At 41.2% G+C, this 117,488-nt stretch overlaps 4 protein-coding genes across 8 annotated transcripts; 1 reads left to right on the top strand and 3 right to left on the bottom strand.

Annotated features, from left to right (window-relative positions):
• Window positions 1–27,830: 27,830 nt before the first annotated feature.
• On the bottom strand, window positions 27,831–28,805 carry ptf1a (pancreas associated transcription factor 1a). The gene is made up of 2 exons (XM_053884153.1): window positions 28,120–28,805; window positions 27,831–28,030 (listed from the first exon to the last, which is right to left on the bottom strand). The coding sequence occupies exons 1-2, from the start codon at window positions 28,736–28,738 to the stop codon at window positions 27,831–27,833; spliced, it is 819 nt and encodes a 272-aa protein (XP_053740128.1). The 5' UTR covers window positions 28,739–28,805.
• A 3,991-nt stretch (window positions 28,806–32,796) lies between these two features.
• On the bottom strand, window positions 32,797–96,009 carry dlgap1a (discs, large (Drosophila) homolog-associated protein 1a). 5 transcript variants are annotated; one of them, XM_053882668.1, is made up of 15 exons: window positions 95,884–96,009; window positions 65,234–66,742; window positions 57,477–57,691; window positions 57,003–57,198; window positions 55,099–55,381; window positions 50,208–50,332; window positions 49,235–49,360; window positions 49,000–49,155; window positions 48,820–48,902; window positions 47,209–47,254; window positions 46,747–47,028; window positions 45,536–45,668; window positions 42,081–42,172; window positions 41,437–41,589; window positions 32,797–35,921 (listed from the first exon to the last, which is right to left on the bottom strand). In XM_053882668.1, exons 2-15 carry the CDS (start codon window positions 66,623–66,625, stop codon window positions 35,697–35,699), a joined length of 3,507 nt encoding a protein of 1,168 aa, XP_053738643.1. In that variant the 5' UTR covers window positions 66,626–66,742; window positions 95,884–96,009; the 3' UTR covers window positions 32,797–35,696. The 5 variants fall into 5 exon arrangements, with proteins under 5 accessions (XP_053738643.1, XP_053738644.1, XP_053738646.1 ...); XM_053882669.1 differs by having other exon boundaries at window positions 57,141–57,198; XM_053882671.1 differs by having other exon boundaries at window positions 65,378–66,742.
• A 7,138-nt stretch (window positions 96,010–103,147) lies between these two features.
• On the top strand, window positions 103,148–107,115 carry cahz (carbonic anhydrase). Its single transcript, XM_053882895.1, has 7 exons — window positions 103,148–103,286; window positions 103,362–103,559; window positions 104,572–104,690; window positions 105,249–105,341; window positions 105,428–105,490; window positions 105,559–105,714; window positions 106,706–107,115. Exons 1-7 carry the CDS (start codon window positions 103,253–103,255, stop codon window positions 106,823–106,825), a joined length of 783 nt encoding a protein of 260 aa, XP_053738870.1. The 5' UTR covers window positions 103,148–103,252; the 3' UTR covers window positions 106,826–107,115.
• Window positions 107,116–111,301: 4,186 nt separating this feature from the next.
• buc2l (bucky ball 2-like) lies at window positions 111,302–117,067 on the bottom strand. Its single transcript, XM_053882255.1, has 5 exons — window positions 116,778–117,067; window positions 112,953–114,568; window positions 112,379–112,396; window positions 112,080–112,140; window positions 111,302–111,330 (listed from the first exon to the last, which is right to left on the bottom strand). Exons 1-5 carry the CDS (start codon window positions 117,043–117,045, stop codon window positions 111,302–111,304), a joined length of 1,992 nt encoding a protein of 663 aa, XP_053738230.1. The 5' UTR covers window positions 117,046–117,067.
• Between the last annotated feature and the right edge of the window lie 421 nt (window positions 117,068–117,488).

Here is a 117,488-nt window from a genome sequence, read left to right as displayed (position 1 = left end):
CTTGTTATTCTCAGACAAACATTGTGTGCATACACGTGGTTAGTGACGAGATGAACTGGTTATCAATGGTTCAATGCAAACTTGTGTAGCTATATGCTACTTTTGGGGACCAATTATTGGAAACATAATGCTGGAAGAAGCTGCGACAAGGAGGCTCAAGAGCCATATGTGGCTCCGTCTCTCTCTCTCATTCTTTCATATGGAGTTTTTCTTTCACTCTATTTGCCGCACTCCTGACACCCTTAGACGACCATTCCCACCCTGCCCATACTCCCCTCTATGAGGGATCCCCAGTACTTGAACTCATCTATTTTCTTAACGTCAAACCTCAACACCCTGAGCTTCACCGTCCTGCCTCTCCCTCATTCACACACAAGTATTGTGTCTTGCTCTGACTGAGCTTTATTCTTCTCCTTACTCCTATCTCTTCGCCTATTTTGTGAGCACAATTTCCATCGGTATTCTGCAGCTCAACAACACCAAAGGTAAAAGGGCTGTTAACTCACTCCTAAAACTGAATCACTTGTTCATCCACATCCATCAAGTTATTTTGAACCATTGCTGACAGTGAAATAACACATCATCGCTGTATGCTGAACTGAATTTGGCTGAACGTGGACTTTTCCCGTATTGAATTTTGAGGCTTTGCCTCCCTCTAGTGGAATATTTTATTGCTACTATCTTTGTAAAGCGCTTTTTGGGTGTTGTTATTTTGTACTTGGACCCGCGAGCACTGACCGGGTCTCTGTTTTTTTTATTGGTTCTACCATGTCGCACCATATTAGTCTCCAGTAACGCGACAAATTGTCAGGTTTATCTTTTGACCTTTTAACATATGAGTGAGTTTCTCGGCAATCACGCGACAAATCCAGCAAGATGGGAGTCAATATTTATTGTGGAACATTTAGACTTTAGAATATGTGAAAGCAAGTGACACAACTGTTGAGTTCATGAAGCTTAAATGGTGTTTACTCCCAAACTTAAATTAAATGAAATGTTTCCAAAGTGGAATATGATCCTGGAAAAATATATCAGTAATTTGCATCCTAAATTAAATGTACTTGAAATTAAATGTAATTAATCTTTTTAGCAAACAACCCGATTTAGTACGATGATTTGCATAATCGGCTGGGATTATGCAAATGTGATGGTTAATTAATTTGGTCGGTCACTCGAACACATGTTGGCTGCGTTGAGTGTAGCAGCCACTAGAGTGAGACAGAGTTCTCTGCCCCGCGCTGGTGCAGCGCCCCACTGTCCGAGAGACAAGTTTCTCAGCCGCCGGGTGACGTTGCGCGGAGCAACAAGAAGTAACATGGTGAGATGACCGAAGCAATGATGGGACAACTGGCACGATAGATCTGCAGTTAAGACATCAAGTGAAATTCCTCTCTGCAGTAAAACGCATCAACTGTACATAATCTCATCACGTATGTTAAATCGCAATGAAAAAAACATTAACAAGTAACTCAAACAGGAGAAAGTGGACATACGATTGGTCCTCTATTCATTCCTGGACTTACACAGCTGTCAGTCACTTCCACAACAGTGCATCTCCAACGGCTGCGACCACATTGTCCCTCGCAATATCCTGGACTCACTTCTGACTGCACGTTACGATCAATGAGCACTACCTGCCAGAATAGAACTCGCGATCCCGGAAGGAGAGAAAGAAAAGTACAGAGAGAGAACGAAAGGATGGGGGTGAGGGGACAACACAGACGACGGGTAGAAACGGCCGGACAAAGACGAGAAAAGGGTTGAGGAAAGAGGGAGGATGGGGGGGTTGGGGTGGAAGTGTTCTGGATGGGAGTAAAAAAGGGAGAAAATAAATAAATAAATACATTTTATATATATATATATATATATATATATATATATATATATATATATATATATATATATATATATATATATATATATATATATATATAGTGAGGTGTTTGTCAACGAGTTGCGGATATGTCGATTAAAAATGCGAATAATTAAAACAGCCTTATTAAAGCGAGAGAGCCTGAGACATGTTAGTTGAATTGAAAATCGCAGCATATTGTTTAGCCCCCGGGGCAGACTCATACAGTACAGAAGCTACGCCAACGGAGATGGGGGTGGGGGTCATCTCCAGTCCCCGAGTGAGAAGCCAGGGGGCGGGGGCAGGACATTTCCTCCGCCGGGGATTATGCAGTTCAATCAGACTCAGGCAGATTATGTCTGAGCAAAACAGAGTCCACTGCCAAGCAGATTAGCAACTATTGCTAAATAATGTTGTGGAGTGAAAACAATCAGCGGTGTGATTAAGAGAGGAGCTGCAGGCATCAAGTGGCCCTCAGACTGATGGGCGGTGGTTTCTGCAGTGCAAATCCACTGCATTTATTATTTTCAATATGTTGAGGGGATTTCATTTTAATTGGTCTGATTTTACTCCATCAAACAAAAACAACAAAATCTTCTTAAACCAATTAGAAGCTTGAATATAATTCCCTGCAGGGTGAATTTACCGAGTGTCAACAAAGCAGCGACTTAATCTGTTACTGATAGTTTCTTTATTAGACAGCTAGTCTTTAAGTGAAGTGTTGATGGATTAGAGGCTCTTACATGTTTCTGTTTCTGTGTGGTTTCTCAAATGTGTTCTAAGACTGTTTTTTTTTCCAACAGAAAGAAGTAGAAAATGTACTTGAAATTCTAATAAGCAATAACAAATGCTCACCACAGACAAACTACACATCTGTTATGTATAACAAAACAAACTAGTAAGAATGACTGTACTGCTATCTGAACTCATGGTTAGGGTGGGACAGCAAAACAATTCAGCCGCTCAAGCAGCAGTGTGATTCAGAAAATTTGCTCTATATTGGTGGTTACCTCAGGAGGAGATGGTTTGTTGGATAGTCTTGTCAATTGCTCAGTTAGCCAAAAGAGACATGGACATAGCAGCAGATTACAAAGTCTGTCCTTTTTTCTAGATTCTCCCCTGACTCCTGGCAATAGTATTCATACCATTTCCTTTGTCCTTTCCTAGCTTACTTCTCTGCAACACAGCCCATATTCGGCATGTTGGGCATCATTGACACTCCAGATATTAAGATACCTAAATTTGTAGAATATACCAAAAATATTGGACATGGTTTAGGGCTGGGAATTAATGTGATCCATTTTGATTTACTAATTTCAGACAAAAAAAAAACATTGGAGATGAAGGAGACTAAATGAGATCGCACTGATGGATGGAAATTCTAAGTAAAAAAAAAACCTTGGGACATAAGCACAAAACACAGTTTTGCACACGTCATGTTGCAAAGAGCACTTCCACCCTCATGTTTAGGCAGACAAACTTGATCATTGTGTTGTCAAATATTAAAATGGGATTCTCATGTGATTAATCATTCATGCAAAAAAGAAAAATCAAAAATGACTTAAATGGAAATCTACCAATGTGGTTATCGCCACAAGCAGTAGTATAATTATGTGTGATGTATAATAACGTGTTATTTTTGCGTTGACACTTAATTTGCGTTTTTATTTCTGACCTTGTGAACTCTACTCCCTCAAGCATGGAAAACCTTCATGTGACAGCAACAATGGTAATTGTATTAAAGTGCTGTTATCATGCTGAAATTCTATTAACGGCATGTTCCTAGCAGGCCGAGGCTGCAGTGCTGACCAACTGCGGGTAGTGTGGAGTGGAGGTTCGGAAGCTGACTGACATCCTGAATGTGCATTCCACTTGATTTGCTCTGTGATTCAATTTACTGATGGTACTCTATTCATCCCATTAGCTCCAAATTCCTGTAACTGGGTCTCTAAATTCAAGGCCCCCGTATCAGGGCTGGCCCCTGCTGTGAGGGCATATGGGCTGCTTTGTTGGCAGGAAAGGAGTGTGTTTGCAGGGTCCACCAATCGCTGCCCTCGCCTGGGGAGTTAAACAAATTGATTGGCAGGATGGTGCTGGCCAGTTCCAGACACTGTGGTCTCTATTCATGTGGACAGCAAGCCGAGGGAGGCAGCTGAAAGCAGAGGAAGAGTGTGAAGGAGTCGTAAAAGGGGATTATTTTCTGCTCAAAACACATACTTCCACTTTTTGTTGCTCTTCCTCAAATCTGGAAATGTATTCCCATTTTGATTCAAGTGGAACCATCATCGTGGTTTAGCAGTGGCTACTTCAGGGGTGGCCAACCAGTCCGACCCTAAGAGCCACATTTTTTACTGTGTTGCCCAAAGAGCCACAGCCTACGAATATGTAGGTACGGCAAACAAGGCTGTAAAGCTCAGCGGAACAGCTAGTTATGCAACATTATATAATATATTATATTCTACCGTGATCCTCTTCAAAATTTCAAGTGCCATAGATACAAATGTGCACATTGTTTATTTTATTTATATTTACTATTACGAGGCTCATGCCACCAATAATGTCACTCCAGACTGCTGTGAAGTCAAAGGGTGTCCGAAGAACAGGCAAAGCAAACTGAAAACAAAATAGTCAATCGGAAAGCAAGTTAAATTTTCAATTTCAATTATATATATGCAGGCACATTTGAAAACGTTATATCCCTGTCTCACCATCAGCATGTAGACACCACAGTCAACACCACCAGTTTTTTGGGGAATATTTTGGAAAGGAAAAATGACTTTCTTTAATAACTAATAACTATGAATAACAAGCTTGAGCAGACTTTTACCATTTCAAACCTTGTTTTGCACCAACTGCCAATTGCCAGGACTAATTTTTGATGTTACCTTGCTGCAAAAGTAAGACATTAATTTGTTACCATTGTATGAAAGGCCACATTCCATTTTAAGTATGGCACCATATGAGCATTATCACTAAATAACTCTCAACAATACAAACAACAGTTAATAAAACAATAAATCACTACGCACAACCATTCAACACATGCCAATACAACATGCACTTCCAAGGTCAAAACAAACCTTAACCTTGGAAAGTTACAACTTTGAACAGGTCGACTCAAATGTTTATTTAGCAACCTGAAACGCTCCAGGTGTTTTACACAACCCAATCCGTAAAGATTGGTGGAGTCCAGGAAGTACGTCTGCCTTTCATTTGGCTTCATGACCTGCATGTACATTTACAACAATCCAGGCAACTTCACACAGTGCACAGTTATGAAATTGTTGTCATTATTTTTTTGTCAATTAAAACACAAACCAAGAATCAATTTCCCAATTGAAGGTCTATTAAAAGACATTACATTTATTTTTTATTTGATTTTTTTTGTTACACCAAATGCAAATGAAAAGATCCAAGAGTGACGATTACTTACACGCAACATCCAGTGTCCTGACTTCCAACAAGGGAAGCCAATGTAGTTTCAAGCAACGTGTTCTTGAACACAAAATTCAAAGAAACTGTGACATATAATAATGTATATTATTTGTTAAGATATGTGTTGGTAAATGTGATTAATAAGACAGATTATGCAACTTCATGTGCTCACAGGAAATGACAAGGATGGGTCAACATCATTGGGAAGCCAAATTACAACGACATATGCATTGGCACTTCAAATGTTTCAGCCCCTAAGAAAACAGTGTTAGAAGTTAACATGCACTAACACTGTTTGTGAGCGTTTGTGATTTGTTGTTTAACATAGACTTACACGTTCCTTACCCACCAAGGCAATCACACAGTTTGCCACCTGTGCATTTGAAAATGAAGAAGCTTATTAAATGCATCAGTCTCAGTTGATTTGTGTGTCAATGTCATTGTAGATTGACAGATAACTTACTGTAGCATCCAACTCCTCATTGAGACCCAAGGTCCGAAGGTCTTCCCTCCTGAAAATAACATTGTCGCCTAGTGGTTTGCAGCAAGACGGTTGCAGGTTCGATTCCTGGGTCGGACCACCTTTCTGCGTGGAGTTTGCATGTGGTCCCTGTGTGCACATGGGTTTTCTCCAGGTTCTCCGGTTTCCTCCCACCTCTTGCCCAAAGACTGCAGGGATGGGCTCCAGCACTCCTGTAGAGAGGAAGTGTGGTTAAGCAAAGAAGCATGCGAGAACCACTATGAGGACAGAAAGTGGTGAGGTGTGCAGCAGGACTCAGGGGAGGTTTCAAGTGGAGACTAAGATGGAATGACGCAGTGAGAGGAGAAGCTGTGGAAGTATGAGCTGGAAAGGAGAGGAATGAAGCACCATGGATTCACAACAATAAATGTGTACATGAGAGAGAGAGGCAGGAGGACTGCTGAAGGCGAGGGAGCAGATAAAGTGAAAACAAATGAGTTAAGGTTTTAGAGACCAGTCATAGAGAGTGATGGACAGATCAAAAGAAATAAATGGGAAAGTGCAGGCATGTTGACCAGGTGGGAACGGTTGATGCAGTGATCTGTGATCAAGAGTAGTAGCAAAAGTGAAAGGGAGGCTCTGTAGGACAGTAGTGAGATTACAGGTTGCAGACAGTAGCTCTGATACTGACAGGACTAGCAGAGTCAGAAGTGGCAGAGTTAAAGATGATCAGGTTTTCATTGGGACATTCGCAAAAACTGCAACTAGCCCCATCATAAGTTGAATCAGCACGTAACCATGTTTGTCGTCTTTCGAACACGTTACGTTTTTAAGGTCTCTAAAACATGAACTCAGTTGTTTTCACTTCTTCTGCTCCCTCACCTTCACCAGTCCTCCTGCCTCTCTCTCTCATGTACACACATTTATTATTGTGAATCTACGGAGCTTCATTCCTCTCCTTTCCAGCTCATACTTCCACAGCTTCTCCTCTCACTATGTCATTCCTGGTGTCATCTTTGGCTCCACTTGAAACCTTCCCTAACTCCTGCTGCACATCTCATCACTTTCTGTCCTCATAGTGGCCCTCGCATGCTTCTTCTCTTAACCACATGTCCTGTCTAGGAACTCTAGGAAGCTTCCTCTTGCACTACAAAGACCAGTGTCACTCCTGACCTTCTCTGTACCTTGCTATAAACATCCACTGTATCAATACCACGTTTGTGGTGCTCTGTCATGGAATCCTATTGCTGCTCACTGATGGTGATCTTACCTTTTAGCAAAAATTCAGTAGCAGTACAACGTACTGTAAAAGCGCATACATTTTTTTTCGTTCTCCTTGGAATGAAAAAAGGTGTTTTTTATGACCCCATGCATGACAAAATAGATTCAATGTTTGTGACAGCTTGAACGCCATCTTAAGACTGGTTTGCACATGTGGCTTCGGAGCCGCGGGTTACATAAAAAAAAGTGCTTGAGGAACAAGGCCGCGCTCATAAAGTAGACATAAACAATTAGTCCCAAACCTTTTTTTTATTCTTTTTTAGCCGTTACAGTTGAATGAAATATTTCCACTCTCGCAACCCCTCTCGTGGCATTTCTAAAAAAAGAAATGTTGGTTGTTGGACAGAGGGTGACGATTGTAACCCTTCACTTCTTATGTTGTTAAACAGCATAAAATGGGACCTTATGTGACTATGACCTTGACTCATGCCACACAGCTAAATAAAGTGATCAAACATGTTGACTGGGCACTGACTGGTGAACATTAATGATTCCTAGCGATTCACTGTGTGCTGTGTGGGGGTTGCTGGTGGGAGCATAACAAACAGAACCCAGCTGCATTTACAACTTTCGAGTACATATTTATCTTGCGCAAATGTTTGACATGCTTTTATAATTTGGATGGCCAACTCGAGGGCTTCACTGAAAATGCTATCATGAAGCATAAAAACTATGCCACATATCTCTCAGAGACGGAGATGCTGTTGACACAAGAACAGCCTCTGATGTTGAAATTAAGTGGACATCAGTTTATGGAACTTCTGAAATGTCATTCTGTGACAAAAGGAAAACACAGGCATGTGGGATATTTTGACAGATGTTTTTTTTTTTTGCTTGATCAATTCACATTATTGTCAGTATAATCTCAGTTGCATTGAAGAAACCACATTTTGAAAATAATATTGAGGAAGAGGAAAATGCACATATATTGGAGGACGTTGCCACGCTATAGGGGGAAATGAATACAATGTGTGACAATATATTAAAGGACATCTCATCGCTGAAAGTCAAAATGGATCCAAAAAAAAGTGGACAAAGTGGACAAAATGAAGCAGACCTCAGAGGAGACAAACACGTGATTTTCATGGCAAGAGTGAACAAAATGATGTATTCAGTGCCGGGAGATATGGAAAATGATTTTTAATGTGGGACAGAATGAGGAGACAGTATGATCAGCAAGGAGTTATATTGGATGACCAACCCATAATCCAATTCTGAAGCAAGAAGAATGATATTCTTGGAGGTCAATGAAATGACTGAAATGAGACACTGTCATAAGACAGTGCAGGCCTTGACAACTCCTTCATGTCCTTCCCCAGCTTTGGCCACCAAAAGCAGCTATGAGTACGAAGAGGCACTCCGGTGAAATGCCAACTCTAGCATAAATGGCCTGGTCCGGAACCAGAACTGGTGTTCTCCTGATGGCTTTGGATTAATATGGCACAGCAACCCCTCGAATGTTTTCCATCAGCTGCCGTTGCTGCCAGCCGACAGATGATTGGTAGATACCAGAATTGCTTTATTGGGTGTTATCAGCCTGTTTGATGTCAGGACAGAGCTGATGAATGATGGTCAAGCTGGCACATTAATATAGCTTAACACATGGTGAGCAGGTATAGTTAAGCATCTTGGCTGTTTAACTGGATCTCATTGCACGCTTACCACTTACGTTTATTAATGGAGCATGCAAAGGTTTGCATCTTTTAAAGGGACAGGCTACGAGTCCACAATGGTTAACTGGTGTCCCAGCCGCCATTGCACATGCAAATAATAGATCTAGTCAGAATCTACAATGTCATCCAAAATTCAGTATATTTTGAGCATAATGCACAAATAATGCAATGGTTTCTTATCCATCCATCCAGCCTTACCAAACATATTTCTATTGTATTTCATTGGCTCCTCCTTAATTTTAGGAAGTCACCACAATGCCATGTTTAGCACAACACTGAAGCATTTGCAACATTGAATCCAAAATATTAGAAAAACAACCCCCTTGAAATGACGGACTCACCCTTGTGTCCTAGAAGTCACACTTTTGCAGCGATTAAAAGGCTGCAGGGGACCACTTCAGAGGCTCCTTTACAACCAAAACCAATCTTGCCTGTTGAGTAGTCTATTGTGGGGTTAGAACAAGACCCACAATACCAAGAGGGAGTTGTATGTCTGAATGAAAAGAAAATATCAAGAGAGTAAGAGTAGAGCCCTTTGGCCCCCAGCTACGTGAATGGTAATAAAAGAGCCACCAACAACATCCTAATCAGTAATTTAGGCATCTAATGCCGAAGACAGAGACAATGATAGATGAGAAATTGGTTGTAGATCAATAGTTCTATTCTAGTGATAGATAATCACTGCCAGGCTGAAGTGGGTGAGTGGATAGACACACAAAGTGTTGACTGTTTAGAAGAACTCGCTGCCTCTTGTTGATGCCCTTTTGTCTCCTGACTATTCAAACGGCTTGTATTGATCTCACTTAAAGCGTTTACCTTGTGTTCAATGCAATATGTGTGAAGGTAACAGAACACACTATTTAGCAGATGCCAAATCCGCCCACAACAAGAGCAGGAAACCACAAACCTTTGCAAACCAAGAACAACACAATGCGTATTTATTCCTGTTGCAGACATCTTTCACATACGTGTAATCATGATGTTAGTCTTCCTATTCTCATTTTTGTTTTCTTTTCATTTGAATATAGATCATGGCAAAAATTAATTATCGTTCATCGTTAAACAAAAAAGTGGAAGACATAGATTGACACCTGCACTAAAGACAAAGATGAGCTGCGCTTATAATTTTCTGTGCTGCCATCTATCCAGTGAATAATACAGGGAGTACATCTTACATCACCACTAGCCAACAGACTCAAAGACTGAGGTCTGACAGGTTCAACAACTCTGGACCTTTGATTGTGACTATGCTCGCTGATAGTGGTCTGATAGAGAAAATGGATTAGTCAGTGACAAATGATGGCCACTGGTAATGAGCTATGAGGGGTTTCCCTTTAAAAAAAGGTGCAGCACGACAGGCAGGTGCAGTCTTTTAGCAATAGTATATCTTTGTTGGACCTTTGTGTCCAGTCATAATGAAGGGCCTCCCAAGCCAAACATACAGATACGTCCACAAGGCAGTTACCATTGAAGTCCAACCATAATGGAACTCATCTGAAATCACTAGCCTGCCTTTTCCTCCTTGATTTTAAGGAGACCATTTTCATGCCTCCAATAGCACAATGGTCAGGGGTAAAACATGTCCTCACTAATCACTTTTTAAATAGTATCTTAAAAAGGGGATCTACTGTTGAGAGTTATTTAGAGCGTCAGCAAGATGAAACCTCACCTTAATATATACTGAAGTGTGAAAGGACTGACAATAATTGAAGAATAATTCACGATAAATGTATAGCACCTACACAAGATGCTTTGCCATTTGATCTTACCTAAAGATTTCATTACATCACAAAGCTTCATGTCACTAGCATTAACTGTGCTGGATAGGTAACGGCACTGACAAGTTCATGAAGTTCATGGAGTGACATTTTGAACATGGATAATTTTTGTCTTTGGATGTGAGGAACATGTATTTTCTTTCCCTAAAGACGACACAGTTTTTGTAGAAAACCACTTAAGCTTTTTTGAAGACTCCAGGATCTGAAATTTAATGTCCATCACAATCTGAGGACAAAGAAGCAGATGATCCACCATCCTAACCAAAGTGCACTAAAGGCCCATTTATGCAACGTTATGTATGGACCTGGATACGGATGTGCTCTGCATTAATTTCCTCCGTATTTCTGCATGTTTCCACAAAGCTTACAAATATGGACAAAACGGAGCAGTACCACCGGACACCGTGGGGGTCAGTGTTGCTGTTACATGAAGAACAATAATAACATTAATTCTCCATCCTCCAGTTACAATGTATTTAACAGCCTCAAGAGGTACATGATCTGTGCAAGAGGTTCATACTTCAATTCAATACAATACTTTGCCGTGTTAGTTTTGAAGTTTATTGAGGTCATAAACTTTTGCTGTGGGCTGCTCTCACTGGTGGGTATTTTGGCAACAGCAATACCAACATAAAAACACTTGCAACAACTGTCCCTCCAAGCTGCTCGCGTACGCAATCCCACCCTACTGATACATTCTCCACACGTGAAAAATCCACCCTGAATAGAAAATAAAATACTGAAATTGGGGAACTATTGCTTCCCTGACTGTTGGGATAGGCTCCAGCAATCCCCGCAACCCTAAGCAGGACTAAGAGGTGGTTAACTGACAATGTCTCCGGTCTGGCCTGGGAACGCCTCGGGATCCCCCGGGAGGAGCTGGAGGAGGTTTGTGCGGACCGGGGAGTTTGGGCTTCCCTGCTCCGAATGCTGCCTCCGCGACCCGACCCCGGATAAGCGGTAGAAGATATAAAGCCTTGTCACATCAGTCCAATGAAGTTCAGTGCTCACTGCGCTGTTCAACCGTGTGTATTCCCAGCTGGCATTTTCCACAATGCGGAGCAGCAGTAACAAGACTGATCGTGGGAGCTGGTTGCAAACACAAATCTTTTCTTCCATTTTTCACAAATTTCCCTTTTACTTGCTTCATATTCCAGATTAATTTAACATTTATAATCTCCACTTGCCACTTGTTTCATGGACGATAATCCTTGTTGGCCATGATATCAACATACTTTGTGAGTGTACTAGTTTTTACTGGAGCAGAATTAAACTCTTTGAACATGAGTTTATGTATTTTAAGCTCTCACATAACATTACTTGAAGGGCCACATTTGGCCCCCAGGCCTGAGTTTGCCTCATATGGTGATGAGTGTATTGCGCAGCCACAACCCCTCTTATGCAGTTGACATAGCGCTAGTAGTTCCTTTCAGCTTCGTCTAGCACTTGAAATGCTAGATGATAAATGTTAAATTAATCTAGATAGACAGTAAATGAGTCGGAGTATTTTGGTGACAAAAGGGCGCAAGCGCCATCACCTGCAAGCACAGTTGGAAAACAGGTTCCAGATTCTGCAAACCAGAGAGTCATTTCCCTCAATGATTAAATTACACGTCAGTTCACAGCCATTTCAAATGTTAAGTGCATATGTGTCCCTGCCCCTCACGGTCCAACACCATCTTCATTCAGGTGAGTCCAAAACTGAGTGGAACTGAATTTGAAAGCTGAATATTGTAGCAACCACCACCCAAGTGTCCTAATCTAGTGTTTGTCAGACTTAAATTCAACTTTGGATATTAGTCAAAGATAACACTAATACATACAAAAAACATTAATGTTATTATTTTTTATATTATTATTGATGGAAAACATAACAGCAAAGTGATTGAGCATTTGTTTTGACCTTTTGAAGCACTTGAGTCGCTTCAAACATGTATGAAACATGCAGGTGTGTCTCTGAAACTGCACACAAATTGTGCATGCAAATGAACACATGCATCCTAGGACCTGAGTAAATCTGCCCCTCAATCAGCAACACCTCAGCAGCTTTGAGTGGAACCTTTTAGCGCTATCAGATGACCAAAATAAACAGAGTGAGGCCTCACACTGATATAGCTCCTGACAGTATTGATTCCCGGTTAATAATCTACAGCTAGTCCAGCACAGAGACAACAGTGTACTTCTTTTCAACATTTTGTTGTCATAAGCCAAACAGTCATAAGTACGAGCAGGCATGTTGCCTGGTCGCAACATTCCTTAAATCTCCCCCATAAAACTAGAGAATGACTGGAAGTTGTTTTGTCTTTTCTAGCAGCCTGTGCATGTTTTTGCATGGCACTGTCCTCACTTTCAGCATGAACAAAAGCACCTCCATCAAGAGAATCTGACAAGCAAACTAGTTTGTTCCAGAATACTTTCACCTCCGCCTATGATCCTCCCTGTGCGGTGAAGCATTGACCATGTACATCAGGACTTCTTAACATTGCACTGCGAGCTCAGGAGCCTGTCTGTCCCTCTTCACTTTCACACTTCTCTTCACATGTAAAAGATCTTGAATCTGTCTCCAATCTACTGAGCCAAGCCTAACCTTCCAACAGCTCAGTCTCTGGCCTTTCAGCCATGCTCCCTACATTTATTTTCAACATGCAGATACACACATTGACTCCATCGATGTCCTATTTGCAAACAACTGCAGAAGCAGCCCTGTTAGCCCGGTGTCAGGTCTCCCAGTATGGTTCTAGTTCATGTGCTCATCCTCCTATGGAGCTTCGCTCACTGGTTTATCTACTCAAAGCGCTGCACCCCAAAATCCATCAACTCACCGCCCTGGTCAGCAGGTGCACCACCTGTAACAGGTTGCTGCTAGAATATTTCACAGTCCCAATGCATCAACATGCAACACGAGGTGTCAATATTGGATGTAAAAATCCACTTGAAAGTAATTGAAATTTGTTTGGTTTTACAAATGGAACCATGAATTCTGCAGTCGATCAAAGAATCCCAAAGGAGATTAACCAGCAGAAACACAATCTGATCGTGATCTCGAGTGACCGGGACCATGGGTTCTGCAGAAGGAGAACATAAAAATAATAACGTTCATGTTTTTTTTGTATTTATTTGTGTTATCTTTGACTAATATCAAACGTTGAATTTAAGTCTGACAAACACTAGATTAGGACACTTGGGTGGTGGTTGCTACAATATTCAACTTTCAAAATCAGTTCCACACAGTTTTGGACTCACCTGAATGAAGATGGTGTTGGACCGTGAGGGCCAGGGACACATATGCACTTAACATTTGAAATGGCAGTGAACTGACATGTAATTTAAACAGTTAGGGAAATGACTCTCTGCTTTGCAGAGTCAATCTGTTTTCCAACTGTGCTTGCAGGTGATGGTGCTTGCACCCTTTTGTCACCAAAATACTCCTACTCATTTACTGTCTTGTCTAAATACACAAAGACCATCCTGGGCCAAGTGAGCAGGGGGGCTGTCGCCCCTTTTTCATCATTCACTCTCTTTTTTTTTTCCTTTCCTCTCGGCCTTACAAGTGAGGATTTCACTTTGACAGGCACGGTCAAAACCCAGTGGCAGAAAAACGCCTACGCCATTGCCCACCATGGATAACTTGACAGTCATTTACTCAGGAACACAAACTTTCTCAGTTCTTTGCATGCAGAAGCATTCACAGATGGGGTCACAATTATCTTCACATACACACATATTGTCTCTGTAGCCAAGTAGCACTTCAGCCTTTTCTTTCTCTCCAGTAGAAAATGTGACAAGGAAGAGAAAAACCCCTTTCCACAATTCTTTTATTTGTGAATTGATCATGGTAATAAGCATGGAGCTCTGCCCGGGACTAATTCTATTGTAGACTGGATATTTAGCTTTGAGACTTCACACTAGCTGTTAGTGGCAGCATTGATTTCCATCCAGTCTCTTGAATTAGCATTACAATAATCAGATGTTACAAGTGAGGGCAGCCTGGACAAGTCAATTATGCGTGTAGAATGCAGGCTTGATTTCAAAGAAGAAATACTTTCTCGATATCAATCACTGGTCATATGGAAACTTGCCAAGCACTTTTGAAACCAAAATGTCACATCTAAGAGGGGAGAGAACAAAAAGTTTAACTTTCCATACTCAGCAGACAACAGACACTCTTCACTGACTACTGTCTTCATGTCTGTCTTTGAGTATTTTTCAACCAGTCATTTTGCCAGTCAGTGATGCATATAACCCAGATTATTCATGTACAAACTTTGTTTGTCAGTGCATCAATTCCATAGCCAGAAATCATTATGGTAAATATGACAAAAGTTAATTAAATACCTAATTTCTCTAAATATATAAGTATTCTTTATATTCTCTTTATGTCATTTTAGATTACAGCTAGCTCGTGCTTACAGGCTGTGTGAAATCTGACCAAGCTTTCAGGATCAGCAACACAGGCGTCGCTGTACTCTGAATGTGCACATACAGTTCGATAGTTGTGATAGTCAATCCGATCACAGGTTGTTGACGGTTAGGCCTTCTAGCTGGCCTCATGTTGAACGGGACATGTATCTGTTCCAATTGTGAGAGCCAGCAGTGCCGAGCAGATCAACCAGCTAGAGCTACCGAGGAATTTACTCGCCTTTATAACCCAAAGTGGCCAAAGGTTTCTAAATGCAGCGGGCACCTGGCTCCTTCTGATTCAACAATGGCATTTTTTTGAAGAACACATCCCCTAAACAATTTGTGGAAGATCCAGAGCTTCACAGATGTAAGCGTGTATAGCATATCGAGCATATCATTTTTGACTGCCGGTCGAGATCTCTCGCTGACAGAGCTCCAGGCAGCCCCAGCTGTGTAGCGGGCTTGCTGTGCCTTCCAGAGTAGCTTCCCTCCATGCAATTTTCCCTAAGCACACATCCCTCAACAGTTCATCAGCTGCACCATTCCATGATATTCCGTTAAATATCCCATTACCGTTTTGTACGCACTTGATGTGCAAAGGCCAGTAGCTCATACTTGTGTTTCTGTATACTACTTCCTCTCTTGTGGCTTCAAAAGAGATGGTATTATTATTATTATTATTAGAGATTCTTAGGGAAATTGGGCGAGTCAGACATCACTGAAGACAGCCCGCCGCTGTAAAATAATAATAAATAAACTCAATGCATTCAGTCAAGAGTTCGGCATCACTGAAGCACATTCACCCAGAGGTTTGGTATCATGAGTAAAGATTCAACTTTAGTTTTAGTTAATTGTGCTCCCACACTTGAAAACATGATTTAGCATAATGAAATGCAACATGTAGATAATTATATTCTTTTTCAACCCCACCCCTAATAAGTAGATAATAGCAGATGCCACTTGTGCAGCTCCTTGTGTTCGTGATGAGGAATTAAAGAATCATTTAATAGGGAAAATGATGCATGATCTTGCCTGCTGCCTCACACTTCAGATTCGGGAACATTCATTCCCACAAACTGACATCATTTGTTTGTGTATTAGCAGCTTATTAGCTAGGTAGGTAGTTAATCATCATTAACTACCTACTAGGGCGCCAACATGTTGCTCTAAACTACATCAGAATTACTCATTATTGACCACCATAAGAAAGTAATCCGTTGATCAGTAGTTAATACTAGTAATGTTCCCATATCTAAAGTGTTACCAACTTGCTTTAATGCCAGATTCATCATGAGTGGTGCATGAAAAAGGGAGAATTGTTTGGATAGGAGGGATAGTATTATGGGATAATGCAGCCACGCTTTTGAAGGAGGCTGGAAGATTTAAGTTTTTCCAGAGACAGACAGCCATCAAATGGTTGTATTTCAAGTTTCTTCTGTGTATCTGGTGTTAGAGCAACTGGCCATGACTCACTCCAATGATCCCTTCAGAAAGGCTGGCGTCCATGTGACAACATTCATTTCCACTGACTGAGATTGTTTCAATGAATTCTGGATATATTTTCTAAACTGCACTCTTTGGATGCATGAAAGCAGCCAAATACACAAATAAAACAACATTTCAGGGGCTAGCGTTCATTAAAGACATCCTCACAATACTAAAGACATTTTAACTCATCATGTTGTGTGTTTTGGATGACAGGGGTGATGTGTTTCGTGGTCGCCGCAAGTTGTACTTTGTTCATCAACCGGTCTTGTATAGATCTTGTGGTCATTACACGTCTATATGTGTGACTGGCAACATATTGAATCGCAGTAAATCACATGTTCCGCTTGCGACCTTCACTGCCCTAACCTTCACCTGCTTTTCTGACCACAGGCTTTACATAGTCCACTGCGTTGGCCGAAGGTCCTGAATAAAGGGCATCACCTTCTTTCACACACACTACTGTGGGCCAAAAGGGAAGAGCGTCAAACCAGGCCTTTTGTCCAGCCGGCAACAACAATAAGAGCCACAAATGCCTCCATTCATGGATTTAGCACGGCAGTAATTAATATAACTTAAGAGAGCTGGCCAAATGCTTTTTCAAGTGCTTCATGTGTATAGTCAAAAACGATACGCTCAACATAACTGTCGACTAACAACTAACCAAAAGTGAAGATGGTTTTTAAATGTAGTTTGCCAGAAATATATGTACAAAGTTGATTCCTCTTCAAATGTGGTCTCAGATTGAGAATGTCCTTATTGGTGCTTTGATACTGGACATGCAGCTTGAACTGACCTAAAACCACTCAGTCTTCTCTGATCTGGACAGAATGCCTCATAACTCACACGAGCAGCTGGGTGGAGAACATTGATATTAAAAAAATGCTGCACAAATTCAAGTGAAATGCCTTGTCCCTCATTTTTCTGAACCTAACATCAGGTTTAATGATAAGATGAGTTTCATGGAAGAGCAGAAATTAAAATGAGACAGACATATCTTCATACATTTTCATATTTGATGCTGCGTAATATTCAAACAAAACACATTTAAGTATGACAATAATATAACACAGAACAAGGAACTAGCTAGTTTAGATTACAATTTAAATCATGCGCATTGCTGAACCTGATGAATTAAACATCTGAAAAGCAAGATTGCAAGAATCTGAGAGGTCACTACATTAAAAATATACTATATATATTATTGTTATGAACCGGAAGGGGGCCACGCACATAAGGGTTTTCAAAATGTTTTCTGTCAGAGACCCCACTTATAAAAACAATTCTGCCGTTGACTTTGTGCGCCTGTCTGACATGAATAAGATCGTCCTCCATGCCAGAAATGTGTGATCATACATGATAAGTGGAAACTTCACACTCGGGGCAAAGCAGCAGCACAACTCGCAGCATGGAATTGCATCAGATGATGGTGGGTTTTTGTGGGTTTTTTTTTTCCCAAATCCCAAAGGTAACAGGAACACATCTGCTGCTTCCAGAACTAAAGTTTGCCTCATGGACGTATTAAAGGACGGCTGCAGATCATTGAAAATCAACATCATTTGGATTTTGAGTGCACGTCTAATTGTGCATTGGTTTCTATATAAGGACTAATGAATTATAGTGTGTAACTATTGGTATAGTGAGTCCATTGTAAGCCAAAATCACATGCACTCATGCCGCCGACAGGAGAAAGGAGAAGGAAACATGAAACAATGAAGACACATGCTGGGTAAGTACTAGTGGTTACACACATCAATCCGATATCCAGACCCATCCTAAAGCCACATGTAAACTTCTCTCAGTGCATGTGTGCACGTCTGCACGTGTCCCCTTCATGTTTTCTTTCTGATCCGTGTGATAGGGAAAAAAGAGCGAAGAACACAGCTGCTCTTTCTCCTGATGAGGAAGCTGAGACTGACACTGACCTGGTCAGCTTAGTTTAACCTGCAATAATCTTCAGCCTGGATATTGACACAGTGATAATTGGTCTGCGGGCTTAATGAGCTTAGCCTGCGCAGCACCGATAAGTCTTTGGGAGGTGGGGGGGGGTCAATACAGGGGCAGGGCGGGAGCACAGAAGCGCTTTAACAATGTGTGCAGATTATCTGCCCTTGTTGTTATAAGTGGTTGTAAATGCCCTCAGTGGATTTAGATTGGTGTCACACAGGCCAATAATTCCTCATGTACAAACTAAGATGACAAGTTAGTGAGTTGTGCTTTCACTAGAAGATGTTGAACTGATGCAATTATGATGGCAGCAGGTTGATGTCATGACTCTTTGACTTGATCATTATAGTGTTGTATAGACAATACGTACAATGATAGTGCCCCAATGTGATGTACTTGATGCGGACCGACAAGGATAACATATGTGACTCTAAATTTGTAGAAACCCAACAAAGCTTTATCAATTCAGTTTTGAAATTTAGGTATATAGCACGATCACTCTTCTGTTCTCTGGTCAGTGTTATTCAAGTCACATGTCGTGTGTTGAAGTCCATCAAAAATGCATCACATATGACTGGTCATCGATCATTGGGTCTGTACCGTTTCCTGCAGTCAAGCAGAAGTCAAATAGCATGACATGGAGCAACGTCTCTTTAAAACACATCTCTTCACATTTTAAAAGGCACAATGACACCAAAACTGAACCTTGTGACTTCATGTGACCAAACCACACTTATTCAGGCCCCTGAGTCTTCACGCCACACAATTAAACCATCTTCCAACATGACCTAAAGGAGGGTCACAGGCCACCTCTAGCCACGATGCCATCCTGTCTGCTCCCCCATTCCCCGCGTTACTTGTTTCAGAGCGTTTCAGCTCATGGATCAATGCTGACACAAGTAATTGAGGGAGGGTAGATAAGAGCCCACAGTCCAGGCTGCTGGACACCTCTGAGAGGCCAAGACCAAAAACCGTTTTCCCTACACAAAATGAGCGCTCCAATATTATTTATTTAACCCTTGTCATGCTTAAATATTGTGGATGACACAAATGTGAAAGTGCTGCAACATTTTAATACTCCTGTTAGCCCTATATATTGACACGGCAATCTAATATCACATAGTCACAACAGTTCATTGTTCCAGCTGCAGTCATTTCAAGAAAATAAATTTTAAAAACGCTAAAATACAATACATGAACAATATATCTACTTTTTTATGTTCTGTTCTGTTCTGTTCTGTTCTGTTCTGTTCTGTTCTGTTCTGTTGTGTTGTGTTGTGTTGTGTTGTGTTGTGTTGTGTTGTGTTGCTCCCAGCATCCACTTTGTGTCAACAGAAGACAGAAGTACTCCATTTATGAATGGCTAAATATCCTCTATGCACTTTCACCCACGGATGCAAAACAGTAAGTATTCTGCCACAAAATTCCATGACTCAGATTGTGTGTCGTAAATAAAACCCATATTTGCATAGACTGAATGTTTTGCACCCTTGAACAAAAAAGTGCTGTATGTCTTTTTCATTAATAACTACAGACCTCCTCTCCACTTAAAAGGTCCCACAGATTGCTCCTAGCAGCAAATACAGACATCTGAAAACAAACAAACAACAGAGACATTTTAAACATGATGCAAGAACATAGTTTCTCTTTAGTGCTGGAAACAGGGAAAGAGTGTAAAAAAATGACCATGTTGTTAGCAGGATGTGCGAGCGTGATAAATGTCCCCTCCTCTTTAGTCAGTGAATACGTCTGGCTCCATATGCTGGACTACAAAGCAAAGTGAAAGCAGCGTTAAGAAAGCCAGGCCTACCACATTAAAGTCTGTAACAGTCTTCGTTCATGGTGAGTTATCACTCTCAATTTATCACCTCCCACAATAGGATTTCTGATGTGTTCAAGCACCCTGGAAGCTGCAGGTCACACCAAGGGCAGACTGATGCTTAGTCTCCTTTTCTCTGTCGCTGTACCCCCCATTCACTCCATCACATCTCATAGTCTTTGCCAACTCAAGTGCCTTTACATTTTTCTTACTTGCATTGCTCTCCAAAAGAATGAAGGAGCCAAAATAAACAGAGATAAAAAATACTAGTATGGCAATTCAGGGCAGTATGATGAAACAAGGGCCTGCTTGGAATGAGTGACTCACTGACTGGATATTCTGACTGAGTGACTGACTGACTGACTGCCTGTGAGCCTTTCTGGCACACCAAGCCCCTCCTTGTTCATTCCACGGCTTGTGTTAACTTCTGAATGCTATTGTATTGTGTGAGTCCTCCCCATTCCTGCACTGCTGAAAAGGTTTACCCACTGGTATAGATTCAGTTACACGGTTTTGGTTGAAAGTGTCCCCCTCCCACTGCTTTGGACACCATGGTTCTTGTGTATGACCTGTTTTGAAGCAGCCGTGGAAATGTCATGTTGCCCCTCCCATGGGCTGGACCTAACATTTACTTTGATGGTAACAAAAAATCTACTGGGATGGGATGAAACTAATGGCTGTCTTTGACCATCCTGAATTGTTTATTTATGGTGAAGACTGACCGCCCATGGAAGTATAGAGTGGTGGACACAACACCATTGTTAGTGTCGGTTTTGTTAGAATCTTATTGTTTTAGAAGACACGAGAAGATTTCAACCAGTAGTAACTTCATAGATAACAAAAAAACAAATAACGTAACAGTAAAAAACTTCCTTCCTTGCAAAGTGAAAAAAGTCAATTCTTGGTCGGGTGGAAATCCCAATCCATGGTTATCTCTCCGGCCTCTCGAGCTCCACTTTTCATGTCAGCTATCCAAACTGTGTAAGGTGAAAGTGAATGAAGTAAATACAAAGTAAAGTGACCATTAGATAATCCGATTTCAATAAATAGCAAGGCATTTTTCACTTATCTACAAACCTGTAGTCACCTTAACCAGGACTCTGAACCAAACATAAATCTAATTATAAAGACCTAGTCAAGGTTTAATCCTCAAATTGCCCCCACAAAGCAAATGTCCTAGTCCTCACAAGTATAGCTAAACCAGAGGCACACAGACACGCTCGCTCTTTCTCCCAGCTGGGTCTCACCATGAGTCCATTACTTTGGTGGAAACAGACAAGCACAAAATCTGCACGCAGACGAATCACTAGGTTGCTGTCAATTAGCCCGTCCACTGATGGGAATATTAGTGCTGTTAACTGGTCATCTGGCGACTAACTTCAGAATAGCATATTTAATTGACACTGATTTGACAGTTATATCTTTGTTTTTCATTGTTTCGGTGTGACACTTAATTTGATCCAAAGCCTTTTTGTAGCGAAATGCACCATTCATCAATAAAGGACATGTAATTGAATCCAATCCATTTATGGTGTTGTTTAGGGTGAACTTTAAGTGGATATTCCTGGGTAAAATTGTCTTTACAAGACAATAATCGGTACTTCATAATGACTAATTGCTGGCTGACGTGCTGCAAATGCACATATAAATGAGACATTGATTTATAGTGACAACTGTAACAACAACAACACAGTCACACAGTCACACACAACAACACAGGTGTTTTACTTCTCCAGATGGACCCTGTTCATATTATTTACTCTTTTCTTTGACGTCTTTTAAGCATCACTTTATTATCACAGTATAGACGGTCATTATATGTGGCAAACTGAGCCCATAAGTCCACACCACTATTATGTTTGCATTTCTCTACATTGTCTGCGCCTTTTTTGATGACGGTATTGTGAAAAGTTAATCACGTTTAAGAATTCCAAATCACTTAAGGGAACCTTATGAAACTTTTTTGGTGTGTGTGGTGTTTGAATTTGTGAAGTGATTGACATTAGCTTTAAATGCTTGATTCATGTTAACAATTCAACAACTGAACACTGACATTTGAAGTAATATCTTAAAACATTTGTACACAAAGCGGTAATAAATGATCATTACAGACATTTAGTACAGTTGAATTAACTTCAATAAAAGTCTTGTGTGGCCTGCAAGCCATTCTCTGACTTAATCCAGTCTCCATGGAAACAGACTTTAGGTGTATTTCACAGCACAGGAGGGTTTCTACTTCACGTCTGCTTCTCCTTTCATGGGAATACTCTATTGGTCTGTAAGAACAACACGTATAGTGTTGGCTCTCGAGGTCACTGTAAAGTAATTGGTTTTGTTGGAAGGTGGATAAAAAGCAGTGCCAGGTTTTGAACGGCGTCCTGCAGAGTCTGACCACTCCCGGGTTAATCACAGTCCTCTGAGGCTGGAAGCATTCCCAGTCAGCACTGGCCACCAGCCACTGGGAGAACCTGCTTCTGCCACCAGTGGAGAACATTAAACTGCAAGTGGAAGACGAAACAAGTCTCAGAGCATTGTTTTTACACTGTACGTTGTGCAAACACATCTGAAGAATCAATCATGAAGAATGTGAAGAGAATTCATGCTAAAAATGTTGGTGAGCAGTGACAACTGAAACTGAACAAACAAGTGAAGTTAACCTTGCCTGGTTTGCCGTTTTTTCCAACTGGTGCAAAATGTCAAAACACTTTTACTGTTCACTGTAAAACTTGATTGGAAACTAAATTGCTTTGAATTCAACATTCAAAATATCTCTTCATGATTAACATCAGCTGGTACCACACGCATTGGTCTTTGTCTGTTAAGCAAGTTATAGTTTTCCATTTTATTATTAATAAGGTCCTACTTTCTCACTTGTGAACTGCAGCCAGGTTTTGCTGGCTTTTCTCGCTGGTGTCCTTTCACTGATGTAGTGTCTGAACAATATTGTCACATCCTCAATCTTAGCGTTAGATATGTTTTTATGCTTTTAATATATTCTTTTTTTTTAATCAATAATATCGAATTACAGAAACCACTGACTGGCACGTGACATATTCAAGTCTTGCAGAATTTAATTATTTAACTGGACGCTTTGAAAAAAAAAAAAAAAAAGTTGGTACTAGGCAAAAACAGCATTTTGTCCAGCCTTTGTTTTTGATTGATTTGACATGCGCATAATGCTGACTTTCTCCATCTCCTCACTAGAACGGTCTTTTTGTGCGACTTGACTCGCTTACACACTCCCGGCTGTATTTGTCTTGCAAATCCATCCCCGCTGTGCCGCGTCACGAGAAGCAAAAGAGAGCAGTCGGACGTCAGTGAAGTTCAAACCAGTGAACAAGTGGAGAGGCTGTTCCATAGCTGCTGAAAAATGATGCATGCTTTGACTCCGCTGAAGCCTGGCAACTGACGGCGAAGGAAGAAAACACATTTAAAAAACTTCTTGTCCCTCGGGGCCGAAGGGAGAATTGGGGGAACAAAGGTCCTCTTGCGCACGACGGGAACCAGCAGAGCACAAAGTTGGAGATGGATGAAAACGCATATGTCGAAAAGGCCGTGACTGAAATTTGCATATCAGTAATCTATCACTTTTTCTTACGTTATTCAGGGAATATGCCTGTTAAATGTGTATCAATCATTTGGCAACATTTCTTTCTTTAATTCGTCCACCATATAAGTCTTAATAGTCAGACGTCCCATCATCTTTTGCTGTCTGAAATCGTCTCTGCTTAATTTCCATATTCTTTCACACTGTAATATTTCACGAGGAGGCACAAGAAAGCTGTGCACAATGCCTCTCGTATCCACTCGGCTTTCAGCCGCCACAATCATCGTAGCGAGACGTCTTTGTGGGTAATTTAGTCAAAGCTGCTTCCCAAGTCCGGAGCGCAGAGGTCAGGCCACCGTGTGCCGACCACCGGGGGAGGGCTGAAATACCGCAGGGAACTCTTTGTCCCTTCTCTCGTCCACCGACTGCCTGTATAAATATGAATTCCTTAACAATTATAAACTGGACTAGGCGACACATTTTCTTCCTTTTTAAAATTGGTGTGTTTGAATACCGGCTTGGGGCAGTTGCTTAAACAAATGATTTCCTAATGCCGCTTTTAAACTCTTAAATTGTCCAGTGGATTGTTCCCCTTTGTTTAAATTCAGGATACTGCTGTGGAGTCACAGCAACACAACACCTTTAAATGACATTTTATTAAACATGTTACAAAAATTACGCATATATCGTCCGCCACTTTTGGTGATCATTTTGCTCCAGAATAGCAAGTGAAAATTGAAAATACGTGGCAAATCTAACTTCTACTAACCCGAGTTTTATTAGCTTTTTCACTTCTGGTTGAACGACTTGGAATGACTCTATGCGCACTCATCAAGCTGCCGTGCGCAAAACCCACATCTCCAAATAAAACTCTCTATCTGTGACTGGAACTGTACTGAAAGGCGCAGACACCTATAGTGCAAATAAATTGTTTTTATTTTTCTTTACTCCCTCTGGTCGTCTGGACGTCTTTAATGGGGATATTTGCCGTGCGCTCTGAAGCCATTGTAGAGCGCATAAACTTGGGGCCATTGAGAAGTTAAATATCCCGGAAAGAACACAAGTTAGTATCTCAAGGGCTTCGTGGAGACAAAAGACCAGCGCCTTAGCACCATATGCTTAATGGCTACAGCCGCCCGGCCATTATTAAAGGCAAAAAGTGGTCCTTTAAAAGTTGGAAAGGCTCCTTTATTTGAGTTAGATGGAGCACTTGCGCACAAAACCAGAAGCGCGCGTCGCCATTGACTCAGCCCTTTTCTTTCTCTTTCAGGAGTGAAGCGGCCACCGTCATCGCCCGTCTCACTCCTGCATAAGCTTTTCATCACTCGTCTTTGTTCTCGTTGAAAGTAATGCTGCGAATCAAAGAGATGACAATATTTTCTATCAGCTTGAAGACCTCGACAAGAGCCCTCGAGCTTTGGCAAAAATCAGGGCCGGTTATTCATCCTGTCACTCCGCACCTGTGGTCCCGCATTCAAAGTATACAAACCTGTCTCTTTTAACATTAATTATTCACAAACAGCACAAAGGCTGAAATAGAGCAGGTTGAAGTCCCTCCGTAGCTCCAAAATGTTTTACTTCTCTGAAGATGTGCCCACTGCTTTATGTCTGTGCCTCGCTCCGACCGAGGGTTCTCTCTTTCAGCCTTGAGTAGCTCTACAGTGGACTTTTACAATCGCAGCATCTGCTTAATGATGCTGATCAAAATATGACACAAAACCGTGGTCATGGGCGATTTGTTCAATCTTGGTAATGAGCGATCGTCAATAGCGCATGACAAGGAGAGCCGTATGTTTGCAGAGCCCCGGACAGTTTGTGGAGGGTGCGCCAGGTGATGGGGAGGAAAACGTCGCACAGAGATTGAAGAAGGACCAAATCCTCCTCTATTCTCCCCTTAAAAACAGCAGACATAAATTTAATTGGCTTATCAAGGCACTGGCTGTTAATGGGCAGAGAGCGCACAAAACAGGCGCGCAGACCTGTTTGGACTGCGCCGGTGTCACGTCATTGAAGATACACAAGCCCGTGTTTTACAGTACCATATTGTGCCCCGGACAAAGGCTAATGGATCAGTAAAGACACGGAAAACTGTGCCAACCCGTCTCGAAGACACTGCAAGGGCCTCCCTTTGCTTGTTTTGGCCAGCTGCTGTCCAGGCGCACCAAGTTTCCACCAGGTGCATCCAAGAAGCGTCGCTCAATGAGCCGCGGCGAAAATCGGACGGTGTTCACTATAACTTCGCAAAAGTAACACGACTAATAAACCGAGTGAATATTTTACTGCTGTTTAGTCACGATGACAATCATTTATTATTTCAATTCACTATTAAACATTAAGTAAACAGAAGTGGTCTGGTTCATGCGTTTACAGCAGACAATAACGGTTGTAATAAATGGTTGATGTCGGGTATATTATACATATCAGATTTATTAAGACGCATGAAATGTGAATTCAGGCAACTACTTAGTGACACAATCAATATCTTGGAATTATGATGTGTGTTCATTCAGGTGGTGCATCATACTCAATCGTAATCGCCCTGCTGGTGCAAAATCTCCAAATGATATAAGGTCACCATATTATTTCGACAAAATAAAAAAATAATACACTTATCATTTGATTCGCTAATTACAAATTTCATTGGCAAATATTTCAATGCGTATGAAGAAGTGCAGTGTTAAAAAAAGTGTGTTTCTTATGTCAACATACAAAAAAAAAAAAAAAAAAAATTCTCTCCGTTTTGGGTTCGCTTAATTGAAACCGTTTTCCGGTTCCATTGCCAACTGACCATTCACATGTTTTCAGTATTTGCATTATCAAATTCTCAGATATCTCAAACTGCACATTTTGACAAGCGAAATGAACGAGTAAACAGGAAGCAACATATGAAGTCCAAACTAAGGCGAAATTGTCAGGTAAAAGTAAAACAACTTGAATTATTTTTAAAACATCCGCGGGAGAGCACTCACCTGTGCTTCCTGAATCAGCAGCATCCTCCGTTCTGCTGCTCGTTGTGTTCACCGACATTCTTCATATTGGCTTCCAGTCACGTTTTGGGTGCCGGGAGGGGGTTTCACATGTTGGGTACCCTACAATACCACGGGAAAATCTCCCCCTGGCAGCACCTGGCAGCACAAGCGTCCCATTACAACTCCATCTTGTGCTGAGTTATTCACACCGATCTCTTCTATCCATCAGGCATCTGTCCGGAGATGAAAGCTCTTTTCACCAATATGTTTACATTCAATATATTTATGCGCGCATTTAAAACCAAAACGATATATTAGACATTTCTGGCTTCAAGAGTTGTCTATAAAACTTATGTTTACACGAATTTAAACCCACATTTATGTCAAGCTCTTGTCGGTTTGTATCACCGTCAGGATATGTCTCCACCTTAACTTTTGATTGAAAAGAGAAAGGCATTTTTACGTACAGTCATTGTTGGACTTCATATCATGTCTGAGTGGAATGAAACACTTGATTTGAGTGTCCATGGGAAACACATTCTGACATTCGCAACATGACAGAAAAGATGTTGCTCATTACCATGATAACTTTGGAAGTAATTCAACGGCCATGGAACTTTGGAAAATTCAGACAGCGCGAGTGATATACATACAAATACAATGACGACAACTGGGATAAGGACGATGGATGGATGGATGGCACCTGACGTTTTTGTTCCAAGACTGCAACACAGTACACGCACACACGATATGCTCATTAGTGTGGCATACATGAATAATATTGTTGATTTTTGGTGAACGTTAAAAACATTTAAGATCATCATTGTCAGTGTATTTTTAATTATTAGTTTTATCACATTTTAGTATCTTTTTAAACCCACTTTCTTGACGATTCGTTTACTTTGGCGATGATTAAGTTTTATTTATGGTATCTCCGAAGCCTGAAATTCAAACAATTTCTCAAGTTTTCATGTCTGATTATTTGAAGCTAATTGTAAAACCAGGACAAAAGTCTACAACAGTATAAAAAATAAGTTTTTATTTCAGTTAAATTACATTATAATTTATATTTAACAAAAATACAAAACACAATAAATACATGATTGCCAGCAGCAGAAATTACAAAAATAAAGTCATCAACATGATATAAATATTCTCATCGTCTAGACAGAGAGTGTAGTAGTCAGGCCACCAGCCTAAAAGGAGGCTCATTCTCGATGTCCGTCAGGCTGGACTTGTGAATTTTTCTAGGGTCCTCGGGGGTCCAGACTCTGGCTGTGCGGATGATATTCTGCTCGCGGAGCTGCTTCTCATCCGTCCATGAGAGCGAATGTCCAGCCAGAGGTGGGAGGCCGTAGTCTGGGTCGCTGGGTGATGGAGATCCTGGAAGAAAAAAAAAAAAAAGAAAAAAACGGGTGTTAATTTTCCATCAAATTTAGTGGAAACTGCGTAAAGCTCTCAGGGAAACCTACTTGTTCCTCGGTGACAGATGATCACTTTCTTGGGTTGGACCAGCACCTCGCTGTTGGAGTTACTGATCGGCATGTCGGACTGCACGAGCTCAGCCAAAAAGTTAATGTAGCCGATGGCCAACCGCAGCGTGTCTACTTTGGACAGTCTTTTCTCGTAAGGCAAGGTCGGAATGTGGGAGCGCAGACCCTCGAAGGCGTCATTGATGGACTGCATCCTCCTCCTCTCCCGGATGTTTGCTGCCTGCCTCAGCTGCTGCATCTCCATCTCCGACCGCATCCGCCGCCTGGTCTTCAGCAGCGGACCACTGTGATGTCCCATGTGCGGTGAGAGGTCCGGGGTGCTGTCCGCACAGCCGTATGAGAAGGTGGAGGAGGAGGAGGAGAAAGACAGGTTGCCGAGGTCGTAGTCGCCATCGTGAGCTTCACTCCTGTTGCAGCCGTCTTTGCTATAATAGTCTCGGAAATGACTCGTGAGGAAATCCACGTCATCATCTAAGAAGTCGTCTGCGTCTAGAGCTCCGTCCCTGGAAGACTGGTCAGTGAAGAACTCGTCATCGTGGAAATAAGGAGGCGAGGAGAACGACTCCAAGCCGGAGAAAGGGTCCAGGACACTTTCCATGTTCAAAAGCCACAGGAGACAATAGTCCGTTGTTCAGAATGTGGAGGCTGTCCTGCAAGGTCGCCTTTCCACTGGTCACTCCTCTGGTTTTGGATGAGCAGGCACGCGAGGACGCTTTATAGCGACATACAAAGTCGCGTGCCGACCGAAAAGAATAGTCAGCCAATCAGAAGCCGGTCCGTGAGGCGCACCAAGTGCCCAAACCCCCCCCCCCAACCCTCGACTCAGCACACAGCGTGCTCGCCTCCCTGGTTCGGTCTGTCTGAAAATATGCGCTGCAATCTGTTGACTTTTACGCACAAATGTTCAAAATATGTGTGAAAATGACCTGTTTCAATTATTCAGAATCAGACAGGATTCACTCCACGTTTACGGGTCCCATGTGCTCAATAACCGGGATAAAAATACACTTGCGGTGCGCATCCCATTTAGAGAAGGCATTGACGATAATAGCTATGCTTTCATTAAAAAAGACGTAGTTTTCCAATGTTGAAGTTTGAAAAGAAAATACGACTGAAAAGAGTAAAACGCACGATAGTGAGAAATTTTATTTAATGTTGCATCATTACTTCAAATTAAATGACAAAGCGTCGGCTTAGTAAGCTATAAGTACTGCATGCTTCATCGGTTGGTAGCGTTTGTAAATATAAAGTTAGCCTTTTATTATTATAATTTCACACACACTAACTACTGGAACAAGAGTGAGGAGTACACGTCCAGATACCTTATGAAGACGACAAGTAATGGATATGTACTGTAAGTGTAATGACAAATGTCAAACAGAAAAGTGATTCTTTCGTATTATAAAAGTGAATTGTGCTCTTGCTGTATCTAGCAGTCTGCACTTAAGTTTACTTAGATGACTCTTAAAACCAAGATGGTCTTCATCGACAAAATATATGGCAATCTGTCTGCAAAGAAAATACAAAAAAATATAAGAAATAACAACTGGTCTTCTGACTGCACCTTTTCGATCATCAAGATGAGATGATCAAGAGCTGTACGCTTGAAGTGGGATTGAAAATCTTTTTCTTCTTTGCGATATAAACAAAAAAAACCCCGTTAATTTCGTCACAAAATGTTTGCTAAACGAGGACAGAATAATATCAATGGCAGAGTTCCGTGCGCGACGTAACCTCATGTGTCGCACTTCTATCCCAGGGCGTTTATTTACCTCGCTGCAAGTTGTTTTCGCTTCCATAAATACATGCACCAGTAGCGAGCTGGGTGCAGTCAGTGTAGACTTCAATGGCAGAGCAGGTCCCCAATAAAGACACAGTGGTGGCCCCCGGGGTGCACAACCTTTTGACACCTCGCACGACAAATTATTGCTCCTCGGTACACCGTAGGCAGACTGCCTACTGGTCCGGTCTGTAAGTTACCATCCATTCACCCTTTTCAGCGAGGGAGCTGACTTTGTTCTGCAGTGAAAAGAGCCAAGGCGTGAAAGCTCCGTGCGCGCTCGCAACACGTGTGGATGCTAGACGCGCAACACGTTCGTGGGAAGAACACCACTTGCGCTCCCACCACCGAAACACCAAGTCGTGTCCTAAATGGGGCCTGTTTTGCGCCCACATAATAAAGCTGTAGATGAGCCCTTTTTGTGATCAGACACACAATGCCCAAAAATTGGTGCTGGACCAGGTGCGACCCGCACCAGCCTGTCATCTTTGTCGGCCACCCCGTTTTGTTTTCTTCAAGGCGCCCAGCACAGTGAACAGTGAGTGAAGTGTGCGTGAAGTATAGTCTTTACTCATTACTCGTACTTAATGCATGCTTCATTTCATTTTACAATGACGAGAAAAAAGTCCTGATGCTCAACAACAACAACAACAACAACAATAACAATAACAATAACAATAAATCCTTATTCGTATTCACATTTTATTCAGTGCTTCATACATGGTTGGATCTCATTTTTAGGCGTCTTTATATTTTACTGGAATCATCAAGCATCTGTTGACCAAACTAAGAAACCAAAGGCACAGGGCAGAATATGACAGGCTCTGGAAATAGTTCGTGTCAACCGATTCTGACTCAAATGAAGTCTTTTTTATGAGGGACTCGGCATATAGTGAAGCGTGTCAGTGTCGATTTCCCCGCCCCTCAATGATTAGGGTGTGCAGTCCATTAACGTGCCGTGACCGCGCTCCATGCGATCTCATTCACGGAAGCGCTCTCAGTGTGAAGGAGACGACTGCACCAAGTGTTTCTGTTCCCATGAAGCAGCTCGGTTTGCAGAAGGCTGGACGGTGGCCGGGCACACACTCACTGCAAACTTTACATTGTGGGGGGATCAGTATTCATACGCACTGAGTTTGGTTGGGAACATGAGGTCAACAATGTTATTATTATTATTTTTTCTAAATATGGAATCGCAGTGCGGTAGAGCAAATGAAAATGAAATGCTGAAAGTGAACAGTATTTAAAACATAATGGAATTAGAGCGGCCGCTAATCTTCATGACTCTGGGATTGAGAGGTCTAATCCATGTAATCTCTGACAGTCCGGGGATTATCCATCTGTGACTCCAACAAATTACGGCGATTTAACAGGGAGCAAATGATCACGTTGATTACCTTTCACTAATCTCTGGAACATTTTAAGGTACCGAGTGACACTAGTTGTGTCAGGGAAATGAATGGTGAACAGGAGATGCCACGGTGAATGACATGTGGATCACTGTCTCCCCGATAACATGAGTCGGTCAGCAAACACAGACACGTTTCATCATGTTCCTCGCTGTTTTATTTACCTTCCCGAATGAACACAAACAGCCTCATTACGATGAATGAGGGTCAGCGGATGCCAGAGAGGGCGCTGCAGTGTGCAGCAGAGGCCTGGGAATCCGGCCACTTGTAGCGGTGATATGGCCAGACGGACAACTTGACTGAGACATGCACTTTGTACAGCGTCATTTATTAGTTTGACATCATACCATACCGTGTCAGCATCAGTCCAGCTACCAGGTGTTCTTTTTTTTCTCTCTGTATTCCCCAAGGACGCTTGTTAAATTATCCCATCACTCATTCACTATTTGGAGCAATATGGACTGGGATCTAAAATGTAAACAATATACAGAGCATGACTAAAAGTAAGATAAGACAAACGCATTCTTGGTGTTTCTTTTTTTTTTTTTCATCACGGCGTGAGGTGTGAAAAGAACCCTGGAAACAATTTAAAATGTTCCATGATATTTCAATATATTTGACTGCAATTGTAGAAGAGTATTTGCTCCCACGTGTCAACAAAAAAAGGGATTATTATTTATGTCACATTATTTGTCCATTTATTTTCACAGAATTATCGATTTTGGATCGTTTTCTCGTAGGAACATATCCTGCAAATACATTATTATTATTATTATTATTATTAATAATAATAATAATAATAATGTGAATCCCCTTCTCCTCACCTGCTGCAGCCAGAAGCCTCTCAGTTTTGCTGGATAAGCGAAGTCTATTGTCTTCACTAAGTTTATAGTGTGCAAAACCTAATTGCGCTATCTGGTGGATAAAACAAAACACTACATGGAACTTCGATAAAGGATGAAGTCATTTCGACATGAGGTCGCCAACTGAGTTAAATGTCCCATTTAAACATTTCGCTAAGTCAATATAACTTGTGATCATGATGTTATTTACATACTTCACTGCTGGAGAAGTGAGGGATAGTTGCAGTGACGGGCTAGTGTTATATTGAGGGTGTCGCCCTTAGTTGAAAAATGATGTCATGTTTCATTTAAATGGTTGGTCAAATCCTAAGATCAAGTCTGAAAATGTGGACACCGTTTCCTGAACCCTTAATAGCTTCGTTGACAGCAAAGCAGCTCAGCACAAGCTCGATTCTCCAGTTTGTGAGAGGATTGTAAACAGTAGGTGGCCTGCAAAAATTGTACGGTATGTGAGAAGATTCCTTCTCTCGCCAAGAAGGCTCAATAACTTCCACAAAGAGAGCGCCAGTTGGAGTGTGTTCGGTGGCTTTGAAATTTACTATGAACTGAGTTTTTTCAGCAGAGATCAGAGATCAGTCATGGAAAAATAATTCATACCTAATTTTAATATACAGTGTGCCAATAGATATAAACATGTAATCACCTCTACAATAAAACAGAAGATCAGAGCATGACAGGTCACTGGAAAAAAAAATCTTGGAAATAAATGAAAAATAAATATATGATTGATAGCATAGTAACCTAGATTAAATTTGATGCTAATAATTTGTCAGCATGCACCAGGAAACCATTACACTTACAAACACAAATCAGTGGCACAATAATTTGTGCAGAAGCAGATGGACACAATGTCTCTATGTGTCTACTGAACAGATAAGAGGCTTGATGTGGAGAAACACAAACTCAGGAAGCACCGTCATGAGACACACGTACACACGTGTACACGTGCACTCACACGCCTTGCCGAAATACAAGATTGTCAGAATGGTTTTACAAGATCCTTTTTTTTACTTTCCAAATATTTATTTCAGTTAAAATTCTATATAGAGTCAATAACATATTTTGATCATCAAAATGACTAAAAAAGTGACACTTCTTGCTACTACAACAGCAAGTAAAGAGCGTACACATGCACGCACATGCGCGCACATGCACGCACATGCGCGCACATACATCATTTCACATTTAATATGGCTCACTGTTGTGATCAATAGAACACAGAGGTAATCTTTACTGAAGGTGGTACCTTCCGCAAAACACACACACACAAACCGCTATCTTTGTGGGGTCCGCTCATTGCTATCATGCTTCCCCAGCCGCTCTCCATAAAGCTAAACATCCAAAACAACCTTAACTAAACTTAAACCCAATTATGATGACCTTGTTATTTTAAAGATTAAATCCATCAAATTGAGGCGGGTACCAGCAAAAATGTCTCCACAAAGCAAATGTCCTCACAAGTTGGTGTGTTTACAAGAATTGGTCCCCACAAAAATAGCTAAACCAGGTATACACACGCACATACAAAGCAAAATATGTTAACTAAATTCACTATAATCGCTTTCACATCAGCCTTTCAGTTGAACAGTTAAAGTTTAAAAAGGAACTATTACATAAGCAGGTCAATTCAAAAAGGTAACAAATAAAGAAAGAAATGGCTTCTGCTGTGACTCGTCTTGGCACACACAGAATAAACAGTGTACCGATTAAATTTGAAAGTTTGACCTCCACAATGGAAAGTGGTTAAATATATGTACTTCCTTTTAGTTTTGAATTATGCTGACATGGTAATAAATAATAATAATAATAATACTGGAGAAACAATAGTCAACTCATAATCAGAAGGCCCATCTGTTGGTCTGTGCAATGCATATGAATAATAATCTCCATATGGATCGAAATGGCTTCTTTATTACTTGCTTAAAATACTACCCATGCAACATTTTAAGGATAATATAGGCGATAGATGGACGGTGTTATCATTGCTGTTTCCCCAATAATCCCAATAGGCATTTTCTTCATTGACAAACTGCCAGAATACAAATGCTATTTGTCATTGTGTGACTGACAGTTCAGAATTTTCTTTTCCTATCAACAACTAGATGCATTGCATAATGCATTTGCTCGTATTTTGCAATCAATTTATTCAAAAATTACTTGTACTTATACTACCATGGCTTATTCCAAATCTCCTATAATAAGGCAAAAATATATATTTATATTCATTACAAGATTCCGGGTCCTCCGTGATCTGTCTCTGGTGATTTGTGGTTTTCCGGACTGTGAGGCTTGTTTGGGAAACAGGTGAGTTGAATTAAAAAGTCATGTCAGTGAAATGCAATAGATTTTGTATTTGGTCACACAGAAAGTCATTGTCAGTAGATTGTCAGAGGAAATTCCTATGGTGCTCAAGCCAAATCTCTGGTGCTCTAAGCATCAGAGAGAAGCATCAAGTAAACCGAGTTCTAATTATTTGAGTTGCTGAACTATATAAAGAGGTTGCAGGACATGTTTCAGGTCAGTGAGACAGTAGTGAGGTGAGCTGTGGGAGTGATGAGTTGGGCTACATCAGGGTTCAGCTCCCAGCCCCTTCTGTTGGCTATTGCTGGGTCAATGAGGTACAGTGAAACAGAATTGCAGGGTTGAAAAAACATTGTCATTTTCACAGGCCACTAGATGGCACTCTTGGTTTAGAAATGATGTGAGGTTTCATTGAATGAGTTGTTCCAGTCCAAACATTTTACAGCAGACAGTGCCATCTGGTGGCCTCTGAAAAATCAGGAGACTGTTTCTTGAAACCCCATCGGGTTGACAACACTGTGTCAGGAATTCTCGCTGATGACATACTATGGCAGAAAACATTTTTGAGACAATGTCAAGGAGGACAAACTAAGATGGACACATGGAGGACTGGGAACATGAGTGTTGAACAAACCAGGTGAAAGAAGCAGAGGAAAACAACCAATGAGGTCCAAGGATGCAGGGAATAAGGAAATGAAGATGGTAGGTCTGACCAGGGAGGATGCCCTGGACAGATGAAGGTGGAGGAGGCTGTCTTGCCCTGTCAACCGTCGGAGGGAAATTCTGAATTTAACTTTTTATTTAGATATATTAAGAGTTGCTTGATATAAAAACATTTCAGTGCATTCCTCCCATCCTCATGACCATGACATAATGTTGTTGTTTTCAGCAAACTGAGGACTCACTTGCTTCATCACTGAGAAATTAATATAGCTGCATGTAAAGCAGCAGCAAAAAAACCCAAAAAACTAAAACAATGTTCAGCATGAGGCTGATTGCACTTCAAATGCAAAGAACCAAAATTTAAAATTACTGTTCTGCAAAGTTAAAACTCAATGTAAATTTAGGGAATGAGTGGCTCCACCAAAAAGAAAAAAAACAAACATAAATATTAAACAAATAGTTTTGTACATATCTAGTTCACCCAGGTCCAAGTAGGTTTGAACAGCTCTGGTTGGTGTTCATTTTTTAGGGGACGCCTCCTCATAGTCTAGTCTGAGCCTCTGGGATGTAGATCTCGATGCTGTCTGCACTCTCAGTGGCAGAGTTTTGACGGACCGAGGCAGCTCTCTTGGCAGCCATCAGACGCTTCCTGGCCTCCTGTCTTTGCTTCTCCGAACTCTCCAATGAGCGATCTCTGGCCAGAGGGGGGTGCTGGTGAGGACCCTTTGATGGCTTCTTTGGCACTGGAGGAGGAAGCCGCCTTTCCTGGTAAAATGAGGACGAATGGCAGAGATGGAGGGGAAATTTCAGGAAGAAAAAAAACAAAGTAAAACAAAAACATTTACACTAACATTTTTATTTATGTACCTCTCTGAATGTGCATTTCATTTGTTAGTACTTAGTCTTGGCTCTACAAAGATGAGGCCTTTGAATATAGCAACCAAAGGTAGGTCATTAAAAAGTTATTTCTGGGGATAGGGCTCACTATTCTGCACTAGGAAATGATGGAAGGCTTTAGGAAAATAACAGAGTAACAGAGACATGTTACATTGTTTGTTTTCCACTGTGCACAACTGACATTTTATTAAGTGAAAATAAATAAATGAATGTGAAAAAAAATACAAAATGAAGGTGCATGTTGTAACAAATCTAAATGAGGAGACTGTCAATTTGGTTGCAATTCAACACGCAGGCATCAACTCCCCAGAGTCCACTTTAGATGGTCAGGCCTGTTTTTCTCTTTTGAAGACATTAACCAAAGTGACATTTTTGGAACCAGTAGGGAGGATCAGTCTTAATGTCATTTCTCATCACTCATCCCAGAGGGGGTTGGTAGGTGTGCAGTACATAAATACATACTGTACATGTAAGTATATATTATATACAATGCTGGCCATTTTGGAAGGATGAAACCATTGACATTGAATTCAGAGCAGTGATAATATATAAAAAAGGGAAATCCTGGATGGTTTGACAGATTTAATTCAGGCTCATGGAAATGTAATGAATCTAATGTGGTTCGCTGTATGAGAAGTCAGTGATGGGCTTCTCCCAGCTATAGTGAACCAAGCGAAGTGAATGCACCTATATGTCAAGTCTACATGTCAGTCTTCCTTCTCGGTAGGTAGGATCTAATAATTCTTAATAAAGCAAAACCTTGGGTTTGATGTTTTTTTTCTTTTCTTTTTTAAGTGAAGGCTTAACTGTTTACTAAACAGAGTGGGTGCCAAAGTTAAAGACTATCTTATGAACTCGCCTCAGCAGATGAATCAACATTAGTGATCGGACGTCCACTTTGTTGTGGTGAAAGTAACAATTGGAAATGTATACTAAACCCAGTGGAGGACATGGGATTTAAATTTGATGTGTTCTGACCTCTCTGTCAAGTCTCAAAGTAGAGACTGTAATTATGTAGCAGATGTGGAGACAGTGAATAAGCCACAAAAACAACGGAAGCGACACAAGCTGAGGCGACGGCACAGGGTGGAGAGGAAAGGAAAAGTGCATGGATGACAGAAAGCGAGTGAAGGATTTTCAGATGGACCGGCACAATGGTTATGCCCAGCAGTTTAAGGCCTTGAGGTGCATTTGGCTTGCAGTGATGGATGTGTCTGTTTGCAAGCACCTTCACTGTTGACACAAAGAAGCAGAAGAAAAAAAGAGAATGAGAGCAAATGATGAAGCAGGAAACACACGATCGAGGTGATTAGAAGCAACAGAGCAAAGTCACAAAAATAATCTAGAAACATTGCACTTTCTAAAGCCATGGACGCATTCCATTCTAATCACCGCCTCTGCTTCACATCTCAGGTCTCCTGCCTCGGTACAATCCACAAACCAGTGTGTAAACTAGAATTGTGACTCAGCACTGTTTATTGTGGTCATGAGAATGTAACAGATGTGATGTCATTAGAATGCACGGGATATTCCTGCTCTTATCCTGTGTGATCGTCAGCATGGTCTCAAACAGAATAAGAACCTTTGTTACACTCATTTGTTCGAGACTAAATGTAAATAGAGTCATAACCGTAACACCAGGATGGAAGTGTAGGTCAACTCTGCAAATCCCCTTACCTTTCTCACCCGAGATTTGCGATCAAAAGATGGAATAATGGGATCTGTTTTGGGGCCTTGTTTCCCTTGGAATTGGTGAGTTGTTCCAGCTATTGCTACTCAACACACAGTAGCTAAGTTTAGTAGCATTTAATGTTCCCCTGCGGTTGTAGTCCACCTGTATGACAGTGAGTCTGAGCATACCTGCAAGATGATGTGTCTAATCCATACACTGATGCCTGAGATTTACCTAGAGGTCAGCCTCAAACAGGAAGCAGCTCTTCAGCCTTCTCCAGGTGACAAGCTGAGGAGTCAGATGTACTTTCCATCTGAGCACCTCTCTGTCTTGACCAGACAGCAGAGCCAGGCACATTCTGATTCAGATGAGGCAAAGGCTGATGAGTCATTTGAATTTGAACCAGCAAAATTGCTTGTCACTAGAGCAGCTGGATTGGCTGGCCTGCAGCCTACAGGCCCCTGGACAAGCTATTTTGGAGGGTGCCGCTTAGGCTCATCCGCTGCTTAAGATTCCTTTAGTCTATGATTACTTAACCATGTGCATGCGCAGAGCTCTCCAGCAAAGCTTCAGTTTAATGCAGGTTGCAGAAAGGTTGCTACATCCTATGTAGTATGGCAGGACACGTACTTTCACTTTCATATAAATCATGAACAGAAGAGCCTGCGATACGTGTGTTTTTAGTTCCTACTGCTTGTTCTTTCTCAGTGTTTTCAGGTGCCCTGGCACCTCTTCACTTCCAAGGACTCAATATTTTACCCTACTTGTATGACTACCCAAACTGTCGCCCCTCGAGGAACCATATGCCGAGTAAGAATGATCTCCCTAAGGCAGATATACACTTCCTGGGGTTTTCCATCTACCGGATGAAGGACAACCTCCATCCTCACCAACAACTTTTCTGGGCTTCCACCAAGATTCTGTTTTCCGCTTCATGCCGTTGAGAGTGGGTGAGGGAAGATCCACCAGGTTTTTAGCTGGGCCACCAAATTGCAGCTTACAAAGTACGGAATCCACTTACTTTCCAAAGGTCTTAAGATAGTGTTCCCAGAGTCCTGTTCCAGAGATTATGTCCCCTTTTCCAAGAGAGGTTGAAAAGGTACTGTCTCGTGAGGGCATTAAGGACTCATTTGTCTTGGTCAGAGGTGCTGATGTTCAGAACAACCTCACAGTTTCAACTGGTTCAAGGCAACTCTCTAGCAGAAGTATGACCTCTGCTAGGGTTCTAATAGTAGATATTTGTGATGCTGCCTCACGGTCTTGTACAGTTGCAGATATTCAGTGCTGCCTGCTCGCCAGAAAGCTTAAGGTGAGTAACTCTCATGGAAAGCAAGGGGGGGTAACTGAACTAGTGTTGGCTGAATAGTTCCACAGATAAATACTACTACATTTGACTCCAACAATTAAAATGAACCGGGGCGTAACAATTGGTGTAATGCTAACTGGATGAAGCTTGAAAACCCCATTAGTTGCAACATGCACTCATTTCATGTAAAGCAGTAGAGCTGCTAAAATGTCATGTGTATGAGGAAGATGCATAGATATAGGAATCCAGGGGTCTAAGTTGGCTGGATGACTTGAGAATAGACTTGTTTTGAAAGAAAAAGAATTACTTGTGTGTATTTCTGGTGTGAGCTCAAAAGTCCCTCCCCACCCCCTGGGAACTGATCACCTCTTTTTAGGAATACGGACTACGCTTCCACATAAAAGAATGACTGGAAGTGATCTACTGCATTCATAAGGTTGGTGTCTCTGCCGCTGTTGGTCATGGGACGTTTCTTTACCAGTTTTGATCAGCATTTTTTAAAATTGGTCACATGATTCAGGAAAATTGTTCAAGTGTTCAAGAAAGTGTTTAAGATGCACAGACTTTTCTCTGATTCAGGCATTTTGTAGGTTAAAAAAAAGCCATACAATCGTAATCCCAGACTGCACTTTTTACACCAATATTCCTAAACAATCTTTCTTAAACCTGTCACAACGTGTCAAAAATGAACTGATGATGTTGAGGATTGCCTTCAAAGTAGACTACTTACAATGTCATTCGCTTTTCCTATTTGGTCTGAATTTTAATGAAATAAATAATAGTTCCCTTTGATATTACTATAATTGACTGAGGAGAAACACAATTTTCATAATTTCCATATTTATTACCCCAACAATTTTGAAACTCACGACGATAACTCCAAATAACCAAACTTGTCAGAAGTCAGCAATGGGTGTTTCCACCATTTGTCACAATGACAGCTAGGCAGTGATATCCCATGCTTCTCTATAGCTACTTAATATTGTTTGGAAACAATGTGTTCCACCCCTCCACAGGTGCTACATGCTGTTCTGCCAGTCGTTCTGGGCGGGGGTACAGAGATTCAGTTGATGCTTCAAGTGGTACCAGATGTACTCAATGGCGTTTAGGTCAGGAGATATTGCTGTCAACTGCAACGGTCAAAACACGGAAGCCAAAACAGTTAAGTCTGTTGCAAATGGTTCATCTGGAAACCCTAGCATCCCTCACTTCTTGTAAATAGGCTTGCAGCTGTGTGGGAGTTGTATAGCAGTGTCTGAGTGCATCAATCCTGAGGTACTGGTCATCAGTGGAGCACCACTCCTGGGTCTGTAACAAACACTGCCTGTTGTTCTGCGTATTGATACAAGTCTACTGATGGCACTGTGAGAGACATCAAGATTACGGGCAACATCTGACTGTCTACCACCAACACGAAGACGCGCTATGGCCAGATGGTGCCGCTTCTCCGTCAAGTGATGTCAGCTGCTTGAATAATGAACAGAGAATGACTTACTGACGATATCGGGTTTTTATACCCCCAGAATGTTGAAATGGGTTGTCTTTTTGTATTATTTGGTATTGGCCCCAGTATGTAAGGTGCACTGTAGACAGACATAATATCCCTAACTTATTGTGAGTAGTCTAACTGTTTATGTGTCAGTATCTTTATGGAGGTGTAAAATGGATATATAGTGCTTCATTCTTCAGCGAACATAAACCTATGGCAGATTAATTTGCTTCGTCCAATCCAGAGCAGGAAATGACAACACTATGAGAGATATGAGGTTTTTCAATTGCATACATTTCATTGTGTTGGAAAACTAGAAACTAAACTAAACTAGAAAGTCCATAATGTGAATGAGTGGGCATCGGGGTCATTACCTCACACTCCCATGGCAGAATGCAATTCGATTTACTATGTCCTACTAATGCGAATTGACTATATTAGAGTATTAACATGTCTCAATAACTGCCCATAAGGCGTGAGGCTAAACAGAGCATTCTGAGCCAGATGACCATTTTGTAAACTTTGTAGTAACTTTGAAATTGCAAACTCAATTCTGTTTTGTTGCACTAGCATGTGAAATTTGATTGTTGCCATTATGTCTCCTTTCATGATGTATTCCACCTTGATAGCAGAGGGTGAAGAGATGATGTTCGAAAAAGCAATGGGGTGAGGTTGATCATAGGTTTTGGCAAGTTAATGATTGTAAGGAAGGTCAGTAAGTTTCTAGTGGATGCATTGACACCTCCCTGGTTCTTATCGCCACTGTTTCTGAAGATTGGGTGGACTGTGTTGACGACGATGGACATCCAGATCAGAACCGTGGCAAACTCATATTAACAAAGGTAGGCATGTCTCCAACACTTGTTAAAGATTTGCACTTGCATGGGTGAGTGTATGCAGGCATGAGTGTGCGTACCTTTCTCTCCGGAGGGTCCAGGGCTCTCCAGTTGTTGGCCCTGAGCTGGTGTAACTCATCAAACTTGAGGCTGATGTTCTCGATTGACAGCTGTAGCATGTCCCAAAAGCCAGCCAAGTCTGAGGCCACAGGACGGGGATGGGCTTTTGGATTCTGCGGTGGCAGGAAATAAACAACAACAAACCTAACAATAATAAAATTCTCATAACTGCTGCATCACAGTGCCATAGCACTCATTTTACTGAAAAAAATGTTAAGTATGTATTTCACTAAAGTACTGAGAGACAGTCCCTTAAAACCTAAAATCTCACTGTCTAAGCCATTCTGGCAAAAACTACTAAAAGAATCAGCAAAAGTCATTGAAAGACTGTCTTTCAAAGAAACCTGCATTTGTGAGCCGAAAACAGCCACATTACCTTCATCAGTCTTAACTGTATCATCGCTTCATAAATTTAACAGCGTTCACCTGGGGAAAAATTGGTTCCTGGTTTTTGAATTAAACACAACACCTACTGTATGAACCGGAAGTCAAGTTCATTAAAACAGCGTGCCATTGATATATGACCTCAGGATACATTCTAATGGACAATTAGCATCATTTTGCTGGATCATTTGATCAGGGAATAATGAGGGATGACACTCACCAGGTTCTCCTCACATAATAATCGAAACTGCTGAAACTTCTGGGACATCAGTAGCTGTGCACTTCCCATTGCACTCCTCATCTTCCCAAGAACTACAAGCAAAAGACTCAGTTTAGACATTGGTCATGCAAGAGAGAAAAGTGTACGTAATAAGAAAAGTACCATGGTAAAAACAATACACACACACACACTTACAACGAGTTATTTTCTGTTGTACCACTCCAGACATTGACAGGTCCTTCTGTCAGTGAGTCTGGCCTTCCTGACATGGACTCCAAACACTTCGGCATGAGCTGACCCTCTGATATGCTTGTTACTAGTTCTGCCCTTCCAAGTCACCCCTCAATAAAAACATAAGCAATATTACAATATTAATATTATTATATTGACAATATTACTCTTACTTTGAAGCCCTCTGTATAGCTCACCTCACCACTGTCACACTGTCCTCATACAGTACATGTCATGCACTACCCTCATACACTTCTCTGATGCTCCTGACTACCTCATAGAAAACAACACTTCATCTTTAGGATCTCTGTCACAGGCTTTCTCTCAATCCACAATGACACTGTGCAACTTATGACCGTCTCTGTACTTCTCTATCAACGTCATGGATGCTGCTCACTTATGCTGACTTCACATGGTGTCAGTCATCAACTTGAACTATCTCAAGAAGGCAATCTGGTCTTCACAGGCCCTGGGTAGTGCAGGTTGATCAAGCACCCATAGTTTAACCAACGAGGTATCAGCACAAACAAGCAACACAACATTAGAGACTTAAGACACCCAATGGCAGAAAAGGTGTCCTCTTGATAGGTTGGAAGAAAGACCTGCCTCCACTGCGGTAATAATGATTGCCCTCCCCTGCTCTATAGTTGTTCTTTGTTCTTGAAAATGTGCACCAGAACACTTTCCTTCCACTCGTCAAGTAACCTCTCGGCCTTAAAGATTGTATTAAACAGTCTGGCCTAAATCTTATGAGACTCGCTCGCTTCCACTGTCCTACATTGCCTTAGCTCCCTGGTCTAATTCATCAGCTCCCAAAAAGGTTCTCACCCAAGATTTCCCAGTACATGGCCCCATTCATCCCCCCCTTGATCAGGTGAAGTCGTGTCATGCATGTTTCCACTGCCATGCTTGACTATGGGGACGGTGTTCTTGGGTTCCAAGGGAGCTTTTTTTCTCCCTCCAAACACGGCCAGTCAAGGTGATGCCAAAGAGCTTGATTTTACACTCATCTAACCACAGGACTTTATCACTAGCCTCCTCCGAATCATCCAGGTGTTCATTGGCAAACTTCAGATGGGCCACTACGTGTGCCTTCTTGGGCAGGGGGACCTTGCAGGCACTACAGGATTTCATTCCATTAGAGCATAGTGTGTTACCAATGGTCATCTTGGTAACTGTGGTCCCAGCTGTCTTGACATCATCAACAAGCTCCTGCCATTTAGTTCTGGGCTGTTCCTCACCTTTCTCATGATCTGAATACTTCCATGAAATTAGATCTTGCATGGAGCCGCAGACCGAGGGAGGTTGATGGTCAATTGGTGGTTCTTCCATTTTCTAATTATCGCACCAACTGTTGACTCCAGCTTATGGTCCAGCCTTATGCAGGTCTACAATCTTCGACAGCTCTTTGGTCTTGCCCATTGTGCAGAGGTTAGAATCTGATACATCGATTGATTCTGTGGACAGGCGTCTTTTATACAGTAAGAGGACTAATCTGTGTGCCTCCTGGTCACATGACTGGTCTGTGGGAGCCAGAATTCTTGCTAGTTAGTAGGAGGTGAAATACTTATTTTACTCAATAAAAACACAAATACATGCTTAGAATCAACATAATGTGATTTTCTGGTATTTTTGTTATATTTGTGTGTATATGCGTGTAATCCGTAATATATGTCAGTGTTTGTACATGCGCTTATATTCACTAATGGACCATAGCGGCAGCACTTACTTGTAATCACTATAAAGAAACAAAAATCGTATCTTTAAAACATAATCATATCTTAACACAGTTGACCTTAGTTACCATGGTTGTTACCAACATTTATTTGTATACAGTGGTCAATACAAAAATTGTCCCCTCTTTTATTTCTCATGACAAATTATTTTCATATCACAATCATTTCCTCTTGACTAAAACTGACAAAAATATTTTTTGCGTTTCCGTCGACTAAAACTAGATAAAATCTATTTCAAGTAGACACGATTGAACAAAAACACATCTAGGACTATTGTTTGGGAACCGACATACCGACACTACATCCAGAGAGCTCCAGTCTGACTCTGGAATTATGATCCACCTTTAATTCCCCTTGGCGTCAGCACCTTCTGTTCTCCAGAAGATCTAAAATAACTTGGTTGGAGTGGACATCCCTGGGTGTGGTGACTCCAAAGAAAGAGATGACTTAAACTTACAAAATGTGTTCCACAAATTAAAGGATGCCGGTCAGAAAAATCCACTTTGACTGTAGCTCCTTGTGCCAAACAACACTTCCCGTCCTGGGACATGCCACCGCCCAAGAAAGGTTATGCCAAAGTGGAGAACACCTGACTACCACTGGTGATTGTTCGGCATCAAAAGATACAGAATGGCACTTCGTTCTTTTCTAATTCCTCAGAGCAAATTCGCAGGGTGAGCGTAAATGGAGAGAAAAAGCTGAAGAGTTTCAAGTAACTAAGAACAATGCTCATTCAAAGTTCAGCACTTGTGATCTAGTCATCCATTCTACATGGATTAATTTCAATGGATAGTTAGAAATAATTGCCTTAAAAAAACTTAGTGGAGGCAATGTGGAAGTCATTGTCCTTTTGTTTGACGCACTGTCAAAATCTGAAGGAAAGTTTTCCACAGTAGGAAAAGAAGCACAAAGATGCAGGGCAATTGTTGGGGGTCACAGACTCACACTGGGAAAAGACAACGGAGCGTTGGCCACTCTCTCTGGCACAAAAGGGAGAAATACAGTAGAGCTGCCATGAGAATAGCATATTGGTCATCTTAAATGATCGGTTTTGAGTATGTCATGGAGTATGATCTTGGAGATCAGAGCATCACAGGAGATTGTCGTGTTCCCCACCGCTATAATGGTCCTGATTTAGAAGTCAGCTCTTTGAGTACTGACTAAAATGACAGCAATTTCATCTCTGCTACCTCCACTGCAACTTGCAGATTTCAAAACACTGTTTCCCTGAGCTGAAGCATGGAGGCAGAGTGGCTGGAAAGAAAAATCCCTGGCAATGTCACCACTACAAATCTCAGGCTACCGGAGAGCAAAGAGTGAAGTGCATCGATGCAAGAGTGTTAAACAAAGTAGTAGTGTTGAATGTCACCCCTAAATGACTTAACCAGCACTACACTATGTAGTTCAACTATATAGTCCAAGTCTCCACACAACACATATTATGTTCTATGGTGCAGTACTTCCAGACAGTTATTGTGAGAGGCATACCTTCTTCGGGCAGCGCGTTCTCCTGTTGGTCCAGCTCCATTTGCCTACACCAGCCCTCCATACGGTCCGTCTCAGCCTGCAGAAGCTTCAGGAACCAGCGGCCATCCCGTTGACACACTGACTTCTGCACAACCTGCCAAAGTATTGTTCAAAATAGGTGTTCACAAATCACTTCATTTGTCTGTTCATTGTTGTTTTCCTCCGTGAATTGTCTCGTGCTTTTATTTTGTTACCCTTGGTTGTTCTTGTTTTCCTGTTCCCTCCCTCTCACCAGCTTCACAGGCAACACAGCTGGCGTTCATTTGTGATCAAGCCTCCCATGGATATGAACCCGTCAACGGCAGCTCCTGTTGCCAGATGGTTGCTTCGCACTATGTTCTGGTAAATTCTCTCAGGACTTCCAAGCTCTGCGTGCTTGAATCCCTATTCAGCCACTTCCTTAGTTCATTGTCCTTCCTCGCTCTGCTTCTGTTACCCCCCTTCGCTATTCAGCCCGCATGTGAGCAGTCTTCCAGTCATACTTTTCATTTTCTCTCCGACGTAGTTATTTCCTTGTGTGTGTGTGTGCGTGCGTGTGTGTGCGCGTGTTTCTTCACCACCGAGTGCTTTCTGTTTACTCCACCTTGTGAGCTTAACTCTGAGTGCGTTTAGTGTTCTCTCGGTTATCTCAAGCTTGAATTCTAATTCGCCTTTCTTGTGTTTCCAGATTCTTCCAGCGTTTTTTTATTTGTTCACGTTATTTGTTTGTCTGATTTATCGTTTCATTCATCGATTAAACTCTGTAATTTAAACTCGTCTCCCGTGCCTTCTGTCGACCAGCACTTCCTGCACTTGGGTCCCTCCTTCCGAAACCATGACATCATTACACCAAAGCTTTGCTTTGTTTGTGTCTGCACAGTTTCTGCAGCACAACAGACTTTGATCTGGGCTATGGTCCTTCGCATGCGATCCTACATTTTAAGTTTTATACAGTACAATTATCGAGGCTTAATGGTGTTATTGGTGTCCTGAAAAAGGGAGGACCCAATCTATTCAGAGCATATTCTTTCCAAGTACAAGACAGCTCCAACAATGTGTCTGGAGTGTCAAAATGTGCTGCTGTTGTCCATTGAACATCTGTGAGTTGCCACAGAAGATTGTTCACTAGAATGTTACTGTGCCAGTTGAATGCAGCAGTTTTCAAACTGGCATGTGCAGCATCTTTTACATACCTCCAAAAGAGCTGAGCTGTTGAAGTCAATGTCCAGTGGGTCGTCCGTGACACTGTCTATCCAAGGATCAGGAGGGGGGAGGATGGATGGATCGAAGCCAACGTCTTCATAATCGTCTGAGGCACAGGCATGGTAGTGGTTTCCTGAGCCCTGGATGCTCACTGTGGAGGTGGCAGCATCACGGGAGTATTGACGCGAAAGAGCGGTGGACATCAGCACTTCCATGTCAGTGTCGGACGAATCAAGTGGCATGTCCAGCAGGTCTGGCAGGTCTAGGTCAGCCTGAGGGACCAGATTATACAATACAGAAACATATATCAGGAGAGGAATACACGGGTAATAATTCCAGAGAGGCTATAAACGGGGACGTGTGTTACGTTAAAAACTGATGCACAAACATGATGCATGCTGACTCTCAAAGGACTAGACATGCTTGTTTATGGTGGAGGCATGGTTTCTCACCTGCACAGCTGCTGTCACACTATTGGAACGCTGGAACCGATTATACCTGAGAAACAAAGCAGAACACAGGGGATTTATATTCTGGATTGAAAAAAAATCTGTTTTCAAATGAACTTTTGTATACAATGCTGACGGCGAAGTCAGCATTCCACTAAGTTTGAAACACAGGTGTTTCAATAGCGTCAACTGTATGTCCCCCGGTGAGACGTTCCCAAAGGAGGGGTTGGGTTAGGATACATGCTTCACATTTGATGTTTACTTGATTTATACTGTGGCATGGACTCGGTACGGTACATGGCTTAACCATAACATCTAATAGACACCTGTTGCATCACTCTGGGACAGACCACTTGAGGATGGTATATTTGATCAGGAGTGAGAATGTGTTGAAAAAAACAAGAGCTACAATACAAACATGTTTGAAATGTTTCCTTCATTAATCTGAGAATGACTGGTCATAATGAGCCAATATAGCCCACCACTTTCAAACTAGGCTTTCAATTTACACATATGATTTAGCACTCAGTCATAACGCCAATGGAAGTCTGAAAACAGCTTTGCCTTTTGCCATTTCTAGTTTTAAGTATATCAATCAAAATGCATGAGCCATTAACACGACTCAGAGTGCTTCATTGAGACCAGTGAGAGGAATCATGTGATGACAACAGGAACATGACTCATACTCAGCACTGTTCATATCAGACTGGGGAATGACCTTAATGCATCGTGACTCACAGATGAAATGTCTGACGGAAAATAAAAAAAAAACCTGATAAGAACACAATGTGCTGTTCAGTTGGAATTCACACAAATGAAAGCATAACTGACAAGTGGAATATGTACAGTATAGATGTTGGTGGCAGAAACTGTGGCAGAGAGAACAATGACAGCACTGACTATTGCATTGAATACATAGTAGTGTCTATTCACAAAGACAAGGAAAACCATCCATAATAGTGGTATATGATCTTAGATTTGATGCTTGCCAGTGTTTTGATTTTTCTGTTTGATACTGGTGCCTGCGATCAGGATTAAAAATGTATAGTCTTTTTTGTCATGTGAGGAAAGCAGTTTCCCAGGACAATTACATCTTACATGTGAAAATACTTAAAGAACACTGCAAAATCAATTTGCTGGACAACCTTCACCCCCATTTGACAGCTACTCTATGTGGGATTTTCCTGGACTACATCAGAGAAGAACGGCTTATATAATCATGTATAAAGAAGCTGGACATCATCTGCTACTGGTCATAGTACACATAATTGCACTTCATAAATAAATGAATATTGAGTTAATAATAGTATTCTGAACATAGAAGTTAAAAGTACATTCTTTTGTGTCTTTGTTTGGTTTCATGAAAAAGTGCAACACTTTTAAGCTGTTATGGTTATTGTTATTATCGTGTGAGCACTAGCTTGCAGCCGACAGGTCCAGGGAGATCTCAGACATACAGGTTCTGGAGTTTGGTTCAGAGGGTCGTGCTCGGACAGTTTCATCCAAGTGCCCCTAGTGCAATTCACTGTGGTTTGCTGACAGGAATTTGTGCCACATGGATACAACATGTTTATGAACATACCTCTTAGGAACATAAAAGTCGAAGTTCTTTACCTTCTGTTATCTTCAACTTGTACCCCAACAGAGGTGAACTTTGATGGGTCTTCAGTATCTGGGCCCTCCGCTGGCCCGTCCACCTGTAAAAACCAAAATATTGTTAGTCTAACACTTTAAAAAAATATGTTTAAGTCTGCAGTGGATGTCTGCTAATATAGGAGGTGATAAAAACAGTACCTGGATTCCAATAGAGAGACATTTTCCCTTCCTCATTGCTTCATTTCTGTAGTCAACATGATGGTCATCAACAACAAGTCCTCTGGTGAGGATAGGGATCGGTGTGTTCACTGTCATCGTGCTGTTATTGACATGCTGACTGGCAGGTCCATGCACCTGTGGTTAAAGCAGGGCTTGCTTATTAATGTAGTTTTCAAGGTGTAGTCTTTAGAAAAAAAAACATGGAGGCACCAACCTGAGCATTTGCTGCTTCAATTGCAGCAGTCAAGGCCTTCATGCTGTCAATGCTTTCTGTTGAGTTACTGAGCCCTGACTGTATGGTTGCGTCACCTCTCTGGCCTTCTTCCTCCATGTAGGCATCCTGTAAATCATAGACATTTTTATGATGCTGTGGCACAATTGAAAATTCTGTGAATATAGTCTTATGTGCACTGAAGCAATACAAATGTGCCGGGTCAAATATTTACATAATTTAATCAGTGTTGAGTTTGCCTGCTAAAGAACATAATTTCATTTATTTCTCTTAAACCCTTCGAATTTATATTTCTCTCATAACTTCATTTTTATTTCAATAGTTTTTGAATGATCAAACTTCAAAGGTCAATTTTGTTTTGAGAAACTGAATGACTCCCCTCTCTCTTTCTCTTTTTTTAATAAAGTACTTGAATAAGTATGAATACATTTTTGTTTATTTAACCAACAGGCTTCCATACATTGATGTTGCGTCTCATCTCAGTTTCCTCAAAAGGTTTGTTGACCAAAGCAACACTTCTAATTCTAACAGTATGGTATGCATCCAATATGGTATGTTGCTGCATACCATATTGGATGCAGCAACAATGACCAACCTTCACTTTAACACAAAGGGCCTATGCTATTAAACAGCTTATGGCCACGACTAAGAGCCATGCACCACATTCCAAGCACCTTTAAAAAAAAAAAAGAATGACTCCCCTCCAGATTTCAGCATTCACCTCTTGGGTAGCTTAGCATAAATGCCTTGTCAAAACAATTATGTTGATGATTTAACTTGTAGAAAGCAAAATAGTAGACATTTGGTAGAAATTTTCTCTATTTATTTCACTGGTTATTATTTAATTTAAGATATTAACTGCTGTAAAGAGGCTATTTTTATGATGCTCAGTCTGTGGGATGGTCGCCAGTGATTCTGATGTTTTGTCAGTGCGCGTGTAACTTTTTCGTCATACCTGAGCAGACTCCGTGCTGCTCTGTGCCGTAATAGAAATGTATGGTTTGGCACTTGTAGAGCAGGTGGAAGTCCGAGGGGGAACTGGAGGAGGGGTTTTCTTATAGGTGGTTATGCAGGATGAGACTAAATGAAGAAACAAGATGTGTGAGAAGAAGATCTTAGAAGTCTTGTTTAAATGCAGTTGATTCATGCAACTCCGAAACACCAGGTGGTATGTGACTTTGAGTCTGTTCACGGATACAAGAGACTGCTGAATGAATGTATCAGCTTTGTCTCATACCAGGTCGAAATTTCCACTCAGTAACATATTTGACATAGTCATCGTATTCACTCAGTCATATTCAGAAAAACAATGAACTTATACCACAAATAGCATCTACAGTATGGCACCACAAATGGCATGTATTTGTGTTTGGTTTGGTGTGAAGGGTCAGAGTTACTCAGACTGTGATTGTACAATGTGAACAGGGAAAAAATGCAAGAGATAAACTTGAGTTCTGGATACATAAATATACAACGCAAGAAATATAAGTTGAAGAACAGAACTGAAGACTGAAGAAAACTTGCATTACATTCCATGACTGTGGAGGATTCATCACTCAAAACACATTATAAATTTACTGAAACCTCATTTCCAGCATTTTGATGTAAAACTTATCTTGGTGAAAAGATGTGTGTGAAACAAGTTTAAAATGCAACTTACCATTTAAAACGCACACTAACTTGTTCTATCACCACCCAAGCTCTCTCCATTCACTTTCATCGCACTTCCTGAGAATGATCGTAAAACCATTCCAAACTCTAGCAGTGACTCTAGCAGCAAAACCGTAGATGACTTCAACATGCTGTTTCCACTTCTGACAAGTCAACTACTAGGTCAGTACTTTGAGTGACAAAATCACGGTGATGGTCGCAACCGCAGACATTTCCAGGAAATCACCTGACTTTCGTGTGCGACTCTAGGCCCACACTACGGGGCAGGAGATTCCGGAACTACTCTGAGGATTATGACATGTTAAAATTATTTGTTGATGATTCAGTATCATATACATAGAATTACTCCATTCAATATCTATAAAATATTAGTCACTATGCAATTGACATTGCAGCGTTTTTGTAAGGTTTGTAAATTAGAGTTCATATGCTGCTTTTTAAATTTCTAAATAATGTTTGCTAATTTTCAGGAGTGCGCTCCTTTTCAAGTACAGACTGATCTCATATATGAGCGTCTCACTGCAATTATACTGCGAGCAAGCAGATGCCTTATGTGACTGCATTGAACATCAAATTGCTTTTTGGAAACATTGGGAATTGTGCTTCACTCAGTGAACTGCTTACTTACCATGCACCACTTGGTTCTTTACAAACATGGAGAGCATGTAGAAATGTAAATCCACAAGCAGTCTCCCACACTGACAAGGCTTGTCAGGATTTATGCAGATCAGCAGAATATTCCGGTTGCTTTTGGACAGGGTCAGGTCAGCCTGTCTTTTCATTTCCGAGGTACGAGCAGCACCATATTTAGACAGATTGAAAAGTCTGACTAAACTGTGACTTGTTTTGAAGGTTATCTGTCTGCGGGTGAATTCTGTTATTGACCTGCTGTGGGTGGAATACGAAACAGCCTTGATGCACGAACCAACATGCAACTTATAAAATACATTCTTTTGTAACTACAAATTGCAACGCCATATATCTGCCATAAAGGATGTCTGAATTATTATCCGAGCCACTTAAAGGAGGGATATTGTGTTTGATTATATTGGGAGCAACAGGTTTGCTTTTTCCAAATGAGATATATATTTCGTTTTTCTCTCATTGTAACTAAGGCTGTAACACTACCAGGCTTTCTCCCTACTTGTTCCTCCTACTCACAGATACACACGTATTTATCTTTCGAATATTAAAAGAAGTTAGCCACACAAAACAGAAAAAAAGTTGTTCAGTGAAGTCCTAAAATTGTCATGATTCGCTTTTATTTTGCACCACTTCCTCTTTTTGTCTCCTTCTCTGATTTTTTGGAGCTTCACTTTGGATTTGGCACACAGCTGGAACTAATCTACACATCATCATCCTATCCCTTCTTAAGCACCTTGGTTCCAGCAGTGAGTGCCAGATCGAATCAACTTGTATCTAGGTAATTGGCTTCCGCGTTTACTTCCCTTTGTCCGCTCGCTCTGTATTTTCTGATCTCTTGGTTTATTCTCCCTGGTGCCTGAGTTAGTGTTGTCTTATTCCTTTTTTTTTTTACTTCAGATCTCCGCGTGTTTCTTGTTTACTCTGATTGTAATTTTGTTATCTCGTGTGCTCGTTTTGAACAACCGCGTTTGTGATCTTTTCCCTGACCGTCGTTGTCTTGTACTTTCAGATTCCTCATTCGTGATCTCCCGGTTTGGTGACGCTTTTGGTTGGACTTATTTCCGTTTGGGTTCATCTCCCGGTTCGGTGACGCCTTCAGTTTTTGGACTCTCATCTTGCTTTGTTCTCCCGGTTCGGTGACGCCTTCTGTTTGCATTTTTTGATTTCTTGTTTTGATTATTGTGAATTCTTTGTTGAGATTAAATATCGTTTTTTTTGCTACTCTGTGAGTCTTATTCAATAAGGCATTTGGGTCCCGCTCTTCGAATCATCACAAAAATCCCACTCATGCTTCCTTTACGTATGAAATTGTACCAGTCCATTTCAAGTGATGTTTCTGTCAGTGATCGCATGCACCCATGCTTTGCCTTTGTATTCACCAATTCATCCACCAAAGCAAACATGGCAACTGTGGAAGAAGTATTGAAGGAATTCTAGCCATTATGTCTTCTTATGTCATTTGACCTACGTATCGGATAGAAACAGCAACACAGTACCGGTGGTACTGCTCCGTTTGCTCCGTGTCTGTAAGCTCTGTGTAAACGTGCAGAAATACAGATGAAATGAGCGCGGAGCACAGTCAAACGGCTCAGTCCGTATCCAGATCCAAATGTAACATTAAGGATAAATGGGCCTAAGTGTGTGGTGTGTAATGAATTGTGCTGCCCTATTTTTAGAACTAAGTTACTCAGAAATGGATGAACATGGTTCTTTCACACTGATTTAAGGTGAAGTTTCAGCTTGCTAACTATGTTGATATTAAACCATGGGATACCACAGTTAGTTTACTGGACATGTTACATTGAGAAAAATCTTCAGTGACACAAAAGTGCATATTCCAGAATCATAGAGACAGATGGCCTCCAACACAAACTATGAGCATGAATCCAGCTCAATCCAGATGAAATTTCATTGAGAACGAGCCACAGAGTGATTCGTCCCTGACACGTTTACCTTAAGCATTTTCGATCAGATCATGTCATTTCAATTACAGTGAACCATGTAAGAGCAGCTTGTTCCATGTCTGAGGTGCAATGCATTCAGGGAACTCCAGATATCTTTGCTTCAGTAGTTGTTATTGCGTTCTTGTACCAGTTCACATAATTTCAAGTGATTTCAATGTTCATTAAACATAAAGTACTTGAATAAGTATGAATATATTTTTGTTTATTTAACCAACAGGCTTCCATACATGACCAGCATTAATGTTGCGTCTCATCTCAGTTTTCTCAAACGGTAAAGGTTTGTTGAGCAAAGCTACACTTCTAATTCTAACAGATATGCTCTACGCTCTTAACTTCCTCATCAGATACCTCACTATTACCATATTGGAAGCAGCAACAATGACCAACCTTCACTTTAACACAAAGGGTCTACGCTATTAAACAGCTTATGTCCACAACTAAGAGCCATACACCACATTCCTAGCACCTTCAAAAAAAAAAAATACTCTAATGAATTGTACACACACTGTAGAAGGAGAATTGTCGATCCATTAGATTGCTTTTTTATTGTCGTGCAATTGTCATGTTAATGGTTAAATGGTCAGCAAAACTTTGTTCAGCTCTCTGTGCAAAGTCTGGGCAGCAAGCACTACTTATATATACTCTCAAAATATTACTGAAATCAAACTAAGGTTCAGCATAAGTGCCAGTAGTTTGGAGAAGAATCCTACTTGAGACTCCAAATGTTGTTTTCCTGAAAACATGTATAATGAGAGCTACATTTTTTCACAAATGGTTAATAATCAAGATATTATATATCGAAATGGCAAACAAAATAAATAAACGTACCATTCATGAAGGGCTCCTTTTGTGGACAGTCATGCAGGCTTCATCAAAGTTAATAAAAAAAAAACAAATCCCTAAAAAGTGCAAGCAACGACACTCCAGCAACTCTGGCCCTTGCCAGTTTTCCATGGACAATCCAGTTCACTAAGCAATGAAGCAAAGTTAACAATATCCATTCATCTGGAAACATAGTCCACTGAACAGAGTGCGCGCTGTCACAAGAGACTCTATTTCACTGAGTGTTTGTGGAAGTTAGCACACAGCAAGTGTGGGATTATGAGCATAACCACTGGGATAGCCATCCAGAGGAGCAGCAAATGTGGGTCATATCTAGTGGACCACCTGAAAATCCCTCACAGCAAGTAGCCAGTACACAGCAAACCCTGCAGCCTCAGCTCCAGTCCATCCTTAAATTAGGACCATGACAGTACCATTTAAGTGCAGAATGGACCTTCCACATTATTAGTGCTTTGGGCAAAGGCCAAGGATGTTCATGAGAATATGCAAAGGTTCATTGACAAATCAAAATAATATGACATTTGACCAAAAACAAGGTGTATTCCCAGGTTACCACGTGCAGGGTTTAATGAATAAATCCAGACACTTGGTAAAAATGGCCTGACGTGAAGCTCATGTCATGTAATTCATTCCACACTGGGAGTTTCAAGATCTAATACATATATAATAAGGACATATCAATGACATTTGTTTTGAATCTAAGAATTGTGCTATGCAGTGTACCTGTGCTGCTTTGGATGGTCCTGACGGTTGTGGCAGAGGTGCGAGGTGGGGATGATGGCAGCAAGAGCAGTGGTCTCCCTCCTTCTCCTTCCTCATCTCCAGCACAGCCCTGGTCAATGGCCCTTACGTAGCTATGGCTTCTCATCCTGAAACAGCCCGGCATGGGAAGAGTGTCCACAGTCTCCATACTATCCATCGCTGCCTCCATGGCCTGGGACTGCAGTTGACTGTAGACCTGCTCACAGACCTGCTCGATCTGTCCGTTCAACTCTACCTCACTGAGCTACAACAGATGGGGACCGGGGAGAAGCAGCGGGTGGATAGAAAAGGACAGATGTCAGTGATGAAGTTGATTATTGACATAACTGTTCCTAATTCACTTAAACTATTGTGAAAACTCAACTTCATTTAACTCTGTAGTAATTGAGCTAATTGTGCGTGTATTTCTTTTGAATGGTGGACAATATTTATTATGCTTTTATTGATGTATATTTTTAAAAATATTGTTAGAGAAGTTGAAGGACCCGAGCAAAGTTGCATCATGGCTGCAACGGTTCATGTAAGTGATGTTTTCTGTGTTTCCTTCAGCACTACAAGATTTCTTGTATCCCAAGTAGCCCAAGTGTGTAACACGAGTCTTACGCTTGGCTTGTGGGATTGAGTTTCTCACTGCTATGGTTCATTTTTGTTTTGGTTTGATTCTGATGAACTATATGTTCTGACTTCAACCCATTATCTGTTTCTCTCTTTGTCTTGTGCAGGTTGTTTTATTTCGGTGTTTTTCTACTGTTTTCCAGACTGAGTTTTGAGGACCACGCTAGTTGTTGTTTCTACCACTGTGAGATTCTTTCCACATTTTCCTCTCCAATTCCTGATGTCCTCAGTTCCTCCTTGCATTGTATTAAAGTGCTGACTGATGTCCTTGTTTTTTGAGTTCATGAATGATGATGAAACTCTTTGTGACGGTCAGCGTTCAGTCTCAAAGATATTTCCATTGAACTATAGCCTAACTATAACTATGACCCTTTCATGGTCACATCAACCTGATGGTGGCACTCTCCAGGGAAACATTTATTGGTTTCTTGGTTCGGTGATGGATGTTGAGTAACACCATGTTGATCCTTAAGGCCATGATAAATGGATTGGCCCATGGTTCTATGTTACTTGACCCATGGGAAAAGCCCTGTCTCTAACAATGTGCCCTGCAAAAGAGTGGGCCAGCCTAATGCTCTGTCTGTAAGTACTGACTGCTTAATGTGGACACCTGAAAGCTTTGCACCGTAGTCTTGTCCCAGGGCTCCTGTCAGGTGACACGGCCTGATGCTGTGTGCAGTACAGATACTGAAGAAATACCTTAAGCAGACACATGCTCAGCAGGGATCACACACCAGTTAAAAAGGGTTTTGATTCTTATCCAGAATTGAATGGATGACCCCATCTTTTATGATTATTTTTTTAAAGACACGGCTTGAAACACCATTGAGCAGTTTGCACGGTTTTGCTCTGGTTACAGATTTCTCGTTAAAAAGCGAGGAAATTTCCCCCAAAAAATTGTGCCTGATCACGGTGTTCGGCCACAGGGAAGCAGGCGCTGCTGGAATGGGAACATGCATCCTTTCCAAACTGTTATCAACAACTAGTAATCTGTGACCAACGGCAACCAGCTGTCAAGGATGAGCCAGGCACAAAAATATTCACGCGACGGTCCATTTTATCAAAGAGAATTTGGGTTTTGGGGGGTTGAATTGAATGAAGTGCCACAAAACTTTGAGCAAGCTCCTTTTCGCTGCAAATGATCAATAAATCATATATATATAGTGTTGTATTAACCAGGCAGATATATCCCTATGCTGTGTGCACTAACAGTTTGGATAGAGCAAGCAGGAGCAGAATTCGCCACCAACCTGGCTGATGGTGCTCATGGCCCTCATGTAGCTTTCATTGCGGGAGCGGTATTGAGGAGAGGACAACAGCGATTTGGGGTCGAGGAGGGTTTTAGGGTCCAAGGTGTCCAGACTTCTATTGATTGAGACCTCACTCACCGCACGCAAGTAACTGTGGCTCCTGATCTGCAGCTTGGGGGAGTGTTCTGTAGCTATCCTGGTGGACAGTAGGAAGGCAGATTAACTCATCAACGCATCAATGGCACACAATTATCAACATGCTTATGAATATTATTATTGCGTGACAAGTCTCTTTATTAGTTATGCTGTTTCATCCATCTGGTCACAATTATGACATAGGGAAATCTGCTGTAATTTACCTTATTTTTACCGATTTATTTTGCTTGTTTGTTTGTGGAATGGATGTAACACCATGAATTTAGTATTACATTACAAACCAAATGGATGTGACAGACAGAATGAATATGATCTCACTGTAGAGTTGTCATCTCAGTCAACGATGGTTGAGTGGCTTTCAGGTAGCTGGCTCTTCTAGCCTGGATTTTAGGGGAGGGTTTTGGACTTCCTTCAGAGTCACCGCTGTCATCTTCAGCCATGGCTTTGACATAGCTGCCACTCCGCATCCTCCGACACGGGATGTCATCCTCTTTTCCCAGAGGAGAAAAGCCACTCCACTCGTCCTGAGGTACCTGGCGATTAGACAGGAAAGATAGCGACACAACATCAAAACTCTTTTTTCAAAACCATTCGGCCGAAAAATACTTTTGACACATCTCACTGTTCTCTATCCCTTTTATGTCTACATGCCTTTTTGGTATGAAAATGCTCTATTACCTAACTGGTCGATTAATGTGTAACATGAATATATAGATTCTTGCCTATGTTTACAAAGCTAAGATATATAAAAGTTAAATTAAAATTAAATATATGCGTTGCTTTTATCTGAAGTTGATCACAGCAGCTTGATGAGAAAGGTAAAATGGAAAAAAACAGGCAGTTTCAATCTCTGGATCCTCTTGGGGAAACAGACACAGAGAGGCTTGAGGCAATGATGCATGGTAATGCATAATGCTTCAGAGCTCCTATCAAGCAACCTCTGTCCAGAGGGACCACAGCCATCATTGATAGGACACAGCTGTGGGGTGGCCAAAGTGACTGCTGTATGCAGACAAAAGGCTGGACAACCAGGTAGCCCTGGTGAGGAAACTGGCCACCTTTCTTACGACCACTGCAGGCTGACCATCAAGAGGGTTGTGGAACAAGACTGGTGTGTCTTATTCTAATCCTTAAAAAATGCAGCATACATCTGCATTATGTGTCAATTACTAGGGATACAAGGATTGTAGTTTTCTGCTTGACCTGCTGTTTTTTTATTTATTTTAATTTAATTTGAAATAACTGACAGCGTCCACCTTCCATATCTGAAACTTGTTATACTTAAGAACAATACTGGTGAATACAGACGCATTTTCTTTTAAAGATAAAGGAAGTCAAAATATTTTTTTTAGAACAAATTAACAAAACAAGCTAAAGGTTGTGGATGAGTCTGACAAGTATCTCTGGTTCTGCATATTATATCGGGTGTTCAGGTGCTGCAGTCCTCAATGATTGAAAAAGGCCGGTCTTCTAAAACCACACATTACATGAGTTTTCTACTTCCACTAGCTTTAGCATGACCAGCTCTTTGTGCAGAGCAGGTGACCAGTTCAAAGGGACAGATAAGATTTGTTGTGCTGATAGACATACTGTACATATTGTGATCAGCTGCAACTGTGTTGTAACTCATACATTTGCATTGACTGCATCAAGACCAAGGGAGTGGTATGATGGGGATTCTGTTGGATGAAGTTCGGTTGTGCTGCGTGAGTATTGGTCAGCCGCATGTCTGTCTGTGCTTTAATAAAGGACTCACTTCAACTTTAAAATGTGGTTCCTGCATTGCTACAATACAGTATGTTTGCAGATACATGAAATGAGCAGATAGGATCAGTTACCAAAAAAAGGGTCAGCTGATCACCAATCCTACAAAACTAAGGCTATTGATCCGTGCACCCCAACAATTCAACATGTAAATCAGGTTCCCATCCAGGGGCTCATGAGGGCAAGGCAGGAGGTGGCCCATTCCCTCTTCTAGCCCTGAGAATACGAGAGTGGTGGCTGACCTAGGACTGCTTATTTAGTGCCTCAGTTAAAAGCTTCATGTGTCAACATTCACCATGGAAGGCTGACTTCGACATCATCGTGGGATGCCAAAGACCCTTTACAAATTGTTGCCATTTGAAGCCTTGGGTAAGAGAATGTGTTGTGGTCGACGTGTTCTTGAAAGATTAAATACAATAATATTAATTTTATTATTATAGCTTTCTTTTCCACAGCTCACTTGTAGGACACAGATAGGCGTCCACTCTACCAGGGGTGTGACAGATCTTCTTAGGGGTGTATCGACATCCACCTCCAGTTTGTATTCACCTATCATTTGGAAAGTAAAAAAGGCTTTGAATGAACTGCAGGAATTACATCCATGTGTCCACAATATACCTCTTCAAATGAAACCATACGTTGAAATGTGGCACTTGCAAGAAGCATTGAAGACTCTTCACAGGCTGGTGGTCTATAAATCTTCTGGGACAATACACTATTTAGCATGGCTTATCACGTTATTATTATTGAACAGAGTGACTAGTGTGAATGTATGCACTGCTACATTACTTGGGTGATGAGAGAGACTGAGAGTTAAGTAAGAATACGACAAGGCAGCACGAGGACTGCTGCAATGCTAATAATACAGTGGGTGAATGATTCACCCAGGGATGTGGCTAGAAAAAAATGAACAGTGACTGTGAATGCCTTTATGTCAATGTGACGTCAAGGAGACACAAATGAGCTGTTGGTCTATAAAAAGAGAATGCAGAAAGGACCAGCTCCAGTGCATGAGCAGCACAGCTCGCCCACACACTTCCACTTCAGCTCCTGCAAGTTCCATGAGGCACAAAAAGCAACCATTCCGCTACAATTGCCATCAACTGCGCACAGATTTGACCAAATTGGCTTGTTTAATCAACACTTAATGGTCACCATGTCCTGAAATTACAGTGGGTGCCGTCGGTATCTCAGCCACAGCCTGAGAACTGTTTCCTTGACAACAGTTTCTCAGGCTTTTCTGAGGACAGCGTTTTCGACATCAGCTGTGCGTTGGAGTTGCCGTTCTGGTTTGTCTCCCAAAAACACACTTACTCTGGAGACAAGAGGTGACACCGAGCTCAACAAAAATAAATAAATAATGCAAAAAATAAGAATGGAATAAATACAGGAATGACAAATAAAAATAAATAAATACATCTACCTAAGAATGACCAAGAACTAGCGGAATAAATATGCAATTACAGAGTGGAACTCAGTGTAACCAGTTACAGATGACAGGAATGAATTCTACTCAATTCTATTGTCCCTCTGAATTTACAAGCACGAATGTGGCTGTAACGATGCAATGAAGAGTGGTGTGGGTGGGCTTGGGTCTGATGTCAGTCAGGATTTATATTTGCTTCCTCCCAGCCAGAGCTCGGTGAAATGGCAGCCAACTGGCATGATGGCATCCGCCGCAGCCCGTCATCAGACAGGGGGCAGGTCACATGTCAAGTCTGAGGCTGACACTACACTGCTGTTTAGCTGCGTTTCATGTGAATCCTCTTGAGACTCTACAGTCAAACGCACGAGAGTAGGTTTTACTCATGTCACCTATGGCTTTGGTAGCAGAAATGGTAGGTCATAATCAGAAGCCCTGTGAATGCATATATCGCAGAGGATCATTTCGAGTTATCATGGCTGCCAAAATCACAATCACGATTTCAATACTATTGATAATGCACTGAATCTTCAAGTGTGTTGTTACAGCATGACAGCAATGGAACAACCTGGTCATCCCTCCAAGGGTCTAACAACCAAATGATTTTCTTTTTTTGCAAGGCAGACATCAGTGACAAACAAAACAAACAAACAAAGAAAAAAAAACCCACAAACAATAACAAAATTGAAGAAAACATTTGTCTTCTGTATTTTTTCTCTATTCTTTAAATGATTAAAATGTGTCTTGAATGCAAGACATAAATATAAACTTCATACTCATGACACCAGCAAAGCAATAACTTAATCACTTCACTCACCTGAGTAAACTTAAAGCAACAACAACTTCTAAGAAAAATGAGTAGACAACATTGACTCTCTGATTAGCATTGTTGCACATCTAGATTATTGAGCTGGAACCAACAGTATATTTCAGCCATTGACATGTCACATTTGTGCTACTGCCGCTGCGCTTGTTTTCACAGTAACGTAGAGAGGTGTTCCCAGTCTGTCTCCTCTGGAAGCATTTATACTGTCCTGCACCGATAATAATACCCAGAACCACACTCCGGAGCTATACTGAGCACATCCACTGCAAAAACTCAAAAACGTACCGAGTTTGTTTTAGCCTTATTTTAAGTCAAAATGTTTCATCCGTCTTGATTTAAGATAAATTCACTTTATAAATGACATTTCAGCATGATGGAGGGACTTCTTTTAAGACTTCTTCCTTAATTTCCCATTGAAATTCAATAAGAAAATCGCTAACAAACTGAATAGAAGTATCGATAACAGAATTGGAATTGATAAAATCTAAATTTCCGTCCCTAGTTATAACACACCATAAAAATTAAAATATTACATTTAACATTAACTGACTCCTCCCCCCCCTCTTTCCCTGAGTGAACCTCTGATCAACTCCTTGGAATGAAAGGTCCTAATATAGCAAAAACAAACAGTGTCATGTAATAAAAAACTATCATCAGCATCAGAATCTTGAAGAAGAGGTATCAGCCCAGTAATATACCGTTGAACACAGTTATTAAAAATAAATAAATGCACAAATACAACAGGTCACTTGGATTATGGCGTGACAAAGAGATACTTATTTCTCAAACTAGAAATCACTTCCATTGAGAGAAAGGTTTTGACCTTATCACAAACATGAGTTCATGTTACAACCTAACTAACAGAGAGTAAGGCTGCAAGCAGAGCTGCACTTACTTCTTTCTTCATACTCAAAACAAAAGAAGAGGGAAAGATGCAGGGATGCGGGAGGCATTCCCAACCAAAGGGGGGTAAAAATGGGTGCAGGTGAGTGGCAGGGAGGGGGACCAGGAGGAGAAGAAGCATGGGGGTGAGTTGGTGAGTGGATGAGGGGCCGAAGGGGAGGAGTGTTGGAGAAGAGACGAGGGGGCACTGGGATACTTGAATGACTGGAGGAAGTTGACAACGTTCCCTCTAAGACTGTGGAGTCATTACGCTGCCTCAGATTAATTTTAAAGACTTGTTTCATTTTCATAAATATTGACACACAATACCCTCTATTTAGACAGAAACTAATTAATGAGTAATAGTGCGAGTAGTTATTTTCCCTGAACTACTGTTATTTAAAACCATTTAAAGGATCAACTCAACTTTTTTTTTTTTTAAAGTTTTTCAGTTGTGGAACATCACAGTGGCGTGCCGCATATTTTGTGCCTAGGCCTACAGTGAGGTCATATTTTCTCCAAACAAATTTAATAGATCTCATAAACCATCGACCAGATGCTATGGGCCTAGAATACATCCAGAGTAACACTTTACACATTACATAATCTTTTATCTGTTATTGCTCTAATTTTACTTAAATACATAAAAAATAAAATAACAGTTACAATCTTGCATTCACAGATAACAGTAGGAAACTAAGCTCACAGATGTTGCCAAAACTAAGAAATAAAAGCAGATTATAAAAGATTAATCAACAACGTTTGTCCATTTAAAAAATATGATTGGATAAAAACATGCAATCATTAACAATACTACGCAATCAGGTGGGTAAAATATGGCATGAAGATGACAAACTTCAGTTCTTTCTATACTAAATAATTGTATTTACACATTTATTTATTCATATTTATTCACTTAAAGTGATGCTAGTGGAGAAGGTCTTGCTGCCCTTGACGGCACGCCACTGGGATCAAAGTGTTTACAAATAAAATATGATTTGCCTTTATTGACATTCATTTGAAACCTAATACACGGAATAACACACTTTACCTCATGATATCCACGATATTAAACCAGATAAAACTAGTTTTAGGTCTGTCATGATCACCCAAATCACAATTTATTTGTCAAATGAGAGAATAAAGCGAGACAGACAGGGGGTTTTCACAGTCAAATGTTACTTGACTGTTACTGCATCTCTTCAAAACAATTTTGGGAAAGCCCACATGACTGATAGCTTCTAGTGAATTGAGGCACACTTTTGATGTATTTTTAGACACACTCCGCAACTCTGTGTGACATCATAGGTAAGCCGAAATAAAACTGGATATCAGAAGAAGAATGACTTCCGCAATTGTGTTTGAGCCTTGGATTCAATTTTCTGAAGTCTGAAGGTGCCGTGTTCAAGTCAGTCAGGACAGAGATGGGAGTGTCCCTGAGCTGCTTTGGTGCAAGCTGGCTGATGCCCAAAAAAGAGCGGCAGTGAAACATGTCCTGGAAAGGCATGTGCTAAAAGGCCACTCTGCCAGGAAGAAAATATTATCCTCTAAAAAATGATTAAAACAAGACAGTAAATGTACATAGTTTAATCACCTTGGTTTTTGGAGACATGCCTTGTGGTCTTCATATTATTATATAATATAATTATTCGGTCTGAATCTCCATTGTTGCATTTAGAGGAACAAGGACCTTTTAAAAACCAAAGAACACCATCCCAAATATGATTTATCATGGGCCAGACCAGAGCACACTAGAAAATAGTGCACATCATGAGGAAAGAACATTAGGTGAAATATTGCAACACCTAAGTCAGGAAGGTAAAGCTTTACCACTCATGGCTCTTCCAAATGGACAAAGGGTTGTAGCATACTGCCGTAATGGTGATAAACTGACTTGATGGTGACACAGTTTTTTGGGGAGGCCATCACAATGGCCTTATCTCAAAAAGCTCAAATGGCGTGAGCGAGCACGGCAGCCTGCAAACTGGGCTCGGTTGCAACAATTCTCTCAGGAGTAATGGAGTAAATCCTCCAAGCTTGTGGAACAATTTGACCCAATTCATGACTGACCTACAACTAATTCAGTATAATGTGGAACAAAGGTTTGCGTTTTCATACAGGCTATGCAAAATTCTGGTTTCAACTATTGCGCTGCTACTTTTTTCTCATGCTGTGATCCCTGCGGCTTACACAAGGATGTGGCATGGATTTTTGAGTTGAAATGATCTTCCATGACACAGACCCTCATCACATGAGACAAATGAAATACTTTCTTTTTAAATTGACAATAAATTGTTTAATACAATGTCGTCTTTTTGCCTGTGTGCTGGCAGTAGGTGCCAGGAATACAAACGGGCAAAAACACTAGTAAATTCATTGCTATGATGTGATGAGTCTCAGCATCTTGGTGGCATGGTGCATGTTTAGAACACTGTGGAGTTTACATTCATCATTAATCAGTCTTGATGCTGGACTCTGTTTTCAAAACTTCAGAAGTGATATTATGTATTTTTAGTCAGTTTATGCATGTACAAAGTCTTTTTCCTCAGAACTTGAATGGGTCAGGCTTATATTCATGTGCGCTCGATAGTCAGGTAGTGGTGGTATTTTCACGAGTAAAACACAGACCTAATGTTTCACACTTTCACTGTGCAGGTCTGTTTGCATTGTTTTACTTTTAGCTCAGATGAGACAGTATAAGTTAAAGCCAGAATTCATGTTCGACTGCCATCTTTTCAGCCACAAGGCATCTTGGTCGGCCAATACTTGCACAAAATGCCATCACAGTGAATGTGAAATTTTACAGGATTTGTCTGTGATTTGAATTTGAATTTTTTTATTTTTAGTTTACACACACAAATTGATCAGGTTGAGAACATTGTGTATAATAGTAGTGCTTGCTGTTGTGACCTTGACTTTAGGACATGACTTTAGACCGTATCATTTTGCTTGAAGCTCACCAAAATTACCCCAAAGCGGTTGCTTTTATGAATTAGGTTACTATTTTGTATGCTAAAACGCCTGTTTTTCAAAATGTTGACTAAAATGCCAACTGTTCAACCAGTCCAGCTTGGTCAGAGAAAGTTTGAACTCCACTGTCATAGAGGAAACATTGGCGATGAGAGTAAGTCAACAGAGGGCATGTGGCGAATTGGTGGAGATCAAGGAGGAGGTATTTACCTGCAAGAAATGGCATGAGCTCTCCTGCTGACTGCCCTTAGCTTTGACTAGAGCTCTATCTAGGTTTAGATTACCGGATCCTGCGCAGGCTTGCAGCTGGTTTTGACTGCTGTTGGTGGTGTTGACCTCTCTGGCCCTGCTCACCGTTAGAGTTGACGACCATGCCCCTTTCTTCACAAGGGGTCCATCCATAAGACTGAGTGGCAGCAAGGAGACACTTCCTCCACCGACACCTCCTCCAATGTTATTGCTGTTACCACTAACCGGCAAACAAGCCGATGACGGTTGGTACTTTACATCAGCATTGCTCCGAGAGACTTTGAGTGCAGGATGGTGGTGTGAGTGTCCATGGTGTGCATGAGTGTGCGTGTGGTCATTAATCGTGCTGTAAGGGTCCATTATAAAGTACTGTTGGGACTGCGAGGAGGACAGATGAGTAAGCGGAGTCTGTGGGAACTTGTCATGACTGTTGACTGGGTACCTGCCCATAGTCATTGCGATTGGCGAGGGGGAAATGGACGGGGTTGGTGAGGGTGGAGGTTGGTGGTGGGGATGATAGAGACATAGCTCCCGTTCCAAGTTGTCATCTGAGCTCCAGTATCCAGATCCTGGAGCTGATGCTGAACCATGGAGCTGGTGATGATGGTGGTGGTGGTAGCTTCGATGTTTTGGTTCGGCTGACCGGCAGCGCTCACGACTCTTGCTGCGCTTCCTGTGACGTACTCCTGCACTGTTACCCTCTGGGCTGGGCCTCGATCCACCACCCGCACCACCAACACCACCATTTACACTCCCATTATTGGGTCCCTTAGTCTGTGTGTGGTGTGGCCCCTCTAATGAATGTGACTTGGTAAAAAGCTTCTGCACTGAGTGGACTAAGTGACGAATCCTCCCTGGGCTGTCATTGTTATTATTGCTCCCAATACCGCCGCCGCTGTGGGCCAGGACTCCTCGTTTGTACTGCAAGGTATGGTAACCATCCCTGGAGAACGATGACTGACGCTCAAATGAGTCTGCAAAATTTGCTGATACCTGGGAGGTTGTTTTTCCTCCGTAGCCTCCACCACCATCTCCTCCCCCTCCTCCTCCTACATATGGAACCATGGCCATACACTCATCCTTTACCTCAGGATGGTGAGCGGAGGAGGTAGAATGGCACCGTCTTGGGAAAGTTCCATATGGGACCATGCTGTTGCTGTCAGGGGGGTATGCAGGACACTGAGTGTTGTAGTAGGACAGCTCAGTTTGATGTGGTACAGCAATGGGCACTGGAATGTCTGATTGACTCATTAAATATGGCTTGCGGTCAACATGATGACCAAATGGATCATATGATGACTCATAGGTGACCACATGATGGTGACTACGACTACCGGAAAGGCCCTTCATCATGTCAGTGCAGAGAATGTGTGCATGGAGAGAGGGAGAATGTGGATGGAGCCAGTTTCAGTCCAACTTGTGATCATGGAGAGCTGCAGATAACTTTCCCTTGAAGGAGAGGTTGACACTCTGAAAGGAAAAAAGAGAGAAAAAAATATCAGTTTGCACTTTTGAAAGTAAGAAAGATCAAAACCATGAGAAAATACTTTTTTTTTTTTACCAACATGAAGGCACATCACTCTACTGAGTATTGTGGAATCATGATGATTTGAGTCAACTCGGCAAGGCCGGCGACATCAGCACAAAGTGGCGTCCCGTAGACCAACGCAGCAATTGAACACATACACGTGTTATCATTTGCGACCATGATGCCATACGAGAAACATTTCATGCAGAGTAAAACAATCATTTACTTTAACATTTGATCAAAGCCCTGGAATCAAAGTTCTGAAAACCCTGGCAGAAAATATTTCTGTGAAACTGCTGAATGCCAAGGACAACTGGAGATTCAGCATTACTATGTGAAATATTTTGCAACAACTACTACTGACCTTTGGTCAAGTCCGACATCTGAGTAATACATACATCTCGCAATACATGACATCGACCTGCAGTGGACTCTTTAAAGTGTTTGTTTGCAGACATAACAGTTTCTGGAGGACCACACTGCTGAAGTAATCATACAGGGACAGGGACAAGGATGCAAGGAAATCGCCTGTCGCCATAGATAACGGAGTGAGCATAGAAAAAGCTGGAGTCGACTGCAGTGTTTTGGTCACCTACTGCACTTGGTGGGTAAGTAGGTAAGTAAACAGTAAAGTCCTATTTGTTTACTCATAGGCTTGAATATTCTTTGTTGCTTTCGATTTCTATTCCTGCCACCAGCTCACCGCTGGCGTCTCTGCTACATCAACAGGTAGTGTTATTATCCGAAGAAATGCCTGTAACTATTTTGCTTTGTCATTGTTACATCGCAATGGACAATTTAAAGGAGCATTGAAACAAAGATGTATAACACTTTATTCTGGCGGCTGCCTTTTCTTTGTCAGTATGATCCGCAGAAGTCCACTTTCCCAACGTCAATATATTATATACCATGGGCGTGAGGATGGGTTGACTTGGACTACGATCTCTGCTGTGCAACAGAATGTGGCGTTTCACAGGCGAAATTCTACGTTTTTTGTTTTACAAAAAAGAAATAATAAAATAGCGGAAACAAGCTGCATAATATAGAGCATCTTGATTTCTCCACGCCGCCCTCAACAAAGTGAGAGAGATTACTGATGATCAAGTACAAGTACAGATCTCGATGTCAAAAACAGTCAATGAATAGTTTGGTCATCTTCAATAACTTTTGAAAAAGCAACATCTTTCCTCCTCGCTGTTCTCCTCATGCAGACAGCTGCGCAGATGTGAAATCACAGCAGTTACAACAGCGCATCAACATTTAGACTTTAAGTTAAAAAAAAAAAAAAACATTTAGATTTAAGCAAATCTCTCTGCCAATAAAATCAGACATTTGTCAGTCTAATGAAGACAAAAACGTGAGTTATCAAACACCCCGACACGTAGTGAGTACCAGACTGCTGCACTGTTCAATGACTCCAGTACCCCAGCACCAGTCTCATGCTGTGGCGGGTGCACACCATAGTGTTCTGAGAGTTTGGGAAGTTGTTTCTGAACGATGCTGTCAGGCCAGTCAGCGACCAGACCCTTATCTGCTCCGCATTTATTGTGTTTATGTGGAGTCTCACATAGTTTTGGGCAGTTCACACCGAGTCGCCTGATAGTTGTCCAGGGATCATGTCTCATGCCAGACTTATGAGCCCAACACACTTTGCATCGAGTCTGCAGTGTAAAAAGCCCCATAGTCAAGTTTTAGTCAAACAAAAAGTCAATGTATTTTTGTCACATTTTGGTCAAAACATTTTAGTCATACTTTTCACTCCAGAGATGCTTGATTGATCAGAGATTGCTAAAATTTTGACTATAAATCTGGAGTAATAAGCATATTGAATAAACTGAATAAATGAATCCTCAGTTGAACTTTGCTGTTAGTGTTTCGATTGTTGACTCAATATGCATTTAAAAATTATACAACCCACCCAACCCTCGCACTTAAAAAGATGAAAAAAAAGAAGAAATGAGCAGCCAATCGAGAAGCGAAGCCAAGTTTGGACATTTGTTGAATTTGTGAGAATAAAAACGCTGATTCAGTTTAAATCAGTTTTGTGACTTTCTATAATTTTTTTCCATGAAAAACAAGCCAAAAATCACAGTCATCGAGACTATTCATGATGCATTGTGTGTTTTCCACGTTTCAATGTTTCCACTTTGTTTTACTATGTTTGGTCACATAAGAGTTCATCTTTAAAAAGAGATCATTATTCTGAAGGCATGGCAGCTCTCATTTATGGCAGACCTACTGTCTCCAGCATTGACAGTAATCCTCTTGCATGTCATGGTTTTAAGGGCCGCTGACAAACACATTTCAGCACACACAAAATCACACTATTGAAAAGGAAGAGAACTTGAGGGAACAATTGCTGCCATCAATAATCCAAAGATTGCCTCACTAATGTTGCAAACTGTGGTACACAACAAATGTTTTTGGTCACCGAAGTCACCATCACAGAGCAAGGAAACTGAAACCATTTCAGGATGCCTTTGCCGCTGACATCGAAGAGTCAACACTGTAGACAAAAAAGTCTAAAGTCAGAGTGGCATTAGCGAAGGCCAGGTCCAGTCGGCAGAAAGGGAGGGCAGGCATGAATGGATAATGGTTTCTGTAAAGTGCTTTATTGTCTTGTTTTAGCCCATTGCTATTATCGTTATCCCTATTATTCCTCTGACGCTCAGTAGAGTCACAGCTTCATAAATATGAAAGATTGTTTACATCAACGCCAACACCTCCTCAGCATTATTGCAATAACAGAGACATGGCTAGCATCAGGAAAGACATAATAGTTTTTTTTTCTTTAATCTGTAGGGAGTTCACATGAATACAATGACCAGCTTGGACCAAATCCCCAGACACAGCAGGTCTCCATTGGTCCACTCTGATAGACAATATTTACAGCGTGTGATATTACACTCCAACCTAAACAGCATGGCAAAATAAGAGAATGTAGGAGATCTGAGGAGTTAATGAATACCTTCAGAAATAAGTTGACTGCAAAACCTTGGATGATACATTTATTAAGAATGACGCAAACTGAATGATTACTGGATAACACAAAGACGTACACAATAAACAAAATAGAGCAAATCCCAAACCAACTTCTTCCAGAAAATAAAGCAAACTACAAATGATATATTAACAGCGAACTAGACCCCAAAAAAATATTGAAACTGTCATGCTGTTTGTTGCACTTTTTAGTTTTTGGCACATAGCTGGGACCAATAGGGCTATCAGTTCATTCCCTTCTACTTCTACTATCTGCTTCCAGACTGTAATGCCAGATGGTTGCTTTGCGTATCCTGGTGAAGTTCTCCTTCCTCTTGTGTTTTGTGTGCTTATCCTCTTGGTGCCTTTATTTATATAGCTTCTGCGTGTGTGTTTCATTCCACTGCGTTTTTTTGTCTCTACTCCACAGTACGTGTTCTTTTCACTACGTGTTGTTGATTTTCCTGGGTTAGTGTTTTGTACTCAACTCATTTTCTCTGGGTTTTTTTTCTTGTGTGAGTTTTCCACCTTTGTATATTAAACTTGTTCAAACTGATTCTTACTGGTCCGAGTCCTTGGTAGCGATTGGATCCCACCCGTTGGCCACCATGATAGAAATCAGGAACAAAATGAACACCCAAGAGCAAACACTATCATAAAAGATTACAGAATACATTAATATTAAAGTTCTAGTGACAAGTCCTGTAATAGGACTCGAAAAGTCCATGTGATTTTGCAATACATTTTGGGCCACAGTCGCTGTGTTTACGGTCTACCATCTTTGTTCACATTCACCGTTGAATGTAACGCTGCGAAATAGCAATTTATCAATGCAACAATAAAAATAAAACGTTGATGGATTATGTGCTGCTCCTGAATGCTACTTGTAAGCAGTGTAACATGATTTCACCTACAATTTGATCGTCCCTCGTATGATCAAAAGACAGTCAGTTTATAGAGAGACACACTGTAACTGTGTACTTGAAGTTATGACAGACCTCCATATGAATGCAGTGTCCCAGACGTTTCACAAGTCTTTCAACTCAGAGTGAGAGAGTGTGTTTCTGGCAAAAGCCAGCTTGTTTCAGTTGATGTTGGATTTTTGCGTTGGCCTTTGTCCCAGCACATCTCTGTGACATCTGTACTCCTAATCTACATATTTTTTTGGGTTGCAACCTGACAAAGCATTTAGTTATTCCTCGATTAGTACTCTGTCCTCATCAAGCCATTCACACTCTGATTCACAGTGAGACTCAAAGTTCACAACGATTATAGGTGTGACTCTATAACTCATCTGGATGAAACAAACTCAAAAGTAGTTCAACGACCAACACTGGCGAGATAAACATGACAGTAGAACATGATGTGACAGTAGCAGTCTGTAGCTACGGTGCACTGGTGCCAAATGTCCTCCAAACACTACATTATTTTGGGTAAAACTGGCAAGACTTTCGTCTCTGACATCACTTCCACCTCTGTGTATACACCTTCTGTGTATGTGGAACACCTTATGGTTGAGGGAAAGTCTTTTCTTAGCGGGAGTGGCTCCTCGCAGCCACAGCTCAATCAAACTTTGTACACATATTATAAAATGTAATCTGCAAACCCGAGGACGTCGCTGCTGTTGTAAGAGGCTGTGCAAAATACGTGGCAGAGACATTTCTTCCAAATGTGGAAACTGTGGCATTCTGTATGTGAAGCTTTAAATCCATACGCAAGCTGATCTATTAAAAATCCATTATTTAAAGGATTGGTCTTGAAGGGAGCCTTATGCTGCTGATACCACAGGCTGGAATCTGCTCTATAAACCACACTGGGAAGACACTGAAGCCATGACAATAAGTCTAACAGACTGCATCTATTTATGTGGTACAGCAAGCTCATCCAGTTAAGTCACAGTTCTTCCCTACTAGAATTTTTTTTTAATGGAATTAATTCATTTACACACAAGTTATTTTCTATTGTATCTCAACAGTACAGTATGGAGGGTTTTTTTTTAATTTTCATCCCTCCCCGATGGGGAAAGAGGTGAAGTGTCTTGCTTTCTTGTAAATGTTTTTATTATTGTCACGTGGTCGGTGCATGATTATGGAATACAAGGGGTGACAAAATACAGAAATAAAAGAGGACATAAATATGGAAATATACATATGGATGTGGATGGTGCCTTTTGTCTGTGCTCTTCTCTCATTTCATCAGTATTTATGCACCTTTCCACAGAGCTTCAGGATACAGACCAAATTGGGCAGTGCCACTAGAATATAGATTATTCTCAATTGTAGGTGTATTTTTTCCATGGCCACAGAGCCTAGACTGTGCAGAGTGAACTTAAAAATATCAGCAAATTTGAAGTGTTCCACTACAGTTCACATGCCACGGTGACCTCAATATAGTGATACAAGTAGCCACTATCAGCTGAGGGGCGCCAAAAATGGCTTATCTTTACAAACAGACAAAGCATCCTGTCCTCAACATGCACGACACATATTCATCACAAATACTATTATTGTGTAATATTGGACAAGCCCAGAAGAGGATCAATGATCTGTATTACTGTTGCCATCCGCTCATTTGACGCTGGCTTTTAATTCAGTGAGGTCAGACAGTGAGCCTGGCACGGATTTGTTGTACATTCTGTTCTCTGAGGGCACAATATACCACTGGAATTAAACTTTTATCAGCAAAATTACCAAAAACAACAACAAACAACTAGCTTAATCAATAAAAAAGTTTTTAATAATAGGAATTGAATCTCTCTCCAGCCGTCCTCATCCTTCAGATGTCTGGCAAATGGCACAATTTAATCTTCACCATCATCTGTCGGATGAGGATCACGGCGACCTCAGGGGGAAATAACTGGGATCAGCCAATCATTTTCTACAATAATTTGTTATGCAGTGGTGAAGCTTGGAGGCGTACCGGCAGTGTCAAGACACACGGATGAAAGATGACATGATACTTCACAGACAATGAGGAAAGCGATCACATACGAAACAAACATGTGAGACGTGGGTCGGACAGTCCAAATAGACTTTTGCTGCTCTTGAGACGCTCTGAGAGAGAGCGCTGCTGTTTTGACACTCACACACACACTCACACGAACACATCCAGAGGATGCGCTACATTAAACTGTTCCCATAAAGTTGGTTATTGACCACTTAAATAAATCCATGCTACGTCTTATTGGACGCATTGCATGATTGGAGGATCAAGCCAAGTCCCGGCGCAGCCATTGTGGCGTCTGGGAAGAACTGGTTGCCAGGCAACAGACTGTGCGCCTGACAGAAACCTCTGCGAGATGACATATGAGACAAGGAATGCACTCCTGCAGATGTATTCACAAACAAAGAAACTCTGTGACTCACACACTCTACCTGCTCACTGCCTTCCTCCTCTCCTGCTGACTCCTCCCCCCTCACTGACTGTTAAAATGACTGAGAAACGTCACTAGTGAAAACATGTTTTCACAGCTGCACAGCCAGTCAATTCCATGCAGGAACATCTGGCGTGTCACTCCGATGCAAGTTTAAAGTTTCGACCTCTACATCAGCCATTACATAATTTGAAATAAACAATGGCTTTTCACTTATTGTATACAAAAGATAAATCAATCAATCAATAGAAATGTGTTTCAATTTGCTACCACAAAATGTTATGGGATTCTGATAAGGTTCTCATAAGAGGGTCTATAACACTGCCGTCATCCTGTGATGTCACTGTAGGTACCAAATAAACTATCTAAACGATCGGGACAAAATTTCACACCGTCATATTCATGCCAGATATCTTGATATCAAGACGATATACGACTGCCAAGATCAGTTACCACGTGGTGAAATGTCGACAAACTAAAGCGTAGACAAGGCTTTTAGCCGGGATTTTTGAAACAGGGCATCCAAAGCCCAACCCACAGCCCACAACTCCACCCCCAATCCATTTCCCTTCCAAGAGTGATTTATATTCATTAATATTTATCATTAATAAGTCTCCTTCCAAAATCAGGACCAGTCGTCCTCCCACACATACAGTGGTTCACAGCTCTAGCGATCAAGTTACATCAACAGCGCAACTTGGAATGAAGCTGATGTTCCTCGAACTTGACCACAAACCCACTCCTGCATGGCTGCAGTTTCTCTCCATACACTCTTCATAAAACTAGTTTTTAGAGCCGCTTTGCTTCGCCGCAATTTTTGTGAGATATGACCTGCACAACACCTTGCTCTGCGTCCTCGTTTTTAAGAGGAAAAAATCTTACGGATGAGGACTTTTTTGGCCACTAAATCTGTTGAATGTGCAGACTCAGCAATGACAGTACACTGTGCACTCATGTTCATACTTTCCGCTCTGTAAGTATCAATGTCTATCACACTGACTGTACTCCTTTGATTTGATGTTATTTTTTATGTTAATACCATGAACATTTTTAAGTTTTTATATCACGATATAGATATGATAACAATATATAATTCAATCGAAGTACCAATCACATATGCACTGAGCACTGAAACGGTGGAAGTAGAGGAAATATCAGCAAATAACGTTGGAAAACCATGGGCATTTGTATTGTAACCCATTTGAGATCATCTTTCAGGGCAAACTATTCCTGCAAAGCAGCGAAACACTGAGGGTTGCCACCAATGTTCCCTCTAATTTAACATGTGCCTGAGCAAACACTTCCTGAGCAGCCTTTTGGACCGGATCGCTTTTGTGAGCGATCGGTTGTCATCGGCTGTGGTGGTTAATCCGATAGTTTATCAGCATTTAAAACACTAATGGGAATTTAGCAATTTGCATAATTCACATTGAAGAATGGAAAAAAAACTGTAGAATTGAAAAATAAAAAAGATAGAAATAAAAATTGTCTTTGAAATGTATACATTATTACATATCTGCAAGTAAACTAACTGTTGTCATTGAAGTCACATTACACCCTTGAAAGCGCTGGATATCAAAGAACCAAATTCTCAACTATTTACCCTTTCCCAAACAGACTGACTTAATTTTGTCTACTTGAGGCCACCGTACTCACCGATCACTGCTCATGAAACAGTGATTCTGGTGCTCTTACACATTAGAATTTCCGTATTGCATGTACGCATGTGTAACCAGCTCCCACAATCAGTCTCTTAACCTGATTGGTCTGATGTGATAAGGCTTAGTATTTTTACAAGAAGCCTTGTAAAAATCCATATATCAGCCACAGCGTTGTTGCCACAGTAGCTCAGGCCATGAGAGAACGTGGAGAACATATCAGCATAGCACAATTGCGCACAAGCGCAGCTTAGAGGGAACACTGTTTTTCACAAGTCCATCATTCTTTGAACTTGTGTCACCATTTTTTTATGATGCTATTCAACTTTTAGTTAGAGGAGTAGGCTTACGTGCTCACTGGCATGCAACATTTGGTATTTCTCCTCCGATACTAAAACACAAATGCATGCTACCGGTTCTCCCTCTGTACATCACTGCTTTGAATTTGATTCACTTCGAACTAGGTTTACACTTATTTCCCGCTGCAATTCACCAAACCAGCTTTGTAGATGACATATGACTTTACACACCTTCCTGAGGCGTGTCAGTGACCTTAAGAATCGTCACATTATTCATTTGTATCATTGTTCTTCAGATCCTAAGAGAAGAAATCACTCCTTTAATTGTATCCACTTTACTTTTGTGCACTTCAGGCGGTTGCTGTAGTGATGGGAATGACAGAGGGGATGCTTGACTCATCCACCACATGTAGATGATTGAGCCTGATCAGTGAACAACATGTGCTAAATGAGGAGGCGTGCATGTAGTCTATTTTTCATCCATTCACTCATGGGAATAATTTTGCAAAAATCACACAACACAACTGTCACAAGTTAAAACGTCTGCTTTCTGCTTTCTTCCTTTGACTTGTTCCACCAGTCATCACTGTCACAGACAGCCTCACTCCGGCTTCCTTTTCCTCCGCCTCCTTCTCAGTGGGATGGTATTCCACTCTTGACTAATGGCACGTTTTTGTGCGGCTAAAATCTTCAGATGGTTCCTGAAACGACTGTCCTGGCAATCGATCCCAAGGGGTAGATATTCATGTTTGCCATGTGAATTTTTTGTGTGTGACAATATTATATATATATCAGCATTTTCACTCATAATCAATATTATTTTGAGTGACAATGTGACATCATATCCTTTTCGGAGTAGACAGATGGTGAGCTGGCCATTTTGATAATTTTACACTGGGTAATTTTCGCTGACAAAGGCAGGGCTGTATACAGCCGCTTCTCTGTTGTTACTTTGTTTTTAAGGAGGAGGGTTCTCAACCTGTATGTGCCTGTAAAATACTCGGATGATGAGAGCCCCAGATACCTATTACAGGCAGGCAGGTAGGTCCTCTCTGACACAGTGGTGGACCTCCATTACGCTTCAGATCAGCAACGATTCCATTCTTTACGCACTGCGCCACCGAGGATTGTTCGGACAGGAAATCAGCCCGTGAAAAGTGACGTGAATCTGGGAAAATGTCATAATAAACCACATTGTGTTGACGTTCTACTCTTTTTTTTCTTCCAAAATCTATTTATTTATCATTTCAAAATATTACCAGACACAAATAAGAGGTAATAATAAAACACAAACAAAAACACAATAACAAAATACAATTAAAAATAAATAAATAATCATAATTATACAGCAATATTAATTAATGACATTTTTATCAGAATTAAAATTAAAGTTTTAAAAGATCCAATGACACAAAATAACATAAAATATTAACACACACCCCATTGCTTCTCATGCAAACTACTGACAATATCTACAGCAAAAACAAAAGATTGTAGTCTTTACCAAGCAACAAAGTGCACCAAGAAACATCTTTTTTGAAGAAGGGATGAGTCCCATTCAAGTCTAAATCTTTCACATGACAGAAAAGGATTCCAAATGTTTTCAAATGGATTTTTCTTCCCTCTTAGTATATATGTAATTCTTTGTAATGGTAAACAAGAGAGCATCTTGTATCATATGCACTGGTTTATTTTCTGGTAACATTTTTCCACATTACAGCAATACATTTTTTTTTTGCAACCGAAATACCAAGATCGATAAAACTCCATTCATTCTTCATATTAATGTTTTTTTTCTGGGTAAAGTCCTAATATAAATAACTTGGAGTCTAATGAGAGTTGTAGTCGCAGAATATTTTCCAGTTATTTTTCTTTTTCAATTTCTTCCCAAAAGATGTGTTGACATTCCCAAATACAATGAAAATTGTACTCATTTTCTCAACATTTTGTACAACAATCTGGAATGTTTTTATTATATTTATTAAAATCCACAGGAGTCACATAGGCTCACATTAACCATTTACAATGTCTTGTAAATGACTTAAAAAAATCAGCTGTCTAAAATCTTTATTCATCATTTGAATTTTCATGTGTTTTTTGCAAGTAAATTATAAATCCCGCATTTGATCCCTGTTCCAAGACGACCTTTTGTCATCAATTTTTCAACAGTTTTGGATAGTTTGTTTTGTTGTATTAGCTATGTAAAAAATTAAACAAATATTTCCACTCCACTCTATCAAAGGCCTTTTCAGCATCAAGTGATAAAAGGGCACAGTTGGCTCTTTCTTTATTTGCATGAATAATATTTAATACCCTTCTCATATTATGAAACCCCTGTCTTTCAATGATGACACCAGTTTGATCTTTATAAATTATGTTAGTTAATATAAGTTGTAACAGTCTGACTAGAATTTTACTGAATATTTTTAGTTCTCTTTTAAATTTATTTGAAGGTCTCATGTTTTCACATCTATTAGGGGGCTTGCTGGCTTTGGGTAGCAAGGTTATTAAAGCCTTATTTATCATGGGGGTAAGACACTTTTTTTTCCCAAAACCTCCAGAAACATTTCTAGCGGCGGTGATATCAGTTTTTTAACTTTTTAATTGACAGTTTATCCAGAAAATTGTTTTGGTTTTTCATATCATCTTCTTTTTTACTGTTATATAACTCCTGATGATAGTTTTTAATAACTCATTGATTTCCACAGGACTTACTATTTCTTTTTGTTGGTACATAATTTTTGTTATTGGTGTTCTAGTTTCCAAGTGTTCAATTTGCCATGCTAATATTTTTCGAGCCTTACTGTATCTCCTAGTTCATAGAATGTCTCAGTAAATCAACTGCGGCTCTGGATGCAGAGAATTTATCACATTCAGCTCAGAACAAACTATTCTTTTTCTAATTGTGGATTACTTTTATAAAATATTTGTTCATGATTTTGTTTTTTTTTATCTTCTAATATTTTCCGTTCTGTTTGTGACTTTTTTGACATTGTTGTGGTGTAGCTAATAATGTGTCCTCTTAGCTTTAAAAGCTTCCCACTTGGTACCTGCAGATGTGTAGTGTTCAGCTCAAAGAAATCATCTATTTATTTTACAATGTCTTGAAGCCATTTATGCTGAAAATGCCATCTTGGTCTATCCCAGAGGTTCTTAACCATTTTGATCTCGGGGCCCACCTTTCCCAGAACAAAGGGACCCGGGGCCCATTCAAGTAATAGAACTGACTCTTGATTTCATTTGTGATCAACAACCACATTTATTTTGCTTACACGTAAACAAACTAAAACCTTGTGAAACGACATGAAACCATGGGATCATCGCAAAGATACTTATTTGCCATCGAAAAGTCCAACCAGCAGCAGAACCAGCTGCAAGTCATCTTCATCAAATTTACTAAAGAAAAAAGAACAAAAGCAAAGTGAATAACGTTTTGATTAAAATAAATATAAAAAAACACTTTATTTTATTTAAACTCCAAATAAGTAAAGTGTAAATGAAAGTATTGCCATAAAATGTTGTAATTAATTTTCAAAACTGCTTCATGAACAGTTTTTACTGTTGGGGGCGGCATCACTTTATCATTTTTTTCATTTACAGTACAGTTCAAGTCCCCTGCTATCATGTAATCACCAGCCATCGTTGCCAGAGTTAGAAACAGATGGTTAAAAAAAGTTAATCATCTGTATTTGCACCATATAAGTTTACCAAAAGCAAATGATTTATCAGGGATCCCTGAATAATTAAGTATCTACTTTTTTGTATTTGGTTAAGTTTTATACATGAAATGGAAGATGAATATATCCTACCTTGCAGGCATCTTTTAATCTTCTTTTAAGTCTTAAGTCTGTAAAAACACAATTTTCGTTCCATATCTTTAATTTTATTCATGACTTGTTTAAGTTTTTTTTTAGATTGTAGTCCTCTACATGTCCTTTCCTTTCCATGACATAAAATTAACCTGTATTTCTTGAGGCATCCTCACATTTAAAAATGATTGAATCTTGAAAATGATTGTCTTGTGCAAATGCAATAAAAATCAACCATAGAAGCAACAACCACCAAATCACACAACCATCAAATCCCATCTCCTCCTGAACAATCCCAGTTCCCTTCCTATAGGAACCTCACCCACAGTGTCTATGGTTTCTGATAAAGCTAGTGCAGTGGTTCTTAACCTTGTTGGAGGCACCAAACCCCACCTGTTTCATATGCCCATTCACCGAACCCTTCTTTAGTAAAAAATAAAATATGATTTTTTTTACTGGTGCACAAAATGAAATGCGTTAATATCACCTTGTTCAAATAACAAAACCAACACAGCGGACCGGTAGGAAATCTCAGAGCAGGGCTCTTTCAATGACTTTGTCCACTAACTGCAGACTAGACTGAGGGGTGGACCTCTGCGGCGGAGGCTCCACCGAACCCCTGAGACCGACTCACTGAACCCCTAGGGTTCGATCGAACCCAGGTTAAGAACCACTGAGCTAGTGAATGATCCACAACAAATGAAGATCAATCTGTCCACCTTCATCCCGTCTTCAAGCGCTTTCGTATTATTGTATGTAACTTTTCCATTAACCTCCAGCAACATGTATGTTAAACTTACTGTAACTGTATATCCTGATAAAACACATCAACATCGGGGGACAAAAAAAAAAAAAACAAACAAACCAAAACACAACAGGTATTTGAAAAATAATGTAAAACAACATCTCACAATCAACACCAAACCAGGAAAATTGAACTTGTTTATGACGCAAACTTAAGGTAATATCAATTAAAAAACAAATTGCATATCATCCAACCGATCGCGTGTGACAGCCAGCGCTTTGTTCAAGCCCCGCTGGTTGTGACGCGTCCGCTCCTCCCTACTCGCTGCTCACCTAACAGCAGCAGACTGCCTTGAAGATTCTTTCAATCTGTCATTTAAAGTTTGCATGCTGCCGCACATGTACGGGAAATGTTGTGCAGGGAAGCGCGTTAAAATTAAATATGCCATTTAAAGCACCAGCGCTTGGCGAGTGGCACGGAACGTTCCAGGCTCATGAAAGTGTGACCACTGGTTACTTAGCAGGGGGCTGTTAGCACAGAAGGCTGTAAGTGCAGCTGACGCTTAGCAACACCCACCAGTCCGAGCGTAACATTCGGAACGCCCAGAAATAATCAGCCTTTCTTAGGTGTCGTTTATGTGTAAACAGAAATGACAGGATCAGTCGCCGTTTTGGAGTCAGGTGTAGCATTCGTCAGCCACCTGAATCTGAAACTTTAAAAAATTTCCAGAGTGTAAACTTTCATAAATGCTGTCCTGCTACAAGTGGTCAGTGTGTAAATATTTCACAGACATAGCAAAGTCTCACGAGTCGCACCAAACTGCGACGTCTCACATTAAATTTTATGTTTTTCAGTTGTCCTTTTGACAGAATAGTTGTTTTTTTCTTCTATTTTTTTGCCTTCGAGAAGAGGTATATTAAAACATGTCTGAATTAAAATGATTTAATGGTACAAGTTTTCATATCATGTACACAGAAGGTCTCATCATTTTGATTACGAATTCACTGGTGATCGGCAGCAGAAACCCTGATCGGAGTAGTCCTAATTCTAAGTGTTCTTGACTGTTCTTCTGAGCTTCGCATTGGTTCAATCTGGTGTGCCCGTTCGACAACCATTGTCCGACCAGTCTCAGGTTATTTCCGCGAGCCCTGGATTCCAAGTCCAGTAGTTTTCCTCCCATCTTCTTCCGATTAGTGTCCAGCGTACTGACTTTGTTGTGCAGCCTGTTAACCTCATCTTCGGTGCACACACTTGGGCCTCTGCAGCATTAACAAGTTCCACACAATCTTTTACCTCCTTTCTCATATCATCAATGACTAACATTATGCTCTCGAACCTTGAAGAAAAAACACTTATCATAGGGGTCATAGCAGCCAATATGGCATCTGCTTTCCCGTTCCCCAGGTCTTTTCCCTGAGGTGCCTCCCCTGCCATGTCGTTCACTGCCTTATTGGTAATCGGTTTCTTCTTCTGTTGCACTGAATGATTACTCTTTCCCATGTTTCGCCATCGCATCGATAAAGCCACCACTTCAGGGGAAAATCTTGCTGCACAAGAGATCACTGTAGCAGATATTCAGTAAACAAAATCGGAGCAGACATGAACACGTCCGCTAGGTGGCAGCCATATGGAAAAACCCCTGTAATACACATTTTACTCTAAAAGAGCCACTGGAACATTACAACATGGACTGTAGCTCGGCGCTGTGTGAGATCTGACACCAAAGCTGAGGGTGCTAGAGTTCACAGAGTTCATGATCATAGTTGTAATTTTACTTTTAACACAAGAAACTCAACAGTTGACGTTGATTTGATGAGATCCACCCATGCATCTGCCTCTTTGATCAGCTAATATGTAACCTGCTAACCCTAGTAGCATAGGGGCCCTTAGAGTTGGATTTTAAACCCATAAACCGATAACCGATTTTGTCAACAAGTAATGAGGTGTGATGCAAAAGCAACTAGAATTCCAAGTAAGTTGTCTTCTAAAGGATGAATAAATATCTAACCTACATTGTCCTACTTTCTTTAATGTTTTTAAGATCAATGTGTAAAACCCCTGATCGACTTGTCGAAATCCGTGTAGATATTTTTTTTTTTGCCTTGCTTTTCGCCCACTGACTCTTATGATTCAACATAGCCGTTTCAGAAAATAAGACAAATGCGTGGGCTAAGACTCTCTCTCTGTACCTGCTTCTGCTTCTGCTGCTTTCTAATGCTTGCCGATGAAAGCTTCAGTTGACGGCACAGAACAGCTCAGTGGTGGGATGTGTGATGGAGGTGGGGATCAAAATGACCAGATGAGTGTGAAGTATGCGTTAATCAAATCTTCGGGTGATTTCTACTCTCGTCAATATGGAAGTCATAATGAAGGATGTCTGTGGCAGATATGCACAGGGAACACACAGAACAGAACTAAAAATAATAAAACAACAACTGAAAATGATAAAATAGAACACCACGGAGCAGGTAGAGCAGGTAGGCTCCATTTTTTTGGACTGTGGGAGGAAAACCCATGCAGGGAGAATATGTAAACTCCATGCAATAAGGCCACCGACTGACAAGTGAGGACAGACGTCTGACGTCCAACATTGGAGATGTTGACTAATTTAAGGACACGCACTGCCTTGAAATATTAAAAAAACAATGCGCTGTTTGTTTACATGCTGTGACGCCTCACTTAACTGTCTCAAGCTAAAAGCTTACATGCTAAATGGCCACATGCTTTAAGCAGAGCTGTGGTCTGAGACGTCACCTCAAACTGTGGAAAAGACTTCCTACGGCATGTCACTTGCCTTTCACCAATGTACATTCCACAGTTTGTAGTGTACTCGCAGAGCAGGTGACTCTGAAGACATTTCAGTTAAAAACATGAAGCTCACACTCGGCTCTTGGATCTCTCATCATTTTTGGCGATTGTCGATCCATCAAAAAATCAGAATGGATCAGTCCTACCCCTAGATGGAAGTATAAATGAGACAAATCTTCAGTTTGGGATGGACGTAAATTCACTCACTAATGTGTGTATTGTGTCACCTGGTAACAGTCATAGTGAATAACAATATTTTTCAGATGTTCATCTGATCCACTTGTGCCACTCTTCCTCATCTCTTAAGCAACTGTGATGATGGTGACAATGGCTGGTAATCATCACTGTCAATTACAGTGACCATTTTGTCGGCGGTATACTCATCGTCATTCAGGAGCCTTGACTTTGGGAATGTGTTGAAAGTGGGTCATTATTTGATCTCCTGAATGACACTGCTCTGTTGGTCAGGGAGTTGCAACATAGGGTGAACCTGCGTTAGATCCTGAATCATGATATAGACGCATTGCTGCACTCACACAGGCAAGCACACTACCCTGATGAAGCATTTCACAAACCTCATGACTGGTTATGCTTTGAACTGGTGACCACCCAAGGTGCTACAGAAGAACAGAAAACGCAAAGAACAGTGATACAGAGTCAGATGGCTTACTGAGGTATGAAACTTTGAACAGCTTGTACTTGCAGGCTGAAGGAACGGACATTGTCTCAGCTGATGGAATGATATTGGCTACACAGGAGGCAATGGAAAACATAACAAGTAGGATTGCTCCGATCGATCTGTCACAGATCGTGAACTGCCGATTTCAGCGTGATCTGTGATTGCCGGTCACTACCTGTCACTGCCGGGCACAACAACATTCACCCCCGCAGGTTGTGATGTGTCTGCTCCTCCCGACTCGCTGCTGTCAGCCACCTGAATCTGATACTTTTAAAAAAATCCGGAGTGGAAATTAAATGCAGACTAAACTAAATGCCACCTTGAAGTGGTATGTAAAACGTGTCTGAATTAAAATGATTTAAAATTCTGTTTTTCACGTCATAGAAACAGAAGGTTTCATCATTTTGATTACAAATTCATTGTTAATCCATGTGATGGATGATCGGAGCATCCCTAATAGTAAGGGATTTCAAATCAGTCAAAGATGCAGCAGACTGTTTTGTGGTCTGGGCAAATGACAAATCACAGGAGCAGGATAAAGACACAACTTTGGAAGTGGAAGCTGCACTGCTTCAAAAAGAGTGAATATGATAAGCGAAGTGAAGAAAGCCATGCATGGAGAGATGAAAATTTGGGACACATGCCACCATGCCAGGCAGCAAGCTGGAAGTTTTGATGATGATCGCCACAGAAAAGGATGTACTTGTTGCCAGGGACTGAATCAGAGACACAGTAGCAAATAAAGAGTGACCTGTTCCAAAATACTGTGCTAAAGCAGCTACATTTTCATAAAAAAAAGTTAAAGTGATATGTCTTCTTTGGCCTCTGTATTCACCCTTTTATGGTACTGAGTTCTTCATGTCTTTTTATTATGATCGACAGTAAATGACTAAACAAGTTTTTACACCACTGGTGCTCTTCTCAAGACCATGTGCTTAATTCAGACTTCGTGATGAGCATGTAATCACACCCACATAATGCCGGCACAGCCCTAGCCTTCACCATGTCACGGTTGTTCAAGCCTGCATGAGCCAAAATTGCGAATTCATAAAAGAATCATCATTTGCTACAATTCAGAATCGATTTAAAATGTCCCAATATCATTTTTTTTTTTTTCAAATTCGGGGATGATCCAAATGCCCTTAAACACAGAGCTGGGCACGAGGCACAAAGTGTGTAAGAATTGCAAAACTAAGATCTCTGTTGTGTGAATGTTTAACAGTCGTATTAAAACTAAAGCCAGACTGGACTGTGGTTCTGATTTTGTCCCAGAATCTCGTTTGAGGGTCTGAGTCCGCATGTGTACTTCAAGCAACTGGACTCTGTGGCAACGTACAATTAACATACTCTATACATCACCTCTGTCATTCTCGTCATACAAAGAAACATGTTTCCTCTGAATATTTTCTTCAAAAAACTGTCAACATGATCGCTACATGTCCACTCCGTGGTTCACATTCTGGACACACTTGAACCAGAAGGACTGAAGAGTTCACAGCGCCACCCCAGGTCTTGGAGGCAAGGTTTCCTCCAATCAGCACACCAATACTCTGTGCAAAATGTCATTTCTGTTCCCAAATGTATTTCAAATGTACTGCAAATGTTGATGCACACAAATGCAGGAAACAGACTTTTGAGGGGTTCAAGGGTAAATAGCACAGAGGTAAGCCACTGTGGAAGACAGAGCAAGCCTGCTCGACAGACTCTGCCTCTTCCTATTGATTTAATGTAACCATGGTGACATGCAGCATCAGGTGAATACTGCGCAGACTCAGGATGGGCGACATGGACAAAAAAAGTTATCGCAGAAAGTTATTTCTGCGATAGCAATAATTATCATGATAACTACGTTTTCATCGTATTTCAGTCTCCCTTGAAACTGTTTTATGATGAAACTTATTAGTGGAGTTTGCCTCCAACACCATGTTTCATGTCCCTGGTAGAACCTTGACGTGTCTGACAGACTGCTCTGCCAGTGTTATTTAGGGGTTAAATTGAGCCGTCTGTCTGCTGTATCTCATGTCAGTTGACTTGAACTATGGACCCATCTGTACACACTTCCTAGATGCTATCGAAGAAATATTCCCAAAAATGTCAATAAATGATCATTTACTCATATTCTATTCTCGAAATATTATACAAACTGTCAGTCTTTTGTCTTGTGTGATGAAAAACCTTTTCACAATTCTCTCTCCTAAAATGGTTGTTTTCCATTGCCTTATTGAAGATTTCAGTCATACTTTACCATACTTTGCCATACTTTGACTGGCTTTAGAATTTGTTGGTCCCTAACTGATAATAAACACGGATCCAGAGACTCTGAGTCGACCAATGTTCCCTGTATTAAAAATAAGTTTAAAACCAATGCAGTGAGTGAGATTTGTGTTTACTGAATTTATCGTGAGATGCAGAACTGTCATTGTGGAGATTGTGTTTGGCGGTGCATTGTGTACGATAAATTATCTCCCATCCCTAGTGCAAACACAATCGGATGAATGCCGAGGTGAAATGTATGAACACTGTGGCAGTGTGTGGCAGCGTTTTCAGCAAAGCGTTTACACGACAGCGAAGCCATCATCAATAATGAAAATTCATACTCTGGACCTCGTTTTAGTTAGTACTTGAATTTATTTTTGCACAATACCAGTGGCAGTTTCATTAAGCTCCCAGCTGATCAGAAAACAAAATGCAGCATTCTATTTTAAAATACTTTTATGGGATGTTTGTCAGTCAAAATCAACAGCACCACAAATTAGATGCCCTGCAAAAGTGCTCCTTATGTGGGCGGGGATTGATGAACATGTTTGTAAGGTGGCAGTAGAAGTGGACAATGTTTGTGTATAAGTGACCACAGTTGTTCAGACCAATATTTCTTCTTCAGTACAATAGTTCTATTAAATGCAGTCAGTATAAATAGTATTTAAACAAAGGCCAATCTTATGGGTTTTATATTTTGCACCCAGCTTGCCCATTTCCTTTGGAAAATCTCCTTCTTCTGGCATATGTTAAACGTTATTATCTCCATTTGAAATATATAGTAAATTATTTCAATCCATTCCTGTACTGTAGGCATTTGTGACAATAAAGTTATGGCTTTCTGGGCTGCAAGTAACAAGTACTTCACATCCTCATTAGTGTCCGTAGCGAGCGTTCCAATGTAAGTAGCTATTATTGTGAATGGTATCGCCCGGATAGGTACCTTTTCCATGATCTTGAGTACCTCCTTCCAAAAGGGAATTATCACAGGACACGTCCAGAATATATGGAGGTGATGAGCAGGAGAGATGCCACATTGTCTAACATAATAATCTTTAAAACATGGTAATGCCACACCTCCTTTGTTTTTTTCAAGATGAAGATGTTGGTACCTTGTTCTAGGTCTTTTGCCTTGCCAATCATACCTTAAGATTAATTTGTCCCATTCCTGAAATTGATACTGGTATATGTACTGGAAGACATTGAAAAATGTATAAGAGTCACAGCAGTGTGGTCATTTTTATTGATTCCTTGATCCAAATCCAAGCACTGGTATGAGACTCCGTCTCATTAGATTTTCTTTAATTTTTATGTTTCGGGGGTCAAAGTTAGCAGAATATAGTTTTGATGAATGTGAGTCTCCAAGTACTTGTATTGACTTTTCATCCCATTGTAATTTTAACTCAACAAATGTGCCGACTCATATTGCGAGGTGGCACCCAGAGACCACAGACACAGAGCTGTCAGCCGTGCTTCACAGACAGCACAGCCAGTGAGTTTTCACTGAGACAGCTGTGCCACAGCTTTACCACGAGACTAAGAGAACAGTGGCCGGTAAAGGCACTTCCCAATTTGAAAGGTAGCAGGTATAACTAAACTATGAGGCACCTATATTTTGCATTTACATTTTGTAAACGCTTATAAGGCTTTCATGTAACAGTTGCCACAAGACATGGATCAGGCTTTTAGCTAGAAGGCGTCTCTAACCCAAAAACTGCAAAACATGAAAAAATGGACGCCGACACCACTCAAAACCGGACACCCTGTTTCCTTGGCAGGACACCTTAAATGTTTTTAGTGCCTGTATAATGCCCAACTCACAATCATCTCCCTGGTTTACATTAAATTGCGTTTCCGCTCAGTAATTTTTCCAAATATGATCCAAATTTGCACATTCTCGAAGCTTTCACAACGCTATTTTGGCCATTGCGGTCGCCATATTTGTTTACCGCTGTAATCTCGCTGTAAGTCACGACACTAATTTACACACGATGGCATGGAAGCGCGCTGCTATAGGTGGGATGTCGCTGACTGACAGACTGCTGACAGGAGGAAACCATGGAATACCATTCTGTACACTAGTTGGTCTAAAACTGCTACATTCTAATTTAGATTTTCATTGTTTCTTTTGGGATCAGACTAAGGCTGTGCCCCATTTCTCACCCTAACGCTAGCGCTTGGTTTTGAGTGACCTGACGTCCCTAAGAATTGGGACACTTCATGACATCAGGCGTAAAGACAGCGTGTCATTGGCTGCCGTGCTGTGTTTTGTTTCCTGCATATAGAGGGTTTTCACGGCGTGTCATCACCGCGTCATCCAACCCGTAAGCCGCCATGTTGGAGATACTCTTTGTAAACATCCCATTGACTGGGAATGGAGTGCGATGGAAAAACGCGAGAAAAACCCAGAAAGGCCCGTCAAAACTAGTTGGGAGTGACATGACATACAGAGAGGGTCTTAATCAACTTGAAAATGCACAACGCTTGGAAAAGTTGAGCTTTATTCGTGGTGCAGACCCGTACGAGTTGGCTCTGTCGTCGTGGGTGAATGACGATCGGGACACTCTGCCGTCGGTGACGTATCCTGATATAGACAATTACCTGTTTTTTCGCCTATTCCATCCACCGCCGTGGATCTGAAATGTCACCGGAGTTCGGAGGCGTATAACCAGATGGTGTGCGGACGGGTCAGGGAACTGTTATACTGAGTAATCGACAACATTTGCAAATTATATGAGAATGTGACGTATTTAAATATTTTGATGAGTTTGCGTGTGTGTTGGTGTGTGTGTGTGAGAGAGAGAGAGAGAGAGATAGCTTTTTAAGGGAACGTTCTGAAAACTGTGGGTTGGCATCAATAAACATGTGGTGATAAAAGTTCTGTATATTCTCTTCCACGGCAATACACGGCAAATTAACATTGCATTGTAATTAACAGTGATTTCTGTCATAACTTTTGGAGCTCGACAAAATTCAAAATGTTTTTCATGTTCGAAACGATTCATACAACCCAAAACATGACCATAATTCACAATTTTTCAAGGAAATGCTGCAGAATCGCCTTCAGTACCGCTCTGTGCTGAGCAGTGAGTATCTCCAACATGGCGGCTTCCGGTTTTGATGACGCGCCGTGAAAACCCTCTATTGAGTGTTGGAGATGTTGGAAATGCCAGCTCCAACCTCTTTACAACTTCTTCCATCTGCGCTGATAATCTCACTTGTGCAGAGAACAAGAATGGGCAGCCGAAGCCGGATTCGCCACTATGTTGCGGTGATAGAGCTGTTTGAGGTGTGAAGATGTTAGCGTTAGCCTGGATGCTAACCGACTGTTGTTTGTTAAGAGGAAATAAAAGCATACTGTTGTACATACATGTTGTATTGTCCATGTTATCAGACACTTGTGATACGAGAGAAAGTAAACGAACGGAAGAGTAGTCCTCGTGACTAACATGTCCCTATCCAACATTGTTTTTAAATAAAGTACTTTGGTATCCTGGAAATCTCTCTACACTTCATATTCCCACTTGGTTTCAAGTCAGCTCCGGAGCTCCCTCGGTTTGAAGGGATCGTTTCAAGTGGTGAACGGTGAGTGCCCTCAGTCTTAGGAGTATTGGGACACACTACACTTATACATGAACGCGCAAAACCCAGTGTTAGGGTGAGAAATGGGACATAGCCTAATTACCACCTGCTTCTAGGAGGGGGGTGTCTTTCCTTCCTTTAGAACCCAATTAAATGTTGATTTCAGAATGGGGATCAGTATTTCTCTCATTGTTTTATAAAATCCACAAGGAAACCCACTTGGTCCGGATGCTTTGTTTGGTTTAAGATGTGAAAAGGCTTTACTTGTTTCTTATTCTGATATTACATGTATGACTTCGCTCAGCTGATTTGTCATTTTTCATAACTTCATTGCTTTGAAGAAATCATCCATTTTGGTTTCATTACACTAAGGTTGAGAATATGCTTTTTTGTAATATGTTTCAAAGCAAGTGTGTTTCAGATTTTCATGTATGGTCTTATTAAGTGAGTTTTTGACTTTATATAGACAGTTTTCAGCTTCTTTTTTTTTTTTTACGGTTGTAGGATAATAATTTACTGGCTTTTCTTGCCCCTTCATAATATTTTTTGAACATCTTATTTGTTGGGTCTCCATTGAATATAAATTATTTATCAGATTTTTTTTGTTTTAATAAAAATTGAGAATGTAATTCTTGGTATTGAGTATCCGTGCTGCTTGTTATCATTTTGTTTCCACACGCATGCACTTTAGCAAGAAAACTTAGGTGTACACTCTCACATGCAAACATTTTTTTTTAAATACTGTATATTGAATTCTGAGTCTTGTGCACTTTTGCCACAGTGCAACCAACCACACACACATGTAGAATATAACTTAAGGAGATTATTGATTATTGATTATTAACTTCATAGTACTAAATGGCCAACATTTTTTTTTAGGGATAGACATGATATGTAGTTTGTTTATGTAGTATTTAGTAATATGTAGTAAGTGATTGTAATGTCCTAGTTGTTTGCGCGTATTCCTGTTTAGGGGGAAAAATGTAATAAAAAAGGGACTTGAAACAAACAATCTGATTCTGATTTTGGTATTTATTATGAATTGGTTTTGGTCGAAAGATTGAAAAATGTTTTGGGTCGTCTATGTTTTCCATTTATGATAGTCAAATGCATATTTATTTACTTTTTTGATGTAGTTGAATTGATGTAATGGAATGTTTGATGTCTTCTTTTGCTAATTAGAAAATAGCATATTCCTGTGATGCATGATGTTGCAGGTACAAATCTCATTAGACAATTTTTAATTTAAAGCAGTTTACCACGAGTCAGTTCAAAATATCTAACTAAGAAAAAGACAAGTTACAAGTTACAGAGGAATATATGAGAGGAAATATCACTATTCTTCACTCCCACCTTACGTGTCACCACACAGGAACTGTGCTCAACAGCCCTGGTTCACACATGTTCCTGAATACTTCACCACAGACACAGAAGATTATGAGTCAATTGCCGACTTTATATGTCAGGATTTGGGACCGCATTCTGTCGTGGTAAATGTAGGCTTCATACAGTATGGTGAACATGACGGAACCCCAATATTATATTCCAACCTGTGAACATCTCACCAATATCTGCGTACCAAACTGTATGCTCAGACTCAGGCACAGGTCCAAAGTGTCCTCAGTTGCTGACATACAACAGGTGGACCACAAGAACAATGGAGTTACACATCACTTTGACTGCACACTCGTCCGTTATGTATTGCAAACCAGGGACATGCATGACAGCCACACCGCACACAATCTGACAGAATGTCTCAGAAATGCCCTTGCTGAGCGGGGAATAAGAGAAAAAGCTCCAGTAATTGTCACAGAAGAGCGTGTCATACATGAGAATCACGACTGGGGATCCAGCGTTCACACTTCACGTCAAATTCTTTCCACACACCGTGTATCTGGGTGTCTATTAGGGAGAGACACATTGTGAGCTTCTTCAGACGTAGCATCTGGCCAGCCCTGTGCACATTAAGTCACGTGTGGCAACAGCTGAAGAAGTTGTCAGTGTCCCCCCACTGTATAAAAGCGAACTGCACAGTGTTGTCTGAACCTCTATGAAGGAATTATGGAATGTGTTTAGCAATAAATATTATTGTTTAATATTTGCAGATGAAGATCCTCCAGGCCTGTCTTCTTGTTCACCAGCTGCCCTTCTATGTGAACTCTGCATTGGTGATGCCACACAAGTTAAGACCCCAGATAATGGACCCAAGGAGCAGGCGATCCGCTACAGGAACTCAAATCTCTTGGAAGTGAAAGAAGATCCACTGCTCTGGAGGAAGGATGAGTATCCTCTGTTGTCAAACCTTGTTAAAAAGGTACCTCTCCCTGACACAGGTCTCTCCAAGAGATTCAGCACTGCTCAGAGACATGCTCATCGCCCTGAGCATGCAATTTAGATCATCTGCAGTTATATAAAACACGTACACAAAAGGTTGAATGTTTAAATGTTGCTATACTTGAGAGCTAGACTGGCATTGTCATTGTGGCACTGCACTTAATTTACTTTTCAAACACTGTGGTTCACATTGTTTCAATGGATTAAATACTTTTTTCCACTGCATCTTTGATTACTTTATTTTGCCGGCAATAGACTCTCTATATTGTCCGATTGGATTGTTTTTAGTTTAAATCATTTCAGGAATTGGTATTGAAGGTACTGAATCATATGGACGAAAGTATATTGTGACATCGATCATATATGTATCATATTGTGAGCTGAACGTCATATACTGTATCGCTGTGTCTACAGCCCCAGCACTGCACTTTTGAGAAATAATTTGTTGTTCACACAAACAATATATGTACTGCAATTTTATTTTTATTTATTTATTAACAACACTTTATTTCAAAGCACTTTCCTAGTTGGTGGGACCCCCACTGACCATGGCAATAAATTCTATTCTGATTCTGATTCTGAAAAATTCTATTCTGATTGTGTCTTCATGTGTGGATGAACTATTCCAGAGTTTTTTGTAGCGCCCACTAAGGACTTCCAAGGCAACGCAGCGGTCCACTACATCAGACAATGAGCACTGGATCAAGATGCGGTGCCCTATGAGACAGGAGTCACGCAGGTACAAATCTGGCAGGTGCTGATCATTGGCAGTGGCTATCTTATGTGATGACTTTGTGACTTTTTACTTTTTATGTGTTTTAACTTATTGCACTGTGGTTGGTGGATCCATTTCATATATTCAATTGTTAGAAACAGCCAGCAACAGGGTCAGTTCAGTGTTCAGTACTATTGTTGCTCAGAAATGAGTTCTTATTGTGACCTGCTGTTCACATTATGTACAGTACATCATGTATGAACTTCAACAACTTCAGACCGACCTCTGATTTGATCTATTTTGGGCACCATCAAAGAACAAAGCAATATTCTCCCTTGCACTCGAAACTAGAAGTATGTCACAAACACCCCTCCGTCTGCTCAATTTGATTTGGACTGCTTCCTGCACCCACCTTTTTCTCCGCCTCTCTTCCAGGATTGGGCTTTTTTCCAATTCAAATGACAACCCGCGTCAGTTCGTCCTGTGTTCTCCTAGGGAAGACCTTCCGTGTTCGTCTCGACATCCTGAATGATTCTTCTCCAGACCATGGACATTTTTGCCATGCGCTTTGCTTTTGTGAGATTTAGTGACTGATCTCCTTTGTTTTTCCAGTCTGTCTGTGCCTGTGACCCTGGTTCCTCTTCCCCCCAATCCTGTGGACTAGTTTCGCTTTGTGGACGTGCTCACGGACGCTTGTTAATCCATTGGACTGTTTCTGTTTGTGGTTTTTGGACTCTGTTGCCATCTTGTTGAGTTTTGTACAGCCTTATTTTTCCTGACTCCTCGTGTAGAAGTAGAGTAATTCTGTTCGTGTTTTTGTTCATCTCCTTCCTGTCCAGTAGTTAAGTATTTGGTTTATTATTAAATTGTTTGATTTGACCTTCGGACTAAGTCTCCTCAGTGCTGCACTTGGGTCTCCCTGACTACGTTCCTTACAAGGTACACTATATGTTTCTGTTTGGAGCTGAGACTGTTCATTCCTCACATGCAGAGGTGCGGGAATCGCTTATCCTAACCCCAACCAACTTTTATATTTTTCACCTGTTGCGCTGACAATGCATCAACATGCGACACTGTAGGCTGCCTTTTTTGTCAGCATAAGCTGTAAAAAGGAAACTTTCCCAATGTCAATATATGACGTCATGGGAGTGAGAATGTGTTGACTAAAATGTTTAGATTTTTATTTTTTTTTGCATCAGTCTATTTATCTGCCGCAATATGATACATTTAACGGAAAATACTACAAAGTAAAGAGTTTCCTCAGCACTTGTGAGAGATAAAAAGAGATTAATTAATTACAGATCATAATAAATGTATTACATTCAGCATTTTTAATCGTCTGACATGATTTGTTAAAATGTCTCATTGAGTTTGGTGGAATAAGAGACAAGACAGAGACAGGCTTTTAGCTTGGATTTTGAAACAGGGCGTCCAAAGCCCCCGCCCAAAGCCCATTCACCTACCAACACACCATGTCAACAACTGACTTAACAACTTGCTGAGAATACGCCAGGAAACAAATATGGCTGCCAAAGCTTTGGCTGCAAAAGGGTTGAGAATCTGTGAATTTCGATCATATTCGTCAAAATTACGGGCGGAAACATAATTTTCATGGAAACCAATGTGCTGACACTATGAGTAGGGCATTATACAGGCACTAATATTGGGACTTTCGGATGCCCAGAAGTCCTCCTAGCTACAAGCCTGAGCATAGAACTGCAATACAGAGAATGGCAGGATTTGACTATGCTTTCAGGACTGCAATAGACTGGTTGTGCACCAAAGTACACAAAGGTCCCAAACAGTACGGTTCCATTCCATTACGAGTACTGTCACACTCCCATCTATCTGTCAATCCAAAGTTTCTGTGTAAACACAGAGAAACTAAAGGACACGCATTACTTTCCTCTTGGAAATTTGGATGAACGGCCGCTAACAATTGTTTAAGAACACATTGAACCAGGTGCCCTCATTTCTAAATCTGTATGTGCATATGTAGATTTAGGTTTCAGTGCGACCAGAAAGGTCTCTGAAATCGTGGACAGAGTAAGCCACCCTGCCACTGACCAAAGACGGTCTATGGTATTGATGGTATTACTTCTGAACAAAAGTCCTCCTGATACTTGCCCCACTTCTTTGTTTTGGTCGAGCGGCTCCCCTGCATTGAACACCAATCACATGCAGAGCACCCCTACTGGCCAGGTTGTGAATATATTCAGAGAATTAGCTGAATGGATACTGAATTGGGGGACTGTAGTATAGCAATGCATTGCTAAATTGTTGTTCCTGACAAATATGCTAGCTATGCAGGAAGGTGCTGAAGAGATTCATCAAGTCAGCCTCATGGTGCCATTAATACAAAACCACTGCATGAACCTTCATTGTGCGTGTCACATTTCTTGCAACAGAAAGCCAGCATCACATCAACAAACAATCTGCTCACCCAGACCATATGCAGTTTCATTGGTGGGTCGATCCTTGCTGACCCTAAGACAGATTTTCATTGGAGTGGCTATGAACAACAAGGTAAGACACAAGTCAGGGTTTTCTCCAGTGCTTTAGTAGCTCAGGGGCCCCTATGATGGTATTTTCTCAGTCTAATTCCTATGATGGGGGAAAACATCCTGGGGAGAACACTGCAAATATTTCAGGGGTTCGCAAAGTTAGGCGGGCCAGACTCAAATGGTTGGAACACAATGAGGAGAGAAAATTAGAAATGGAAGTACCAGGTGAAAGAGGAAGTTCATGGATGTGATACAAGATGACACAAAGTGTATAAGTTTTCAGTGTGCACAATAGGCTGAGGTGGAGGAGACTGACTTGGTGCTGCAACCTCGGACTGGAAATACAAGATAAACAATAAGCATATAGAAGCATATAGGGCTTTGCATTCACTCATACAAGCCTCATCCAAAATCCATGGAAAAGGTAAAGCAACGATCTCCATTTTGCTTCAGATCCTTCAACTCACTTTATGGTCAAATCTTTCCTCGTGTGATTTTGAAATTTAATTTGTATTGGGTGATGCAGAATGCGGAACAACCACATGTATTTACGCAAAGGCTGTTACATGCATCATCAGTGACAATGATGACGCAAGCCGAGTTCTCCTCTTCAGATGATACAGAAAAATATTTTGGGTATAAAAAAATAAGTGCACTCTGCCAGTGACGTCACACAGAGCCCAGAGTTTTTGGCCAAAATACTCCAGTAATGGTTTTTGGGCACCAATTGTCTCAGAATATCGAAATGTAGTCACATATCGTGTACTGGCATTAATATCAGTTCGAGTCTTAGCAGCGAGTGCCAGTGTTATTTAAACCAATTAAGACACTTTCTCCAGTCAGAACTCAACACTGAATTGTGTCGGTGAGAATTTATATTCGTAAAAAAAAAAAGAAAAAAAAGATTGTTTTTGAAACATTATTACAATAACAATAACATTATTACAATAACAATATTATTATTTTTAAACATTATTGAATCACTAGTGTAAATGTGCAGATATGTGTTTAAGATTTGAGCGACAAAATCTGCCACTGTGGAGGATCACCAGAGAGAGCGTGTCATACATGCTGCAGCATCCAACGACCATTTCATGTCGTATCTGACCGGGGTCTGCCTGTCCCTACTTCATTCGCTTGCACCCACGTTCATGAACACGATCTCCGCATCTCTCAGCAGCGACACGTGAAGATCCTTCAGCTCAGGGGAATGCAGTCCTGCAGCTGGCAGTCACAGACAAGCGACGCTTCTGCCTCCTCCACAGCATTGAAGTACCACCGAGGCGATTGACAAATCCCAGAATCCTGATCAGTGGGTCAATAATAGTGCACTCGCTCTTACCTCCAGCGCCTCCTCGCATCCTCTCCGGCAGTTAAATCCTAGACAGTCAAGACGTGAATGACGAGGAGTGAGCGCGCGTGAGGCGCTGCAGAAGAGAAGCCCGAGACGACGATGCTTCCGCCTTCAAAATAAAGCCGCTTCCGTCGCAGAGCCCCGGTGATTAAAGTCTGATATGATATGTCCGCTGCAATTTGAGGAAACAACACATTTTGTTTTCTCTTTATTATTTCAATAATATTTTTCTTAAAGCTTTAATATGTAGGTTAAGAATACAGTGGTACCTTGGTTTTCGAACGTCCCGGACTTCGAACAAATCGGAGTTGGAACAAAAATTTCGAGATTTTTTTGCTACGGATTTCGAACAAAAATCCAGAACTCGAACGCCCCCGAAAAAAGCCTGGAAAAACATAACGTGCGCGGACCGATCAGCTGACCCACAACGTGCTTTGTTATTGTGTAACACAGCCTCTGTATGCAGACACGTCCCGTTAGCTACATTTACCGACTGTTTTTTCTTCATATTGAGGTGTAAACCCTTTCCTGTCTCCGCACTGGACCGTGGTAGAGTGTCACAGGGGAGGTGCTCGCTCTCCACACCTCCGAGGCTGGAGCGCTCACTCCAGGGTTTGATGTCCTGTTGTCGGCTGGAGCTGGGACAGGGATGAGGCGAGTCTGGGACAGAGCGTTACTTGGTTTATGACTTTGTCACAGCCAAACTGCACAGAAGCGCACATTCAGAGCTGGACACGCACCGGGCACCTCTTCACTTCTGGAGAGACGTCACTCACTCGGCAACCCCTCCCACATGCAGCGGCCACACACTTAGACGAACAGCACACCTGCAGCAGACACACTATATTCACTCCTACAAAAGCCTATTTTAAGGCTTGGAACGCATTATTTCTTTTTCCATTCATTGTAATGGGAAAAAATCGATTCAGTTTTCGAACAATTCTCTTTTTGAACGGCCGGCTGGAACGGACTGCGGTCGAGAACCTAGGTACCACTGTATTTGCTTTTGGCTTCGCTGCTGGTAAATGAGTGTAATTGCAAGCTGTTGTAAAGCTGGGTCTCTGGTCCCGTCCCATCCCACGTTTATTTGTTTATGAGGGAAGACCGTGGCAATGGCAAAACAGCGAAATATGTAATCACGGATGGCAATATACACAACACTGTCAAGCTTACTTAGTTGCAAAGGAGAATCAGGAATCGAACACCATCATGCAGCCAGTGAAGGGAGCCAGGATCCAGTGAGAGGCTGAAACTTCAACTGCATGTTTCCGAATGAATAAAAGGGTTGTGACATTTACTGAATTGGTTACAACAAACACCATCTTTTATTGATAAGAAATAAATCTGTAAGATGCATCTGTCATTACAGCCGATAGTCTTAAAAACCATGCTGAAAACTGTCATGTTGATCTCCACCATAATGAGTGATGTGCTTTGTGTTTGTTTTGATGTTTCCGCTTACGTTTGATCACATGAGTGTAAATCTCCAGTAAGAGATCATTTTTCTGATGGCCTGGCGGCTCTTGTTTAAGCCGTGGCAGTGGCCACCAACGTTTACGACGCTGCAGAATAATAAAGTTGAAGGTGCAGTTTTTTTGCTGTCTAGCTTTATTACACCATGACTCTGGTAATATTGGTCTCATTTTCCAGTCTCCTCAGATTGAAGTGCTTTAGAGATACACTGATACAGGGACCTGGAGATTATTTTCATTCATGTGAAGAAGAAAATGTGAATGCCCTTTGAAACCACAGTTTTAGTACTTCCCCTTTTGAATGCTCCATTCAGTCCACCAATTTACATCTGAAACTCATGTTCAATAAATGTCAGGTGGTTTCAGACTTTTACTCAAAGGTTACAATGACACGGAAGATACTTGAACTTTCACTTAAGTACAGCCATCAGGTGGTACACAGTATTCCTGACTCCTGATAAGTGAGGGAGAATCCCAAGGATTGTTCTTGTGATTCGTTGGCTGCAGAATAAATGACTGCAGGCTTCAGTCTGCAGTTAGCAAGTCAAGTGCAGCCATCCACCTTTTTTAATCTGCATTGCATAGGTGTCTTTTCAACTTAAAGACTGTCCAGGATATGCCAAGTAGCAAACACTCAGCACCAACACCTACAGTGCTAAGGTAAAGCAGAATCTAAAGATTTTCACATATCTCATCAATGCCAACTGCTTCCTCAGCAAACAGCAGATGGCATTTAATCCAAATGCAGGTATGAATATGTCCTGGCCATGATGGCCTTGTCATAGAGCTGCTCTAATGGACTCAGACCCGAATACAAGCAAAAATCAAAGTGCCCTAAGCCAGTGATTCTTAACCACAGGGCCAGGGTCCATGGTTGGGCCGCGAGCGTCCCCTGGAGGGCCGGTAGAAGGTTTTTGTTTTACACCTCTGGGCCGCAAGGGCCGAGAGATGCTCAGTTTTAATACACTTGCCACATATGGTGGCAGTAGTGTGTCACTGACTTGACTTGACTTGACTTGAGAGCTGCAAATTTGTCATAGTTACCAACTATGAAGAAGATCATGAAAATGATGGTGACCTGTGGAAGCATCTTTTAAAATGAATTAAAACACCTTCTTCTGCCGCTTATCCGTGGTCGGGTCGCGGAGACAGCATTCGGAGCGTGGAAGCCCAAACTTCCCGATCCGCACAAACCTCCGGCTCTTCCCGGGGATCCCGAGTAGTTCCCAGGCCAGACCGGAGACATAATCTCTCCAGCGAGTCCTGGGTCTTCCCCGGGCTCTCCTCCTGGTAGGACATGTCCGGAACGCCTCCCCAGGGAGGCTTCCAGGGGGCATCCGGATCAGATGCCCGAGCCACCTCAGCTGGTTCCCCTCAATGTGGAGGAGCAGCAGCTCCACCCCGAGCTGACCGAACTCCTCACCCTATCTCTAACCACCTAGCCACCCTGCGGAGGAAACTCATCTCAGCCACTTGTATCCGCCTCTGCACCAACCTGTCTATCAATCTCACGCTCCCCCTTTCCCTCACTCGAGAACTAGACCCCGAGATACTTAAACTCCAACACTTGGGGCAAGAACTCTCCAACGACCCGGAGAGTGCAAACCACCGTATTCTGGTCGAGAACCATGGCCTCAGATTTGGAGGTGCTGATCCTCAACCCGGCCGCTTCACACTCAGCTGCAAACCGCTCCAGTGCATGCTGAAGGTCCCGGTCCGATGAGGCCAGCAGAACAACATCGTCCACAAATAGCAGAGATGATATTCTGTGGTTCCCCTCTGACCCCTGGTTGCGCCTAGCAATTCTGTCCATAAAAATAATGAACAGAACCGGTGACAAAGGGCAGCCCAGGCCAACATGCACCAGGAACAAGTCTTATTCACTGCTAGCAATGCGAACCATGCTCCTGCTCCTGTCATACAGGGACCGGACAGCCCCTAGCAGAGGGCCCCGTACCCCATATTCCTGGAGCACCCCCCACAGGACACCACAAGAGACACAGTCGAATGCCTTCTCCAAATCCACAAAGCACATGTGGACTGTTGGGCCAACTCCCATGAACCCTCGAGCACCCGATGGAGGGTATAGAGCTGGTCCAGTGTTCCACGACCGAATGGCCCAAGTCTCCTCTCTAGTACCCTGGAATAGACCTGTCCAGGGAGGCTGAGGAGTGTGATCCCCCAGTAGTTGGAAAACACCCTCCGGTCCCCCTTCTTAAACAGGGGGACCACCACCCCGGTCTGCCAATCCACAGGCACTGTCCCCGACTGCCACGCCATGTTGCTGAGACGTGTCAGCCACGACAGCCCTACAATATCCAGGGATTTCAGATACTCAGGACGGATCTCATCCACCCCCGGGCCCTACCACCGAGGAGCTTACGAACAACCTCGGTGACTTTGGCCCGAGTGATGAAAGAGTCCTCCGAGTTCTCAGCCCCCGCTTCCTCAATGAAAGATGTGACGGCGGGATTGAGGAGACCCTCAAAGTATTCCTTCCACCGCCCGACAACATCACCGGTCGAGGTCAGCAGTCTCCCCCTGTGCGGGAAGTTGAGGGGTATCTAGCCAGTACCTCCCAACCTCCCGCACAAGCTCAGGCTCTTTCCCGCCCAGCGAAGTGACGAATAAAACATTTTAGGGCAATATTTTTATTTACACTTTACTTATCTTCTTTAGAGTTTATTTATGAAAGAGAAAATATTTTATGATCGTTATACATTGTTATATTATATTATCTTATTCAGAATTTTATTCATGACATATGTTTTTTCCAATTTTCTCAGCAGAGCATGACTTGCAACTGGTTCTGCTGCTGGTTGGACTTTTCAATGACCAATATCTTTGCGCTGATCACATGATTTCATGTCATTTCACAAGGTTTGGTTTGTTTACGTGTATGGTTATTGATCACAGATGAAATCGGTAATCACAGTAATGAATCAGCTCTATTCCTTGAATAAGAAAAGGTTGGGCTCAAGATCAAAAAGGTTTAGAACCCCTGCCCTAAGCCACGATTAGCCACTGTTACGCAGAAGCAGATCATAATGCTACTGCTTATCGCAAAGTACAGTCCCACTTTTGGAAACAGCTTTTTTCAGTCCACAACTGATGGGGCAATGAGGCTGCGTGAAATATTTCTTTCATTTTCTGAGCTCAGTAGGTGGCACTCTCATTTTAAAGATGATGTAAGTTTTTATTGAAATAGTTGTTTTAATCCAAAGATTTAAGCAAAGAGTGCCATCGAGAGGGCTCTGAAAATGAGGACACTGCCTCATGAGCCCATCACTATAGTCCACATGACACACTAAGCAATGATGTCAAGCGCTGTTTAGCCATAGCAGCACACATGAGCTGGAGCTCTAAGAAAACCTGACAGCTTGGACAACCACGCACTGATGATGGAAGCAGGATATGATTGGTTCGAGTGATGCAAAACAAAGGGATGGACATTGAATATCATCTAGCATGAGACTGGAATTCACCAGTTTAACAGTTTGCTTACCCGAAACAACAGTGTCAAAATATTAAGACTTTGTGAAACCAAATCCAGATGTCATTGGACTGTATAACTCACAAATGGTAAGGGATGAATGCAAGCTTCACAGCTTTTTGGCCCAATGGGATCTCAGTCAAACCTCCAGGGGAAACAGAGCGGCTCCAGTGCTCACAGCGCTCACAACAATACTGGGGGTGTCTGCCCCGAAAAGACTGTGTAACAGAGAGTCAATAGTAGGAACAGCACTGATCACAGACAACTCTCTCCTCTGAAGAAAAAAGACGTTTATTTCAGTCCCATATCAAATAACAACTTCAAACTCAAACTCCCAACAAGTCCTCCATTTTATTGTGTTTTCAGGGATCGAAAAGGAGCAAATAGAATAATGATTGTGTAATTTCTGGCCCATTGTTATCTTTTTCTTTTCTCAGACAAATTATCAATTTTTTTATTTCCCAAAATCCTGTAAATCAATAACAACAACATCAATAATAATAATATTAATAATGGCTTATTTACTGTATGTAGTACCGTAGAGTGCTATTCACAACGTGCTTTATTGGCAGAGCAGCAAAAAATTGTGTCTGTACTTGTGCAGTATGTACTCATGTATAAATATATACAGAGACACATATTTGGTTATCTCAGTGTCAGAAATAAATATGTTTGTAACGCATTGCATAAATGCAAGCCAATAAATATGATATTTGAACAGAGTTTTATAGGTGAAGGTACATGTGTTTAGAATCTCCTCTGGCAGACTGTTGCAGAGGCAAGGAGCCCTGACAGGAAAGACCCTGTACCTCTACAGTAGATTTAAGTCTAGACTTAAGGATAACTAGCAGCGACCCGCCTGAGGATCTGTGTGTCCTGGTTAGCAGTTCTACAATGTAATTGGGGGTCAGGCCAAAGTGGGCTTTAGAAGTTTTCAATAAAATCTCAAAGTGGTTGCTAAAATACAGTGAGCCAATGCAGTGAAGACAACACTAGAGTGATGTTTTGTCCTCGATTAGGTTCTCTGAGCAGAGCCTGAGGTAATTATTCCTCGCTCTTTTGTTGGCTCCCAAGTTTGCAATTTGTTTCTCAGACCTTGCCGATGAATTATTCTTTTTTTCAAATTTTGTTCCCACTAAATGATAGATGTTTTGAGAACACCACACTCAAGTAAAAAAGTTATTTTGTGCTCTTGTCCCAAGGTCTCTGACTTTCTCTTTCAGTGTAAGGTTATTTCCCTCTTTATTTTGTCATTTTCCTTCCTTAAAAGCTTGACAATTTCCTCTTGTTGCCTTTGAATTAGCTCACATCGTGTAGTCATCTGTGTTTAACATAATATTATGATTATTATTATTTTACTTGGTGGTTTAATCCCTTGTGTAGGATCCATTCTCATAAGCCATTTCATTGGAATACACTAGGATTGCGCTTTGCTTGCAGGTCCTGGGGAATCATGCAGTGCTACATCCTGAAGCCTCTTTTACCTGGTTTTCAACTTAATGAATCAGCATCATGCAGATATTTTCAGGGAAGTGCGGCAACTGCTCAGCCTCCACTGTATCTGGACTATTTCAGTCCTGACTCCATTTCTTCATAAAATATTTTGTTCTTCATTTAATGTATGGTTGCAGTTGTGAGCATTTATAAAAGCATCAGAGCCTTTAGGTTTATCAATGGATAAAGCTCTGCAACTTCAGGTTACTCTGAGAAGTGATGCTTTTGTGGCAAATAAAAAAAGAAAAATTAATAAAAAAGCAATAAAAATAATAATTAGTTTGAACCTACCACAAAGCTGATGAGGCTTCATGCGAATGCGTACTAATATTCGGAGCTCACTAGATGGCACTCTCTAAAATCATTTAACAATCCCTTCAATGAAACCTCACATCATTTTAAACCATCAACTGCTGAGCAGTGAAAAGGAGGACACTGTTTCATGAAGCCTCATCATCCCACCACTGACCACCATCACTTCTTTTGAATGTGCAGGGAACCCCTGACATGTATGACACACATTAGTGGATTACCTGAATTGCAAAGACCAATTGCAGGTGAAAGAAATATGTGGAGAGGAGAGTGTATGGGGCCACTTGTGAGAGCATAGGTGTTAAATCATGGAGATGGTAAAAAGGCAATGGTATCTGAGATCACAGGAAGTAAAAATAAATGACGGAAAATAAAGGAAGGTGATATCATGAAGGTTGAGTCGAGGAAAGGAAAGCAGAGAAAGCAGAAAAAGCAGAGGGTAAGGGAGGTGGACCGTCTCGGTCTCGCAGATCATGCCAAACCCACTGTTGTGGGAAGCTATATAAGAACCTCCAGTGATGATGAGGGCAGATCTTTCTTTTCCTTTCTCCTGTTTTACAGCAACGACCTGCAGTCGGGAGCAGTCATGTCTCACGCGTGGGGATATGGACCCAACAATGGTGAGACATTGGCTCTAATCATGATGAAACGAATTTCATTCATTAACAAAATGGAATTTGTTTTGTCTCCACCAGGACCTGACAAATGGCAAGAGAACTACCCAGTTGCTAATGGGGCCAGGCAGTCTCCAATTAACATTGTTCCAAACGAAGCCCAGTATGACAGATCTCTGAAGGCTCTCAAGCTCAAGTATGACCCATCCAACTCCACAGGGATTCTCAACAATGGACACTCCTTCCAGGTGGACTTTGTGGATGATGCCGACACATCCAGTAAGTAAGAACGCATTGTGTGAAACAAATGAAGAGCAAAGTTTCTCCCACTCCCTAAAAATTTTGTCAGAAAACTTTATAATGTGTGCACAACAACAGTTTGTGTTACAAATGGTTTGGAACATTGACATTGTATTAGTTCTCAAACTAATGTTTAAACAAGCTACAATACAGGGTTGACACAGGTTTAATTTAGTTTAATTTAATTCAAATTTATTTGTTCAAGTATTTCAATATGATTGATTAATTCAGTCTAAATAGTCTTTTGAACTTAATCTTCCATAATGTGTGTGTGTGTGTGTGAGAGAGAGAGAGCCGTGCACCCTCCCTCTAATGACTTATCTCAGGATTACGTGTATCTCCACCCTGTTGTGTGTTCTGTTATAGATAACAGTATCGAGATGTCCCGCCCTTGCTATCACTGTAACCTGCTGACACTCAGTTCCAAGAAATCATGCCGCGCACCTTGTTTGTGTCTCATTGAAATAGGCTATAGACTATAGCTTTAGTAGAAGACTTCACGTATTCATATTCTGTTTGTAGCTCTTAGTGTATCACATACACATCATGTTCATACTGGACATCAACACTTTTCAAAATGTTCTCATGAAATAGTTGTTATTGATATTATTTTTCATATGAAGTTAAAACTGCTAACAATGGGTCTTAAAGGGGCTTCGTCTTTGTGGAATTCGTCTTACTCAGCACAAATGACCAATTGAAAAATGACCATTCAACTGATCAAAGATATCAATCTATAGGCAAAAAGGGGAAAAGGGGAAAGTAAATTACTTGGAACATTGTTCTCTCACACTACAGTATAGGTTAAGATGATGTTTCCTTCACTGCCGATACTTCCTAAAATGGAAAAGTACAACCGGGCCCCTTTAAGGAAAGACAGTATGGTGGAAAATACAAAGTTGCTCGTAATTTGTATTACAGTTTTTCTTAAGACAGCAATGGGATTGAACAGAGAAATAATTGTAGTGTAAACACAGTTTGGTTGTATCAGCCCTCACAGGTGGCCCCATCTCTGGAACCTATCGTCTGAGACAGTTCCACTTCCACTGGGGAGCCAGTGATGCTAAAGGCTCTGAGCACACTGTCAATGGCATCAACTTCCCATGTGAGGTATGTTCACAAACAGTATGTACCTTCAGGAGGACAGCAACTCTGACTCTTTAAAACAGATTGCCATTGTCAATAATTTTTCGACAATCTTCTCAACCTAATATATAGCCTCTATATAGCCTCACCTTTAATTCACAATTCACAAGTTAAGCACACAGCTTGGACTTCTATACAAGTAAAACTCATGTTAATGATTTTGAAGCTATTATAATTCCATGAATAGACCAAGACTTTAGACCAAATTTAGTGTCATGTCGGAAATATTAACACTTTCTTCTGAAATTGTGTCAGCAAACCAGGAAGACATGGTGAGATAATGTTTCTCAGTTGGATAAAAAAAACAGCTGAGCGATCACCCACAAAAGAAAGAGAACTAGTTTGGACTTCCATGTAAAGATGATGGTTGTTTGTTTGCATGGATGTCAGCCATCATGACAGTGGTGCGATGGTGGTGCCCAAACCGGTCCGCATGCCACCAGGTTTGCTCATCATCATCAGGCCTTCACTGCATAGCTGGTTTGACATTGTCACCAGGCATATAATGGTGTTGTTTTTCAGCTCCATTTGGTGCACTGGAATACACAGTACCCAAGCTTTGGTGAGGCAGCCAGCCAACCTGATGGACTTGCCGTAGTTGGCGTCTTTCTTAAGGTGATGACATCATGTTGAGATCCTAGATGGTCAGAAGGAGTCAGAAAATCCATCATTAATATTTATTCAGTGGTATTTTTGTACAGATTGGACCTGCTAACCCCAGACTTCAGAAGGTCCTTGATGCACTGGACTTTATTAAAACAAAGGTAAGAAAGACGGAAGGATCGATGAATGTGTTTGAACGTGTTGCTCTAAAACTAATCGGAATTTGCAGGGAAAGCAGACTGCCTTCATCGACTTTGACCCAAAAGTTCTCCTACCTTCTTCCCTGGATTACTGGACATATGAGGGCTCTCTCACCACACCTCCTCTGCTGGAGAGTGTCACTTGGATCGTTCTAAAGGAGCCCATCAGTGTCAGTCCTGCCCAGGTACTGTATGAATAACTACTCATCGCTTAGGTAGCCACTACAGCAGCTTTTCTTTTTGTCTTGTTGCATGAGTATATCCTTAAGAAATCTGTTTAATGGAGATAAAACACACAGACTCAAGCAATGTCCGTCAGACTAAAACTCAAAATCCAGCCCCAAGGAAGAAATTATTTTCACTGAAATCATCAAATATACATGCTACAAGATCCTCTGACTGTTTTAGGTCACTCATTCATTTGTCATTCTAAATGGCTTATTGCTTCATGTTACTTCAGCTATCAAAGGCATGTTCCCATGTTGATACACAAAGTGGTTGCTGATGCTGAAAATATGCATAGCTCTACTTTATATCAGGACAACATGTAATGGTCTGCAACTACAATACGCATGGAAATCTGACATGTTAAATAAAGTAGAAAAAACTTTATTTAGCATGTTTCACAGGTGCAAAAAGTTCATGTTGTTTATCACACCTGTGCGCAGGAAGAAGACACATCCTGTTTAGAAAAACAAGTACATTTTTAATGAACAGCAAACTTCATTCTTATGCAAGCTTAAATCATAGTGGCACTGGTTGCTGAAGAGGAAGCGCCAGTGGAAGATGCCAGTCATCCAAGACATCTTTCTCTGAGATGTGAGTTTAGAAAAAATGGTATCATGTTTTGCATCTGGGATATGACAGGGAGCCAGAACATTTCTTCTGCTGTCTCAGGCATGAATAATGGCTGTGTTTCTTTGTTTCCTGTGAGGACAGATTTTACCACTTGTCAAGACAAATTCTGGCACACGAGGCAGTTGTTCCCAGTGCTCCCCTGCCATCTTATACTACGGCAAAATCTGGGAATAGGCGTCGAAATGTGGTAGCGGAGGGTTTATTTTTGTTTTGGGGTTTATTTTGGTCATTGCTTTCATCTTTTTTTCTAGAACGTTTTGTCCCAGGCACTGCAACTTTTCCACGACCAGTGTTTTATGGATGATTTCTTTTCATCAGATGGCAAAGTTCCGCAGCCTTCTCTTTACGGGTGAGACTGAGGCCCCGTGCTGCATGGTGGACAACTATCGCCCCCCCCAGCCTCTGAAGGGACGCCAGGTCCGAGCCTCCTTCAAATGAACCCAGCTTGTCTTCCTTATTAACAGTAGATGCGTTTTCTGTCCATAACATGAAAACAATAGGACTAAATCATCTAGATCTTACTGCTTCCACGGCCTTTGCAACCCATTGTACTAGATCGCTTCTTCGCTCGCTTCATCTTTCAACTGGAATTATCTGAGTTTGAAATCGAAATAACCATGATTATGACCTTTCATCTGCAGTTCTAAACTATTCATGAAAACTTAAAAAGCTCTGTATTTTGAAAACCTCTTGTGTGACTGTTGAATCAATAAACTCTTGAACCAAAATTGCAGTCATGTTATGTGAGTGTTTTTTTTTTGTTTGTTTAACCTCCATGTCAAGATGCACTTTTGGCCCTTTTGGGATGGGTTTATGAGGCTTCATGAAACGGTGGTGGAGAGGTTCCATAACAAACCATTACTAGTGGACAGTCAGACGAGGGAAGGCAGAGTCAGGTCCTTGTTTGTGAATTTAAAAAACAAAATTTAAAGTTGAGTGGCGTCTTGAGGGTGTGGGCAGTTGTGATTGAGAATGCTTGTGTGTGAGTGAGACGTGATGCTGAGGAGAAGCAAGGGAGCAGCGTAGCCCCATTGAGGGGGTGGCTTGTGCATGTGTGTGCTAGAACTCGCCCCCTCTCTTTCACTAGAATTCGTTGTACAGTCTGTCTACTCCTATGTGTGTGTATGAGAACTCACCCCTCCCTTTCCTTCTGCACCCAGTCTGAGGAACATTTCAACATCATGGAAATTTGAAATGTCTTGAGTTTCATGTACTTTTAACAGTAACAGTAGATACATACTGAATACATTGACTATATGCATCAGGATATGTGGATTATGTAGTAACTCTAATATATTTTTAATTTTAAACAACTCAAAATAGCCACCATTTGCTTTGTTGCCACCTCCTTCACCTTGAGAAGAATGTACCTCTCCATGTTGTTCAGTGTGTGATGCCCCTTACGGTTTCACATCAGCCCATATGAGACAAAATACTCCATTTGAACCTGATCCCTGATTCAGGCTTTAATTTTATTTTGTTTTCTGTGCAAAAATACCTGCACAACAGATGGCATTGTCATTGATATATTGTCTGATTTTGAAAAGAATATTGAATTTTCTTTTTTTCATGTTAATAAAAAAAATGTGATGAAAATTGGATGAACAAATGACACACAGACCCGGATAAGTCATGTTTTCATTTATACATTCATTTATCGACACATTTTTTCGTTAATGTACCACTACAATACAAGAAAATTAGATGGGACGCAAAGATGCTGGCTAATAATAATAACAATAACAACAATATAATAATAATAGTAATAACAATATAATATAACAATACCACACAGCGTCCTAGTGGTTAGCACTCTTGCCTTGCACCAAGAAGGTTGTGGGTTTGATTCCCAGGTTGGACCAATGGCTTTTCTACATGGAGTTTGCATTTTCTCCCTGTGTGGGTTTTCTCTGGAGATCTGGAGACATGCTCACTAGGTCAACTGGACACAAAACTGCCCATAGGTCTGTGTGTCCTGTCCTGTCCTGTGTGACTGTCCAGGAAAATGTTTTGTGCATGAACATTTTTTAAATGAAATCAGTCACACTATACATAACTAACCACGGGTAACTACACATGGTCCACTTGCTAATTTTATCAATGACATCTCACTTCCGGTGCTGCAGGTACACGCTAGTGCTCTATATTTAGGGCATGATTTAGAAGATGTTCCTATGGTGCTCTCAGTAACTTCAGAAACCAAGGTCTGTGGTCTAAGAGAGAGCGAGAGAGAGAGAGAGAGACAGAGAGAGAGAGAGACTGCTGTTAATAAACCATCTTCAATCTGTGTCTCACTGCTCAGCTATTCTGGATATTTATGGACTCCAGGACTCGCTGTTTCCTTCAGTTGGAAGCAATCCTCCACGTTTACTAAATTTGGCTTGATTGGAAAATTTAAATAAGTTTGGAGCGCATCATGAACAGAGACTAAATGTTGGGCAAACAGGTCAAAGAGTCAGACACCAAATGTGCACAAGAGAGGAATAACCAACTGCTTATCTGTCCGCTCCTACTACTTGTATGGGATAACTCATTTTCTCTCCATCTCTGTCTTCTCCTTCCTCAACAAACCACTCGCTTACACACAGAGCATCTCTTCGGGCTTGAGCAATGGCAGTAGCCATGGCAACTGCATGTTCATATCACAAATATAGAACATGGGGGTGGAGAGGCAGCTTTTCATTGGAATGGTTTGGAAGCAGACAAGAGCGACCCATTCAAAGATGGCTGCTCATCAATAATTAGCCCAGAAAATAAGGTTATTTTGACCAAGTGGGAAAGTGCAGCACTGACACTTGACAGTGGATTTGGAGCAGGAACTATCGTGAGGGTAGTTTATAGTAAGCATCATAATCTGTCCTGTAAACAGCACTGTGGAATGGGAACAAAGATGTGATGGGTACAGTGTGAGGTGTGGTCATATGCTTTGAATTATGGTATGATCAAACTTATTGTAACACATAATTAAGGATTAACAATATTAATTTTTCCATTTGTTAAAGTGTTGTGCAGCACAGCTAGTTAGGAAAGAGGGGGCAGCTGCTGCAATACAAAGTGAAAAATGTTTTATCTCTGGCGAGAATCTTTTGTGATTACTCCAAATAGATTAGGAGCGCGCAAGTCATAATCTGCTTTCCTGGTCTGCTGGTATCTCAGTGTCAATATGAGAGAGAAAATACTCAACATTCAAGAGGAACATGCAAACCCAATGTACCACCATAGAGGGTTCGAAATATCTTTGTTTTAACCATTTCACTGGGGAATTCAAAAGGCTGTTTCTCCATCACTCAGAACATTTAATGTCTGCGAAAGGTAAATTTATAAAAAAAAAAACAATTGGTAACACGTGACCTAAAAGTCCCACATTTCATGCATTTTAAGTACATTCATCAGACATTCATGATTATGATGGTTTATATTTACAGTATGTATGGTAACTAATACTTATTAAAGGGCCAATCCAAAATGACCTGAATTTCCTGAATTTATTCTCTTTATGATTGTTAACTGTGTGATAATAAACTTTCATAACATCTTCCATGATGTCTTATGTCTTGTCCATGATTATGTCTCATGAATGTACTATTAGCATTCTAGATGAGACCTTTAGATAAAATGTGAAGAGATCATTTTAGTACATCTTTTTTAAGAGGTTACTTGTAATGTGTTTCACATGTTTGTCTATATAAGTTTTCTCATGTGTCATTGCACCTAGGGTGTTTACACATCGAGAACCAACTACATACAGGACATGACTAATAAAATTGCAAGAGGAACCTAACATACATTTACACGTACTACATTTTAATATTAATCACTTAGTCGTGTGACGGTTTGGGCCAAAAACATCACAAATGACTGCTACAAGAATCAGTAAAGATAGAGCTTATTCACTGAAAGTTGACAGGGGGGTCCTTTTGTTGTTTTTAAACAACGTAAGGATACCACAGAGTGTACATTTTGAGACAGAAAAACAATTTTAAAAACTACTTTAAAAAAGTACACCACAGGAAAGGTACGGAATGTAATACACAAAACATGCAGAGCACAGCAGGCTATTTTGATGTGAGAACCATATCCCTAGTGTTGGAGTTATGGGGATGTGATGAAGTTGTGTTGTGCAGTTGACGGTTGATGAGGCATGACACAGGGAAAAATGGGTGTTGTTAAAAGAAAAGTGGCACATAATTTAAACACTCTCTAAGATAATCCTTCTGTCTTCCCACAATGCAAGTATTAAAGAAGTACTGACAAGCAGCCAAACATATTGCACAATTAGTAAAGAAAATGAGCATATTTTAACACCAACATAAATTGGCACTGCATTAGAAAAATAAACAATACAAAAAGACTAAACAATACAGATTTAACAATGGCAGTGAGTTCGGTCAGAGTTTATTATGCAGCCAGAAGGAAAGACAGACGCTTCATTATGCAGCGAGGGTGTCACCGAAGGCTCTGCTCAGTGCCATCAGGGTGTCCTGTAGGAGGTGGGACAGGTTCGCCATCATGGACGACAGTTTGGTCACATTAGTCCCGTCTCCCACCTTCTCCACGCAGTACAGCCCAGAACAGATCTGGCCCTCTTAACTCGTGTGTCCAGTCTCTTCCCTACAAATGGGTCCAATGGACTAGCTAGCATGACAAGATGCAACAAAGCAGCCACATCTCACATAATGGAAAATGATGGTCATTGTGTATGTATGACCAAATAGAAACACTATAGAATGGGTTTGCTCACTCTGCCAAGAGCGGTTGATCTTTATTGCCAGTAAATCTCAGAGGCACATTAAAACACAGGAATTGATTTTCAGACATTTATTTAATAACTTACACATAGAAAATACATATTCAAAAAAACTGTTTACTTCAATTATTTTAAGATAAAATAGTTATCCCGCAAAAGGTCCTGGTTCAGTAGATGGAGTTTCTCCCAACACCACCTAAAACAAAGACATCAGTTTAATACGAATATAGCAAAGTGCTGGTGGAACAGCAAAGAACATTTTTGGTAAATTTCTTTTATCTTGGTTAAGAACACATAATACCAGCCAAGTCGAGGTGCAAATGGGTTGAATGAAAGATGAATGGACTTTAAGGTGCCATCACCCGTTATTTCAGGGAGTTCTTTTAAGAAAATATAAAGCATTCTGATGAGAGCTCTTCCCCTTAGAAAGCAGTAACTTCAATTTGCATATTTAACTATACAAACATGAGGACGTCTCCTGGCAATTCTTTCATGTCAAATTCATATGGAAAGTCGGGCACATTTTCTGGAGTCCTAGATGAGATTTTTGGCTCAGCGAAGGGACCCAGTTCAGGAGCCTCACTTCTTTTCAATGACGGCAATTCAAAAAATGCAATTCCCAACTTCCCGTTTCGTATTCTTCAGTATCGTAAAGGGCTTTCACCGATGTCCCACCCCCACATCTGTGAAGCTGTGTGCTCCCTTTCCGCTGCTGGAGATAACCTCCCATTTTAAACTGAGTGTGCAGTGCACAGCTAGGGAGACAGCGACTTAAGTCGTCTGGGTTGTGTTTTTTATCTGGTTGTTTTAATAGTTATTATTGTTGGAGTCTGCTAGTCCGACCAACTTCATTGTAGATTCTGAATAGACCCATACAAATGAAGACAGATTCTCAACGACTAATACAATTGAGACCAAAATACACTCCAAAGTATGATATTGTACCAAAGTCTCTTGCAGCATCCACACCATAGCTGAGGCCAATCAGATTATGAAAAATTGATTTCTGAATTGCAGCAAAACTTCACAAACACATATTTGGAAAAACCCTCCCACCGATAAGCCCTAAAGTGAAGCTGGAGTATCCGTCATGCTGCTGGTCATCATGATTCTGTTTGCTCCCAAATTCAAGCTGAATTATTTTCCTAAAATCCAAAACATCCTTGCAGGTTCAAATAATTTCATCCCACGATTTGCCAAAACATTTACTAATATTTCCCACAGCTCATCTCCAGCCCATTTACCTTGTTCATGTTGAACATCTGAGCAAGAAGACTCAATTGAGCTTAAATTAGAGATGGGCTGACTCATTTTCAGAGCTTAATAGGTGGCGCTCTTGGTTTAAAAATAATGTGAGGTTTTTATTCAAGCGGTTGTTCAAACCAAAAGTTTTTCAAGCAGAGAGTGCCATCTAGAGGGCTCTGAAAATTTGGCCAACATTTCATGAAGCTTCATAAGTGGGATAGGAACTTCACCATATATATATATATATATATATATTAATTTGGACTCAAAAGCTCAGTTCTATACCAAACTAACAGATAAGTTATATAATCTGAAATTACCTTGCCGTTTGTTTTTCCACTGATGGTGTCTCTTTGGATGTTTTTGTCCATTACCATTCAAGCAGACTCCATCAGCTTTGCTGTCATCCCCTCGCACGACTACATAGCAGAAAGAAGTATTACTCATGGATGCTCGGACGTCACCAGGATAAACATGAATGTCACAACAGCGATCATTTGTATGGGGTGTGCTCAAAAGAATAAAAGATTCAGTAACTTCACCTTTCTGTTTAATATGCTTAGCATGGAGCACCGTTGTGTCCTGACACGGGCAGAACTGAAGGTCTGTGCACTGAACTCCACAGTCCACCAGGTCTTTCTTGGATGGAGAAACATTGTGCTGGTCACTGGCGGGGACGATCAGCTGCAGCCGCTCCTGTTGCTTTTGTGGTTCAATAATCTCTAAAGGGCTACTGTGGTTGCAATGTCCTGCAGACATCTGCTTTAGTTCAAGAGGAGCAGTTAGCTGCTCGATTAAAATACTCGTTTCCTGGTTTGGGGATTTAGATGCCACAGGTTCAGAAGACCTATTCGTATTAAATTTAGGAAGCAAAGATGCAGGACTTAAGCCACCAGAGTGGTCTTTAAGGTGGTGCAGAATATCATCCAACAGGTCACTTGCAACATCAATTATTGGACCTGTCATCTGATGTACGACCTTGGGGGACATACTCGACACTGGAGATTTCGATGGGGACAAACAGTGTGGGCGGCATTTTGACCGCTGCCCATCATTTTTGGGTAACACTGGGTAATCAACTTCTGATTCCTTGGTCATCTTCAGCATTTCAGACGTAGAGTTTTGTAGCATCCATTCCTTAGAAGGGATGAAGGGAGCAAGAGACTCCACGGACCAGACTGACTCGTTCAGTTTTGGTTTAGTTTGGTACGAGCTGAATGGTATAAAGGCAAGAGTCTCCGTGGTGTCCTTGGGCAGAGTCACACTGTTTTCATCATGGTTTCCTTCCTGTATAGCTTCAATACAATGCAAAGTTTTCATGAAAACATTTTCCCCGCTTACAGGTTTTGCTGCTTGTGTTTCACTGCCATTGAACATCTGGTCTTCATGATATTGTGTGGAGCTAGCTTGTGCCAATATGCCTTCGTCCCTCGTCTCTGTGCGATTTGGGTCATCGCACTTTTCTTTCTCACCTTCGGTTTCACAGGATGGCTGCTGGAGCCCTGTCTGAGGCTGCTCATTGTCAACTGCACCTCTGGTTTCAGCCTGGGGAGTTCCACCACCCCAACTCATGAGAATGTCAGGAACCGAGTGCCGCCTCTCTTTGCCGGTCACGTCCTCTCGTTGAGATGAGCTACAAACAGGATTTAAGCTTTCCGTCGAACTCACTGACCATATGTTGAAATGGCCATTTTTGTTCCTAGTACTGCCAAACTGTCCAATTTGCATCTCCAAAGATGGCTTCACATTCGATTGCAAATCCTTTTGAACAGACTGAACATCTATCAATTTTCTTTTGACCTCGACAGCATCTGTGGTATTGCAGGTCGGCGATGTCAGGTTAGCAACTTCAGTGAAGCGTTTGCGGGAGCTGGATGATGATGGAGAGCTTGAAGCTGTTCCCTGACCAGAATCAGATCCAACTACAGGACTTGGACAGTATCTAGTCACGTCCCTCCGCGTAGGTTCAGTTTGGACTTCCGAGTTCACAGTCTCCCGTCCAATAACAGGCTGTTGTGGCCGAACTCTCCGAGCCTGGTAAGGGTTTTGTTGAGGCGCCATGGGAGCATGGAGAGGAGGTTGAAAGAAGCGTCTGTAATCTACTGGCTGCAAGTGAGGGTGTGGCATTACGTAGGCTGGAGCGTCAATGTAAGGAGGAGGCAGGAATGGGGGCATCACCATACTGTAGCCTACGAAGAAGAAAAAGGAACATTAAAATGGACAATACACAAGCTGTGTTTCTGAATTTTAATCAGAAGCACAATACTGACTCATCATCACGCCTATCTCTTGAAATGCGACAACTGGAACAATGAAATCAACAATGAAGTTACAACTTGGAAAATAGGCTGACAAACAAACTAGTGGCGCTGTGGCACAAATACTTAATGCTACTGCACTTTCTGTGTTTTTGACAGCATTGCTTTGTATGTGTTCAAAAGAGCATATGGACAGATTTGCATGAAATATGTGAAATGTATGTATGTGACTGGATCCAGGCATTCTTCTAACCTTGGGAGACAGGATGACTAAAATATATACTTTTAGCAGCTTTCGCACTGTATGAACCGTTTCAGTTCTAGGAACCATTTGACAGATTAAATGGTTCCAGTACGTGTTTGAACAGCAGGATCCAGGAAACAAATGAATGACCTTTTCAGTCCCACTTCCAGAGCAGGGCCTATTCATTAGTTCCTTTGGAACTGTCAACCCTCAGCGACGTGTGAAAGCAGACACCTGGAGGACTTTTGTTTATGATTGCATGTTAAATATATTTCTAACACATGAAACTCTCAATAAGGCATTAGCAGTGTCAGAGAGACCGAGTAGTGTAGGGTTTATTCAATAATGTTTCAAATCACAGACCATCATCAAATCAATGATCAACATTAGTAATGGGTAGATGAGGTCATGAAACTATTTTTTTTGCAGAGGCAATGAAACAGAGGCCACTAGATGGCATTCTTGGTGTAGAAATGATGTGAAGTTTCATAGGATTTGTTGTTCAAGTCCAAACATTTTACAGCAGACAGTGCCACCTGGCGGCCTCTGAAAACCAGGACACTGTTTCATGAGACCTCATCTGGCCATCACTAATCAACATGAATAGTTAGTTCAGTATTTTAAATAGTTTAACTTGTGCAATGTATTTTGTGTTTATAATTGATCGGCGAGAAGTCTGTGGAGCGGAGAATCAACTGATGCCTCAACACTCACAGACCGCTGCAGTCAGTCAGATATTCACGGGTCCATAGTCTGTGATAACTTAACTGATCAGACGCCACACACAGAACTTGGCAGTCTCTGGTTATTTAATCAGTATTAAACACAAAATCTGTCTCTTGGTTTGAGGCACATTCTAATATTGAGGACAACATTAACACTGCTTGGTCATTGCTCACGATTGTACAAGTGTCTAGACAAAATGTTTGATTGTGTTGTCAGGGTTTCTGCTTCGCACAATAAGATTATGGGATCAAGATAAAAAAAAATACTGTGTGCACTACCAGAGGACAAAAGGTTTTCAGACTGTGTTATACAAATAATGACAGACACTCAACCCGGCTAGGTTAGCAGGTTTTGTGATACAAACAACAAACCATCTTATCTACTGTCTTCCTTCAGTTAATCCCAAATTTACAAATTTCACTTAATATTTCTGATAATCCACAGAAATAAGAAATGAAGGGCCAGACCCGATTGGATGTTTTGAGTGCTGCTCTGCACCACCGATAGTTGCTGAATATGCTGAACTCTCACAATGCTCACAAAATGCCAGAGAGGTTAAGAGCCATTCGGTCACTAGAATAAAAACAGAAAGTGTAGGTGCAAGCAAACAGCATCTGCCAGTCATGTGTCACCAGCTCTGAAATTACGGCACACGTTATATAGTGTTCCGAAGTCAAAAACTAACAAGACCTTCCAAGGAGGAGTTCCACTGAACTGCAGACATTAGAAGCAATAAGTAAATTTCACCTGTTTGGTTTGTCTGTCAACTGCATAACTCAAAGCATTGACATTTTTATGAAACGTTCCTAAAAGGCTCACAATAAAGATGGTTACGTTTTCATGGCATTCTGTAGTATGTTTGGTCAACCAGTAGCCTGGCTTCTCAACTCTGCACATTGACTTATAAAACATCATGTGACTATGGAAACAAAGTGTGCATTGTTTATCCAATGGCTGTTGAGACTGCTAGGTATGACTTGTATTGCAGAGTGAACGACACTGGGGGTTAATAATAATTATCGACATTAAAGAAAATGCATATATTCACATTGTGATAGAGAATTTGATCACACCAAATCTAGAAAGGAGTGCATCTACACCACTGGACTGGGATCAGTTAGTCATTTTGTGTGAAATCAAGCCAGAGACACAATACAATATTCCACTTACCTATGCCAGGAAAGCCCATAAAGGGGTTGAAAGGAAAAGAAACAGGCCACTGGTAAGGAAGGAAAGGTGGGGGAGGAGGTGCTTGAACATAGTAGACAGGCCTGGGAGGGAGGTGGTGTTGAGGGTGAGGTGGTGGGTCTTGATTGATATGATGATCTTGCTGACCAGCACTTGGCTCACTGCTGCGTGAATTGGACCGGGGATGTGGAAGAGCTGGTGCTGGATGAGCTGGTGCTGGATGAGGTGGGGGTCCAATGATTGCTGCCATGATCCTACAGATGGGAGATGTTTTCCAATCATTGGTCTAGCAACAAGACAGCTGCATTTCTATCAGTGTTAATCTGCAAACATAAAATGGGCTCTAAATGGCGTCACAAATCACTGAAGACAATGTTAAAGATAGAAAATAGTGAATAAAAAGCTCCTCTCCTTCCTTGTTTGATGATTATAATCCAAAAAGGCAGCATCATTCTGGAAGGAGATATAGATAGATAACATAGATACATACACTCACTCACTCAATCTGATCCAAAACTGAAAGAGCATTCACTCTGCGCTTCAGAATAAGGAGTTCTCCAGTTTCCACGACCAGAAGGCGCTTATCATATTAAACAAATAACAACTTACTCCGAATCATCACATTTTGCGCTAAATTCTCATTTAAAATCCGTGCATTGTTGTGTGCACCCTTTATAATGGCGGCTATTGGGT

The sequence above is a fragment of the Synchiropus splendidus genome, chromosome 13 (assembly GCF_027744825.2).
Source record: "Synchiropus splendidus isolate RoL2022-P1 chromosome 13, RoL_Sspl_1.0, whole genome shotgun sequence".
NCBI classification, from domain to species: Eukaryota; Metazoa; Chordata; class Actinopteri; order Syngnathiformes; family Callionymidae; genus Synchiropus; species Synchiropus splendidus.
The sequence above is the reverse complement of the archived record's forward strand: the minus strand, read 5'-3'. Positions and strand labels throughout refer to the sequence as shown.

Excerpts from the sequence above, each read along its gene's own strand:
- ptf1a (XM_053884153.1), bottom strand. The coding sequence starts at position 28,738 with ATGGAAAGTGTCCTGGACCCTTTCTCCGGCTTGGAGTCGTTCTCCTCG. Across the intron at positions 28,031-28,119 it reads CATCTGTCACCGAGGAACAA|GATCTCCATCACCCAGCGAC; the intron begins GTAGGTTTCCCT and ends TTTTTCTTCCAG.
- dlgap1a (XM_053882668.1), bottom strand. The coding sequence starts at position 66,625 with ATGATGAAGGGCCTTTCCGGTAGTCGTAGTCACCATCATGTGGTCACC. Across the intron at positions 55,382-57,002 it reads CCATGAGCACCATCAGCCAG|CTCAGTGAGGTAGAGTTGAA; the intron begins GTTGGTGGCGAA and ends CATCTGTTGTAG. Across the intron at positions 47,255-48,819 it reads CAAGTTGAAGATAACAGAAG|GTATAATCGGTTCCAGCGTT; the intron begins GTAAAGAACTTC and ends TTTGTTTCTCAG.
- cahz (XM_053882895.1), top strand. The coding sequence starts at position 103,253 with ATGTCTCACGCGTGGGGATATGGACCCAACAATG. Across the intron at positions 104,691-105,248 it reads GCATCAACTTCCCATGTGAG|CTCCATTTGGTGCACTGGAA; the intron begins GTATGTTCACAA and ends GTTGTTTTTCAG. Across the intron at positions 105,715-106,705 it reads TCAGTGTCAGTCCTGCCCAG|ATGGCAAAGTTCCGCAGCCT; the intron begins GTACTGTATGAA and ends TCTTTTCATCAG.
- buc2l (XM_053882255.1), bottom strand. The coding sequence starts at position 117,045 with ATGGCAGCAATCATTGGACCCCCACCTCATCCAGCACCAGCTCATCCA. Across the intron at positions 114,569-116,777 it reads TATGGGCTTTCCTGGCATAG|GCTACAGTATGGTGATGCCC; the intron begins GTAAGTGGAATA and ends TCTTCTTCGTAG. Across the intron at positions 111,331-112,079 it reads GGATGCTGCAAGAGACTTTG|GTGGTGTTGGGAGAAACTCC; the intron begins GTACAATATCAT and ends TCTTTGTTTTAG.